Here is a 111,072-nt window from a genome sequence, read left to right as displayed (position 1 = left end):
TTTATTCATTTAGAAAATAAATTTGGTTACAGGGGTTGACACAACGTGGTTTCGGAAAATATTAAAGATAAACAAAACAAAAAATACAAAAAAAATTAAAGAGGAAAAATGGTAGAAAAATTACTAATTTCATTCCTCCCTCAAGACCAAATTACTAAAAGCTGTAAAACTCAATTCATTTCTGGTTTACTTTTCGTATTCGTCTAATTATCGATAAAAAGGTCAAATGATTGATTCTTAATTATTTAAATTTCAACTCTTTAAACAATAAAGATCACTAATCTATGTCCCATCGGAAAGCTGGTATAACAACGAGCGACTAGCTTCCAGAGGTGACCCACAACTTCTAATCTAACAAAACAAAAAAAGAAGGTTTATCTAATTAGGTCTATCACCGTTAGATCAACATCTACTAGATCCAACGGCGCAGAAGAATCTGCCGGTAGTACTCACATAAATTACTTAGGCGAGAAATCCTGTCTCCTTTTCCCACATTAGTTTTTAGTACATATATAGTTTAACTAATGCATAGAAGATAGAAATATTAATTAATATTTTAGGCAGATCTTTTTTTCTCTAAGAAGCTAATCACACCCTTTTCTTTTGATGGTCACGCATGTCAATGTGATTAATTACTAAAAGGTGGCATTTTTGTGGTCACGCATGTCAATGTGATTTATTACTATGATACATACCACGTAAGCTACGGTTCACATTCAATGCACGTATAAATAAATAATTAAATCAACATGTGCGAATTGTTAACGTGCGACTAAGCGGTGGCCTCCACAATTGATTATTTGAGTTTTATTATGGAAAAACTTAAAAAACCACCATGTAATTTTGTACTTTTTTATTTTAGTATCATATGATTTAAAGTGTATCAAGTTAGTATCCTATAGTTTCTCACTTTATCACTTTAGTATCCTATGATTTAAAGTGTATCAAGTTAGTACTCTGTGGTTTTATTTTTATATCAAGTTAGTATTCTGTAATTTTATTTTTGTATCAAGTTAGCACCCTATGATTTTTAAATCACAGGGTACTAAAGTAATAAAGTGCGAAACCACAGGGTATTAAAGTGAAAAAGTGCAAAACCATATGGTACTAATTTGATACACTTTAAACCACATGGTACTAAAGTGAAAAAGTGCAAAATCACGGGGTACTAACTTGATACACTTTAAACCACAGGGTACTAAAGTGAAAAAGTGCAAAATCACGGGGTACTAATTTGATACACTTTAAACCACATGGTACTAAAGTGAAAAAGTGCAAAATCACGGGGTACTAACTTGATACACTTTAAACCACAGGGTACTAAAGTGAAAAAGTGCAAAATCACGGGGTACTAACTTGATACACTTTAAACCACATGGTACTAAAGTGAAAAAGTGCAAAATCACGGGGTACTAACTTGATACACTTTAAACCACAGGGTACTAAAGTGAAAAAGTGCAAAATCACGGGGTACTAACTTGATACACTTTAAACCACATGGTACTAAAGTGAAAAAGTGCAAAATCACGGGGTACTAACTTGATACACTTTAAACCACAGGGTACTAAAGTGAAAAAGTGCAAAATCACGGGGTACTAACTTGATACACTTTAAACCACAGGGTACTAAAGTGAGAACAAGTAAAACCACAGTGGGGGTATTTAAAGTTTTCCCTTTTATTATTCATAGTTCGCTTGATGCGTGTTTGTTTCAGCGGGTGCAGAGAGAGAAAGTTACTTTTAATCATATATTTTTATTTTTATCATCAACTTCGTCGCAAAATAAATGTCTGTAAATTTGTACATTTTCTTTTTTTAAAAGATAGATATAAAATGCTATCTGGTTCATTTATTTTATTTAAAAATAAAATTAGTTAGAAATGTGAATTCACTATAGGATTCCATCTAAATTTATATTTTCAAAGTGTTACAGTTGACTTCACATCAAATAAATAACAAATAAAATAATTATAATTTTAGAGCCATCTATTTATTATCAATCCCTAGCGATACTTGAAAAAAAAAAAAAACTTAGCTTTAGTAAAATTTAAAATTATTTTTAATTTAAAAAATAATTAAGAACAAATGAAGAGACTTTTAAACTTATCAAGCTCTCTTTTTTTTTTTGACAGAGAAAAATGTAGTACCCCAATCGCTTCGTTCATATTTTTAAAAATAAATTTAATTAAATATATAAAATAATTAAATTCTGAGCTTAAAATTTGGAGTGCTAGCCATTAAATATTTTGTCACCGGTGCTCAGTTAAGCTTAGAAACTATCACTTCATACAGTTAAGCTTAGAAACTATCACTTCATACCTTGTTTTCTTATTAGAAAATTTTATGTGTTAATTATTACAGAATACACTATATCATTTATATTTTAATTAAATATTTTAAAAAAATATATAATAAAATTACTTATTTAAAAATTATGAACAAATGGGTGAATGGTAGGACTGAATATAGTTGGTTTGGAAAGCAGTCTGATATATAACACTTATACTATATTATCTATTCTCAGTTAATTATATCTCTTCTTTAAAAAAATTACAATAAAAATATTTTTTTAATCTCCACCGTCTCTAGTACAAGTGGGAAAGGATTTGTGGTTGGTACTCAAGATCCCAAATTATCCTAATTAATTTATCTTCCTAGCTAAATTTATTTCTAAATAAATAAACGAAGTGTATAGTATGTTATTTATCTTCTATATAAATTTTTTTGATTGATTGAGAATACCTCTTCATCAAAGTGGTACATTTTATTTATTTATTTTTTTTATTTTGTGTTGGTCGGAGGTAGTAGGTCGTTCCGTCGTATATGTTACCGTGATAATTTAGATTTTTTTTTTTTTCTCGTAGACACGTGCATGGCACGTCGCCACTGGTTTGTCTTAATTAGGACGTGGCCCCTATCAATGAAGACACGTTTCAGTCATTTATTGTTCCAGACAAATCAACTGTACTAGTGCAGAAATCCGCGCGATGCGACGATTAAATAATAGAATTACAACGGATAAATTGCATTGTTACCACCTGAACTTTTGGCGAAGTTTTATTTTACCCTTCGAACTTTTAAAATGGACATCTAATCTCCTAAACTTTAATATTTCATTTATGTTACCCCTTTCGTTAGTTTTCTGTTAAGCTCCGTTAATCGGAAATTGACGGAAGAGATAAAACGAATGAAATATTAGAGTTTAGAGTGTTAGATGTCTATTTTAAAAATTTGGGGGTTAAGTGAAACTCGCTAAAAGTTCAGGAGGTAGCAGTGCAATTTACCCTGTAGGACTCTTGATTATAAATTATTTTATTATAATATGTTATTTATGGATTGACTACTAACTCTCAAGTTAGTGATCATGCTTGACTTTGAATTTATATATATTTTATATTTTAAAATAAATCATACCATAATTTATCCTATATTTTATTGTAATAAAATAAAAGCGAAAAAAATGAATTAGAGTGGTTTAAAAATAAGCAAAGAGTGATACTAACTATCTACGATACTCGAACACTTTACTGTCATCGTGTACTTGATAATATGGTTGATTTACAATAGGTGTCCTCACTAGGATATAGAAATTTAATTTTCAGTTAATTTTCTATAGTACTCGTTTGTCCCTTTTATCTTTAGAAGTATTGTTATAGAAAATGCACTTATTTTATATGAAACTATGTAATATAATTTTATTGTAGTCTAAAATAAAATTTTTGTACATCATTTCAGCTAATTAAAAAATTTTAATATAAAAATATAAAATAATATTTTATTAGAAAATATATTTATTTCTTATGAAACTATGCAATGTAATTTTATTGTAGCCTAAAATAAAATTTTTGTACTTCATTTCAGCCAATTAAAAATTTTTAATATAAAAATATAAAATAATATTTTATTAGAAAATATATTTATTTCTTATGAAACTATGCAATGTAATTTTATTGTAGCCTAAAATAAAAATTTTGTACTTCATTTCAGCAAATTAAAAAATTTTAATATAAAAATATAAAATAATATGTTATAATGTTTTAGAATAATACTTCTAAAGATAAAATGGACAAACGAGTACTAAAAATATATATAATGTTCTAATTTTTTAGTATCGCTCTTTTCTTATTTTTAAGCCACTCTAATTAATTTCTTTCGCTTTTATTTTATTACAATAAAATATAGAATAAATTATTGTATGATTTATTTTTGGATAAAAAATATATATATATATTTAAAATCAAGTATGACCACTAACTTGAGAGTTAGTAGTCAATCCATAAGTAACATATTATTATAAAATAATTTACAGTCAAGACTAGTCCTAGAAGTAAATTGCACTGCTATCTTCTGAACTTTTGGCGAGTTTCACTTAACTCCCCAAACTCCTAAAATAGACACTTAACACCCTAAACTCTAATATTTCATTCGTTTTACCCATTCCGTCAGTTTTCAGTTAACAGAGCTTGACGGAAAACTGACGGAAGAAGTAACATGAATGAAATATTAGAGTTTAGGGGGTTAGATGTCCATTTTAGGAGTTCGAGGGAAAAAGTGAAACTTCGTCAAAAATTCAGGGGGTAACAATGCAATTTATCCGAATTTCAAATTTAAAATTTTAAAAAATAAAATTATATTTAGAATCCTAAATATTAATTTTTTTCAATTATAAAATTTGGAATAAAAGTTATATGACTCCAAAACATCACGATTCTTCAATAAATTGTGTTTAGAAATTTTAAAATTTTACCAAATTCTAAAATTCATACTATAAACTTCATGCTATAAAGTTCAAAATAAAATAAGTCTCTTACACATATCCTTCAAAATATCCTTCAAATATTATAGAAATCAGATCTTATGATAGTTTTGCTGAAAAAATCTTCACTTTTCTTCTTCATCGAAATCAGAAGACTGGATTAAACTGCAAATAATAATACAAATTCAAGTTATTTAAGGTAATATTTTAAAACTTCTTATGAACATAATTTAAAAAAGTGTGTATAGAAAATAATGTTAGTAATTAAATTTTTCTTGACGAAACAATTAAAATTACTATTTATTTTGCTTTAAAAAAAAAATTTCTATATTACCTGAGCATTCTTTTTTTTTTCCTCTTGATTTCCTCGCAGTTTTCTCCAACTTATTTTTTGAGCTTCTCATTTTGATAATTTCAAAATTGTACATACAAAATAATTAAAATAAATAAACAAATTAAACTTGACGAAGATTGATTAATTAGAAGTCTTGTGGAGGAAAAGTAAAGGATCGTAATAAATTAATTAGAAATAAAATGGTGAAAATTATAAATGACTGGGGAAACATTTAAATACATTAATTAGAAGTTTAGTAGTGAGCCATTTTAGATGTGTTAATTAGATATGTTAATAAAAATTTAATGGAGAATTTAAATACATTAATTGAAAGTTTAGTAATAGACCATTTTAGATGTATTAATTAGATACATTAATTAAAAGTTTGATGAAGAGAAGGGGAAGAATCACATGGTGGTAAAGGTGAAGATAAACTTGACAGGGAACCATTTAAATATATTAATTAGAAGTTTACTAGTAGGCCATCTTAGATGTATTAATTAGATACGTTAATTAAAAATTTAATGAAGAATTTAAATACATTAATTGAAAGTTTAGTAGTAGGCCANTTTTTCTTCTCTCCATCTTAGATGTATTAATTAGATACGTTAATTAAAAATTTAATGAAGAATTTAAATACATTAATTGAAAGTTTAGTAGTAGGCCATTTTATATGTATTAATTAGATACGTTAATTAAAAAATTGATGGAGAGAAGAAAAAGAATTACATGATGATGAAGGTGAAAAAAAAATTATCGCGTGATAAAATATATTGAGAATTCATATAATTTACGTACACCGATCACCCAAACCGCATTAGATCAACCAATGTTGCTGTGGCACGTCAACTTTCCCCACGGTAGTTAGAGCGTACAATAAAAAACCAATAATATATATAAAAAAATCTACAAGCGTTTCCGTGTGCCTCTCTACAATTATGTAGTCATTGCTTTGTAATTAGTCCCAATTTTCATTCTCTGAAGAAGAAGAAGAAGAGAGCTATTATATCGGAGAAAGATATTTCAAAGAATAGGTATAGGTTGCCCACGTTAGTTTTTTATTTTTGTAGCGTGTACGGAAAGATATACTTACTAAATCACAATTCCCGAACATACAAAGTCATAAAACATATGCACCTGCGAGTGTTCGTCACGGTGAAATAGACACGTGATGACAATTTAATGGCCATATGTGACATTTGTTAGAATCTGCATCCAACTCATTGCTAAATACCATGAAACTATATGACTTAAGAGAAAAATTTTCGTTCGACACGCGTAAAGTACGAAGCGTTCTCTTATCTGGATGAAGAGAACGACATGTAGATACCCAATTTAATAAATTTATTAATTTTTTTAATATGAAATTCACTTAATATATATTTTTATTTATAATTGAGAGTTAAGAGCTTAATTTTTTAAATCACAATTCTCGAACATACTAAGGGCCTGTTTGGATGCATAGTAAAAAATTTCCACGAAATTTATAAACTGTGATTTTGGTCCAAACGAAATAGGGAATCCTGTAACTATAAAAAAATTCTACGGATTCAATTTTTAAACTGTTTGGATGCGCATTGTGCAATTTCACGAAATTTTTCTAAATTTTAAAATTAAAAGTTAAAACTTCAATTTTCAATTTTCAAATTTCAATGAAATTTAAAATTTAAAATTTAAAATTTGATATGTGAAATGTGAAATTTTAAATTTTAAAATTTTAAAATTAAAAATTTAAAATATAAAAATCTAAATTTAATTTTAAAATTTAAATAAAAATTTTAAATTTTAAATTTAAAATTTAAAGTTCAAATTTGAAATTTCAACTATGAGATTTGAGATTTGAAATTTGAAATTTGAAATTTAAAATTTAAAATTTAAAACTTAAAATTTAAAATTTAAAATTTAAAGTTTGAAATTTGAAATTTAAAATTTGAAATTTAAAATTTGAAATTTAAAATTTAAAATTTAAAATTTGATATTTGAAATTTAAAATTTAAAATTTGAATTTTGAAAACTAAAGTTTAAAATGAAATTTGAAATTTAAAAATTAAATTTGAAAATTAAAAATTTAGAATTAAAAATTGAAATTAGAAATTAAAAAATTTAAAATTTAAAATTTATTATTTGTAAACTAAAATTTAAATTTTGATATTCGAAAATTAAAATTTGAATTTATAAAATTAAAAAAATTAAAATTTAAGATTTGACATTTAAAATTTGAAATTATAAAATTTAATATTTGATATTTCAAATTTAAAATTCAAATTTAAAATTTGAAATTAAAAATTTGAATATAAATTAAATTGTAAAATTTAAAATTTAAAATCTATGTTGAAATTTAAAAGTTAGAACTTGATGCATCTTTGCCTAGAAATGATGGAATTCTTTTTCTTTGGTTAGAGTGGATTATATTTTTACTCCATTTTTTTTTAGTATAGTTTAACTATACTCCAAAATTTACGGTATTTTTTTTTCTCCCAAACATATCATAGAATAAATTTTTTATAGGTGTAGCATAGTTTAACTATGCTACGTTTTTTAGGGTATTCAAACGTGGCCTAAGTCATAAAACATATGTACCTCCGAGTGTTCATCACGGTGACATGGACACGTGATGACAATTTAATGGCCATATATGACATTTGTTAGAATCTGCATTCAACTTATTGCTAAATACAATGAAACCATGACTAGAGAGAAAAATTTCAGTTCCACACGCGTCAAGCGCGAAGCGTTCTCTTACCTTGATGAAGAGAACGACATGTATATACCCGATTTAATAAATTTATTAAATTTTTTAATATTAATTCATTCAATATACATTTTTTTTTTCTATGATTCATAGTTCAGAACTTAAATTTTTTTTAAAAAAATTTAACATTATTATTTAGCAAAATAATATATTATAAAAAAAAACTACTTGTACGTCCTAATTAGTGTCTCTATTTGATTATATTTTAACTTATAATTATAATTTGAGTCCGGCTGGGATGCTATCGATAGCACGGCTAGGATGCTATCGATAGCACGAAATATTTGATGCTATCAAGTTTTCTGCCATTAGATTTACTTCTTCTATCATTTTCATTCGTTCGGATATACTATTCAACTAACCACCCACTCAACCATAGGGGGCCCTTATCATCCTAACCGCATATCTTGTAATCCAAGGATAGAAACTTAATAGCACAAAGTCATTAGTACTATTAATAGTATTTCAACTTAGTTCTTATAATTTTACCGAATATAAAATAAGAGGAAAGCTTCAATGTACCATAAATATTAAAATCTAATTCTTAATTAGTAAAAGGTATAATTAGATTTTACATGAGGTAACCTGTTGAACAGATTACCGATTTAAATTAATTAATATAACAATATTGAAAAAAAAATAGTATTATATATTAAATTTGTCACCATTCTATAAATATTAAATATCTTATTTACTTTGGCAACTTATTAAATTAGATAATACCAAATTTATTAAGGATCAGAAAACATATGTATCTCCCGGTGTTCGTCACGGTGACAAGGATACGTGATGACAATTTAATGGCCATGTATATGACATTTGTTAGAATCTGCATTCAACTCATTGCTAAATACAATGAAACCATGACTAGAGAGAAAAATTTCTGTTCGACACGCGTAAAGCGCGAAGCGTTCTCTTACCTTGATGAAGAGAACGACATGCAGATACCCGATTTAATAAATTTATTAAACTTTTTAATATTAAATTCATTCAATATTCTATTTTTTTTTTATGATTGAGAGTTAAAGCTTAATTTTTTCTTAAAAAAATTAATATTGTCATTTAGCAAAATAATATATTATAAAAAAATTACTACTTGTATATCCTAATTAGATTCTCTATTTGATTATATTTTAACTTATAATTATAATTTTACCCGAATAATAAAATAATACCCATCGATCGATCACATTCTAATGAGCTGTAATAAAGAAATCACACATCGTTATCGCTACAAAAGGCCGTGATTCCCGAAACACGTTGCTCGCCCACGCAATCACGGTATGCGATCTCTGGGCCCCACTACGAAATAAAGAAAGAGGTGCTTTCAATTTTCTTTATCCTTTTTTTCGATGTTTTTCCATTTTTCCACGTCTGTTCGGTGGAAGGACACGTGTGGTGGTTCTCGGGGGCTGGGGTGCTCTTTAGATTTTGGACAGGTGCACGTGGGATGTCTTTTAAGGACTTAAGATCGACCCCTTTAGAGGGGGACCTCGTTGGTCTTAACGTGGAGTGTCACGAGAGCGACACGTGGATGTTTCTGGTTGGCCCGGGATGGACCAGTGGGCCCGACTGTTGCGCTTTCCGAAACGACATCCCCAATCGCCACCGTCCATTTCCGAACGGCCGAGATCTTTTCCATGTTTCGTTTTCGAACGGTGCAGATCTATTCTTCCGGCCCAACCAATTTATCTTCTAATAAGGCCCATGGACCTAATCCAAATAATATTGGGCTGGTCTAGGAATTAGGCCCCCAAAGACGGCTACCGGCCGGGGCCGAGTTCAAGGGATTGAAAAAACTATCGGGCCGGGTCGAGCTTCTATTTTTCTCGGCCCGAAGCCCGAAGAAACCTTGGTAAGCTGAAGTCGGCATCAAAACGATTTAGCTTGCAGACTCAGCTTGGATAGGCACTGAACAACCAAAGTCGGTGCCGAAGCAAATATTGTTGCCGACTTTTATGAGCCTTTGGTAGATCGACTTCGTGCCGAAGCCAATATTTGTTCGTGCACACCAACTATTTCTTAAATACTTTAAAATGTCTTTATTTTGAACTATTTATTTTCTTTGCTTTGTTGCTTGCTTGCTTGCTTGTTCTCTTACTTATATTATCAAGCATAAGTATGTTTGATTTGTATCTGATTTTGTTATTTCTCAGAAGAATTATTGCAAGCCTTTATCATTCAAAGGACAGCCACTGATGACAGAGCATCAGAGCATGAGATTGGGTCCACCCACTGCTCTTGATCGAGGCATATGAAACAAATAATGGCAATAAATTTTCTGTTGACAAATAATTCATATATATATATATATATATATATAGTGTTATTGTATGCCAACTAAATAATTGAGTAAATTATTAACTGCATGCCGTCTCAAACAAACAAGCGGGCAAGATTTTTTTTTGAGAAAAAGGTAGCACGCTACCCGCTCCATTCATTTTGAAAATGAACTTGGCTACAAACAGTGAGGCAACATGGCCTCGAGAAGAAAAATATAGCTCAAAGAAAGAAGAAAAAGAAAAGAGAAATAACAACAAAAGTAATCGACAGGTTATTCAGCTCAACAAAAGTCCATCCACTCTCTTACCAACTCCTTGATATGCCCGACTACGAAGAGAGGGTCAGCAAAGTGGTTTTTAAAAATCACGTTATTTCTTTCCTTCCAGATTAACCACCAGCACGTTGCTATGTTAATCAGATCCTGCAGAATCTCCCCCGACCTAATATTTCTGGTTATTTTACTCTAGATCGTCAGTACGTCCTCCACAGTCTGTAAACACTGGTGGACAAATGTAGATGTGTACTGAGTTAGTAAGAAGGGATAAAATTGGTGGAATTGTGCATGTGTGAATCACTTAGCTATCTAGTGAAAACTGGTTGTTGCAATTATATACAGTTGTGTGAAAGGACCATGGGATTTTCCTTTAATCATGCATTCGACAATATGGTTTAATCAAATATTCTACTAGCAACTTGAGAGAGATATATCGCTGGACGTAGAAACTTTATTATGGTACAAGAATATTTTAATGAAGAGTCTTGTTGAAGATCAAGATAACAGATTCTTTAAATTAAATATGTCGTACTCGTTGGTTTTTTCTCAACCCCTCCACATACTGCATGCTGTTCTCCTGTGACAAAGACCTGTGTTATGGTGTACAAGGCGGTCTATGTATTCTTTTCTTGTCAATCTAGCTAGTGTCTATTGATCAAGCCAGATTGGACACTATTCTTGCAATCACGATCAAGGAAAATAGCCCGTTGATTGCTTCAAAAGGTTGGCAAAAGTTTTAAAATCTTCGTGTGATAGCGAGTGATATATATCTTGCGTGAAGTGATGAAAGAGTAATGTAACTCAAGTTTAAATTAGACTGTCAATGTGACATATTTTTCCCCACACATTTGGAGTTTAAATTCATGCGACGATCCATACTTTACCTCCCAAAAATGAAAGGAATTAGAAGAATTATTTAGTCAAATTTCTGAGGTTATGTGAGTGGCATGCCTCATTCTCATACTGATTCTCTCTTTTAATTCGTTGTTATAGGTAGTGGGAGTTAGATATATCTGATTCCAATGAAAAATCAGTGTAATTTTAAAGCTTAAGCTACTGGAGAATGATGCATGTCGTATTATATTTTTCATCGTATTGGATTTAAAGACACTCGATATAATGTAGAGACGGCTAGGATAAGAAAATGGATCCTAATGCGAGCAGTCTTATATAGCATTTTTTACAGAAATTTTGAGAAATCCATCTCTTTCACTCCAACCTACTTTGTTGATATATCAATTGTCAATACTGGCATGCTGTATTGTTATTGCTGGAGACAAAGATGTTAACTAATAAAAAACTTGAAAGTGGCTGTCGAACACTGTTGCTTTTATAATCTGTTCTTCTTTTTTTTAAGAAAAATCATATCGTGGCCGAGTGTCATGTAGAGTTCATGAATTATCACAAGTATTTCAAGGAAGATTCTCCAAATATATCCTAACCTTTGTACGGCTAGGTGTTCTAAAATTACCTCAATTTGTCCAGTTTACATTCTCCTCCTGTGTCCAGTAACTACCTAGCTAGATTAGTTAACATTTCATTTAATTTGTTGCTTATCTATTGCAATCATCCGAGTATGTAATAGATTTAACTCGTTGGCCTTTGTAACATGCATAATTGCTTTTACATAATTACGAGATACCGACATCTATATCGCAAGGTTGAAACAAACATTAGCGGAGATGAAATGTCTGAACTAACAAATGATTCTAAAATAGTGTACGAGTTAGCCAATAAAAGAGAAAGACGTAATAAGCCAAATCTAATGATAAAGTTTTAAAGAGAAGCACCATTATGGTGCTGACACTTTTTGCAATTAATCGATGATAGCTTCCAAGACAGATATTCTGTCATGCACATAATCTCACATGATAGAAAAAATAATGTCGAATCATTGACTATAAGATAGTTTAAAAAGGACATTTGAACGTCAGAAAGTCCAAAACGTTGTTGAGTGAGGAATATTAAGTAGAAAACCGAATCATCTCTACTGGCACTAATGCTGTGAATCTACTCACTTTCACTCCAACCAGCTCAAAAGCAGGCTACAATATTGAAACCAACACTAGCCTTAAGGACCTTGTGTTTTTAGAATTCTTTTGGTTTCATTCTGCTGATTTTGTGTTCCAAAACTATAGAACAATCCGCTCCATCAATGCCAAAAATTCTCAAATTACTTTTGCATGCAAACTTTTTATGTTGCAAGGTTTCATTCATATTATTAGTCTCCGCCAATTCATGAACAAGAAACGCTCAAGAAGAAAGGTTCAAGAGAGGACAGCAGACTCCTACAGAAGACCACTAGAAGGTGACGTTTAATTCAAGGATTAATGCACATTGCTTTGTACAACATAATTTGTTGTTATGCTAATCCAACCAACTGCTTGGTTGCTCACAAATTTTTATAATGCCATGAGAATCAGTAGGTGTATTTATTATATGATTCTTGTTGTCTTATGTTTAGTAGGGTCCTAGAGTTATTCTTGAAGGTGATGAGGAAGTGATCAGTTCAAAAGATGGATCTTAATTTACACTAAACAAGATAGTTTTGGCAATAGAGAACGCACTAAGTAAGAGCGCCTGTAACAAAGGACAGTGCCCTTAATTAATTTTCCCTTTTCTTAACAGAGTTTCTGTCACTGCTAAATTTTATTATGTGGAATAATTCTACATAAGTACTCGTTGAATTGCCAATGTAATTAATTGTGGACGTATGTCCAGCTCCTTGCTTTGTCTAATCCTTTGGATCGGATACGGTAGGTGGTATGCAAGGGATCGATATGCGATGTCCACCGTATATACCTTAAAAGTGCTCAAATTAATGTTTGGGTTAAAAGCAACAACAACATCATTGATTTCAGAAACACTTAAAAGTCATAAATCGAATGTTTTTCTTTTAGGGAGTGAAATCACCCTTAATCTACATCAAGAGCCAATTACAGTGGTAGAAGAGTAATAGTTGAACTGCTCATGCAGCAAATTTTCTGCACAGTGCGAAAAACGGAAGAAGTATTGAAACAAAGGCGACAATAATCCTGCATTAACTATTCTTAACTAATGATTCGTAGATCTGTTTCTTTGATCGAAGGAAAAGTTGTTAATGCATTAATTGAGGACAGACAGCAAACCCTAATTGCAGGTATATGAGAACAAGTTATCACTTGTTTATGTGACCAATTCTGTGTGAGTAGCAGAATGATTGGATGTTCATACAAAGTGATGACGTAAGACGTCATTTGGACGCATAAAAGAGGACGGTTGCTCAATTATATATATTAATTATAATTTTAAATAACTAATCCGGTCACTTCCAATCTCTCTCCTGTGCATATGCTCATTTAAAAAGCCTCTCTTTATTATAATGAAAGATTGGGTCAGCCCAGTCTTTACACCGGTCTCGCAAAAATTTATTTCTTAGTTGTAAGCCCATCTCAAGGGTTTCTTAATTATGACCAAGTTATATTAATTTTGTATGGACAAGTACATTAGTTTCTGAATTTCAGTATCATTGTCGATCTGTCTGCATACAACTATGAAACATTTTAAAAAGATGCATTACATTTAGGAAAGTTCAATTCATAAGTAGATGTAAGTACCTTGAAAGAATTCTAAACCATGCATGTAGATCACACCTGATAATTTAGAGTAAAATCGGGTCAATACAGTTAAATTGCAAAACATGTGTAAGAATAGTCGAGAAATGCTATTCGGATATCCAAAAAGCAAGTGTAAATCTTATCCCCCCTCAATTCAAGGGTTTAAACAATTTTTTTTATTTGTAATACTAAAAAAGAATCGATAAGGCTATACGCTCACTTTTTAGATGTACAAGTAGTATTGCTAAAGATAGTTTCCTTCAACACAACATACAAACGTAAAGAGCACGAGAACAATGAAATGCTTCTTTCCTCCTGTGAAAAGGAAAGGAAAAAAAAAAAGAATATATTCCAAAACCTGCTTTTAATTGATTAAATCAATTCAATAATTGACATTTTCGAGGTTAACTAATTTGTAAGCATCTTGGTATAGAAATGACATGTACATTCATACATGCTCTCTTCATACGGATGCTGATGCAGACATATTTTACACATTGTCTGCTGAGTGATTCAACAATGAACTTTAGCTGGAAAGCCGTTAGTTGAACTGAAAATGGTCCAAGTTATTGGGTAATAAAGTGGACTAGTATTGAAGTGTGAGAGAGGATTTGCAGTGGGGTCATAATTAACATGGCTCTTCTTACACGGATCGACTTTTCATATATTAGAAAAGCTTAACCTTATACCTATTTCACCCACCTGTGAAAATGAATACACTAATGATTTTCACAATAATAGCTTTTTTCTTTTCTTTTTTCTTGGAATAGTAAGTTGGTGCTATTTTTGTTCCTTTGAAATACCTATCCTGGTTTACTCTTTTGGGTTGTAAAGAACAACCTTAAAATGTCAAAAGCACAAGTACCTAGCTGCATATCCCTCTAGAAACTGGACTTCTCTCTTTTTCTTCTTTAGAGATTCTCATGTATCTTTCGATGTCCCCAACATGGATATAGATGGACTCTTCCATCTATATCCAACTTTAGACGACTTGTTCCATCTATATCCAACTTTTCCTTAACCGTAATTAATAAGCAATTGCAACCATCTACCATTTTCCAATCCCCTCTCACTCAGATCTCCTTCATTAGTAGTGCACAAAAACTATGGATCACACTAATTATTGGTTCTTGACAAGAAGGAAGTTGAGCAAAAGGCCTCTCCTCGGCCCCTATAATGAATCATGGGAAGAGCAAGCCTTCGCCGAAGACTCTGCGGGCCTCTTGGGTGGTTGCATATGGCCTCCGAGATCGTATACATGTAGCTTCTGCGGAAGAGAATTCAGATCGGCGCAAGCTCTTGGAGGTCACATGAATGTGCACCGAAGAGATCGGGCGCGACTCAAACAGTCTTCAAGCCCCACCCATGAAAATCAATATGAGAGTCTTCACAATCATCAAATCAGTCCGTTCGCACCGTATGCTCCTCAGGTTGGCTCCCTCGTATACAATTCTAGCCCTAACCCTAACCCTAACCCTAATTCTGCGTGTGGCATGGTTGCATCTCCTCTCTCTCCTACCGAAGCTTCGGCTGTGTTTGCCAAAAGAATTTGGAGGGAGCACATGATCTTGATGTCTCCCTCTGATTCTCCATCAGTGATCCAAGACAAACAGAAAGGTTCTGTTTACTCTACTATTCAATCTAACGAAAATCCAAGAGCGAGGCAATTACTTAATGTCACAGAATTAAGTGCTGGGAAAGAGAATTCAAAGTTAAGAGTAAGGGGATCTTGGATGCAAAGAGATTTGGGTGAGGAGGAAGATGATGAGTTCATCCCTAGCAAGCGACGGAGAACTGATCCGGTACCTCCTCTTTTTGCAAGGTCTTCTTCAGGCGAGCGACGAAAAATATTCCAACCTGAGGTACTCAAACTTTGTCCTAGCCCTGTTGAAGAATTAGATCTCGAGCTCAGGCTCGGAGATCCTCCTAAAGTTACGTAGAATACCGGATCTCTTGTGCCTGAGGAATATATGACTTGCTTGTTGTTCATCTGTATGCTTCCTAGCTACTTAAATTAGTATTTGCTTTGATTTTCCTTTTTTTTTCTCCCACTCGAAGGCCGTGTTCATCACCGAATTGATTGCCTAATTCAAGTCTATTTCTCTTACATCACATATTGTAATTGTGAGATAGTCAGTGTGCAATATATAGAATTAAATGAATTCCAATTTTAATTAAGTCGTGTTGAACTTCTAATATCATGTTTGGACACTTTTTGTCCACAGACAAAATTGATCAGTAGAGAAAAAGCTATGCATATACATATGAAACACTTAGAATTTTACTGTCTGAGAGGGTATATCATATACTGATTTTAGTGTCTGCAAGAGTACAACATATGTAAAGTTCCTTTAACAAACTAGCTACAATAGGCTTTCCAAGTTTGCTGCAGTTACAGATGGTTTGATCATACTATATATTATTCTCTTCAGTTTGCTGTCTAGTACTTCTATTCCAGTCATACTAGCACCCACTATTCTCTTCTTTTCTATCTAAGAGTGACTCTTTTGTCAGATTTCATAAAAAGCGAAAATTTAGTTTTTTAGTTGCTGTCCATAGTCATTGTATTCATGATATATAATGATTTTTTTCCCTTTTTTGGGTAGAAAAGGGCTTGAAAACTAAATCCCAAAGGAAACAAATAGGAACTATATTAATAGAATGAAACTTATAGTACAAAGTTTTGCCACCAAAGGAGCAATATTCTTGCGAGCGAGAGGTCGACTCAGATATGAATTTAATTACTAATGATCATTACAAAATGAAATTTGGAAGTGCTTCGCTCTATTCTTTTCTCTGATACTTTGTTTAGTACAAATTAAAGAATAAGTTTTTATCTTTCAAATTGGAATTGAGGTTGGTATATCCTATGTTAATGTCTTTAATTAGTTACCTTACTGAGGTTTGGAATGCTTTTAGTGAGATGTTATGTGCATGTGCTAAATTGAGTTTATGTAAAACTCTTTGTTGTAGCCTTTTCTTTCTTGAATAAATTTGGCCAACCCTTATTACAGGAGTACGTAATTTAGTTCATCACCATCTTCAAAACTAATTAATCTCTACTCTTAAACTGTGGATGTGTTTGATGTGTTGGAAGTGTCTATGAGAGAGAAGGAGATAGAGAGACACATGTAATGATGCATGTAGATTGCATGGGAAGTGATGAAGTTGTATTGTTATTTTTTTTTTTTTTTCTTCTGTGTGCCAAGCTCGCTTGCTCACACATTCCAGCATATAGAACTGAACATCATGCATGTGAGCATGTTTTACGATATATGTGCTCTTCTGATATACCAGTACATGGATTCCCTTTTCTGAGTAGTATCTCTCTTCTCGATAAATTCACCTGTTTATATTCTCTCTTTTCTCTCTCTCTCTCTCTCTCTCTCTCTCTCTTTTGTTTACACCCCATCTGCATAGCTCCACACCCAGGAAAACACCCCCAACTACTCCTTGGAATCATTCTATTATTGAATGCCCCATGCCCATTTATTAAACCCAAAGAAATAACCTCTACCTCATTATGCGCTCCTTTTTGTTCCTTCTCTTGCATGGATTTGAATACCTCAGGAATGAAGACAACCTATTCCTATATCTAGCCATAAATTAATTTTTCCATGCCCAAACAGTACTTGAAAACATGCAGGATATATACCTGCTGGTGAGTTATCATTATTGCACATATTTAGAAATGTATGCATGCACATTTGTATGAAAATCAAATCACTGAGGAGAACCTGAACTGTGATATAATGGCCATCAGAAGATTTTATGGCGGGCTACAGAAGAATTTAAGAACATACCCAACAACTTCTTTTCTTTGTGAGGGTAGAGATAGAGAGAAGGGTGTAGAAATGGAGGATGTGGGAGTTACAAAATGAACTTACCCTGATAGTGCAAGAGTATGTTATGCCATGATGTAGCAAATCAGTGATGTGCTAATATTGGTTTGATTTCAATAGATTACTTTTTTTATGTGAGGGATCATAAAGGAGATGACTAGCTCTGGCATATATTTTCTTATCTTGCATTGGGATGTTAGCGTTTGGACAAGTTTGCTCAGTAAGAAAAGCTAGAAATATAGAGAGAAAGTACATATGAGTAGGGAACTTTGCCTTGAATGAGTGTGGGTTGTGATGGAGGAGCACATGGGTAGCTAGGGATGTGTTTTGTAGTGTGTTTTGTTTTTATACGGGTATATATATGTATAGGGAGGTATAGAATAGAGCGAAAAGAATGAGGAATTAGTAAGAGGTGAGTGAATGGAGAGCGTTTTGTTCTTCGGGGTTCATAGGAGATATAGCTGTACATGGCACATTATATTCTACTGGAGCAAGTGTTTTTAATAAGGCTCTGAAGAGAATATGGAATCAAGTGTACTGCACACAGTATTATTGTTTAATTATTGATCTTGCATGAGAGACAACTGCAAACATTAATATATTTTTCTGCTACAGGATGTGGTGGATTCTCTCTTTCTCTCTCTCTAAATTTATTCATGCATGCACATGCACGCAATTCACTGTTGAGTTCCTCGCACTTATTGCTACTTATTAGTGCGTATACGGAGCGAGAACTGTGAGGTTTACTAGACTGAAACTTATCATTGAAACCATTATTTGTGTATTTACAATATCTCGGAGATATTATGATTAAAACGAACTTTTGAATTAAAAGAAACAAAATAATAACGTGCAAGCAGAGTCTATATAGTAGATCTATACATCTATGTCTGCATGATCTGTATACACAAGTATGACAAACAAAAATAGATTAATATTTATTCTTAAAAACAGTGGACATACGTATAGCCCATTTTCAATTTTTTATTTACATAACTTTCACGATAAATTTGGGAACGTTAATAAATTTACGGATTGAGTCCATAAAATGAGCAGCTGTGAACATTTTCTCACTGATAGAATTGTGAATTTTATCGACTGTTAACATGACGCAGTTAGTTTTAAGAAATCTATAGTTTCATTTATAAAAATAGCACAAAAATAGTATTAATTCAAAATTGAAGCGGCGTCAACAAGAAAAAAAATTATAGAGCTGATGAAAAATGTAGTTGAAGAGTGTTAAACAATGTGAAATTACTATTGTTCTTCCAAATGTTAAATTGCTATAGAACAACATTTTCAATATTAACATTCAATAGTATTTGCCAATCGTCCCTAGCGTAAGTGGCAAAAAATTTGGTGATGTTGGTACCCGAGGTCCTAAGTTCGAATTTTAGTTTATTCATAATGAAACAGATAGTAAGGTTCGTGCAAATTATCACCATAAAAACTATGTATATACATATACTCAGTTGAGAACCAAAATTTTTCCTTTTCAGACAAAAATAAAACATACCAAAAATAGACTTATCGATGCAGATTTGGGCTTGAGAAGGCCCACCATGACCATGCATTGGACTATGTTGGGTTCAGACAACGTCCAATATGGACCAAGTCTAGGCGCGCGATGGGTACAATCTATGAACTGGGCCCAATACGATTAAATGGGCCGGTCACTAAACCGAAGCCTAAAGGGGATTTGGGTTTAGGTTCGGTAAGCGTGCTCTAAGCACTGTGTGGCCCCATGGCTAAAGTAACGGTCCAATATGGCTATGTGGGCTTGGTTTAATTTTGTATTAAGAACCTAACTCACAAATTGCGGCCCCAGTAAAAACTAAAAAAATCTCGTCCCAAATGATACGAATTTAAGTAAATTTTAAAATACAGTTATAGGGTGCTTCGTCAAAGTTCTCCACTCAATAAATGCAATCCATGCCAAACAAACTGTGCAGGTTTTTCATTATGATATAGAGTTGCCAAATATAGTCTTTATAAATTATTAATGTATTCATATAATATGAGAGCGTTGGTAAAAGTTTATAAATTTCATACGAACTATGAACTATTTTGAGCCAGCTGTCCAGCATTTTAAAATTTTTAATTATTATTTAATTTTTTTAATTTAAGTCAGTCGATGATATTTTGATTTTAAAATTTAAATATATTATTTATTTTTACGAATTTAGTACAGTTTATGTAATTCTCATAATTATAATTTTTAACAAGTTAAAAAAAATGGCCAATGGAGACAATTTTTTTAAAAAATTTAAAAATTAAACAAGTTCTCTCTATATATATATTTTTTTAAGTTAAGGATTTGAAGATTAAAATGATAGTTAGCTGAAAGTCCGGGTGCAGTTTACGGAAAAGCTGGGGAGGAGGGGGAAGGCAGGAGGATGTGTTGCAGATCCAATCTGTCTGCGGATCCTTTCCCTCCCACCCGCAGCCTCGGGAATTCCACCCTCACTCGCCTCGTCTGCAGCGCGTACTGCACTGCATGTGCACACTGGAACAGTGCCGCCCAGCATCAGCCCGTAAATAAATAATTAATTAATTATTTAATTTGACCCCCACCCAGACAACAGCCAATCCCATGCGCCCATTGGAATCCACTCCTTTTTTTCCTTTTTATTTTTTCAAAAAATTTCGAATACCAGGCTGTGCTTTCCTACTTTTTCATTTTAGCATCTCATTTTAGCATCTTATAATTTAAAATATATAAATTTAGTATTCTATAATTTTATTTTTTTATTATTAATTTTATTAATTTTTTCGTTATATTAATAATAAAGTTAAAATTAAAGAGTGCTATAATAAGTATTTAATAAATCTAGATAGGATATGTGAAATTTTTTATATATAATTTGACGAAATATTAATAAAAAAGCTGACAAAAATATAAAAATAAAATCACATGCTATTGCTAATCTTAACCCCTAGCAATTAGTCTTATATATCTTTTATTCAATTAGTTTGTATTTAATTATATATTATTCAGTGCTGTTCAACAGGAGCTTCTTTCTTCGAGAGTCTGGTCTGATTCTACACGCTAGGCTCTTCTTCCTGCAACGTATGCTCCCCTGCAAAAATTAAAAGCTAATAAATAAATAGTCTGCATCATATAAAGTGAAAAAAATTATATCAAAGTTTATAAAAAACTTTTGTTTTTAATAAGATAAACGAAATTAAATGCTTCATTAAATGTTGGAGAGGAATGGTGAAGCGAGAAGGCGAAAAAAATAAAATAAAATAAAAGTACTGATAATTACTGTATTGAACTTTTAATTAAAATTTTGATCGAAGAGGACAATTCAACAATTGATTTCAAGTTGTTGTCCTTGTTGAAGCACCAAATTATTGTTATTTTAAAACAAGAATACTAAAGTGGGGGGAACTGATTGAGCGAAGATAGCTTTAGACATTAGTTACAAGGTGTCGTTACACCACAAAAAAAAAAAAAAAAAAAAAAAAAACTTCAAATACCCCCTTGTGGTTTCACTATTTTCCACTTTAATATCATGTGGTTTAAAGTATATCAAGTTAGTACCCTGTGGTTTGCACTTTTTCAGTTTAATACCCTGTGGTTTAAAGGGTATCAAGTTAGTACTATGTGGTTTCGCATTTTCTCACTTTATATTCTGTGGTTTCGCACTTTCTCACTTTAGTATCCTGTACTTTAAAAACCACAGGATACTAACTTGATATAAAAATAAACCACAGGGTACGAAAGTGAGCAAGTGCGAAACCACAGGGTACTAACTTAATACACTTTAAACCATAGAGTACTAAAATGAAAAAATGCGAAATCATAGGAGATTTTTTTGAAGTTTTTCCAAAAAAAAAAATATATATGTAATGTTGAAGGATCATATTCTACAAAAGGCCTGTGGTTAATTTAGAAGACCCATGCTTTATTGTCCCGTATCGTTGGATATATTCTTATGGCCAAATTGAGAGGCCAAAGTTCCAATAATTTATATTATGTGATTTTTAATAGATTTAATTTCAATTGCAATGTTATGTGCAATGTCCACAAATGGAAAAAATAAATTAACAAATTTAAGAAGTATGTGGCTGATTAAGACAAGCTGATTAATGCTCTCCTGCAAAAGGCAAACATTTTAGATGGCTCCAGTATCCCATTTACCCTTTTATGCTAAAATTTGAACTGGAGCTTAGGATTGTCTCGTACGCTTGGTGTGTTACATCAAAACCTCTGCAACAACTACTATGATGTCGACGATTGAGCTAATGTGATACACATTGTCAATCTGTATACATCTTGGAAGGTAATAAACACTTGATAAATAAATTAATGAAATAAATGAGGGTGATATCATCAATCATGTGATGCGAATAATTTACGTACATAATCTAATATTGCTTTAATTTTAATTAGTGGATGGCATTAACTTTGTCCACCCCATGCTCCCTAAGACCATGTGAGGCGATGTGCTTTGCTTTCTTGTGCAGTTGTGAATACATTGAACGCCTAATATATTATATAATTGCATGCTATATATTTTATTTCTAGAGTGGGTCATTGGTCTCTAACTTGTGTTCCGGATTATCTGCAAAAGACATGCATAATGCTCCTAATTAAATTGTTCTTTCCCGAAACATTTCTAATTTGATTTAATTTTTGTGGGAGTAGTTTGGATTGTTTGAATTTTAATTTGCACATATACTTTTTATTGTACAATATTTTTTTTTTCATTTTTTGCATGAATGGATAATTTTTAAAAAATGTCTACCAAAATGATGTGGAAAAGAGCAGTTTTTTTTTTTTTTTTAAAAAAACCTACTACATTTTTTTCGGGGGTTTTGATCAAGATTTTAACATGTTGGTCTTTTCATTTGGTTAAAAAAAAAAATCAATGATATACGTGGTCAGCCATATTATATCTACCAAAGTCAAACTCTTTATATATAAATTGGCTTGATGTAACCCTATTGAATTGTCACAGTTTGATGACCATGTTCCACGTAGAAGTTGGATAGTTCTACTTATTAAAATTTTGACTTAGCAAGAACAGTGCTAAAGAACTGTGCCATTCGATGACTACGCTGAGTTTCTTACTGAGACAAAATGAGGCAGGTATACTTATCCTCACAATTTGTATAAAATATAAGAGCAAAAAAAAAGGGACCATCCTACCATAAAGTACCCCAAGGATATTTTGTATAAAGCACATTTGAAAATTTTGTAAGGATTATATACGTGTTTGAATTCGCTTCGAATCTTCAATCTTGTTCAAAATAAGTAATTAAAGAACATATATCCTAATTAATTAGGACATGAACTAGTATAGTTAATTAATTAGTTGCATAAATAAATCTCTAATTTTGGTGTAAATTAACTAATGCCAAATAGATTTACATAATCTCAATATAATCACAAAAGAAAGCAATAAAGTAATTAAAGATCTGAACAATATTAAAAAAACAAATTAAGTTAAACTGTTGTCTAATAACTCAGCCATTTGGTGCGAGCCACGTATGAGAGGATTAAGAGCTACAGATTTAATAATATTTTTATTATCGCAAACCATACTTTAAAAAAAAAAATTTTTTGCAATGATAGCAAGGTTGAGCTATATATTAATTAAAAAAATAAATAAACTATTAGCAGATGCTCTTCGCCTCCGAGACATTGCCATTCGATGCTGCGTCGGGACTCGAGACAGTGACGTGTTCCCACTCCGGCCCACTTTCTCATGCGCACGTTACCCCCCACAAATGCATCCCCGTCCCCATCCCTCCCCTCACCGACCCCCTGAGGCCCTGAACAGTGAACACACCCCGCCCCCTACAAAAAAAAGAAAAAAAAAAGAGGAAATCACAGTAAGGATTATTTGTTAGTTTGATCAGAATTATTTGGTGGGTCGTCACTAACTTATGCTAGCTAGAGCCTACAGATAACGAGAGAGAGGGTTTGCTGTGTGAAGCTTCCATTAGTAGAAAGAAGAGGAAAGAGAGTGGGAGAGGTTAATTGGTTGGTAAGAAGTGGATGCATGGGGCTTGGGGAGGCTCTTCTGAGGAGAGTAACCCCTTCTATAACAACTACGCGACAGGACAAGTAATTAATGTTCTTCGGTTGGGTTCGTTCAATCTCTCTGAGAGAGAGAGAGAGAGAGAGAGAGAGAGAGAGAGGGGTTAGTCATACGATAGCTTGTGAGTTGCTGGTCTAACAAATCTACACAAGAGTGCGTCGTTTCTTTTTCTTATCCTTTGATCGCTCTGTGCTCACTCTACATTGAGATGTGCTGAGAGGCAGCCCAAGAAGCAAGCTGTGTAGATAGATAGATCTGGCAGGCGAGAGAGAGAGAGAGAGAGAGAGAGAGAGAGAGAGAGAGAGAGAACAAGGGAAGGGAGGAGGAGTATTCTAGCTAGCTGAGATCAGCGGTGCTTTATTGTCCCCTGGAATCCACCTACAGAAGCTTAGCTATAAATTAAGCCCGCAGTTGAAAGAGAAATATTATCTATCTATCTATCTATATCTATATATATATATTGTTAATTTGCTCGATATTCAATCCATCTCTTTTCTCTTCTACTACAGTAGGGAGATAGAAGAGTTGTGGATAGACATACATACAGATAAAGCTGGCGAACCGGTGGTGGGCAGGGAACCCCGGCTTGGGGGGAAGAGGAGGAGGAGGCGGAGGCGTGGACTCCGCCGCCGCAACCCCTTCCCATGGCCTCCACCTCAACCACTTCTCCAACCTCAGCCCCCACCGCCCCCACGATCCCAACCCTAACCCTAATCCTAACCCTAACCCTAACAACAACAACAACCCCTCCACCCCCAACAGCAGCTCCAGCAACACCAACCCGCACGGCGGCGGCGGGGGCGGGGGCGGGGAGGACGACGTGGACCACTCGCCGTCCTCCGGCGGCGCCCAGCAAGATCCCGGGTCGTCGTCGTCGGGGCGCAGGCCCCGCGGGCGGCCGGCCGGGTCGAAGAACAAGCCGAAGCCCCCGATCATCATCACCCGCGAGAGCCCCAACGCGCTGCGCTCCCACGTGCTGGAGATCGCCAGCGGCGCCGACATCATGGACGCCGTCTCCGCCTTCGCCCGGCGGCGGCAGCACGGCGTGTCCGTGCTGAGCGGCACGGGCGTGGTGGCCAACGTCACCCTCCGCCAGCCCCCCTCCTCCGCCTCCTCCGCCTCGCCGCCCCCGCAGGCCTCCTCCGTGGTCTCCCTCCACGGCCGCTTCGAGATCCTCTCCCTCTCCGGCGCCTTCCTCCCCACGCCCTCCCCCCCGGGCGCCACCGGCCTCACCGTCTACCTCGCCGGCGGCCAGGGCCAGGTCGTCGGCGGCGCCGTCGTCGGCGAGCTCGTCGCCTCCGGCCCCGTCATGGTCGTCGCCGCCACCTTCACCAACGCCACCTACGAGCGCCTCCCCCTCCCCGACGACGTCGACGACCCCGACCCCTCCGCTGCGCCGCTGCCGCCGGCGGGAGCGCAGCCTGCCTCCTCGGACGCCCTGCAGCACCAGCACCAGCTGCAGCTGCAGCACAGCCCGCCGCTCGGGGCGGGGAACAACGGCGCCGCCGCGGGGCTCGGCGACCCCTCGCCCATGCCCATGCCCATGCCCATGCCCGTGCCGATGCCCATGTTCAACCTGCCCCCCAATCTCATCGCCAACGGCCAGCTGCCGCACGACGTGTTCGCCGCCTGGGCTTCCGCGGCGCCGCGGCCCCCGGGCTACTGATCATATCGTACTCAAACCTTAAGTGTTCCTCCACTCCTTCCTCAATTCCACTTTTTTCGTCAATCTCCTGTCTCTTTTCTCTATAAATTATGCTGTTTAATTATTTAGCCTTGTGATTGTCTACCCCCTCTGTGCTATTGATGATCAGCCGAAAGAACTCCCAACTCATCTTATTTCCTTTTTTGACTTGTCTTTTTTGCTTTTCTTTTTTTCTTTTTCAAATTCATGCACGGATTTGGTTATCTGCTCTCTTGATCACTTCATGCATGCATGCATGCTAGTTTTTGTGCACGATGTTCGCTCGGTAGTAATTCGTATATAGTTTTAGTGAGCGGAATTAGCATTTGCTGTTATCCGCATGTTCCGCATGTTCAAGCGGCAAATTTTCAACCTCCTAGCTATATATTTTTTTTAACTTTTTTTTTCCTTGTTAATTTTGATTTCTATTTATAACAGTTTTCTCTTATATATGGTTAATATTATTGTTGTTGTGTTTTTCACACATAATATCCTTCTCTTTCTCTAAACTTGAGGCTTTCATATTACTTCTAATTAAGTTTTACACTCATTTTTTTTGCTTGCTATTGTGAGAACCAATTGAGCGGGGTTAATTAATTAGGATTGGGTGATGTTTGATGGATGATTGATTGGCAATTATTTGCGCCCCCTATTGTTAGTAGATGGTGGGCGGGGGAGGACCAAATGTTGCATCGGATTTGACTGCCTAATTTGGAGTATCCAGCAGGTTAAGTGCATGCACTGCTTCGATTCAAATCCGCCTACTTTGGAGTATCTAGCAGGTTAAGTGCATGCACTGCTTTGATTTGATACACTACAGTAACAGTGTTTCACAATTATTTTCCATTAGACTAGTTGGGGAGGCAACTTTAATGTTCTTTTGATGTGATTTTATTTTTTTGGAAATCCACGATAGACGACAGTCGGTCGTGGTAGAACATGAAATTTTTGGGTCATCCATTTTTTTTTCCCCTCTCCTAGCTAGTTTTCCATTTCTGGTGCATGCTTGTAGACTGATTGAAGATTTCGTGTGCATGCATACCAAGATATCAAATAAGAGGTTAGCTCATGCATGAGTCCTTTAATTTTTCTTTTTTTAAGTAACCCAAAGTTTTAGACTACTGAGGAATTAATTACAGTCACCTACTGCATATTGCTTACATATATCTTATGTGATTAATTTCATTTGGTAGAATTGTAGTTGTGCTCACTATTCTTTACTTTGCTTAGGGTAGAAAGAAGGTTTATAATGTCAATTTATCATGAATTGAAAAAAGTTTGATGGTCGTAGAAATCCATATACCTCAATGGATATATTTGTTTTGGTAGTTACTCATTCCTGTCTCCAATTATTCCAGTTATACATAACTTTTTATATAACAGGCTTGGTAATGCTTGTTACGTGGAATTAAGGTATTTAATCTTACAAGCTGCTAATTAGCCTGGTTTCTCTTACATGTCATCTTGTGCGAGCTTCATGGAAAATATTGAGTGGTGTAGTTAATTACCTATTAAGCATTCTAAACTGTGATCATAATGATGCCTTTTTGACCCCTATATATGGTTGCTGAATGAAGTTTTTAGGTCAGAGAATTTCTACTTGCATATATAGTTGTAGCAAGATGAATGTGGTCGGAAAACTAGAACAGCGTATATATGGAGTTCAAAGTAGTTTGCCTGAAAATTAAAATCTGTAATTTATCATCACAGTTTCCCAGTTCAAAAATCTGTACAATTTATGTATCAAGTGTTTATCGGTTGCACTCAATATTATCTTTCGACGTGTTTCTGAGGATAAACATTAATCAGTTTAGGAAAATAGAAAATACTTGTTTTAGTTGTGAATTTAAGTTACAATCAATGATCCTTATGGGTGACATAATTAACTGTAGCGGATTTCTTTTCTCAGTTGTACTACTAAACAAAAGAATTTGAATTGTAGTTTATGTTAGTGAGCCCTCTTGGCCTTATATATGCTATCATTAATTAGTCGATTGAGGAAGATGCAAATTCTTTAGCTATTCTTATTCAATCAATCTAAAAGTTTCTCTAGTTTGTATCATCAGATGCACCTAACCTTGCCTGAATATCTACAACCTACTTGGTTAAGTAATCTGTGATGTATTTTAATTGATCTGATATGGCAAATTCATTTTTTTCTTTCTTTTGAAAAAGCAAAGCAAGTTTCAGGGTGCAAAAGATTGAGATTAATGCTTGCAATTTTTTCTTTTTCAGAATATATAGAAGCTACATAAACATTATATTCACACGTGTTCAACCAGTCAATTTTGTTTGTGGATTTCCTATTGATTGAATGCATCATTTTTCATGATCACTTGCTCTCCATGTCTAAATTTGGTGTCTAATTTTGGAAAATTCATACCACTGCAGTTGCTGGCTTACTCAAATGTTGGAGGTAGGTAAGAAAATTTGGCCGGCAATTAATTGTAAATAGTGGTATTATTTCGTGATATTGACTTTGGTGAGATCAGTCACAGTAAAATATCAAAGGAACTGGTTGTCGTGAAAGAGTCTTTTTGAATAATTAAACAACTTTTTCTGGAATCTTGATCGAGCACTACAGTGCATGAATAAAAGCTTTTGTGTTTTTGTCAAAAATATCACCTGGGAGGTCAGAAACGATATAATCTATCCTACCTAATCCTTGGCTTTTGTTCATAAGATTAACTGTTGGATGAACCTATGGGATCAATCCCGTACGGAAAATCGCCGCTTCTGTAATCGTTAGTTAGTGTTTTTTTTTTTTTTGGCGATACGCTCATAATGAGACCCTCACTATCTTAGCTTATTTCACCTAATTCATCTTTTCAATGAATGAAGTGGATAGTATGCTATATTTTTCTCATATATATATATATATATATATATCAAGATCCGTGCACTACAATTATGGCAATTTGAGAAGATGTAATTAAGCTCGTTTTACTTACTACACTTTAGTATGAAAAGATGAAAGCTTCCACTACTACTTTAATTAATACTCAGTCGCATATGTAATCCTTTACATGGGCAAGACCTCTTCCATACGAAAATTCTTGTAATCACTTGATGGTTTTAGATCATTAGACTTTTAGAGTTTTTGTAACTTCAGAATTTAATTTCATCGACTGAGAAATTTTATTTTTTTCTTATTTTTGAGAGAAAAATAGAATGCTGAAACATTTGATTTATCTATTTTTTAAAAAATAAATTTAGTTAAAAATATGAAATAACTAGATTTCAAACTCGGTACATCAAATACCAATCATCAAATCCTTCACCATCAGCGTAAAGACAGTTGGTCGTTAACTGAGATTTATTAGACAAAAGAATTAGATGGATACAAGTCTTTAACTGCTCCCTTGGATTCTTTGGAGAAGATGGAGCAAAGTCTCAATAAATGTTCTCTTTTTGGTAAACTTTTTAGACCTTGCACTCCTTCATGCTAACGAATTCATGAGGTTGGACATGTACCTTGTCTCCGTCAAATGGAAAAAAGTAATGGTTGTGATATAGATTGTAGACTCGGGCAATGACCCACAAATTTGACTAGGTTAATGTTATGATTATATATTCTATATACAGCACGATGCGCTATAAGTTCGTCACATGAACTAACTAAGAGGTGCAGAACACATATGAATTGGACCCTTAATTAATTTAATTTGTTTATTTGGAACATTATAAAAAGAAAAGAATTTAAGCAGGCCTTTTTAGGGGCAAATTAAATTTATCTGTAGTCTCTGCCTGGGGAAGAAATAAAGCTAGTAAAATAGCACTTAGGAACGATAACATAAATACGTTTTATACTTCTATCTGATACCGAATGTGATGACTAAGTATATACCTAATCTGCGTGCGTTAGATATTTGTCGAATTCCCAGACCTGACTCCGTCGATATTACAGCGTGACGTAATCTGGAAAGCAAATTACGGAATTTTTTCCAGAGACATATAGTATAGTATATAGTTGACATTCCAAGCAAATGAATTCGCGTCTAAAAAATAAGTGTAACTTAAACATATATGGGATGATCAACAAGCAAATTAAGGATTTACATGGATCGATATATAGTCATTTAACTGAAAAATTAATTTGGAGACAAAAAATTCAAAGAGTTCTCAACCAATTTGTATACACAAGAACAAAAAATTGGCTAAACGGATAACATTAATTCCAGCGGAATTTGATTGAAAAAGAAATATTGGTTCTTTGTTTTTTGCAGGAAATTTCATCTAATTAAAGAACAATTACAATAGGATGATAGATCCTGATTAATTATGCATTCCAATAGAGGATTTATCAGAATTGGTCAATGTAAAGGAATAATAAATGTATCTGGTGACGCTAAATTAACTGGTTTGAGACTTGACGTTGTTTAGTCCACAGAGTTGTATATATATATATGTTCCACAGTTCCAAGGGTGGGCTCGAGTGTTCACAATACATGAATGTGTTGAGCCACGTTGAAACGCATAAAATGTGCTCGAAACAGCGAAACGAACGCGTCTAAGATAGCAGCTGCTTCCTCTTTCACGATCAATGGGCGTTGACAATGTGCAAAAAGACTAATGAAATTTTAATTAGTTTGTTACGATCCAATTCGATGCTTATCCACCGATCCGATCGAAAGGGACACATGAACACACGCAAGGATTTAATCGAAGTCCAAAGAATAGAGTAAAGATGATGTGAACAAAGAAAAGTAGTTAAACACAGTTACTGTAGCAAGGGAAAATTACAAGTGTGTGCATATATACATATAGAGTAATACTTTAATACATCATATAAGTCTTGATCATTTATTTTTTTAAATAGATGATTGAGATGAAATATGATTGTAGAGATGATCTACTATTCAGGCATAGGTATCATTACCAAGTACCTATTTAAAGAGTATTTTGGTCTTAGAAAAATATTTTGGTCTACAAAACCGGTTTTATCCAACTAAGAATATTATAACCTTCTCAAATACAACTAAGCTGTAAATTTAAGTGCAAAGCAACATAAAAAACTTAATTATAAATCAAATTCTACTTTTAAATAGGTACTACAAATATAAAATAAAATTTTCAGTTCAAATTCAAAATTTTAATTTAAATCAAAAATTAAATTTTGGCTTTCAGATTAAAAGTAGAATTTGATTTNCAAATTCTACTTTTAAATATAAAACACAAATATAAAATAAAATTTTCAGTTCAAATTCAAAATTTTAATTTAAATCAAAAATTAAATTTTGGCTTTCAGATTAAAAGTACAATGTAAATTCAAAATTTAAAAGTTTAATATAAATTTTAAGATTAAAATTTTATATTACAATACCAACTTTAAAACTTAAATTTAAATTCAATATTTTTTTTGAGTTGGATATTTAACAAATTAGGTATTATCTAATTTAAAAAATAACAAAACTAAATAAGTTATTTAATATTATAGGATGCTAACAAATTTGATATAATACTAATTTTTTTCCAATATTGCCATATTAATTAATTCAAATCGGTAATCTGTTCAATAGATTACTTTATGTAAAATTCAGCTATACCCTTTACTAATTTAGAGTTTGATTTTAATACTTATAGTGTATTAAGGTATTGCTCTCTCTCTCTCTCTCTATATATATATATAGAGTGCGGCCGGTATGCTTCTGATGTATTCCGTGCTTCCAGAAACATAGCAGTGCACGCTATATATATATATATATATATATATATATATATATATATGTGGCGTGATTGAGTTGTAAATTAATGTTCGCCTGACTTTAGATATACATTGTCTCCCGGATCAACGGTCAAATTGCTGATCTCCCCATTATTATACCAGCTCAATCCAGCACGCGGATAACTCCTTCCTTTTCCCCTGTTGACCAATAAATTGTTCCCTAGAACTTCTTCACCGCGAATAGTACTTGGGCCACTTAGGCTTATTTTGATTCCATCTTATCATAATTTTCAATCAAAGCTCCTAGAAAATCGTGGCTTTTATTTGAATTTTATATATATATATATATATATTGTTTAATTTGTTGTCCATCTCTTATATCAAAAATTTTTTCTGAATAAATAATTTATTTATTTTGCTGGAGAAGCTAAGAAAATCTTTTTTTTGAAACGCACCTAGTTGAGCTGGATTTTAAGGTATCGTTTGGTTCAGGGATAAACAAAAAGTGGATATTCCGGTGATAAGTATAAATTGAGATATAAGTGAAGATTAGATCAATTTTGTGTTTGGATGAAAATTGAGTTATTGCTGGGAATAAGAAAAATAGCGTTTGGTTAGGTCAGATGAAATAAAAATTAAAGTTGGTCGTTAAAAATAAAAAATAATGATATTAACTTTTTCTGTATATTAGAATTTAAACTTTTATATTTTATATTTATATTTTAAAATTTAAAATATAAACTTTTAATTTAAAAATTAAAATTAAAATTTAAATTTTAAAATCTCAAATTTATAATTTTAAAAAATTAATTTTTTAAAGTTTGAACATTAAATTTAAGATGAAATTTTAATTTAAAAAATAACATATCAAATTCTAAATATAAAAAAATTAAATTTAAAATTTAAATTTTAAATTAAACAATTTAAAATTTAAATTTTTAATTTTGTAATTTTAAAATTATAAATTTTAATTTTTGAATTTATAATTTTAATTTTATAATAAATTAAAAACTCTCTCTCTCTCTCTCTTCATGGTCGAACAAGCAGGATGATTCTAAAAATTTTTTTAAAATTCAAAAATTAAAATTAAAATTTTAAATTTTAAATTTAAATTTTAAAATTTAAAATTTAGATCAAATTTAAATTTTAAAATATAAATATCAAATTTATATTAAAAAATATAAAATTTAATATTAAAATTTAAAACTATAAACTTGAATTTTGAAATTACCAATTATAAATTTTTAAAACTAAAATTAAAATTAAAATTTGTTCCCCTTAAAAAAAATAGGGGTGGGAATTACTTGTTCCCACCCCTATTCCACTTAAGGGTGGGAACTAGCTATTCCCACTCTTAACGGATTATCCTAGTTAAGAATGAAAATAGCTAGTTCCCACCCTTAAAAATAATGTTTGGAGAACAAGGCGGGGATAACCCCTTATCCCCGCCGTTGTTCCCCAACCAAACATGGCTTAAGAGTTGAGATAGAACGGTCGATAGGACTAGCAGTCCAGAGATGACGTGGTGGACCTGGTGTAGGGAGTAATTTGACACGTTGACCACTTCCTCTTTTCCACTTGCCGACTTAACTTTTTTTTTTCTTTTTCCTTTTCTTTTCCCCTTGTCATCGACAATGCTTCCTTTTAGATCTGGTTGCTCCCTTTGAACTGGCCACTACAAAACGCGTAGTGATGAAGAAACATCACGGAATTAATACTCCCCACAATTATATATATCTATATGTATATATATTGTTCTCCCTTAACTCCTCTTATATATATATATGTATGAGTTGATTTGTTTTCACGTTCCAACAATAGAAGGATTCAAAGGACGCGCAAATAGAAAACTACACGCACGCACCTCCAATTCTAGTACCAGTAATGGTAGTCCCCAAATATTTGCTCTCCATTCTTCAGGCCCGGCTCGGCCCCGACCCGAACCTACCCGTTCTCGGCATCCTCGCCTTCGAGGCTGCCTCCGCCATGTCGCGCCTCGTCTCCCTCAGCAATTTCCTCTCCGGCCCCGAGATCCTCCGCCTCCGCTCCGACACCATGCGCTCCGATGGCGTCGCGTTCCTCGTCTCCACCAACCAGTCCTTCCTCCTCCGCCTCGCCTGCGCCGAGCTCGTTGCCGATCTCGACCGTGCCGCTTCTGCCGCCGCACGCCTCGGCTTCCGATCACGCGACCCCTTCCTCTCCAGATTCAACCGCATCTACGCCGACGCCAAGGAGGGGAACTTCGACTGCATCGATTGGATCGGAATTGAGAAAAAGGCCGGCACGAGGGTGAAGAAGATGGAGCGGCGTGTCGCGGCAACAGCGAGGTTGCACGCGGAGATGGACGTGTTAAACCAGCTGGAGGCATCGGAGAGGAGGATGAAGCAATGGATGCAGCACAGCAGGCCGACAGCGGTGCAGAAGCCGGACCCGGCCGTTGATACGCTGCGGAAGAAGCTCAAGGAGCAGCGACAGCGAGTGCGCCGCCTAGTAGACGAGTCGCTGTGGATCGAGACCGTCGACAAGGCGGCCGACCTCATGGCCAAATCCGTGCTCTCGATCCTCGCTAGGATTTCTACCGTCTTCGGCCATGTCGTGCCCAGTTTGCCGCGCATAACGGCCAATCGTGGTCGCAGTTACAGTCCCAAAGCGAAACACTCGTCGGGGCCGCTGGAGCGATCGACGCCGATTAGCGCGGCAGTGAGGCACTCCGCGCCGCTTTTCGTACACAAAGAAGTGACCTCGAAGCCTTTCGAAGATCTATCTAGGGTTTTGGAGCCGCCGTCGAAGACCGTAGGCGGGTCCGGCATGGCGCTACTGTACGCGAACGTGATTGTGTCTGCGGAGAAGCTCTTATTGGCGAAGTCGGCAAACGGACCGTCGGATGAAGAAGATATGAACGCGACGAGAGATGAGCTGTACATGATGTTACCGGAGAGGATTCGGGCGGTGACGAATGCGAAGCTAAGGGAATACGTGAAGAGGGAAGCAGCGACGGCCGGGGGAGTGGACGGAGCGGAGGCGGAAAGGTGGAAAAGGAGGGTGGAGAGCACTCTGAAGTGGCTGGGGCCGGTGGCACACGACACGGTGCGGTGGCAGCAGGAGAGGCAGATGGACCGGCAGCAGCGGTTCAGCACGCGGCCGAGGGCGGTGATGCTGCAGACGCTGCACTTTGCCGACCGCGACAAGGCGGAGGCTGCCGTCGTGGAACTGCTCGTCGGGCTCAGTCGCATTTGCTGGTGCGATGAGCGGCCGCGCGAGTTGCCGAGGCCGGCGGAATTTTGATGCTCGGATGAATGGGAATCGGATACTGTGTATACATATATAGTATAGCTAGATATGAAAAATACAGGAATTTGCAAGGATTGATGGTGTAGTAGTTTGTTGTAATGAATTCATTGATTGATTTGTTTCCATACATGTTAAGATTTACACATACGAGAATGACAGAGTTGAATTTTTAATTCGTTTGCTAATTTGTGTGTGCGGATTAAGAAATGAATGGTCTGGGGGATTGGTTATTCGTGAATTTATAGATTATAGATGCTGTTGAATTCAAAGAAATGTAAAAAAAATTGTAAGGGCCAATGGATTTAGCTCGCTATCACAAGTTTGTAGAAAATTAATTTAGACTTCCATTCTTTTTGACAGGTATAAAAATGTACACTTCTGTAGCTTATTTGAGCCAAAAAAAAAAAAGTATAGTTGAATACTACCTTCGTGTTGCAATATATATTTTTATATATAAAAAATCACTAGTTAAAGTGTTTCAGTTTTAAACAAAATAGCCATATGTTGTCAAAGAAAGTAAGTTTTAAAGGCCAATTATCCGTGAATAGCAAATTTGAAGCCCGACATACCGTATTAAAAGAAAATGTTATGCCGTGCGCCGAGGAGTAAGCATGATCTGGAATACAACCTCTTGTTGTTTTGGTTGGTTCAATTAATTTTTATTAGTAACTGATACAATTTTACATATTAAAAATAAAGAAAATGATGATAAAAAAGTTAAATTGCTTATTCAATACTTTGAACACATCAAATTTTGACCAAAAAAAATTATTTATTTTTATCATATCTTATATTCTAAGTGCATATATACTTTTATTCAAACCAAATATAACAGTCGAGCTGAAGCAAACTGAAGGAATTATTTAAGTTCATTTTGTTGATGCTAGTGATCCAATAGAATTTAACTTTTAAAGGAATATCTTCAAAATCGGACCGAATTAAACTATAGTGAGTCGAACGTCTAATTTACTATTCATGTAATTTTGAAATTCGTGTCATTCCAGTTATAAATTTTTATTTGAAGTGAAATTTTTTTTTGATAAAGATGGTTCCTAATACTCATATATATAATGTTAATATTGGTGTCATTTATATAATAAACGAAAAAATAAAATGATATATATCTATATATTCTTAAAAAAGAAAAAGTGTAGCATGCTGAAAGCCTGAAACCGTTCTCCTCAAATTTCTATTCCGTGAAAGTGTGGGTACAAGAGATGCTCCCAAGGAAACTTCCCTCTCCGTCCCTGGCCCCATGGTGTGTGTATATATATATATATATATATATATATATATATAGCTGGAGTAGAGATGTAGTAGTAGTAGTACCTGAGAGGGGTTTCTGTCCAAATTGGATAGTTTATAACAAGACGGCCGTATGGTCCCGAATCGCGTACGTTCAACGGCCGGGCCTATCACGAACAAGCACCCTCCTCACTAAACCCCTTCAGATGACGACACGTGTCCCCTGCCTCCTCACGGATCCAAACCTATTTATATTCTTCTGTTAATTCCGGCCTTTCTCGTCCGCGACCCACCCCCCTCTCTCCCCCCCTTCACCCATCACCCCTCGCTCCCCTCGACACTCATCGTCGTATCCCAGATATCGAAACCCTAGAAACCCCTCTCCCTCCGAGCTTCATTGCCCCGATTCACCTCCGATACGAATCCCTCTTTCTCTCTCTCTGTCCGATCGCTTCTTCGTCCTCTTCGCTCCGCGAATCCGTCTCGTTCACCATTGATTGAGGAGAGATGGCGAGCAACGTCTCCAATGTCTACATACACGTCATTGACGACGTGATCAGTAAGGTGCGCGACGAGTTCGTCAGCTACGGCTCCGGTGAAGCGGTTTTGAACGAGCTTCAAGCGGTGAGATCCCTTTTGCCTCTTTTGCAGCTCGATTCCTTTCGATCGTTTCAAATTTTTAGGGTTTGATTGATTTCTTACGGGATTGATGGTGCCTAGGAGTTTTTTCTGTTAATTGATTTTGATCTTTTGAGTTGCATACTGGAAAACCTAGTTGTGGGAGATGAAGATGATGCAGTGCGGAGCAATCAATGGGCCGATCGAGAGGTCGTCCATCCCGAAGCCCACCGGCCCCAATCCGGTCCACGATCTCAATGTGCCGTATGAGGCACCGGCCGAGGAGTATGAAACCCCTACAGCTGAAATGCTCTTTCCACCGGTTAGGGTTCCATCTACCTAGACATGCCAACATGTTGTATCAACCCAGTGTTTTTGCTTGATAAAGTTGCGTATTTCTTAAAATTGATTGTGCAGACTCCATTGCAAACCCCCATACAAACCCCATTACCCGGAACAATGGATCAGGGAATGTATAATATTCCAACAGGCCCCTCGGATTATTCTCCTTCTCCAATTACTGAAATCAGAAACAGTGTTGACCTGAAAGGTGGAAGGCCTAGTCCCTACATGGTATGCCAACTAATGGATGGCTGGTTTAAGTTAGCATACGTGTTTACAACTTGTTTTTTTATTAAAACTGTAAGCTACATTGATAGCTGTTGCAGATACGATGCATTATGTGAATGGGAATTAATTGGTTCTTTAAATTATCTGTCTTTATTTTGCCAAATTGTAAGTGTTAATACTGTGCTTGTTTTGTCGACTTCCTTTTATGTATTTCGTGCAGCAACCACCTTCTCCCTGGTCGAATCCAAGACCCCTGGGCGTTGATGTTAATGTGGGTAAGTATAAAATATGTCACTGTATTTAGAATGCTCTTAGTAATTTGTTTGCACAAATAGTATATCATTCGTAAGCTAGAAATGGACTTACGGTTATTTCTGGTGGTTGTCTTTTAGCTTATGTGGAAGGGCGCGATGAGGTGGATAAAGGAGCTCCCCACCAAAACACTACCCAGGTATATAAACAATTCCCTGAAATATTTTGTTTTTTTCTTCCTTTTTTTATTTTTGGAGAACTCTCTATGTTTATGTTTTTTCTCCCATCAGATTTCAAATTATCCGGTTAAATTTTTGTGGCATGTTGCAAATCAGAATTATTTTTCTCAACTTTGGAGAGCTTGCACTCAGTAAAGAATTCAGAAGTCCTTTTTGTATGCAATGCACAGAATTTGCCTTCCATTTGATATATCTTGTCATTTTCTGAAGGTAGGCGCTGAGTTCTGAAAAGTTTAAACCAAGGGTTAACATATCTACGTTTTGCCTTTTAGGACTTTTTTACGATGTCCTCTGGGAAACGCAAAAGGGATGATTATCCTTCTACTTTAACTTCTGGTGGTTATATGCCACAGCAAGATGGAAGCGGAGATCTTGCGAGTGATCTCCTTCTGCCAAAGGTACTTCTTACTAACTAAAATGATGTAAATTACACTAGGAGTCCCTGGATATTTGACACCTAAAACTTTTGGAAGTGTTTCAATTTAGCCCTTGCCATAGAGGAAGGAAAAAAAAAAGTTGTCTGCACTTGTTACATCCTTGCACTTGTGGACCGCAGATCCATTGGCTCTCCATTCATCTTGTTTTTTCTATGCAAATGTCTAGTTTCTAAGTAGGAATACAGTTGCAGCTCAGTGGGTGGTATTAATTGAGTGTCGTGCATAGACGAAAGGATGCACAACCTGTGGGCAATAGTTTCTTTGCTAACAGTAAGTGGAATGCTTTCAAAAGTTGGGGTGCCAAATGCCATGTTAATAGTTTGAGGACCGGAGCAAAACTTGACTAAAAGTTTCAGGATTAGTGGTGCAATTTTGCCCTATTTAACTCCAAAATTATAAGTTAGTTTTAACTTTGCTTTCTCCCTTTTGCATTTTTATCTTTCCTTTTGCAATTCATTGATGTTTGTAGTTTACCATTGTCCTGTTGTTGCAATGCTTATTGATAGCAATAAGGAATTTGCTACATCACATGATAGCAATTTACTGAATTAACCTATTGACAGAGATTTTAATATGCAAAAAATTTGAATCTTATATTGAATAAATAATATCCTATGATATTATGCATGAGTATAACATTAGCTATGAGCCAAAGAAAACTATCGAAGACCGTTCCTTATCCCGAAGGGGAGTTAATGAGACAATTTCTATTTACTGCTGTTTTAATAGTAAAAATGTACCATCTAGATACCCAGATAATCAAACATCACCCACAATACCATGGACAACTAATAAATCAATGTGCACTAGTGAACACGCATAGTAATGCATGTATTGTTAATGGAAATAGAATTAAATTGAACTTTGTAAAGTTGTTCAAGTGCTCAGGTATATAGTCAGAAATAGCAAAAAATTCAGGAGATAGCTGAATAATTTCAGGCAGGTCCATTTCTGGGAAGCTATCATGAAAAATGTGGAACAACTTCCAAATGTAAAAGAAAAATGACAGTACTGCATCACAAATCATGAATCATCTAGTCAGTTTGAATCTATGACATCATTGTCATCCTTGTATAGTGTTCTTCAAAAGAGAGTTCGATACAACTTGTTCAAATCCTTCTTATAGTGTTGCCAAAATGTATTATAATATGTCTGGAAGCCATGTATAATACAAGTTAGAATGTAACAGATCAAACAGTCATAGTTGATCATTGTAGTCCACCTTCAACTTTTATCAAATATTTAATTGTTTACTAGTATGTAAAACTCAACACACTTTTTTCTTCCCTGCCCTTATTGGTTGGTTCACTGAATTTTTCTTTGCAATGGAATTTTGCATCGTGACAGATTACACTGTTGAAAATGCATGTGATTCCTTTTCCAGGACATCATAAATTGGTCGACTATTACAAGTGTAGATTATAAAAGTTATCGAGGACCTATGTGATTCCTTTTCAAGACAATTGTAAAATGACCAACAATTAGTAACATAAATTACAGACTATCAAAAATCAATAATGAGCCATGAAATGGCAAAAAATGGCATGCAACTTCGATTTCAAGTTCCAGAATTATTAATACAGGAACTGTCAATCTAATTTTGTATGTTGGGCATTTTAGCCACCGTTTGGTTGGGGGTTAAGGGGTGGAATAACCCCTTAACCCCCAATTTATACCCAAACACCACTCTTAAGGGGTGGGGTTTACTAACCCCACTCCTCCTCCCAACTTTAACCCCGCACGCATCCCGAGCCCTCACCTTTTTCTTCTTTATCAATCATTAACCCCACTCCCCCTCCCAACTTTAACCCCGCACGCATCCCGAGCCCTCACCTTTTTCTTCTTAATCAATCATTATCTTCTTATCCCACCTACTCCAACCAAATACTTTTTTTCACTATCCTAGACTAACTCCAACCTCCAACCAAACACAAAAAAAATTTTAACACCATTTTATCCCTAAACTTAACCCTATCCATGGAATAGCTACTTTTTCTTAACCCCGAACCAAACGGTGGCTTAAGGTTTAAACTAAAGTTCACAGGAAGTAGAACAATAGTTTGAGACACTAACAATAAACTATGATTATCAACTCATATATCCATGTATATTGCATAATTTGCATTAAATATTTTTCATCCAATACTCTTCACTTGGTGTACAAGTTCTGAATATGTGAGCTTTGTTCAGTAGCCAAGGGTAGAGAGAAAAGAAGATGCGAGCAATAATTGAAATAAGAGAAAGCTATTGAGAGATAGAGAATGAAGCGTGTTTGAAGAGAAAAGCATCGTTGCGTTACTGCTACTAAAATTTTTGTGGGTCAAACAGGAAGACGATGCGTTGGACAGATTTGTAATAGTGTTGATATGCAATTTATTTGCTTTTCTTTTAAGACATCATTAATTTTGATCCATTCAGGACCCAGTGATTAGTAGGTCTCTATTGGCTATTCTAGTTTGGGACGAGATTTTGATAGTCGTTATAGATTCAGCTGGTAATGTATGGTCTTCTGTTCTTACTATTGGACGTTCAAATTTAGACGCTCTGGATGAAAATGCTGATGTTTCTCCTTTTTCTTCTTATGAATCAGGTAGATCAAGTTCGAAGTTCATCCATGATATGCAAAGTAACTGTAATTAAAAAGCTGCCCACTGAGGGATCAGGGGAAATTCAAGCGCTTCCCCAGCAAGATGGCATCAATGACGATTATGATGATGTATGAATTTAAATCTAAATGAGTTTGGATCATGCCTTTTTCTTTTTATTCTTTTTAAGGACTTTTTTTCCCCTCTCTGCAGTTGTTTCCTTTCCAAGGAGTCCCTGCTGAAGACTACAATACTCCTACAGACCATGGTAAAAATACTAAAAATTCGAACTTAGAAATATTGAACTCAGAATCTGCTGCAGATTCTTATTCTTTGGTGACATTTACTATTATCTTTCATTTTATCAGTGGAACTTCGTTCTCCTGCTCCACCTGTTGGTACACCAATGCAAAATAGAAATGAAGAAGGGGAGGATGATGAACCTCCTCTTAATGAAGATGATGATGACGATGATGATTTGGAAGACCTTGAGCAAGGGGAGGAGGAGCCTAATACACAGCACTTAGTTCTAGCACAATTTGACAAGGTAATTGCTGTTTTTTCTCCCAGGGTATTATCTTGTTAAATAAAAGACATTTTTTCCCCCCTATTCCTGAATTTCTCTTTTTTCATTTGAAAAGGTGACACGGACAAAGAACCGATGGAAATGCACTTTAAAGGACGGAATAATGCAGATAAATAGCAGGGATATCCTATTCAATAAGGTCTGTAGCAAGTTATCTTTAATTTCAACAACTTTTTGACTCGTGATAGTATTTTCCTCTTCATTGGCTATAATCCTACAAATATGCTTGTTTGTATTCCTTTGGTTTGTAATATTGAAAATTTGAGTAAATCAGGAAGGCCAGATGACGGAAAAATTGATAGAGAAGTACCAGAAAATGATGCAATTAAGTAAATTATGGACTATCGCCTCAGCGAAATAGAAAGAAGAACGTGAATACACTACTGGTGACTTGTAGTTTTGTCTCTTTCTATTTTTATAATCAACTAGAATCTTGAGAAGCCTACTGTGGATCCCACTATATGGACCGCTGAATCATATTAGTGTTTTTGAACGCAATGGACGGCATGTAAAACGCTGAAGAAATGCCAACTAATGGATGGCTGGTTGAAGTTAGAATAGGATCTCCTGCATATATAGTGACTGCTAGAGAGTCATGGTTTGCTGATTAACCATTAGTACTAGATTACCCAAATTTCTAGCTTTTAGGGCAAGAGGTCTCTTGGTCGTGGATTTTTGGCAGACCAAAAAGTTGAAATGAAAAGGAAGAATTCAGATCATTAGTTTTTTTTAAAAACTTAACATCTAGCCTACTTAGGAAGCCAGAAGGAACTCAAACTTGTTGAAATGATAAACTAAATCATGTTTTTTAATGATCATGTAGGTTGGGACCCAGGCATCAACAACTCAATCTTTGATATCAATGATTAATTTATGATTATGGAAGCAGCATTAGTCATAAATTTAGGAAAAGATTAAGAACTTCCATAAAGATATTTGTTGGCAAGGGAAAATAGTTTTGTTTTTTGTGGGGTTTACATACTAAGATGTTCTTGTTTGAAATTATGTTATTGCTGCAAGGAGCTGTTTGTTGTAAACCTTTTATTATTGTACATATCATTGAGATTCTGTTATAAAATAATCTTTACGTATGACAAGCTTTATCCATCAAGGTCCTGTTGTTATTAGATTACAAAAAAGAGAATGACTTAGGGATTCACTGGCACTATGTTGCACTTTCTTACGCCGATGCTTGCAGATGTTTGCTACTTTTCTTGGCCCTCCTCTCCCTCTTTTTCCGTGCTCTTGATTTTATGATTTTATCTTCCTAATTTACATGAAACTGTCCTTTGTTTCAGGCTACTGGAGAGTTTGAGTTCTGAAGTTGTTTTTGGAAGCTCTTCTAGAAGATGGAGAGTTCTTAACTTGGCTGAGTCAAGGATTATGCTAAGTTGGCTTCACTGGATGAACTGCTAGTTTTGTTTGTTGCTGTAAAGATGCTTAATTCATTCAGCTTTGTAAATCTGAGTTTTATTATTCCTCCCAACACAGAAAGCAGCTATTTTGCTAGCTTCGCTTCTCTTTTTGGTATCTGCTGAGAAATGACTGCTTCACTATATTATGTTGATTTTGTCACTTGTCAGGAGTAAAGGTACTCCAGAGAGATTTGGGCCCAAATCCTCCCTTCGCAAAATCGATATTCGGACTTTCTAAATTGATGATCAAAGCTGGTGAATGTTTTCTAGTGTTTTAAAGCTACTTGATACCAAATTCTATGGTTTTGGGATTCATTTTTACATGTCAAATGGTTGAAATGTTGACAATTTTGATAATGGGGAAGTTTTTTTGTTCCCCAAATGGTTCAGAATGTTTTATTAGTACTGTAAGACTCTGTGGGCGACTGCATCTGTCATCAATCTCAGTATCAGAACATTGATTTTGCAAATGAAGGATTTTATCCCAAATTCTCTCAGGTGTCACTTAGACCCACGTACTTATCAGTACTATTATTTATGATCAGCTTAGACTGCATTCTCGTTTTGTTTAGCTGAATTGTGACTTGGGAGGTATTCCGGGTAACCTGTCTAGTTTACTTTTTGATGGCAATTGGCTTTTTTTTTTCCCCCCTGAACTTTTGCATGGTAAACTACTAACGTCTTGTTTTTCATAGACAACTGGAAAGTTTTCTTTATCCCAACTGGATACGGGAAGAGGAAGGCTTGAGGACACCACTACGTATTTAATGTTTTTTATGGCCAACTGATATGATAACAATTGGCCCGTAAACCTTTGTTGTTTTTTTTTTTTTAGAGATAGGTAGCACGGTACTCGCTTCGTTTATTTCATTTAAAAATAAATTTAACTAGAAATGTGAATCAATTAGGATTCAAATTTAGGACCGCGGGTATCAATCACTAAATTTTTTGCCACTTGATTTAGAGACAGTCGGTGCCTGTAAACCTTTGTTGGTTTCCTATTGCATGTGATTCACCTTTCGTTATGTCCCAGCTTAAAAGAAGGTATTGAAGAGGCAAGACCGAAGAGAATGCAAGCACAAACATAAACATACAAAGTTTACTGCACATCGAGTCAGCAAACATACAATTGAGGAATGATCCTAGTGACAATAGAACCCATCTACTAGTGGATTTCTTTCTTTATATATATAATAATTATTGCTCGAACATAGATGCTGTCTGTCCATCACAGCATCTCATTCGTCTAACCAACCAAGGGAGTCTTTGCGACCTTGCCGGAAGAGTCTATGAAGATACGAACGCGGCCAGTATCGTAATCCATCGTCACAAAGTGATCAGGTGGAACCACTTGGAATCGAGCATCCGGCTTATCCTGTCTGATCCTCTTCTCGGCCTCTTCTGTGGTAAGCCCTACTACCTCAGGCCATGAATGTCTTGGAGCTGATGCCTTTACTTCCTTTTCACCCTCTGTTTCCAGTAAACCCAACATTGAGCAGAGCAAAATTGAAGTAAGAAAAAAAAAAAAAATTTTACTGGAGGAAAAAAAGGGAAAAAACAGATTGAAGCACAAGAAAGAACTTCCTTATTGAGTGATGGCAATTATTAGCTTTTAACCAATAGGTAAAGATAAGAAAGTTAAGTAACTTCTTCTTGTGAATGGAGAAGAGAGGGGAGGTATACTTTACCCATATATTTGCTAAATGGAGCTCTGGTTGTCTCGAGGAGTATGGAGAAAGCTCTAGCTATAGACGGAGAACTTTGCCAGCTTTATCAATACATTTTGCTACGAGTGATTCTGCGACCAACAGAGTAATTGAGCATGGACGGCAGATGCGTGTCGACCAACCATAACCAAACAAAGCTTTAAAAAGGACAAAAACAAGGTCCTTATTTAATGCTTTGAAAGACAACCCCAAGGTTCCCACGGGGATTAAAAAGATGCTTGCTCATTAATAAACAGCAATTGTTTAATTGTTTCTTAATGCTTCTTTCTCTTTTTATTGAACATTTGAAAATACATCCTGCCATTGTCACTAAAGCAGTGAGGTGGCATACCATTAACTGTATCACACATTGAATGATTCAATTACAAGCAACCACTATAAACTTAGAAAACTTAATACCATAACATCTTCTAGTGTGGTACACGAGGGATTCTCCTCTGAAATTTCCGTATACATTGATAAACTAGTAACGTAATGACTTCTATGTTTCTTCACAGAATTATATGTCAAAGCCGAAATACATCAGTTGGAATACGCTCGGAGTTTCCTTCCACCAGTTTCAGCTTCTTCTGCACGTTTGGAGGAAAAAAAAAAAAATTCATACTCTTTTTACTGGATTGATACACAATAAATATGGCTTTAATACACATAATAGAGATTACCATACCTGTGTAAGGATTTGTAGAGACCGGGATAGGTGACCCTTGCGACTCTTCTTGACCATGCAAAGAAGACGCTGCCACCCTCATCTTCTCCACAAAACTACCCTTCTCCTCGGCTTGATTGCGACCGTCCGATCTTGGGCTCACGGCCTCAGTGATAACCTCACAGAGCGCCCTATCATCCTCTCCAGGCTCCAGCTTGTGCACCAAATACTCCTTAACTGCTATCCCCTTATCCCACATCTGCTTGGCTCCAGCTTCATATCGCGGCCCTGCGTCTTGAATCTTCGAGGCTATATTGTAGGTGGCCTCCGTAATTATATTGTAAGCTGGTACGAGGATCTCGGTTACCATCTCAGACATAGTCTTATTGTTAGGATTGTTCATTCCACGAACTGAGTTCATGGGTTTATCACTCAAGCTGTGTTTGTCGGTAACTAGAGGGACCGCCGTTGATGTCTTCTTTAAGGAATTAAGGTGATGCAATTTTGGTTCTTTCCGTATGTCGTTCGCTTCCTTCATTTCTGATTCCTTATTCCAATTACTTGTTGTGTAAGTTTTTGAACAATACGTGGGTTCTGCCTTCTTGTACATTTCAGGAGCCATCTCTGATTCGTACACTAGGATTGAAAAAGAAAGAGAATTAGTCCAAGAATTAGATATGAATTGTAGAGAATAGAGAATCAAATAATTATTACTTGGGGCGCCATGGTATTCTGGGTCTTCTTCGTCGTCGTCGTCTTCATCTAGGCTCACTCCCCATGGGGGTGTCCAATTTGCGTCGTCGTGCCCGTGCCTTTTCCTTGTCAGAAATTGCCTCCACTTCTTTGCCTTATCCTTCACCTTTCCAAGAACCGATTTCTTCGCATGGTGGTCGTGTTCGTATTCATGGTCATAGCCAAATCCAAAGGCCGGAGTAGTCGGCGTTGGCCAATATTGCCCGTGCATGTCATCTTCATCATCAAATGGATTTTTCCCTAGAAATGTATAGATTATTAAAAAAAAAAAACCCTATATATATATATATATATATATATATATATATATATATATATATATATATATATANATCATCAAATGGATTTTTCCCTAGAAATGTATAGATTATTGGAAGCACGGAAGGCTCCGTGCTTCCGATAGCATAGTAGCCTCACTATATATATATATATATATATATATATATATATATATATATATATAAACCGCTTCATCAGTGAATAAATTGTTTGGAAGTGGCATCATTATTTCGTTGCTTAGTTTTCGCTGTTTGTTACTGAAGAAGCTGCTGCTGTGTTGAAAAAGATTTAACACTAAACATGGTTCATAGAAGAAGATGAAAGAGATTCAACAGACAAGGCCTGGCCTAAAAGAAACAGAGAGTAGAGTTAATAGATTAAAATTCCTTCAGAATCTCATAAATAGAATGCAGCTAAACTTATCAAACAAAGCTAATGTTCCAGTACACATATTCCATATTAACAATCATGCAAAGAAAACAGTTTTTTTTCCTTTTTTTCCCCCCCTCCCCTGAGAGAGAGAGAGAGAGGGAGAGAAGAGTGATGATACTGGAGAGTGAAGTGCAGAGAACAACCTGCAAGATGATGTTCCCCTCGAGGGGTGCCACCACCAAATCTCATCCCTTGTGTCTCGGCCATTTCGTCTCTCCCTCTCTCTCTCTCTCTCTCTCTCTCTCTCTTCTTAATTTGTTCTTCTCTATCCAAATGAACTGAACAAACCATATACGCAGTTGGTATTTAACTTGTAGGCAGTTAGACATGCCTTCCTATATCTCAGGCAAAGTTGATGGATAAGGGCCAACAAGGTCCCCATGCCCCACATTTGCGTGCATGGCCACCTGTGAAGCAGGTCCTGCCACGTGTCCCTCCGCTTGGGGCCTATCAGAATTCAGAACCAGGAAAATTTGAAAAACCCCATTTCTAATAAGAGGTTCCTCTCATTCTAAGAAGGTATGCTCACCTGGTGTGGTGTTTGTATCCTTTGAACTCTGTGTAAGAAGATAAGGTGGAGAGGAAACAAATGGTTGGTACAAAAAGAAGCAAAGAGGAGATAGATCTGAGAGAAAAAAAAAAGAAAAAGTAAGGGAAAAGAATGGCAACAGTTTCAAGATTACCTTCAACAATTCATCAACATCAATCTCTGTATTATAATCGCAAAAGGAATTCCATTTCACTTAGGAGAGCAACAACTCTGAGAGTCAGAGCTGCAAAGCTTCCTGCTGGAGTAAGTAGTAGTTTCCTCCCAGATAGTATTATAAATTTTGTATTCACTTTTATAGATTGTTGCATGGTACTTTAGATTAGAAAAACAAAAAAAGAAAAAGAAAAAAGAAAGAAGCCATAATGGATCAGTAGAAAAGGATGATTCTTGCTTGAACTTGGTTCAGGTTGAAATGCCCAAAGTGGAGCCAAAGCTCACTGAGCCATTCCTTGGGTTCACTAAGACTGCAGAGATATGGAACTCAAGAGCTGGCATGATTGGAATCATTGGAACCTTCATTGTAGAGCTGGTGAGTCATTTTGCAGTTCTTTTTTTTTCACCTAATTGTTTGAAGTGAAAAAAAAAAAAATCCTAATCATAATTGAAACCGATTAAATTCAGACTCAAATAATTTTGATAGATCTCATGTTAACCAGAAAATTTTGGGGCCAATAATTACATCCACAATAGGCCCATTCAAAGATCCCGAGTGATTTTCATGATGAAATATTTTCTGATAAACTGAATTTGATGAAAATATCCGTGGTTTTCACCCACGGATATTTGATGAAAATATCCAAGTTAAGTTCATGAAATATTTTCCTCCAGAATATTTTCTAATAAGTAGGTCAGATTTGATATTACCCGAAAATAGAGAGTGGCTAATTCCCGAGTGTATGTATCAGGATTAACCGAGTTTAATATATTTTTCACTCTAGTTGTATGTGCTAGAGCTCAAACCAAATTTCGAATTCCCAACCAACTCCCAAAATATCCTCCAACAACCCATTCAAAATCAATTTTCAAAATATCCTCCAACAACACATTCAAAATTCGAATTTCGAATTTTGAATTCCTAACCAATTCTCAAAATATCCTCCAACAACCCATTCACTAATTTGTCCATAACTGTAGTAAATATGGATTAAGTTTTTGACTCGAGCATATATATGTATCTACTGGTCTTAAATTCCAGGTATTTCACAAAGGCATACTACAGATGATTGGTGTGGATGTGGGGAAAGGGCTCGACCTTCCACTTTAAAGAGTATATCAGTCCAAAATTAAACTCATTCCTGTATCATCTTCTTTATGTGTTTTAACAAAAAATGTTCAAAGGACTAATTAAGCTGAATCAGAAGCATGATCATTGGTTCAATTTGATTGAGTCATTACTGATTGGCACTGGTAAAGAAAAAAAAAAAAAAAGGTTTATCTTTTATGAGAACGTAGTAGAGCTACAAATGATTAACACTGTTACTGAAGCATTTTGAATTGAAGATATATACATGTAAATGATACTTCTGTAGCGAATGTACAAAGTAGCAACTAGTCAAACTACTGCAAACTTTATCTTTGTAATACTACATCATTCTTGCTATTAATTGTTGTTGAGAATCATATCCATGGATTTCCTATAAGCAAATACACATTTTTCAGATACAGAAATTAGTCTGCGGTAGAGAGAGTGGAATAAATTCTGATCATGCCGCCATTACAAGTGCCATTTGGGTGCCGATAAGTAAACATTGTCCAGGGTCCCTATGATAACATAGAGAGCAGCACTTGTAAAAAGAAACCAATTAAATGAAGTGCGTTCCATGTAGCGGAAATTCGAGCTCCGAAAAAGCAACCGAAATGCTTGAAAGAGAAGATCGATCAGCGTAACTTCTGAGCAATTTTCTGTATAAAAGCTTCAACCGAATATGTTGGCAAAACGGCAATGCGAATGGCTGTAATGTATACAGAATGTAGCATGTTACTATGGTTCTCTGAGACATTTCGTCGAACAACTAATAACCTGATGAAAAGAAGAAGGGTATCGCAATTCGCTAGTATACAGTTTAAGTTGAGAAGAGTTTAATTGGCAAAGACAGGCGTTGCATTGTCGGCATCATTATCTTTCTTCTCTGTTCAAATGAACACACACTTTTTAACTTCTCGGTGGACAATAAAATTTATGTGATAACCAAATCATTACAATCTATACAACATAATATCCTTTTGCAGAAACAAATATAATAATTTTTTTCCATCATAATTTTTTACGGTGTAGATTAGTGCAATTTCCCAAACGAATAAATAAGCATATCTGTAACATATTTTTGTCTCAGCAACGGCGTTAGGGTGTGAACTTTGCAGTGCCGATATCGGCCCATTAATAGGCCCACTAAAAAAGGCCCATTTACAGCCCAGCAATACACCGGCCCCGCAATTGCTTGGGGTGTAAGTCCTCCACATCGTAATCGTCGTCTATAAACCCTAAACCTTTTTACCATATCCTCCCATTCTCTCCATTTGCCCTGCTATAATTGTAAGCGGCACCCAAGCCCAACGCAGTAGTGTATTTGAGCTGCGCCTCGCCCTCGCCTCGCCCGTACCAAATCCTCGAGGCCGAGGCCACGGCCATGGCGCTCTACGCTCCGGCGCAGCTCCTCTCCGCCCCGATCGGCGGCGCCGCCTCTCTCTCCGGCCGCCGTCGCCGCCGCCACTCCGCCCAAACCCGGGGCCCGAAACCCTACCCCTCTCCGACGGTAAACGCTCGCAACCATGAAACCCTAATCTCCTTCTCCTCCGTCCCCTCCTCAGTCTCCGCCCAAGCTGGGGACTCCAAACCCGACCCCTCCCCTCCCTCCCTCGAAACCCGGAGGGCGAAACCCCGCAACAGGAAAACCCTGATATCCGCCGCAGCCGCGGCTACCGCCGCCGCCACCGGCGCCTTCTTCCTCAACCTCGGCTCGCCTCCTCCCCCACCTCCTCCCCCCGGAGGCGGAGGCGGAGGCGGAGGAGGAGGAGGTGGAGAAGGGTTCTGGTCCCGGATCTTCTCCCCTCTCATGGCGAACGCGAGGGACGAGGAGGGGGGCTCGGCGGAGTGGGACTCCCACGGGCTCCCCGCGAACATCGTGGTCCAGCTCAACAAGCTGAGCGGGCTCAAGCGGTACAAGATCTCCGAGATCCTCTTCTTCGACCGGCGCCGCGGCTCCCTCGTCGCGGGCACCGAGGACTCCTTCTTCGAGATGGTCTCCCTCCGCCCGAACGGTGTTTACACGAAGGCGCAGCTCCAGAAGGAGCTCGAAACCCTGGCCTCCTGCGGAATGTTCGAGAAGGTCGACCTCGAAGGCAAGACGAAGCCGGACGGGACCCTCGCCCTGACCGTCTCCTTCACGGAGAGCACGTGGCAGTCGGCCGACGCCTTCCGGTGCATCAACGTGGGGCTGATGCAGCAGACGAAGCAAATGGACCTGGATCCCGACATGACGGATCGGGAGAAGCTGGAGTACTTTAGAAGCCAAGAGAGGGACTACAGGAGACGGATTGAGCGGTCGAGGCCGTGCCTCTTGCCCGTTCCGGTTCAGAGAGAGGTGATGCAGATGCTGAGGGAGCAGGGGAAGGTGAGCGCTAGGTTGCTGCAGCGAATCCGGGATCGGGTGCAGAAGTGGTATCACGATGAAGGTTACGCCTGTGCTCAGGTGGTCAACTTCGGGAACTTGAACACGAGGGAAGTGGTGTGCGAGGTCGTGGAAGGGGATATCACACAGCTAGTTATCCAGTTCCAGGATAAACTTGGGAATGTTGTTGAAGGGAACACACAGCTTCCTGTTATCCGGAGGGAGCTTCCCAAGCAGGTAATTTACTGTTTTTCTTATAAAATTTAGGTATATGGTTTGCAGATTAGCAACTGACAGTTGTTGTATTGATAAATTGTATATATTAATTATGGATAAGCTGTCCACGAAGAAAAGAATACGGATTCAAGATTGTTAACAGAAATGTTGTAGCTTTTTCTCAGTTAGGGTGGCATAATCTTGTTTCATGACCTCCTCTGTGTAAATACTGCTTATGGATGTCGTACCAAAACAGGCATTAAGTTGGCCTGTTAAGTTCTCTATTTTGGATAGGTTTCTGGTTGCAGGAGTTGCCGAAATATCTTTTGAAAGTTAACAAATCACACTTCTCAGCCAACAGTAGATATGGTTATTCTGGAAGGTTTATAATTTTGTTCTTGGTAAACAATGTTTATCAGCATGCCACTCTGCATTCTGCTAAGGCAGTTACACTTATTACTTCCCTTACAATCATGCCAACGTTAGAGAAGTTCGAAGTGAATTTCTTATGCTGTGCCTATTGTGGTCGTATAGCTAGCATTTTGGCTATTAATACAGTTCTGATTATTTGATAGATCGTGTCTTGTGCAGCTTCGACCAGGGCATGTCTTTAATATCGAAGCGGGAAAGCAAGCTCTCCGGAACATCAATTCACTTGCTTTATTCTCCAACATAGAGGTTAACCCGCGACCTGATGAAAAGAGTGAAGGAGGAATCATAGTTGAAATAAAGCTTAAAGAATTGGAACAAAAATCAGCTGAAGTAAGCACAGAGTGGAGTATTGTTCCTGGACGTAACGGACGACCAACTCTGGTAAATTATCTCTAACCATAAGTTACCGCAATACCAATTAATACAACAAAACCAATTAATACAACAAAGGACATTGCTTTTTTTTTTTTTGGGTCATTTTTTTTCTGTGTGAAAATGGAATACTCTCGCAACTGACAGCATTTTATTTTCAGGCATCAATTCATATTCTTGCAGCTGACAGCATTTTATTTTCAGGCATCAATTCATATTCTTGCAGCTGACAGCATTTTATTTTCAGGCATCAATTCAACCCGGTGGAACTGTATCATTTGAACATCGTAACATCAAAGGGTTGAACAGATCAATACTTGGTTCTGTTACATCCAGCAACCTGCTAAATCCTCAGGTATGTATGTCGTGTAAAGTTGTTAGTGTGGCTTCTGTATTTTTTGGGGCGAATTGAGATTAAGTAGTTATTTTTTACCTTCATGAGAGTAGAGCAGGTCTATCCTCTTGCTTTTGTCTTTGCAAATATTCCCAAATAGTATCTTGCAATCTCATCACCTATGCATTGTCAGAGTATGTAGGACTTCATTATGGTACTTCATGGATTGGAGAGAGACTAAGAGGTGGCCATATACATGGAAAGATGTATAACCCACTAGTCCAAGTCCTTTTGTGCAAAGTGGTGTCACCATGTATATTAGTCTGGCTGTCACTAAGAATCGTTTGTTCTTCCTCCTCTAAGATTCCCATTTTCCTCCAACAGTTAAAAAAAAAAAGAAAACGTTGCTACTCTTGTTAATCTCATTACTTCATTAAACATCGTCAGGGTATTCACTTAATGTTTACTCAAAAATACAGCATTACCTCTAGAATTCCCAATCCTCTATTGTGGATTGTGAAGTGATTAGATTAGGGCAGCTTGAAAAAATATAGTCAAGTGAACGAAAACGATGATGTTAACATCTTGATCTTTTTTGTGTTTTACTGCTTTGATTATACATCTGATCTCATAGTGCTCTCTTTTACCTTCAGGATGATCTGTCTTTCAAGCTTGATTATGTGCATCCATATCTGGATGGTGTCTACAACCCTCGCAACCGCACCTTCCGTGCTAGCTGCTTTAACAGCAGGAAGTTGAGCCCTGTTTTCACCGGCGGGCCTGGGGTGGACGAAGTTCCGCCTGTGTGGATTGATAGAGTTGGGTTTAAAACCAATATTACCGAGGTAACTGACAAATTTTCTTCCAATTTACTTTTATTCCCTTCTTGAACCCCTATGCGTTTGCTTGCTGAAATGCAGAATCCTCTTGATAATATTTGATAGATGTACTAACATATTGGTATCGCCTTTTGTCTTCTTTGCCAATCTCTTTCTTCTATCTTTCTTCTTTCTCTCCTTTCCCCATATTGACATCTCCAGATGTAGCTTTTGGTATTCAGTAGGACAGTGAAAATCATGATATCTACGTGGGTGTTTTCTGCAGTCTTCAATTCATAGTGTCCACTTGTTCCATTTTCAGAGCTTCACAAGGCAAAGCAAATTCACTTATGGACTGGTGATGGAAGAGATCATTACACGTGATGAAACCAGTAGCATCTGTACTCACGGATCTCGAGCACTGCCTAGTGGAGGCTTAAGCATGGATGGACCTCCGACCACCCTAAGTGGCACTGGTACAGACCGCATGGCGTTCGCACAAGCAAATATTACTCGTGACAATACAAAATTTGTAAATGGAACAGTTGTTGGTGAGAGAGATGTTTTCCAGGTATTTATTGCTTCTTTTTCATGTACCAATCCATGCTAACAAGCGGCTACATCACTAGATGAATATCAGTCAATCGCCAATAAGTTAGTGTGCCTCAATCATTTGAGTCTAGATTCTTGCTAGGAAATGTAAAACTGTGATATATAGATTTGTGATGATAGGCATGATTCCTTTGTATATGTTAAATGACTTTCGTTCATAATTTATGTGAATTCTGTGAAGCAGGCATGATTCCTCTTCATATGAATATTGATTGCAGATCCAAGTAATGGAAAATTTGTGTATTTATCGTATGAAACAATGGAATAGTGTATATCATATAGTGACCTTGCTCGACATTTTTACTACAGTTGGACCAAGGTCTTGGCATTGGCAGCAATTTTCCGTTCTTCAATCGTCATCAACTCACCTTGACTCGCTTTATCCAATTGAAGAAAGTAGAGGAAGGTGCTAACAAACCGCCACCACCTGTGTTGGTCCTCCATGGACATTATGGAGGCTGTGTAGGAGACCTCCCAAGCTATGATGCTTTCACTCTCGGTGGGCCCTACTCAGTAAGAGGCTACAACATGGGAGAATTGGGTGCTTGCAGGAACATCCTGGAGGTAAGCCTGAGAGATCTCTCGAGCATGCATGAATTTAATGGACTGGGCATTTTGCATCCATCTTCCCGCAAATAATATAGTTACATACATGCTCCAATAAAACTTCATTTTGGTACATATCCCTTTAGGATGCAATTTCGCACAAAATTACCCTGAGCAAGTCATTCAATTTATGGGGAAGTTGGTTTTCTGTCACCAAGCCTTTTTTAAACAAGGCCTCAACCCCAAACTAACGAGAAATCAAGATTTTAAAATGCATAAATTAAAATTCTAATTTTGCAGGCATCTATGTGTAAATAGATGATTTTACATGCACTTACATCTACAGTATAAAGATTTTACATTGCATTGTTAAGAATTTACTGTGTATGAATCTGACTTTTTATCTGTTCTTGCTAAGCTTGCTGGTGAGCTGCGGATCCCTGTTAGAAACACCCATGTCTACTTATTTGCAGAGCATGGGACCGACCTAGGCAGTTCGAAGGACGTCAAAGGAAACCCTACAGAGTTTTTCCGTCGGGCTGGACAGGGCTCATCATACGGTGTTGGTGCTAAATTGGGATTGGTGAGAGCAGAGTATGCCGTGGACCATAACTCTGGTACCGGAGCAGTTTTCTTCCGTTTCGGAGAGAGATTCTGAGGATGCAAAAAAAAAAAAAAACAAAAAAAGAAAACTATAGAGGAGGTGGTGCCAATTTTTTGTGGGTGTCGTGATGATCGCATGGAGTAGGTAGTTGTTGGGCTCGAACTATTCACAAAGACCAAAGTTTACTGCATTCTGATTCAAGTTTCGGGTACTGAATTTGTTAAGTTTTGCATCTTTTGCTTTTTAAATTTCAGATTCTCGTGAGATAAATTTGAAACTGATCAGTTGTTTGATACTGTAGGGTGATACTTCATCTTCTGCTTTTGCGACTTGTAACTATTTATAGCCATCAGAACATTATATCTCAGCAGCGTGCGCCATGCTGTACTCCTGCTAATGTAAAGCTGCTGAGTGGCATGCTACTGCATCTCGTGCTGCAACGCCAACAAAAATAGGTCTTTTTGATTTTTAACTTTTGTTTGAGCGCATTAACATGCTTTCATCAGATAAAATAGGAATTCCTTTGAGATTATCCACTTAGCTATCGAGTGAATTTGATATATTTCAAATCAAATTAAAACCAAATTAAAACTACATGCAGAGAGAAGGAACATTGGATTTTAGCACTTCGAAGTATAGTAATGTATTAATTTAGAGAACTGTAAGAATTATGGAATCGAGACACCCTGCACGAAGGCTAACATCTCCTTATGCAACTCCAATGCAAAAATAAATAATAATTATATAAAATTATGCACATAATTAATGCAAATCCTTTGAGGTCCTATATAGGTAATAGGTTCAGACGTGTTATCAAAATGACCCAGTTTGGGCTCTTAAGAAGGGCCCACTTCGTTGGGCCTGGACCGTTTGTGCTGTCGCTTTAGCGATGTAAGGCCCATTCGATCTATTAGGCCTGTCAATTTAACTCGGCCTATATGATACCGAGAATTGGTCTGATCGTATTGGGCCGGCCTGTATTCGGATACGGCTTTGCGAGTCTGGTCACCGTCAATGCACTCACCCACCCACCCGCAGTAATCGCCTCGATTGCTTCAAAATAATTTTTTCGGTGGAGTGTTGCTTACAAAGCGTCGGGGTATGCCTACACGGCGGTGATCGTATCGCCGGACAGATGACTTATTGGGCCGCATTGATTCTGGCGCTCGACAAATGACTTATTGGGCCGGGCTATATTTTGACGCGGCTTTGCGAGTCCGGTCACCCCCGGTGCGCTCACCCCACAGCACTAATAGTCCCGTTTGGTACAAATTAATTTTTTTGGTGGGTCGTTGCTTACAAAACGTCGAGGCTATGCGCACGAGGCGGTGACCGTACCTCCGACATTTGGGCCGCAATTGGACCGTAATTGGGTCTCCAGTCAATTGACTTATTGGGCCGGGCCATATATTCTGTTGCGGCTTTCCGAGTCCAGTAACCTGCAGTGAGGTCACTCTCACACACTAATCTCCTCGTTTTGCTTCAAAATTAATTTTTTCACGGATTCTGTCTTTCAAAACGCCGCGGTAATGCGTAGGAGCCGGTGAGCGTATCGCAGGGACCCAAGGCAATAAAATGACACGTTGCCGTTCAAGTGAGTACAGATAAATTGAGAGCTAGATGCGCCTAATCCAAATTAGTCATTCTAATTTTAAATTTTTTTTTATTACCAATGTTAAAATTACACGCTAATTTAAATCAGCCATTTATCTAATAATTTTTTAAATTTATACTGGCATATATATGATTTTAAATGTAATAATTTTTCTTTTTTTATTTTAAATAAACTTTATATGTAATATCTCCAATTTTTGCTAAAATAAAACACTGCCTTATACGAACTAGTTACAAAGCCTGAATCAAGTTGGCTCGACTGTTCTGTATGTTTCTCGAAATGATGAAACAATTGACTTCTTCAACTATCAACCGCCTATCCTAAGAGAGCCTAAATTTCAAACCACCGGAACTTAGCTATCGAGTGAATTTGATATATTTCAAATCAAATTAAAACTAAATTAAAACTACATACAGAAAGAGAGAGAGAGAGAGAGAGAGAGAGAGAGAGAGAGAGAGAGAAGGAACATTGGATTTTAGCACTTTGAAGTAAAATAATGTATTAATTTAGAGAACTGTAAGAATCATGGAATCAAGACATCCTGCACGAAGGTCGAAGGCTAACATCTCCTGATGCAACTCCAATACAAAAATAAATAAATAATAATAAATAAAATTATGTTATCAAAATGGCCTAGTTTGGGCTCTTAAGAGGGGCCTGTTTTGTTGGGCCTGGACCCTTTGCGCTGTCGCTTTAGCGATATTAGGCCCATTAGATCTATTGGGCCTGTCAATTTAATTCGGCCCATATGATTCCGAGAATTGGTCTGATCCTATTGGGCCGGCCTGTATACGGATAGGGCTTTCCGAGTCTGGTCACCGGCCAGTGCGCTCACCCCCCCGCAGTAGTCACCTCAATTGCTTCAAAATAAATTTTTCGGTGGACTGTTGCTCACAGAGCGTCGGGGGTATGCCTACATGGCGGTGACCGTATCGCTGGGAAATTGGGCCCCATTGATTCTGGCGCTATTCAACAAATCACTTTCTTATTGGGCCGGGCTATACAATATTTTGAGGAGGCTATGAGAGTCCGGTCACCTACTGTGACCTCACCCTCCCACGCTAATCGCCTTGTTTGCCTCAAAATTATTTTTTTCATGAATTTTTGCTCTCAAAACGCCACGCTTATGCATACGCGGCGGTGAGCGTATCGCGTGTTGTTGCTTGATCCGTTGTTGGAGTACCGTGGCTGGGTTCAAGCGAGTACAAATAAGTGAGAGATAAATGCATGTAATCCAAAACAATCATTTGAATTTTGAAAAAAAATAAAAAATTAACACTATTAAAATAGTATGCCAATTTACATCAGCCATTTATCTTATAATTTTTTTTAAAAAAAATATTACTAGTATATGATTTTAGATTTTAAATTTTAAATTTTAAATTTTAAATTTTCTTTTCTATTTTGAATAAACTTCATGTGTAATATCTCCACTCCTTGAGAAAGCCCTCAATTTCAAAGCACCGTAACTAAGTTTGAAAAGAATAACTCAAATTAGAAGAACTAAAAGTTTAGAAACTTGCCCAGGCAATGGCTTCTATTAAACTATTTCAAAGTGCACAAAAAGAAGAAAAGGATTAACAAGCATGTAACCCCAGAGAATCCGTGGCGTTCATGGTGATAACTTCGTTCTTAAATTTGTGCTTGTTTCGTGTTGAGAATAATTCTCCAAAAAATCAAGAAGAAAGTGTGATGAAAAAAGAGTTGTTTTTAAGCTTTAGTTTATATATTTAACAAAAAAATCGATTTTTTTTCCTAATTACAGAAATATGTCTCCATAAAATACTCTACATAAAATTAAACACTTATAATTAAAAAAAAAAAAAAAAAAAAAACAGTCCAAACCTTGTAGTAAAAATAGTAAGGGCTTTTTTTCTGGGCATTGTAGTAATAACAGTAAGGGCTTTCAACAGAAAAAAAAAAATAAAACAAAAAACAAGAAAAAAAGAGAGAGAAAAAAACAAATCTTTCACTAGCTCAAGCTTTATCTTCATAACCGGAATATTCAACAAAGCTACAAATTCAACAACATCATGTACAGTAGATGAGCATGAATTTTCATATAAAGCTGAGAGAAGGTAATAAGCTAAATAATAGGAGTGAAGACATGGAGCTTGGGATGGAGAACGGAGCCTCTTACAAAGAACAAGAAGAAGAAGAAGAAGAAGAAGAAGAAGGGCTAGGATGGGGAAAATCTCTTCCTGTGCAGAGTGTTCAGGAGCTTGTAAGGAGAGATCCAAGCTCTGTACCTGAAAGATACATCAGAGATCATGCCGAAAGGCCAAAAGATAGAGGGGTGGTCTCTGCTATCACACCTGATATCCCTGTTATTGATTTCTCTTTGCTTTCGGGCGGACACGAAGATGAACGAAAAAGACTCGATCTCGCCTGCAAAGAATGGGGCTTCTTCCAGGCATCCACATATCTCTCTAATCATCTATTTTCTTAACTATTACTTCCTCTGCGATAAAAGTGCCTCTTGAGCTAGTTTTTGCTCTTGCTTTCTGCAATAATCACCTCCTGTAAAACATTCGGCGAATAAAACTACTGCAGCGAAAAAAAAAAAAAGAAAGTCAAATTCTTAGTCACACAAGCAAAACTCCCAGATTAGAGCTTATACTCTCTTTCTATAAACAGAGTATGTTAGGAAAACCTAACAACACTATTTAAATAGCACTACACCTTACGGCAGAGCCAAACAAACCTACAGTAGTAGTAGTAGTAGTACAAACTTTAGTAATATAGCATACATCAAGATGATGAATTTTATTATCAAATAATAATGATAATTTTTTTATCTGACAGATCATAAATCACGGAGTAGAAGAGGATCTTCTGTGCAGAATCAGGAAAGCGATGGGCGGGTTCTTTAATCTTTCATATGTGGAGAAGAAGAAGTATGCAATGGCACCAAATGACGTGCATGGATATGGTCAAATATTCGTGGTGTCTGAAGAGCAGAAGCTGGATTGGAGTGACCTACTGTATATAATAGTAGAACCCACAGAACAAAGACGGATGAAATACTGGCCAATCATTGTCCCCGATTTCAAGTACGCTACTCTACTTTGTGATAGACATGGAAATTAGATTTTTTTTTTTCCCCCTTTCTTTTCCAATCTCAAAATTATTGCGCTGTTGATGGGCTTTGCCCATGTTTAAGAAATGGATAAAAGCTGTTGATAGTTTCATAGTTTAACTAATACAGTAATACCTTAACAAAGCATGAAAATTCTGAGGTGATAGCTAAATTGCCCAAAATCTCCTTAAAATAGTACCGTTTGCACTTTGCTTTCCTGAAATATAAATGCTGCATTCGGCCCCCTCGATGTTTAGATCTTTGGCTTTCAAACCCTGCATCATCGCACCTTTTCACTAAGGATGTTTTAAGATAGTCTTAAAATATGATGTTAAATACCCGTTACATATAATGGTTTGAAATCATACTCCTAAACAGAAAAAGTTAACAGCAAAAGAATCTAGTGCCAATAGTCTAAACAATGAAGGCATTAAATGTAGGGGCGGCAAAAATCTGGGTTCAGGTCAAAAACAGACTGGACAACCATTAGGATTAATGAATATTCACTATATTCAAACCCGATCCGGACCTGGATTTCGGACACTATATGATGTTCAGATATGGATGCAATTTAGAATAGGGTGTCCAGATCCAGACTCAGTTTGACCCAATATTAAGCCAAAATTTAGGAATTTGTTTTTTCAAAACATGTATTAAATCAAATTTGAATTCAAATTTATGTACTTAGAACGAAAATATCATAATCATAAAGAAAATTCATAGATCCTTTTTAAACAAACTATTCGATTGAAAAATAATGTAGTCTAATTTAAATTGATTTATTAAACTATTACTATGAAACCGGGTTATTGACCCAGTTTGGCTGAATTTTCATGTCAAGATCCGACCTGGATTTTAATCTGGACAAAATGATTTGTCCGGAACCAGTCCAGTTTTGGTTATTTTTTGGGTCGGACTGGGTCGGCCAACCAGGTCAAGTCGTATTTCAGTCGCTATTTAAATGTAGTTTTTTGTATCTTGAGTGGGGCTAAATATAGATCAGTAGATGGTTCTATTTCAAAGCAAGGTTTTGCATTTTAGCCTGCAAGAAGAGGTGTTTTAGCACTGTATATCGACATTCAGTATAATCTGTAGAAGCTCGAATCATACTAAATCTACTCCGCAACAAACTCTAGACATGAGAAAAAGATCAAAGCAGAATAAGATTCAAAGCAGCTGTAGCTATTTTAAACAGATTCTGCAAGTGCTCTAACTTTTCCTATTTTTCTCCAGAGATGCTGTTGATATGTATTCAACCAAAATAAAAAGGATAGCCGAAGAGCTCCTTGGGAACATATCCTTGTTGATGAACATGAAGAGAGATGAGCTACTGGCAATGCATGGAACATGGAAACTAAGTATGCGCATGAACTATTACCCACCATGCTCTAGGCCAGATGACGTTCTCGGCGTGAGTCCACATTCAGATGGAAGCTCTATCACCATTCTATTGCAAGAAGATGACATTCCTGGCCTCCAAATCAAGTACAAGGGTGAATGGATCCCTGTGAAACCCATCCCAAATGCCTTAGTAATCAATATTGGAGATTCCCTCGAGGTATCTAGATGGCTTCTTGTTCCATTTGGCAGTTACTGTTTCTATCGAGATGGCATCTTACTCCCTACCTAAAAACCTAAAAAGAAAAAAAAAAGAAAAAAGAAAAAGAAAAAGAAATACTCCTAAATATGATCATGTGCATTATTGGCAGAATAAATCCTATATGGAGATAAAAAGTTAATGACCATATCGGAATTATGCTGCCAGTAATGCATACAACCATATTTTCTTTCTTTTATAAATAACAGTAACAATACGAATCTCAAACGGTGCATTTCTCTAGGTCCACATCTATGCATTTAGAAATAAGAAATGTCTCTACACAAACCAATAATAAACCTGCAACAAGAAGTTACAGAGAATATATTTGATATACAAACTGTATGATTGAAAAGGAAAGATAGAAAGACTCACCTTACCTATGAGTAAAATTATCTGTCATATAATTCAACCAGCTGTTTCGTCAAATGTTGCTAGTATTAGAAATGTAAAGCTCGCATGAATAGAATAATCTGAGACTAGGAGATTAAGAATAAGCAGCAAGTAAATCGATCATCAATAGCATGATTTTGGGATATTCTATCTGGATTGAAGCGGAAGGATTTAATGGCCTTAGCTAAATTTACTGGGGCAGCAACATCTTGTTTACTGTTTCTATTGCGTGCCTTGCGCGGCTTAACTAATTACAAATCTCGCAGGCGTTGAGCAACGGGATGTATGAAAGCATCGAGCATAGGGCATTAACAAATAAAGATAGTGCAAGGATGTCACTGGCAACATTTGTTAACCCGGACGAAAATGCAGACATTGGCCCAGTAGATCAGATGATAGATGAAATTCATCGGCCGAGAATGTACAAAACCGTCAAGAACATCGATTTCCTTAGGCATTTCTTTTCAAAAAAGCTGGAAGGGAAAACTTCAACACACGTGTTGAAGTTAGATAACACGGAATAAGCTGGTCCATACATCAAGAATTCTGGTGTTGCAAATAATGATGCATCTTATGCTCAAAATAGCAACTGTTAATTAATTTTGTGCTGCTTCTGGTATGTTGCTGTTTTCTGTAATGTACTGAATAGTGTTATCTCAAAGTGCAGTTAGAAGTGATGATCCAAGTTTTATGACATATTGACATCAAACATCTGCTAACTGATAGATTTAAGACCCAAATCCCAATTATTATATAAAGCTTCTCAAAACTTCAAGCAGTGTTGAAATTCGTTATTCCTCTCGTAAACAAAGCAAAGTATGGCTGATTCCAAAGGACAAAAAAAAAAAAAAGATGCGAGGATTCACCTGAGGGTACTTAGGGTTTCGCCACCGTTTAGGATTTGGACCAAATTGACGTCGTCGAGGAGATCGGGAGGAATCAAATCGAGAGGCGTTGGTGGCCACGGATTGGTTACGGGAGAAATCGCCCCGGGGCCGCTTTAGAAAGACGCCATGGGCGCCTCACCGCGAAGAACCCGCCAATGGCGCGCCTCACGGCCAAGAGCTCCAAGACCCCGCCAATGGCGCGTGAGAGATAGAGAGAGAGAGAGAGAGAGAGAGAGAGAGAGAGAGAGTTGTTTGTAGCCCACACACACAGACGTTTGACAATGGTGGGGAAAAAAGCGAGGCTGTTAATGGACCGGGCCCAAATTGACCAATTTGGAAACTATGTACATAATTAATGGAAAGCCTTTGAGGCCCTATATAGGTTCAGACGCGTTATCAAAATGACCTAGTTTGGGCTCTTAAGAATGGCCCATTTCGTTAGGCCTAGACCCTTTGCGCTGTCGCTTTAACGACATAAGGCCCATTCGATCTATAGGGCCTGTCAATTTAATTCGGCCCACTCGATCTACAGCCAATCGACCTATTGGGCCGGCCTATACTCGGATTCAGCTTTTCAATCTGCATTTCACTCCGACCACAAGCTCTTTTCTGTCATGAATGGTAAATATTTGTTGCATTTTACATTTGGCAAGCTTTTCTTGTCTTACATTTTACTCCGACCACAAGCTTCTTAGTCTTTTCCAATTTCTCGCCATTTGGACTCAAAAAAGTATCCTTGAAATCCTATGAACAGTTAAACGTTGCTGTCTATACTTCATGTAGACTCTGCGGGTTGATTGTTTTTATAATATGTGGACTCTTCTCGATCGTGGATTTTGCTTGACTTGGTTCAACTTTTCTGATGTTTTCGGTTTCTTTAACTCGGTGTGAATGCATGTCTTGGAGCTGCTTGTTTTGTTGAGATAGACACCGTCTAGAGTTGGTCAATGAAAACGTGTTCTTCAATAGATTTTAGGGGGTTAAAGTCAATAATCCAATAAATCGCTGCAAATACGCCGAAGAGCTTCTTAAATAGCTTTCCAAATTGCAATTATGTTTACGTCCCTTGCTTTCCCTGAATGTTTGTTTCATGTGTTTCTTCTAGCACGCTGTCGTATGACTTGCTCTCCAAATCAAATAAACTGCGATTACAGCTTCATTCCTTTCGTTGGTAGCGACTGCGAGGTGTCAACGTGCGACGAGTTTCATCATCTAATCTGAGATCTGAAGAACTGCACTGTTTTTGTTTTTCTGAAAGCTATTAAGATTCAGGCCTGGTACTACTTATATAATTGAAAAAAGATACTAACTGCATGGGGGCCCTCCAATCTACAGGCCATTCTAAAACAGCTTGCGGTTTGATTTAACTTATTTGCATTGGATAATTGGGAAATTTCACTAAATTTGGTCTTCATTTTTCATTAAAATTAGTGGTTTAATCAAATTTTGAGCTGAATAAAGTGTTGATTTCACCTCTAATTTTAGCAAGATTGTTAATTCAAGTAATTAGAATATATAATTTAAATTAAAATAATTAAATGTAATATTAAAATAATTAAATATTCGCAACACCAGAAGCAATCTCTGCCGTCGGATTGTTAAAGTACAAAGCCGAGCCTACATTGTCATAGATCTCTTTATGCTTGGGTTGGTAAAAAAAAAAAAAAAAAAATCCAAATAGTATAAAAGTTGGGCCGCTTTAATTCAGTAGATTATTCAGTTATTGGGCCGGGCTATATTTTGATGCGGCTTTTCGAGTCCGATCATCCCCGGTGCGCTCACCCCCCCCCCCGCACCAATAGTCTCGTTTGGTGCAAAATAATTTTTTTGGTGGGTCGTTGCTTACAAAACGTCGAGGTTATGCGCACGATGCGGTGACCGTTCCGCTGGGATGTTAGGCCGCAATTGGGCCGTAATTGGGTCGCGAGCAATTGACTTATTAGGCTGGGCTATATATTCTGATGCGGCTTTCCGAGTCCGGTCACCCCCCGTGAGCTCACCCTCCCACACTAATCGTCTCGCTTTGCTTCAAAAATAATTTTTTCGCGGATTCTTGCTTCCAAAACGCCGCGGTAATGCGTACGTGGCGGTGAGCGTATCGCAGGGACCCAAGGCAATAAAATGACACGTTGCGGCTCCAGTGAGTACAAATAAATTGAGAGATTGATGCGGGTAATCCAAATTAGTCGTTCTAATTTTTTTTTTTTTTTTATTACCAATGTTAAAATTGCATGGTTATTTAAATCATCCATTTATCTAATAATTTTTAAAATTTTTACTGGTACATGATTTTAAATATGATAATTTTTTTTTTTTTTTTGAATAAACTGTATGTGTAATATCTCTGCTTCTTGCTAAAGTAAAACGTTACCTCATACAAACAAGTTACAAAGTCTGAATCGAGTTGACTCGACTGTTTTGTATATTTCTCGAAATGATGAAACAATTGACTTTTTTAACTATTGACAGCCTATCCTTAGAGAGCCTTGAATTTCAAAATACCAGAACTTAGCTATCGAGTGAATTTGATATATTTCAAATCAAGTTAGAACTACATACAGAAAAGAGAGAGAGAGAGAGAGAGAGAACATTGGATTTTAGCACTTGGAAGTAAAATAATAATGTATTAATTTAGAGAACTGCAAGAATCATGGAATCGAGACATCCTGCACCAAGGTTGACATCTCCTTATGCAACTCCAATACAAAAATAAATAATAATAAATAAAATTATGTACATAATTAATGCAAATCCTTCGAGGCCCTATATAGGTTTGGACGTGTTATCAAAATGACCTAGTTTGGGCTCTAAAGAAGGGCCCGTTTTGTTGGGCCTGGACCATTTGCGCTGTCGCTTTAGCGACATAAGGCCTATTCGATCTATTGGCCCTGTCAATTTAATTCGGCCCATATGATACCGACAATTGGTCTGATGTTGGGCCACGTTAGTTAATTCACCACCAGCCAATCGACCTATTGGGCCGGCCTGTATACGGATAGATAGGGCTTTCCGAGTCTGGTCACCGGCCAGTGCGCTCACCCCCCCGCAGTAATCGCCTCGATTGCTTCAAAATAATTATTTCGGTGGACTGTTGCTTACAGAGCGACGGGGGTATGCCTAATGCCGGTGACCGTATCGCTGGGAAATTGGGCCGCATTGATTCTGGCTCTAGACGACAAATGACTTTCTTATTGGGCCGGGCCGGGCCGGGCTATATATACTGATGCGGCTATGCGAGTCCGGTCACCTCCTGTGAGCTCACCCTCCCACACTAATCGCCTTCTTTGCCTCAAAATTACTTTTTTCGTGGATTTTTGCTCTCAAAACCCCACGCTTATGTATACGTGGCGGTGAGCGTATCGCATCGTCCCTGGGTTCGAACGAATACAAATAACTGAGAGATAAATGCATGTGATCCAAAACAATCATTTGAATTTTGATAAAAAAAATTAACACTATTAAAATAGTATGCCAATTTACTTCAGCCATTTATCTTATAATTTTTTTAAAAAAAAATTTCTACTAGTATATGATTTTAGATTTTCAATTTTAAATTTTCTTTTCTACTTTGAATAAACTTCATGTGTAATATCTCCACTCCTTGATAAAGCCCTCAATTTCAAAGCACCATAGCTAAGTTTAAAAGAATAACTCAAATTTGAAGAACTAAAAGTTTAGAAACTTGCCCAGGCAATGGCTTCTGTTAAACTATTTCAAAGTGCACAAAAAGAAGAAAAGGATTAACAAGCATGTAACCCTAGAGAATCCGTGGTGTTCACGGGGATGACTTCGTTCTGAAATTTGTGCTTGTTTCGTGTTGAGAATATATTTAAGCATGTAACCCTAGACATAAAGAGTTGTATTTAAGCTTTAGTTTATATATTTAACAAAAAAATCGATTTTTTTTCCTAATAACATAAATATATGTCTCCATAAAATACTCCACATAAAATTAAACACTTTTAAATTTTTTTTAAAAAAAATTAAACAGTCCAAGCCTTGTAGTAATAATAATAAGGACTTTTTTCTGGGCCTACGGAGTTGGGCCCCCGATAGCCATCCTAGCCTACATTTGCCCTGCGCACCAAATGTCGTAGATCGGATAATAAGGTAAAAATTTAGCGGTTGAAGTATTAATTCCATAGATACTTTTCTCAAAAAAAAAAAAAAAAAAAAAAGCAAAGAAACCGTAACATTAGTATTTGTGTGATAGGAGCAGTAGACGTTAACCATACAAAGGTATACAAAGGTTACTTTTAACTCCAACTGGGCATCTCCCACTCCGGATCTTCCGGATCCACAGCAATTAACAATTACCGATGCTTTCAACGGAAAGAAAAAAAAAAGCAAGGAAAAGAGAGAGAGAGAGAGAAAAGACAAATCTTTCACCAGCTCAAGCATATCTTCATAACCGGAATATTCAACAAAGCTACAAATTCAACAAAGCTACAAATTCAACAACATCATGAACAGTAGATAAGCTTGAATTTTCATATAAAGCTTAGAGAAGGTAATAAGCTAAATAATAGGAGTGAAGACATGGAGCTTGGGATGGAGAACGGAGCCTCTTACAAAGAACAAGAAGAAGAAGAAGAAGAAGAAGAAGGGCTAGGATGGGGAAAATCTCTTCCTGTGCAGAGTGTTCAGGAGCTTGTAAGGAGAGATCCAAGCTCTGTACCTGAAAGATACATCAGAGATCATGCTGAAAGGCCAAAAGATAGAGGGGTGGTCTCTGCTATCACACCTGATATCCCTGTTATTGATTTCTCTTTGCTTTCGGGCGGACACGAAGATGAACGAAAAAGACTCGATCTCGCCTGCAAAGAATGGGGCTTCTTCCAGGCATCCACATATCTCTCTAATCATCTATTTTCTTAACTATTACTTCCTCTGAGATAAAAGTGCCTCTTGAGCTAGTTTTTGCTCTTGCTTTCTGCAATAATCACCTCCTGTAAAACATTCGGCGAATAAAACTACTGCAGCGAAAAAAAAAAATATAAAGTCAAATTCTTAGTCACACAAGCAAAACTCCCAGATTAGAGCTTACACTCTCTTTCTATAAACAGAGTATGTTACGAAAACCTAACAACACTATTTAAATAGCACTACACCTTACGGCAGAGCCAAATAAACCTACAGTAGTAGTAGTGGTAGTACAAACTTTAGTAATACAACATACATCAAGATGATGAATTTTATTATCAAATAATAATAATAATTTTTTTAATCTGACAGATCATAAATCACGGAGTAGAAGAGGATCTTCTGTGCAGAATCAGGAAAGCGATGGGCGGGTTCTTTAATCTTTCATATGAGGAGAAGAAGAAGCATGCAATGGCACCAAATGACGTGCATGGATATGGTCAAGCATTCGTGGTGTCTGAAGAGCAGAAGCTGGATTGGAATGACCTACTGTATATAATAGTAGAACCCACAGAACAAAGACGGATGAAATACTGGCCAATCATTGTCCCCGATTTCAAGTACGCTACTCTACTTTGTGATAGACATGGAAATTAGATTTTTTTTTCCCCCTTTCTTTTCCAATCTCAAAATTATTGCGCTGTTGATGGGCTTTACCCATGTTTAAGAAATGGATAAAAGCTGTTGATAGTTTCATTGTTTAACTAATACAGTAATACCTAAACAAAGCATGAAAATTCTGAGGTGATAGCTAAATTGCCCAAAATCTCCTTAAAATAGTACCGTTTGCACTTTGCTTTCCTGAAATATAAATGCTGCATTCGGCCCCCTCGATGTTTAGATCTTTGGCTTTCAAACCCTGCATCATCACACCTTTTCACTAAGGATATTTTAAGATAGTCTTAAAATATGATGTTAAATACCCGTTACATATAATGGTTTGAAATCATACTCCTAAACAGAAAATGTTAACAGCAAAAGAATCTAGTGCCGATAGTCTAAACAATGAAGGCATTAAATGTAGGGGCGGCAAAAATCTGGGTTCAGGTCAAAAACAGACTGGACAACCATTAGGATTAATGAATATTCACTATATTCAAAACCGATCCGGACCTGGATTTTGGACACTATATGATGTTCAGATATGGATGCAATTTAGAATACGGTGTCCAGATCCAGACTCAGTTTGACCCAATATTAAGCCAAAATTTAGGAATTTTTTTTTCAAAACATGTATTAAATCAAATTTGAATTCAAATTTATGTACTTAGAACGAAGATATCATAATCATAAAGAAAATTCATAGATCCTTTTTAAACAAACTATTCGATTGAAAAATAATGTAGTATAATTTAAATTGATTTATTAAACTATTACTATGAAACCAGGTTATTGACCCAGTTTGGCTGTATTTTCATGTCAAGATCCTACCTGGATTTTAATCTGGACAAAATGATTTGTCCGGAACCAGTCCAGTTTCGGTTATTTTTTGGGTCGGACTGGGTCGGCCAACCAGGTCAAGTCGTATTTCAGTCGCTATTTAAATGTAGTTTTTTGTATCTTGAGTGGGGCTAAATATAGATCGGTAGATGGTTCTATTTCAAAGCAAGGTTTTGCATTTTAGCCTGCAAGAAGAGGTGTTTTAGCACTGTATATCGACATTCAGTATAATCTGTAGAAGCTCGAATCATACTAAATCTACTCCGCAACAAACTCTAGACATGAGAAAAAGATCAAAGCAGAATAAGATTCAAAGCAGCTGTAGCTATTTTAAACAGATTCTGCAAGTGCTCTAACTTTTCCTATTTTTCTCCAGAGATGCTGTTGATATGTATTCAACCAAAATAAAAAGGATAGCCGAAGAGCTCCTTGGGAACATATCCTTGTTGATGAACATGAAGAGAGATGAGCTACTGGCAATGCATGGAACATGGAAACTAAGTATGCGCATGAACTATTACCCACCATGCTCTAGGCCAGATGACGTTCTCGGCGTGAGTCCACATTCAGATGGAAGCTCTATCACCATTCTATTGCAAGAAGATGACATTCCTGGCCTCCAAATCAAGTACAAGGGTGAATGGATCCCTGTGAAACCCATCCCAAATGCCTTAGTAATCAATATTGGAGATTCCCTCGAGGTATCTAGATGGCTTCTTGTTCCATTTGGCAGTTACTGTTTCTATCGAGATGGCATCTTACTCCCTACCTAAAAACCTAAAAAGAAAAAAAAAAGAAAAAAGAAAAAGAAAAAGAAATACTCCTAAATATGATCATGTGCATTATTGGCAGAATAAATCCTATATGGAGATAAAAAGTTAATGACCATATCGGAATTATGCTGCCAGTAATGCATACAACCATATTTTCTTTCTTTTATAAATAACAGTAACAATACGAATCTCAAACGGTGCATTTCTCTAGGTCCACATCTATGCATTTAGAAATAAGAAATGTCTTTACACAAACCAATAATAAACCTGCAACAAGAAGTTACAGAGAATATATTTGATATACAAACTGTATGATTGAAAAGGAAAGATAGAAAGACTCACCTTACCTATGAGTAAAATTATCTGTCATATAATTCAACCAGCTGTTTCGTCAAATGTTGCTAGTATTAGAAATGTAAAGCTCGCATGAATAGAATAATCTGAGACTAGGAGATTAAGAATAAGCAGCAAGTAAATCGATCATCAATAGCATGATTTTGGGATATTCTATCTGGATTGAAGCGGAAGGATTTAATGGCCTTAGCTAAATTTACTGGGGCAGCAACATCTTGTTTACTGTTTCTATTGCGTGCCTTGCGCCGCTTAACTAATTACAAATCTCGCAGGCGTGGAGCAACGGGATGTATGAAAGCATCGAGCATAGGGCATTAACAAATAAAGATAGTGCAAGGATGTCACTGGCAACATTTGTTAACCCGGACGAAAATGCAGACATTGGCCCAGTAGATCAGATGATAGATGAAATTCATCGGCCGAGAATGTACAAAACCATCAAGCACATCGATTTCCTTAGGCATTTCTTTTCAAAAAAGCTGGAAGGGAAAACACACACACACGTGTTGAAGTTAGATAACAAGGAATAAGCTGGTCCGTACATCAAGAATTCTGGTGTTGCAAATAATGATGCATCTTATGCTCAAAATAACAACTGTTAATTAATTTTGTGCTGCTTCTGGTATGTTGCTGTTTTCCTGTAATGTACTGAATAGTGTTATCTCAAAGTGCAGTTAGAAGTGATGATACAAGTTTTATGACATATTGACATCAAACATCTTCTCACTGATAGATTTAAGACCCAAATCCCAATTATTATATAAAGCTTTCTCAATACTTCAAACAGTATTCAAACTCGTTATTCCTCTCGTAAACAAAGCAAAGTATGGCTGATTCCAAAGGACAAGAAAATACAAATTAAAAAGGATGCGAGGATTCACCTGAGGGTAATTAGGGTTTCGCCATCGTTTAGGATTTGGACCAAATGGACGTCGTCGAGGAGATCGGGACGAGTCAAATCGAGAGGCGTTGGTGGCCATGGATTGGTTACGGGAGAAATCGCCCCGGGGCCGCTTGAGAAAGACGCCATGGGCGCCTCACGGCGAAGAGCCCGCCAATGGCGCGCCTCACCGCGAAGAGCTCCAAGACCCCGCCAATGGCGCGCCTCAACGCGAAGAGCTACAAGACCCCGCCAATGGCGCGCCTCACCGCGAAGAGCTCCAAGACCCCGCCAATGGCGCGCCTCAACGCGAAGAGCTACAAGACCCCGCCAATGGCGCGCCTCACCGCGAAGAGCTCCAAGACCCCGCCAATGGCGCGTGAGAGAGAGAGAGAGAGAGAGAGAGAGAGAGTTGTTTGTAGCCCAAAGCGAGGGTGTTAATGGCCCAGGCCCAAATTGACCAATTGGGCCGCACTCTTCGGTCTAAGTGAGGGCCCAATTGTAGCTTGTGCTCCTCTCCCCTAATGAGGGCCAGCCCATTTACCCTTATCTTACTAGGCTGTGCTCCATCAACTGCTAAATGGGCCATAGAGGGCCATTCACATTTGTTGTTTTTTTCGTTCACATATATGCTAAATTTTGCGTTTAAAAAAGATTAAAAAAAAAAAAACTTTCTTTAATTCTTTTTTGTGATTGATCAATCATAGGTTATTTAGTTCCATACTTCAGCTTCTCTACTTTACAGAGTAAAGGACTTAGAACAATCAGATGCTTCTCTTGAGGTCAAAAGTTTAAAGAAAATTTTCATTTTTTTTTCAAAAAAAACCTAAATTGAAGTTTCCATTTCCATTACACCCGGAAGCTAAAGAGATTTAGAGCAGCTCTAATTAATAATTAGCAGAATCTCAACCCAACCCAAGCTGCGTGTGTGCTTTAAGGTCCCGTACAAATACAACTATCTCAAAAGAGTCTCAACAGGACAGTAAGATTCCTTTCCCCCAACTCCCCTTGCATGCGCTTTCTCTAGCTTTGGCCTTTTCCGCGTACAAGCTTCCACAACAATTAATTTTCTAGTTCTAAGATATGATAATGCTCCCCCACTATCACTAGATCATCTTTGTTTATCATTATCATGCGTTATCATTTGGAATATCTAAGAATGTCTCACTATAGTCCTTGTTAACAATTCGGTCTCTTCATTCTCACACCGGAATGACAAGAATAACCAATGACGATGCAGCAAATGAACAGACATATAAAAGTAAAACTTTGTAGTAGTAACACGCCATACATGTGAAAAGATGGAGATTGAGACAGAGAATGGAACCTCTGGTAAGAAAGAAGAAGGGCTAGGATACGGAGGATCTCTACCTGTGCAGAGTGTTCAGGAGCTTGTGAGAAAAGATCCACACTGTGTGCCTGGAAATTAGAGACACTGTTGAAATGCCAAGAGACCTGCGTGATCTCTCACCTAATATCCCCGTTATTGATTTCTCTTTGCTTTCGAGCGGCGGCGAAGGAGAAAGAAGACGAATCAACCCGCCTGCAAAGGAATGGGGCTTCTTCCAGGTATACAGATAAAACTCTTATCTCCTTTATATGAAACTTGATTGATATAACACGAAAAAGAAAAAAAGAGGAAGAAGAGAGAACTACTTCCAAATGCTAATAGCGAAGTTTGCAAGCACTGAACCGATCATAAATCATGAAGTTGCAGAAGATATAGTGAGAATAATCAAGAGTGCAATGGCTGTGTTCTTTAATCTTTGATATGAGGAGAAGAGGAAGTATGCAATGGCACCTAATGATGTGCAAGGATATGGGCAAAAATTTGAAGTGTCAGAAGGGCAGAAACTGGACTGGAATAACCTCCTATCTATGATGGTACTACCTATCGAAGAATGACAAATGAAGTACTTCGGCATATGATCAATAATATGAACAATGACACATTAAAATTTCAGTGAGAGAAGAACTAATCTTTTGAAAGGTGAAAAAAAGATCTGAGACCAACAAGAGAATAACACAATAACCAAGTCAACTTTGACAGTAAAATTTGCATAACTAGAAGAATCTAAGATCAACAGATAGAACATTAACTTTACAGTGTTGAATGGAAAGAAATGATTCATGTATCAATAATCAAGTATTTCGAATATCACTTATTCACTATTCATGTTGATAACAAGTGCTTTGGCATCACTCAACTAGTTTCTGGATCTCACCAGGTTTGGAGCAATGGAATGTATCAAAGCAACGAACGTAGGGCTTTAACAAACGAAGAGAAGGCAAGGATGTCTCCGGCAACGTTCATTCCTCCTGACGAAAATGTGAAAATCAGGCAGTAGACCTGATAGTAGATGAGATGCATCACCCAAAAATGTACAAGGGAAAAGCACATGCCGACATACTTAAATCACACAATAAGGACTAAGCTGGTATATCCATCAAAAACACTGGGGATTACAATTTCCGCTAGCTACAATAATTATAATTATTATTTTTACCCACAAAGCAGAAACTAATTATGTTTCTTGTACTACCCTGGCATTACTGTTCAATTCATCCGACATCAATCTTTCATATGGATTGGCACTGTATTGATGAAAATGTTAGCAGTGATGCAAGTATATGACATCAAATATATTCTAAACAACAGATTTAATTAGGAGCTTATTTCTAAGACTAGCCTTTCATATGTGTGGACATTTATTCTCTTTAGTTACACACATACAGGATATAAAGAATGTCATTTTATGGTGCAGAGGGTTCAATGCTATTCAATGATTTCTACATTGGAAAGTAGTCATTTTGTATAAAACATGTCAAATTTGTCACCACTTGGCAAAGAACAACAATTGCGATTACCTGAGGTGTCCTCTTGCAGAATGATAAAAAAACCTGTTCTTAATTAGATAAGAGCAACCCACCTCCTCCACCAACCTGAGATTTGAACAAGCTAAAACATTCTTGTAAGAACCCATTCCATTTCGAATAAGAAAGCAAAAAAGGCAGCTAAAAAATGCTCCAAAAACCTCATATATTGCATTACCTCTGTTCAATCTCTTTATCACTCACATAGTCCTTTATCATCCGTTAGCGCATGCAGTGGCAGAGAAATAAGTCTTTCCATATAAATTACAGCCAAAAACTGCCACTAAGATTCCGAAAGAACAAATGATCACACAAAAATACCTAAAGAACAGGTCATACGAAAAAGGAATTCCTTCTTCACTTCCTACTGTATGTACCGCAATGGAATAAGATGTATCAAATGAGTTCAAAATCAACATGGCTAAGCAGCTAAAGCAGAGTAGCAAACCATTTGCCCTTAAAAGCAAAACTATATCAGGTTAGGAGATAAATGAACAGCCGACAAAAATTAGTCACAACATACAAGAGTACCATGGTAATTATTCGACATGTATTACAAACACCGTCGGCAAAGCGGAAATTTTCCCTTTTTGTTTTATTTATCACTAGGGTTAACATGAGGATACGTAACAATCGGACCAAACCCATTAGTCGCCGCAGCTCCCTGATGGTTACCTATGGGCACCATCCCCATCCCCATCCCCATCCCCATCCCCATCGGGCCGCCGTGCCCATAGGGATGGGTCATGCCAAAGGCCGGCACGGGCACCACGGCATAGGGCACATGCATCGGCACGGGCACGGGCACGGGCTGCTCGCGCAGGTTCGGGGGGACGGGGGCGGAGGCGAAGAGGGGGTCGGACGGGGACGGGCCCTCGTCCGACAAGCCCTGCATTCGCTTCAGGTAGAGGCGGTACTTCTGCAGGTGGCTAGCGACGTTCTCGCGCGTCAGGCCCTCGACGTTCATGAGCTGCATGATGGTCTTCGGCACGGCGTTCTTGATCCCCACGTGGGCCACCACGTCCACGAACCGCTTGTGCAGCTGCGGGGTCCACACGAGGCGGGGACGCTTCTGCGCCCCCGAGGAGTTCTCCGGCCGAAGCGCGGCCGAGAAATCGGCCTCCTCCGCCGCGGCCGCGGCCGCGGCGTTGGCGGCGGCGGCGGAGGAGGTGGAACCTTCGATCCGCCGCGTCTTGCGCGACGATTCGGCGGCGGCGGGGCCTTCGTCGTCATCGCCGGCGATGATGGCCGGAAGAGAAGGTAAGGGGTGGAAGGATCGGAGCGAGGAGGGGGAGGAGGAGGAGATGCGGCGGATGTTGTCGAGGGTCTGACGGGAGAAGCGGTCGACGTCGAGTAGGGTTTGCGCAGGCTCCAGCGGGATCCGGAAGGCGACGGCGAGCTCCGGCGGGACCAGCAGCTGCGAGAGCGGGACCAGCTCGTCGCCGCTCGGGAGCCCCGTCTCCCACTCGAGCACCCTCCCCTCCTCCTCCGCCTCCTCCGCGCCTCCGTTGGTGGCGGCCATGTCGAAGTCCCCGTCTTCGGCTTCTTCGCTCATTGCAACACCTCTAAAGCGAAGGATCTAGGGTATCAGGGCGCCATTCGAGCGGAGGAATAGGGTTTGGGTTTCATTTCGGTCGGGGTCCGGAGAGGCGGTGGTGGAGGCGGTGGCCGCGAAGATGCGTTAGATATTTGGAGGGGAACTTTTTGGGATATTTATTTATTAATTAAAATAATGAGAGGGGAGGGTCCAAAAGTGCAAATCGGGGTGCCACGGGTGTACACGTGGACCGGTTACCCCGATATTTTTGATTCGGCCTTGCTTCGCTTGGTCGCTTTTTGGGGTCTTTCGCAATTTCTGCGTCATTTGAGGGCCTTTCGGATATCGGAGGACTCGAGATATTTCTCCAAGATTGGCGCGGATCATTTGGGCGGTCGCGATTTACTCTCCTAGAACAACCATAAAGGCGGTGGGGTCAAGATGCTTTTTCACGAAGATCTCGTCGGTGAAAACGAGAGAGTTGCCGAGTTTACGAGCCAACTCGGTGAAAGAACCACTCAGAACGCCGACTCTCAACGGGTCTCTGATTTTACCATCGAGCTCCCTTATGGCTGGCTCTCTGTTGCAAGCATGTAAAGAAAAATCCAGCATAAAAACGTCAACAGCCAGGGTCACAAGAAAAGAAAAGAAAAGAAAAAGAAAAACGTTGGCAGGCAGGTTCCGTTATTTATCATCCACGGTACAAAAGAAAGCCTAATAGTACACAAACACTACCCCACCATTATCATGCTATTTCACTTCTATACATAAGAAGAACAAAAAACAATTGCAGTCACCTCTCAAGAACCGGTATGTCCATCACGAGAATTTTCGCTCAAAGACGACACAGAGCCTATACGCAATGGTGTCTCTTTCTTTGCTCTGTTGGCCAAACCTGACCCTCGTTTGAAGGAGGCGCTTTCGCTGCCCACGCACGGAGAGGGGGCTCGAAGAATCTCCCTGCAACATCTGGGGGCATCTCGAAGGATTCCTCCCCGGAAAGCACAACGAGACCCTCCTTGCGAAGCACCGAGGGCTCATTATAGCAAATGCTCCACAAAGAGTCGACAAGCTGCCTCTCCTCCCTGGCGGCCCTGAGATCGTCAGGGGACATCGATCGGATATCATCGATTCGGTTCTGGAGGAGTTGACTCAGCTGATCTTTTTCAGTTGATATGATGTTATTTCCTGCTGTCCCGTCACGAGCCAGCTCGAGGAGCCCGCCCAAGGCGGCTTCTCGCACCTCCAAGTCATCACTGGAAGCTAGATGTATCATGAGCCGGGGAAACCCTAGTTCTGCAATAACACTGCAATCTGAGCTGTTCTCTTGAACTAGATACTGAATCAGGTTGAGAGCCTTCCTGGTATTAAAGATCAATTTGATTTTTAGCAACAGGGGAATGTTGGGAGGAGAAAATTTCTGAAACTGATAATGCATCAGACTTTCTTAGAGTATGATAACAAACTTAGATGACGATAGACTAAGAAAGTGACATGATAATAAGTTTTGACAAATTTGTCGACTACTTGAGCGGGAAAGCAAAAGGGCAGACCTCTGAAATCTGGTATTATTCGAACTCAGCGCATCCCTCAGGCCCGAATAAGGATTTGCCAGTCGAAATGCAGTTGTTCCAGCCTTGTAGTTCCGGATCAAGCCTGGACAAGAAGTCGCAAAAGTTAATTAAGCGCAAGTGCTGAAAATTCCAAAGAGCTTACAGTTGTTAAAGAAGCAGAAAAGCACAAAATTAGTGCTCCCGCTTGAGGTTCATTAGCTCATGTCAGCTTCTTGCCAAAGTAAGAGATCTAAAATTTGTCAAACGTCTAAGTACTGCTTCTTGCAGTAAATTTGTTCGAAAAGTAGAAAGCGAGTCCCCAAGATTGCACACTTTCGAATATCAGAGAATGAGGAAAGGAGAGAAATAAAATGCTTACAAGATATAGCCCCCAGGGCTTTTGTACGAACAGTTATATCAGGATCCGATGTGAAATTCAACAGCAGAGGCTCAAATCCGCTAGCTTCCATGACAAGCTGTTGACTCCTTGGGTTGTTCTGGACAACAGTACTTACTACTTCTGCAGCTTTTCCCCTGATACTGGCATTGGAGTTTCTCAGGTAGCCAAGCAGAGGAACTAAGCCACCGACAGAGTGCAGGTCTTGTGTAGTTCCGAACCAATGCACAACAAAATAGTCAGAACATGGTGAATTCCACTAGTTTTATATTATTTCTGAGTAAGAGTACTATTCTAGAGAAAGTGACCAAGAAGAGATCAGCATAGCTTAATCAGCATAGTTTAAAAGTAGAAGAAGAAATTGAAACGAAGTACTTTAAAAGTAGAAGAAGAAATTGAAACGAAATACTTTTGATGAACGCTGACAAGTAATAAGAAACTAATAGAAGCCAAGTCATGGTATACACACAAGGGAAAAGGGAAAAAAGAAAAGTAAACGTAGAACAAAGATGATTCTGAGTGATATAAGAGTAAGCAAATTTTATTTTGCTTTCTATAAGTTCATAATTTATTCTTCCATTAAATATAGACACCAAAGCATCTTTGCCCTAAAATTGCCAGTGGAAACATGCAATTAACTCCATAAATCAGATTGAAACTCACTTAACAGAAGAAAAGAGCTTATCCATTAGTAGGAAAGAAAAATGAATCACTTCATCTCAAAGGTGCATGATATATGTTACTAAAACATACAAGGAGCCGATTTAACAGGAAGGACCATGTCCTTCCCCTAATGTTAATTTGTTGCCCTGCTATATTTTGCTGCTATGCTCATAATGAAACATGAAGTAGCAAAAGCACAGCATTGTGGCAACAGCTAGGAAGAATCACCAGTTAAGGCCTTCATAGCTGCAAGAAGTCACCTAAAGCTTAAGTGGAGGGGTAAAATATACTTAAAATACAAAGCAAATTGGAAGTAATTTGCTAGATCATGTGTAAGTGTTTGGCTTAGTCTGTCATGGATTGGACGTGACAAAAAGGTGATCATGCACTAAGACCAGTTAACCTACTAGCCAAGGATTTTGGTAAAAAGTGCTGCCTGATTTGGCCCAACATATGCACCAAATTCGTAAAAGAGACCGCAGAGGGGGGGGGGGAGTACCGTTAGCCATATCAATTGCTTCAACATGTTCGTGCAGCTCATCCAACATGCCTGCAACACAAACAAAAGAGTGACAATGAAAAAAGACTTATCAAGCTGCACAAGCGTTCATTCTCTACACAAGTACAGGCTCATGTAAGTGACAACATAAATGCATGAAAACTCATTTAGGAGCAAAATAAGAGTACCGCTATACCAACAGCAAAAGCCAAAAAGAACAGAAAATTCTAGTATTAACCAAGAAAATCCAAACCAATGAGATTTTTTAGATTCTTTTATTCACTTACTCGTATTCAAATGATTAATTAAAATAGCACTGATATTCCTGGCCAACAAAAAATACAATCGATATGTGAAACATAATATATTCAAATCCTCAACTTTCTGAGGATGAAAAGACATAATTTCATAATCGACATTTAACTTGAGTAATCCCAGGATAATCCATGTCTTATATAGAACTTCCAAGCAAGTATCATTCACTTCCATATGCCAAAGTTGTCAAATGCCTTCAAGAATAATTCTAAGCAAAGACGTTCTATTGCATGCCGGTACTTCGGAGTGACAAATTTGTCAATTTCACTAAAAACGATGTTTAACTGATTAAACATATCGCAATGACATCCAGTACAAGAACATTTACATATTCAGATTACAGATAACAAAGAGGCACTATTTAATCTTGTTGACCAAAGAGATTATATGTCCAGTGTGAAGAACATCCTGAAAAAAGAATTAATATCATCCTCGAAAGAGAATTAATACATCTTTACACATGTAAGTATATAAAAATACATTGTCCCCCACATGACAGACTAAAAGGCTCACGGAAGCGTGGCACGACGCACAAAATCAGTTGACGAGAACTAAAACATCAAACACGAAGAACTCAAATGTAAAAAATAAGAAATCGACCGTCGAGCCACAATAATTGTTAATAATGAATCCAGAATTTGTCGCATTAAATTAAGGTGATACACAGGCTGCATCGAATCATCCCCACAGGAAGATTTCATCTGCGAACCCTAATTTGCTGCATCCTCTCCATCCATCAACCTTACTCAAACATAGATAACAATAAATTGACATCAAAGATCAAAACAGAAGAATTGCTTATAATGAATCCAGATTAGTTCGCACAAAATTAAGAAATAAACATATGCTACTTCAAATCATCTCCACCGGAACACTTCGTTTCCTAGCCCTAATTTCCCGCATCCTATCCATCTCATCAAACTCGCTTAATTTACAGAACCTGAATAATCCAATCACAATTATTCACTAATTGATTACCTTCGATATCGGATGGAGTAACTCCTTGAGCCTCCAATACTTCTTCCGGGGTTCTCATCACCATGGTGATCTCTCTCATCCGCTTCACGACGTCAACAGCGTGCGCCTGCATCGCCTCCATGAACCACCTCCGATCCTCCTCTCTACAACCAATCCCCCCACAAAAAACAGCCATTAATCAAACCCGAACAAAGCTTACGAGATCTACGAATTGCTAGGGCTTAGAAGGAGATTAGGATCTCCCCTCATAGAGAGAGAGAGAGAGAGAGAGAGAGAGAGAGAGAGAACCTGATATTGCGAGGAGGGCGAGTGCCATCGGAGTGAGAAAGGCTCCATTTAAGCAATCCGTCCCACTTCACCCCGTCTCCCGCCATTTCCCCTTATTCTTCTTCTTATTCGGGGAAGGGAGGATAAGTACCGAGTTTGTGTCCGAATAAATAGCGGGAGAGGGATAAAAGAGAGGGGCGGTGGAATAAGAATAGAGAGAACGCGAGAGGTTTCTTGAAGACCCGTTTCGCCCATCGGAAAAGAACTCGCTCGACAACGAACGGACATTCATTAAATCCGCACCGTTCATCTTGAGTTCATAAAATCAAATCCGGCCGTTAATATAATTAGCCTGGCCCCACGATAGAATAGTTGTTCTAGTTTCTTCCCTTCACTCTTCATAAATGCAGATAAATAATATTCAAAAATAATTGTTCTTCATAGTAAAATTACTGTACTACTAGAAATAAGAGATTTTGATATTTTCGTCTTTGTAATATTTAGATTAATAATTATACGACTGAAATAATTACAATTCTCTTTCAAATTGAATGATTTCTTTAGAATTGAATAATCTCCATAAAATAATAATATTAATTTAAAAATTATAAATAATTTAACAGTCAAAAAGTCAAAAATATTAAATTTTTTAGGGAAAACTTTAAAAGACCCCTTATGGTTTCACACTTTCTCACTTTAGTACCCTGTGGTTTAAAGTATATCAATTTGTCCCCATGTGATTTTGTTTTTATCTTTTCTATACCTTTTTTTTTTAATATTTCATTAAATTATATACAAAAAATTTTATATACCATTCTAAATTTACTGAATATTTACTTTATTATCTTTTAATTTTAATTTTATCACTGATTAAAAATAATAATAATAAAATTGATAAAAAAAAAAGGAGAAAAACGAAACCACGGGCAAATTGATACACTTTAAATTACAGGATACTAAAGTGAAAAAATGCGAAACTACAAGAGAAGTTTTTGAAATTATCCCAATTTTTTTATATATCCGATAACATAATAACTCTACACTTCAAATATATATAACATAAACAAATCCAAAGTGGGATTAAATGATAGTTTCGGATGGAGCAACCGAATCGAAGTGCTTACTAAATTAGAGTTTCAGTCAATTTGCTATTATAACTATACAACACTCGCAAATCTCCGCAATCTAAAGAAACAAAAAAACAGAGTTATAACGGATGGTGCAAACCATTATTGGAAGGATCAGATTTATACTTGAAACTACAAAGTCATGAACATGAAGATAAAGCTTAGTATACATACATCTACAAGACAGCAACTTCGAAAGTAAAAGAGTACAACACAAGGACAACAAAATCCTACAAGAAACAAGAGGAAATATCACCCTCACTTAAAACAACAGCTCTCTCTCTCTCTCTCTGTGATCTCCACTCCGCAACATTTGTACACTCCTACTAACATATATATGTTCTCTACTCTTCTTTCCTCTTTATCTCTTTCTTTACACCCATAACAACTTGTACAGATAAACTATCTACTCCGCGGAGACTGCGGCCTTGGCATTATACACTACAATATAAACGACTAAATATACAATACACTTTCCAGCAGAAAAAACTGTCTAATTTCCCGACGAGCTTGTACTAATCTTATATAGATAGATAAACAAAAAGGGTGCCTAAACTGTTACTGTGAAACATTCCGTTTGTTTCTTTTCAGGAGGTATATGATGCCTGAGCTCCAATTCTCCGTTCTGCACGTAAAAAATGAGAGAAATTATTACAGATCTCGAGAGATAATCTGGTTAGGAAAAAACAACTAACAGAAAGTGAGAAAACCAAATATCAATCCATTCTTTGACCAAAGGTAAGTGCAAAGGGAATCCCCTTCCTCTCAATGAATTGTAATATAGTCTGTGAAATTTTGCTTAAACAAATTAGGCCCTGAACTTGCCATGTTTCACTAAGCAATGTCATCCCTGGACACATCTATTTATACGGTCAGCTCCAGGAAACTTCAAAATTTTAGATGGAAAATGCAAGAAATTAGATTCGGCGAGCAATTTGTTTAACTGAAAGATAAAGGACCAAATTGCAATCTGGGACTGCCCATAGATAAACCCGTTTGATCAAAATATATTGCCAAAAAGGCACATAAACAAAGACATAAAAATGGCTTTTGCCATAAAAACTTAACATAGATAGGTGGCTTTTGCCATAAAAACTTAACATAGATAGGTCATACATACCTCCAGCTGCAACAAGCTTCTCCACACGAGCAACGATATGCTTTCCATAAGTGTATTTTTTCAGTGCATTTAAATGGAGCTTTATCCGTGTCAGGATCAGCTCTCTCTGACTATCATCGCAAGTCTCCAGCACCTTTTGCACAACATAGTTTGCAAATTGATCCTTCATCATTACCTATATAAAAACAAATATCATGTCAGGCAATCAGCTATTCTTATGATCTCTTGAAAATAAATGAATCTTGTAAATGAAAGAATGCTATCATGAAACCAATAAGCAATTTCCTGTTGCAAAAACAATGTTTCAAATACAGTCATTCAGTTCGCAAAAAAAGATGAAGTTTCAATATGTATAGTTCTTTTTCGTCCCAATCTAGTCAACATCAAAGTATGAGAAAATATCAGAAAAAAAAATTATGTGAACTAACTCAGCTAAAAAGAGGTTTTGTAATTCAGGAAAAAGAAAAAAATTCAAACCTGAAGAGGTTCATTTTCATCGTCAGATCCAAGAATTTCATTTATCAAAATCTGGCGTTCTATAGGGTCACCAAAAGCTAAACACTTCTCAATAACATTAGAAGCAAACTTCTGTTGGCTCATCTGCACTATCTGTCCGGTTAACTTCTTGATAATAGTAGATCTCTCCACAGGTTTTCCGTGTTCCAGAACATGCTGTGGCAGTTTAGAGTATGACTCATGAAAAAATAATCACAAGCAAACTAAGATGAAAAGAAAAATTACACAATATACAAGCAAATTCATACTCACAGGGATGGCCTCCACATATAATCATCACATTTTTATATCCCTTTTCAACATACAGCGGCATGCAATAAACTAGAACACTATTTTAGATTCAAAAATGGGCTTCAAATTTGATGAACTTGTAAGTCGGTTGAAGACAAAACAAGATCTATAATCTATCAGTAATATTGGCGCTACATTGTGAAAAGACTGGGTTTTGCAGAACAATTCCGAAACAGAGTAGAAGATTAAGAGGCTTCAAACAAATCAATCACCAGTGTAACAAAGCATTAAAAGCTCATACTAACCTGAGCTACATAGTTACCATACTGGTCTTGAGCCAACAAGCAGACCGATTGAAGAATCTCATCCATCATTATTTGCTGAGTTTCAGGGTCATGACAATGCTCCAAAACCCTCTGCATCGACCATATTCATATGGTATAACTCAACGGCTCACATAGAATAACTTACATATAAACACTTGAAAGCACACCTGTATAACACGACAGCCATAGGGATGGGTGGATAGCATCACAACTTGGCCATAGAATGTTGAGATAATAAATTGGATCACGTCTTCTGGAACGCACTCAATACACTTTTGTATCACATGGTTTCCATTTTGATCCCGTACACAGCGCATAACATGGCCATCCAGCTCAGCAACCATGTTTTTCTGCTGATCTAAGTCAACAACCTCTATTGCCTGCATATAAATCGGTTTTTGAATAGAGTCATGTCATATTAGGAGCGAAGGTAGAGTCATGTTTTATTAGAAGCAAAGGAAATCCATACCTTTTGGATAACTCGACATCCATACATCTGAAGACTGAGAGCCAGCACATGTCCGGTGAGCTGATCAGCCAATTCTCTTCTCTGAACAGCACTTCCATGCTCAAAAAACTGGAGTCACAGAGGGGGGGGGGGGGAGCATTTATTATGAAGGCTAAATATCTCAAGTTAATGCATCATGACTCTTTTATAGAAATAAGTACCTTTTGGACCACATAGTTTCCAAATACATCAGTCATCAATTTAAGTGCTCGAGGCATGATTTCTTCATAGACCATGTCTTTCTCCTCAGTTGTAGCTGTCTCTAGTTTTTGCTGTATGAATCGGCTTCCATACTGATCCGCGCTGGACGTAAGATATTTAATCATTGGATAAGTAGACATAGTTTGTCTAAGGTAATATTTAATGAAAATAATGGCTATATGTCAATAAAGACAATGTAATAAGATTTTGGGCCTATATGATAGTGGTGCATACCTGAACTCAACCACATGGCCAGCAATATCTGAGAGTTCATAACATTTGGTCTTGTTGCTCTTAAACTCCTCCAAAAGTGAGGGCATTAAATTGTCGTTCATGCTAACATTTACACCAGAATACCAAGAACCCATAACACCTCCAGCCATGTTCCTTGTGCCAGTTGGGAATTGTAAGCTGCGTTCACTCTGCCTAAGAGCTCCAACTGGAGAAGCAGGGAGAAGAGGACTAGATAAAGGGCTTCCAGGATAAGCATAGCCAAAAGCAGCACTTTTACAAAAGCCACTGTCTAAGTTCTTAGTAATAACTGGTACGCCATATTGATTTTGTAGCTGAAGCAAAGAGTCAAGGTAAGTATTGCCAATCTGATTATGAAGTGGATCAACATTCATTTGAAGAGCAGCTAGATTTGGTATAGAAAACGAGCCCCCTCCTGGTGACCCAGGAGCCAAAATAGGAGACGCAATACCAGTTCCAAAAGGACTTCCAAAAGGACTTCCAAAAAGAGGTGCAAAATTGCTAGGGTTGTTAGGTGAATACCCAGCTGGCCTGTAGCTTGTATAAGCAGAGTATGGACCATTTCCATTTAAAATTTGAGGAGAATCGCCTGGGCTAGAAACTAGAGATGCAGATGGTTCCCTCAATGCTAAATTGCTAGATTCCATTAGGCCTCCAGTATCCTTAGCCAAGTCAAGATTTGATAATTTCATTAAATTTGGAATATTAAAATGCTTTATACTGTTTTGATCCCCTTGATGATTATGAAGAAAATCGTGATGATCCGCAGTTCCCCGAGGAAACTTAGACTGCTGAATGATGTTTTCATTAACTGATTGAGTTGCTGACAAGTTCATGCTAGAAAAAGAAGCCATGACCTCATCAGATTCGGCAATATCAGGTTGACCACAATTGAAGGATTGGGTACCGTTGTTATTATTCTTAACATTTGGACCAAGTCTCACACCAATAGGTGGAAGGCAAGGACTAGAAGCCCTTTTTATCTGCTGAGGATCAGTAGAAGCACTTCTTGAAATAGATGGGCCTAAAATAGAAGCAAATGAATGATATGTTGAAGAGCCATTTTTTTGAAACGCAACTTCGCTTTGGTCGCTGCTAGCAACATTCACACTTGAACTTCGGTCATCGGGACCAGATAGATGGCTGGCGTGAGAAAAGTCATCCTGGGTATAAATCAGTCATTATACCATAAATATAAGAGGAAGGTGTCGAATAAATCTAATAAAACAGATGGAAAATACACACTAAATGAAAAATTAGAATAAGAACAGCCACCTTCAGGCTGATGAACGGAGAAAAGAAAAAAGAAAAGAATTGTATACAATTGCAGTACAACCTTAGCGAACAAACGTTACATTAAGAAGTACTAATCTCAGAAGATTCCACTAAGCAATATCTTACTGTTATCCTATATATTAGTAAAAGTAAATAAGCGAGTAACACTTAGATACATGCTAAAAACAGGCAGATAAGTTCCAGTAGACAATACTTTTATTTAACAAGATTCACAAGAGAATAATGACCTGCAGGAATTCAAGGGTGTGGGATGTTTCAGCAGTTTGCTTTTAAAAAATACTCACCATATGAATTGTTAATTAGACCATACAGATAATGCAGGTCGCTTTATCCAGATATTTCAACTTAAAGCAATTCATTTAAAAGACTCGGCATATGAATTATTAATTAGACCATACAAATAATCCAGGTCGCTTTATCCAGATATTTCAACTTAAAAGCAATTCAATTCAAAGAGAAGATGAAAAGAGACGTAGCATTATCACAAACCGAAATGAATGGACATTGACTGATAGCAACATAAATTGAGAATTTTAAGCTTAAAAAATCAAATTTTTTACAGCAGTATTCGTTAACATAATTGAAATAGAGAAATAGAAATATGACATGACATATACATATAGCTATCTCATAATATGCAAATATTAGGATTAAATAAGGTAAATGGAGAAACAGAAACAATGATACACAAATCATATAGATTATTATTAAAATCTGAATCATAGAGATCACCTGAAATATTCCAGTGAAGCTCTTGTGACGACCGAGCTCAATCCCCGGGAGCCCGATCAACCCATCCCCTTCCTTATCCAACCACTTCTCTGAATCAAACCCTAACTGCTTTCCCAAAAGCGCTTTTCCGACGCCATCGCCAACCATCTTCGACCTCCTCCCATCCCCAATCCCTCCGAGCCCTCTTCTCCCCGCCTCAAACCTCTGCGTGGATCCCCGATCCTCTTTGGAAATAAGAGGCGGCGGGAGCCTAGGGTTTAGATTCACGTGGGAGTAGTAGTAAGAGTGGTAGGCCGGATCCGAACGAAGCTCCTCCTCCGTTAAGGCGCCGTTAGGGTTCCGGAAGAGGCCTTCGACGGCGCTCAGAGAGCCCTCAACGGTCGGCGGCGCGGAGCCGCTGCGGCAACGGTCGAGCTCCACCGTTGGATCGTTCGCCCCCTCCCTCCCCTGCTCACGGAGCAACAACCCCACCGCCCCCCTATTGTACGCATCTTTAAACCCTAACTCCGATAGCATCGTTACTGTGCTCTCACTTACCATTTCAGAAGCAGATTTGAACTAGTTCTAATCCAAGCAAATTTCGAAGCTCGAAAGCTAAAAAGAGCTCGATTTGAAGCACACAAAACACTAGTCTAAGCCAAACAGATCGAGTTTTTACCCAACAATCCTATTAAATCCACCATTTCCACCCCCCCAAAAAAAACACTTGTTTTGAAGCTCGCCAGGCGATCATACAAACGATTAAAACGACTTCAGCTTTAAAAGTTCCAAAAGAGAGCCCGTATCGATCTCCAGTGCTCCGTCGTCGCCGCCATTGTAGCTTCAAATCGCCATTAAAATCCTCCGCAAATAGCAGAGAAGGGGCGAGAGAGAGAGAGAGAGAGAGAGAGAGAGAGAGGAGAAAAAGGTTAGGAATAGTGCGACACACAAGTGTGCCCGGGGCCCTGATAATCACAACGGCTCGCTCTGTCTCTAACGCTCGATCGTAATCTAACGGCGCGGATCGATTGAGAGAAAGGGCGATATGGGGTCTAGGGTTTATACTCGTACTACAAAGGGCGACGCCGCAGCGGGCTGGGAAAATCCAGCGCCGGATACGGACACACATTTCCGTTAATCCTAGCGCTCGAAAGTGAAAGCCTTTCCAAAATTGGTTAAATTCGCGAATATTTTTCGATTTAAACCCCTCTTTAGTAATTCTGAAAAAGTTGGTCTCTTTCGTTAACCGACCAGTGGGCACACGTATTTTGCTACGTGTAAATTTCACAACCAGCGTTCAACCTCTATAGGGATTCTTTTATTAAAATTTTATCTTTTAAGTATTAAAAACAAATTCCGGTTTGGATGTTTAGATGTATCTTTTTTTTTGGAGATTTTATTTGCTCCATTATAAACTCACAATGAGATAATTTTGGGGTAAAAAAAAAAAAAAAAAAACACTTGGAACTCTGGAAATAATCTAAAAATAGTGAAGCACACTTGTGAGAATAACATGTGGGTCAAATATTATATAAAGATAAAAGCTTTAATAGATATTTGGATTAAATAGAATTAGATATTTTTGAATGTTGTAATTTAGTATTTGACAAGGCCAATTTTACAGCTTTTTTTATACAACTGAAATAATTTTACAGCGCAATTATCCCGTTATGCAAAAAAAGTAAAAAAAAAAGAAAAGAAAAGAAAAGAAAAGAAAAGAAAAGGCATGGGTTAAGGGTGAGTAGTGGGCCACGTGGCCGTTAGAGAGGGGAGAGTGGAGTACGTGAAGTAATTTAATAGGTGTTTGCGTGTTTGTCGCGTGGCACGTGTTTCCTGTGGTGGGATGGATGGAGGGGAGGATCCGCGCGCGGGGGCGCGGGGAATCTCGAGGCGCCGCTGGATTCGCGCGCGTGAACAGTCGCACGGTGGGCCCCACCGCACTCCTCAGTCCTCACCAGTCACCACACCCCCTTGCTTCTTTCGAAAGCGATCGGAAATATCTCGGCCTAAGATATCGTACGGAAAACAAGAGTTTATTGGGATAATATTAGATTCCGTTATAGTTTTTTTTTTCTTTTTTTTTTTTAGAAATTGCTGTTTATTAATTTCGGGATATAAATAGCCGTCCGATTGCTGTGATCAGTTCCTCAAATCAAAAGCATGGGCGTTACATAATAATAATATTATTAAAAAAAAATTTGGTGGTTGACAACCGAGAGCAAGTGGTAAAGAACTTGGTGGTTTGCATCTGAAATTCAAATTCGAATTATAGTTGATTCACATTTTCTAATAAATTTTTTTTTAAATGAAATAAACGAAGCGGATAGCATACTAACTATCTCTCAAAATATATATATATATATATGCCGCCCTTTATTTGCCGAAATATGTATATAGATCAAACCATCTTAATAAACTTAAAAAACTATGTACTTTTTCAAAAAGTCCTCGCATTTAAATCCTACGTGATTTGTCAAATCTGAACCAAATTTTTGTAATTTTGACTTTCTCTTCGATAGGTAGAAGCTGTGGAACAGAGCAATATAAACCATTGAATTGTACTTAATTTTTCTATAAATGAAGAGATTTTGGTCTCTATAGTTTCCTCGGGAGTTGAGACATAATTCTGTGCGCATATTTCCTCTAATAAAATAAAGCGTCCATTAACTTTATTTTGTTAGAACAATACAAGTTACTGTGCAAAAAATTATAATATGATGGCGAGGGCGGAGGAGTTCAATTTTTGGCATCTTAAAAAATTTTATTATCTATGATTTAATAGAATCATATATTCCACCTGCGAAATAATTTAGTTTATTCTGAAAAAATAGTTTGGAGCTAGTTCAGATATATGATATTTTTAAAAAAATTTTGATTACACTAAATATACAAACTTTTTGAATAAATTAAAAAGTATTTACCGAATATAGTATTTATGTATCCAAACATAGCCTAAAAATATTTCTATTACAATAAAGGCACTAGATATTATGGTCATTTAATATTTGATTGTCGTGCTTAAAAATAGGAAATAATTTATTTTAAAAGTTAGAATGAACTTGGACACACCATCATGGGGACAAAAATTCTATGGGCAGCGTGCCCAACCACCACTGCTCTCCCAGTAATGGGGAGAGCAGTGGAACTTTCTGGGTGCACCTGGTGCATCTATACCAGGTGCACCATAATTATAATTTTAAATTTTTAGTTTTTAAAATTATAATTTTATGTAATAATTTATTTATTTTTTTAGGAGTTATCATTGTAGAAATTAAAATTTTAAATTCTATTTGGTTTTGAAAAAAAATTAGGAATAATAAAAATTATCCATGCTATTCCACGAAACCAAAATAAATTTATTTTAAAATTTTAATTTTCTAAATCAATAATCATGAATTATAGACCATATAAATTTTAAATCATAACATATATGCTAACATATTAAGTTACAATTTTAAAAAATTTAAAAAATTACAATTATGGTGCACCTGGTATAGATGCACCAGGTGCGCCCAGAAAGTTCCACTGCTCTCCCCATTATTGGGAGAGCAGTGGTGGATGGGCGCCGCGTGGCACCTGTGCCATGCGGCGCCCATCCGGCAGCGTGCCCAAACTAATTAGTTTGGGCACGCTGCCCATAGAATTTTTGTCCCCATCATATGCATGGCATATATAGCTGATCTCTGAATATTAATTACTCTACGGCTCTCAATGTTGAATATCTTCTTTGTATCAGAATAAGTAGGTGAAACTTTTACTACAGGGTGCAGTAGCATATCCTGCAACAATAACTCTACCAAGATACTATTTACACGGACAAATAATTATTGCGTGGTCGCATGCATATGAAAATATGATCAATGGCTCAATGCCCTTGGCGCGTAAAATAATTAAGATGATATGTTTTTTTAAATTTCAAAAGGATATTGTGGGTTTTAATAGAAATCGCAAATTAATTGTTGTGAAGTACGGTAATTAACATTCACTTAAATTGGTTGCCAACTTAATTCCTTGTTTAAATTGCATGTATACTTTTGACTCCGAGATCAGCTTGTTTTTTTTATATATATTTATTGTGTGTTTTTTGAAGGTTACAGTAAGATCCAATTAATAACTTTCATTATCGACGTCTTCTTTGCTATATAAGTTTATGAATGTCTCAAATTTAATACATAACCTTTGAGCTACATATCTTAATTTCCTAAGAAATTAATTAGCTATATATTGGGTTCATTTTAATATGGAATATACGAGAAATAGGGCCAAATCAAATACAACAAGGACCAATATTATTGATATCAGGTATTTATTAGTTCCACTCAAGACTCATGCAGTATGGATGAGTAAGTTGAATTAAAATGTTTGGTAAAAGAGGTGACCTAATTATTATGTATGTGGCCTTGTCTCTCTGGTTGGTAACAGTCACTGCTACAAATTAAATAACTCAAAATGTTGTCCATGTAAAAAAAGTTAATTTACATCCTGTGACATTGTGGCTGAGAAATGTCTCGAAGCTCTAGCACGTTAGAGGACACGTTCAAATATATATATATATATTTTCCTTTTATTCCTCTTTACTTTAAGATGAAGTATATAGTTTACAAGTTAATAATATTAAACAAACGATAGGCATATAAGATTAGTGACACAAGTGGGATTTAAATGGTAATCAAATGAGCACCCCCACGTTCAACAAAGGCTCTCTCACCAGTGAACATACACATTTTTGGGGACATGGATAATGAACTCGAAGTGAAAAAAATTAATTTGCATAATATTTCCATGCATAATGCCTAGTATTTTCGCGTGCTGCTTTTGAGAAAATGCGCCCGATAGTAGAAAAAAAGATATTGCTCCAATTATTGTAGTATGAGAAATATTATACAAGACCTCTAACTCTTTTTTTTTTTTCTTTTTTTTGGCTACCATGAGAATAGAAGCTTAAAACTATGAGATTTTAGATTTCAAGCTAATTAAGAATCTAATTTTAACTTTTCTTTTCATAAAAAAGTTTTCTCTGAAGAGATGCACGAATGGTAAAAGCCAATAAGTGTTAAGCCAAAAGGCCGTGATATGAATATATAAAAATCAAACGAGGTTGCAACGATCTAGCTAGAAGATAAGGATGAACATAAAAAATACGTGACAAAAGAGAGAGAGAGAGTGGTCGACCTTAGCTTCTATTCATGGGCCTGGTTGTTATATAAAGTTCTAATAATAAAACTGTGGATGACGTTACATGAAACTGAAACAAGCACTGACGCCAAAAGTAAGCTATTCTTTTTTTTTTGAGAGATAATTAGCACGCTATCCACTTCGTTTATTTCATTTAGAAATAAACTTAGTTAAAAATGTGAATCAACTATGATTCGAATTTGGATCTCGAGTACCAACCATTAAGTCCTTTGCCTCTTGCTCTAGGAACAGTCGGTAAAAATAAGCTATTCAACTTATGTTGCTTTCCATGAATATATGCTTCTTTTCACCCCAGTAGTGATTTTTCATGGGAGGCACCATTAATGTCACTAAACATATATAGTTTCTTCAATGAAACTAATTTTTATTTGTCGTAAAAGATTTCCAATGGATTAAAATTGAGCATGTTATATATACTAATATACTAATAATTTATAATAGTAGTTCATTAAAAGATCATCTCAAAGACCGCAGATATGTTACTAGTTAGATGTTATTATACGCATCAATGGTTTACCGTACGTATTTAAATGTGCATGAGCAGCAGCAAAAGCGGGTAACGACCGATGGATTATATATATGTATCAAAGCCCATGTCATTTACGGGCCTAAATTATTATTGAATCTTGGCCCATACAAATTTGGAAATAAGACATAAATATTGAATTAGATACATGATCTAGCATAGGAACTTTGCGATAATCAAAGCCCATGTAACTTACGGGTCTAAATTATCATATAATCTTGGCCCATATAAATTTGGAAATATGATATAAATATTGGATTATATATATATATATGATCTAATATAGGAACTTCGCGATGACAAACTTAGAGCTCATAAATAAACATACTCAAAAGCGACTATAGTTGTTTATTATAAGCAAAATGGAGCTCACTAAATCAAGCAAATCACTCGCTGTACAATCACACAATTGTTTTTGCTTCTTCGGATTTGATTACTTCAATAATAAATGCTCATTCCATTTGCTTCGAAGGATGTATAACATATGAATGTATAAGAATTGATTATGGGGAATTGACTCCTATTCTTATATAGAGATGGATAATGTGGGATAATTAAGACACGCTTTGTATAGTTGTATAATGTGATCAAAAATTAGCCGGTGTTCGTTATCCTTCTAGAAGGATTTGAAATCTACATCTACGTGCTTCACCTAACTTCCAGAGGAATACAACTGTGAGAGGAGGTCACATCGTTTCCCTCTTTATTTCATTTTATTATCTCTCTCTCTACATATATATATATACATATATTTATGAAAAAACTTCAAAAACTCCCCCCATGTGGTTTCACTCTTTCTCACTTTAGTACCACGTGGTTTAAAGTGTATCAAGTTAGTACTGTGTGATTTTACACTTTTTTATTTTAGTACCTTGTGGTTTAAAGTGTATCAAGTTAGTATCATGTGGTTTCGCACTTTCTCACTTTAGTACCATGTGATTTAAAAACCACAGAATACTAACTTGATACAAAATAAAAACATAGAGTACTAATTTGATGCACTTTAAACCACAGGATACTAAAGTGAGAAAGTGCGAAATCACAGGTTACTAACTTGATACACTTTAAACCATATGGTACTAAAATAAAAAAGTACAAAATCACAGGAAGATTTTTGAAGTTTTTCCTATATTTATGTATAACATCCTTGATCACTTTCAAACCTTCAAAAAATACCCTTATTTTTTTCTTAAAAAAAAATACAAGAGGTAAAACTCCAGCCAACAAATGCCAAAAAAAGTTTATGGATGTAGTTAATACGTTCCACGTGTCAAGTTCCCATTAGGCCACGTGGAGGTGGGACCCATCGTGCCACCCTTTAACCAACCCAAAGCAAGAATTTGATGGTCGGCATTTACTAGTGTGTCCAACCATATGCCAGCAATCGACGTTAAATATATTTATTAGTCCAATTTTTTTTAAAAAAAAATAGTTTCAAATATGATGGTATCAAAATTAATTTAAATTTTTCTATATTTTTGAACTCTGTTAGTATTGAAGAAATTTTTTTTTTTGAAAAATATGTAGCACGCTACCCGCTTCGTTTATTTTATTTAGAAATAACTTAGCTAGAAATGTGAATCAATTAAAATTCAAACTTGAGTCTCGGATATCAACCATCAAGTCCTTTGCCATTTGCTATAGAAACGGTCTATTTCTATTGAAAAAAGTTGATATGTTTTTTTGATCTTCTTCTATATTTTGATCAACAAAAATTTTGAAACCGAAATAAATTTTAGAAATGAAAATGGACGCATTCCTTGAACCTCGCTGATATAACGTCATTGATTTAATCACACCACGTCATCCTCTTATTCTAATTTTACTTTCATTTGTTTGTTCTTAGAAAAGAAATTTAAAAAAAAAAAAAGAGCATGGTCTTCTTCTATATTATATTTTATACTTTAAAATAGAAACTTAGAAGGGAATTAACTTGCAGATGAGGTGGAATTAATATTCAGTTGGGACCGGGAGAATTACATCACACTCGAAAAAGAAACAGGAAGATAACAACCCATAGAGACTCTTTCAACCTTCTTAGTTAGAGTTTCCTTAGTCTCCAAGAAATACAAACAATTAATTAGTGGGAATATAAATCAAGTTTAATCAAAATTTAAGAATTAACCAAGGTTTGATCTGATTCTGATGACAAGGAAAGGTTTAAATTTGATCGACGATAAACTTTTATGCGTTGTTAAAATATAACATTTCCGAGCTAAAGCGAAAAATCTAATTCAATTAGACATTTGTTTTCTCCAAAGTTTCCTACAAATTCCCCCTTCAAAACGTTTATTACGGTACAATTTGAAAAGTCAGGATTCAAATCTTTATTTTTTGAAGTACACGCGCTGTGTTCAAATTTTTGATATACTACGTGACCTCTAGAATAGTAAAATAATTATTCTGATTTTTTTTTTCTAGGAAGAAAGATAATAAGCTATAAGTTTTGTTAATTTTTAAAATAAATTTAGCTAAAAATATAAAATAACTAAAATTTGAAATTTGAATACTGATAATTAAATTCTTGACCAATTGTACTAAGACAGGTGGGTTAGGTTGGATAGTTATTGTTAATAATCTCACATGCATGTAGGGGTAGTTTGGTAAATGCGATAGTTGTCGGAATCGTCCGTTCGCTAATAACGCGGCTCATCCCAGAAGTGGGTCGACCCTCGTCAAGTAACGACGGGTCAACGCCGCTCACTCTAACGCCGTAAAGGCAAGCCCACCAATAGACATGTTCCACGTGGACGAGACGCTAACGTCGGTCACGGAGGCCTCGCGTCCCGAATACGCCAATCTCTCGCACGCGGTTCCGACGTATTCGATTAAAACCCCCCAATCTCTCTCGTCCTCTTCTCTCTCTTTCTCTCTATCCCCCCATTGATTTCCCCCAAATCTACTCCCCCCTCTCTCGATCCGAATCCACTCTCTAGCTATATAATTATTATTATTATTTGAATTAATTACGAAGTTTCAATTCGGATAGGCGAAATTTGTTGTAAAAATTGGAATTTTTTTGGTGTAATTTTTGTAGATCTCATCGTTTCTGCGAGGGAATTGGGGATTTGGTAGGGCTCTCGGGTTCAATTAGGGTTCCGGCGGATCCGATGTCGTCTTCTCCGGCGACGGCGACGGCGACGTCGTACTGGTGCTACAACTGCAGCCGCTTCGTTAGGGTTTGGCCACAGGACGCCATCGTGTGCCCCGAGTGCGACGGAGGGTTCCTCGAGGAGGTGCTCGACGCGCCTCTCCCCCGCCCCGTCCCCGACCTCCATCACCTCCACCACCACCACCACCACCGCGCCGCCGCGCTCGGGCACCGCCGCGGCCGCCGCGCAGCGGCCGGGGACCGCTCCCCCTTCAACCCGGTCATCGTCTTCCGCAGCCCCGGAAGCAGCCGCCGCCGCGCCACGGCGGAGAGTGGTGGCGGTGGCAGCAGCTTCGAGCTCTACTACGACGACGGCGCCGGTTCCGGGCTCCGCCCTTTACCGGAGAGCATGTCCGAGTTCCTCATGGGCTCGGGATTCGAGCGCCTCCTCGACCAGCTCGCGCAGATCGAGCTCGGCGGGCTCGGAGCGGGGCGAGGGTTCGAGAACCCTCCCGCATCGAAGGCGGCGATCGAGTCCATGCCCACGGTAATAATCTCCTCCCGCCATATCCTAACCGATTCCCACTGCGCCGTGTGCACGGAGGCCTTTGAGCTCGAATCCGAGGCGCGGGAGATGCCCTGCAAACACATCTACCACCAAGATTGCATCTTGCCGTGGCTCGCGCTCCGGAACTCTTGCCCTGTGTGCCGCCATGAGTTGCCCGCAGAGAGCGGAGGCGCCGGTGGGATTGGAAACGCGGCGGTAAACGAGGATGGGGAGGGGGAAACTATGGGGCTCACTGTGTGGAGGCTCCCTGGTGGCGGCTTCGCTGTGGGGAGGTTTTCCGGGGGAAGAAGAGCAGGGGACAGGGAGCTTCCGGTTGTTTATACCGAAGTAGATGGTGGGTTCAACAACAGTGGTGAGCCGCGAAGGATTTCGTGGTCTTCTAGAGGGAGGAGAGAGAGGGAGGAGGGTCTGATAAGCCGGATGTTCCGAAACCTCTTTGCTTGCTTCAGCCACTCACGGTCTCCGTCATCGTCTCCTTCTTCTTCTTCTAGTATGCCACAAAGAAGTAGGAGTTCACGAAGCCGGAACATGACTTGGGGAGTGGAAGAGGGGAATGCAAATACTATGGCCAGATGGTGAAAGAAATTGGCCCCCTCTGCGTGTGTGACCTAAATTCTATTGTAAATAGAATGGACCTGAAAATTGCAAGATATCTTGATTCTATTTCTTTAAGAAATTGGCGAAGAAATTTTTCATGGTGATTATTTGGAAGGTTAAGGAAATGAAGGATCTTAACTGTAATGGGCCTTTCCATACGAGGAAGGTATTTGTAGAACTTTTGCTTATTGCAGTGTGGGAAGAAGAAATTCATTTAATTCACTATGTAATTTTGCATGTACATCATGTTGTGCCATCTTTTCCTCTTGTAAGAAAGTTTTGACTACGCCCGTACTTTCTTAGTAAGCACAGAATACACTGGATGAATGTTTCCTTGTGAACGATAAGCGCATGCTTGAGCTGCAGACCTCTTTGAGCTTGGAATGGATGAAATTTTGTGGTAGAAACTTGTGCAATTGTTTCATCTTTCTCTAGTCTCTACCATTATGTTTGTAAATGGTTGATCTTCAATTCGTGTAAATCGGGAAGACGATGTTGATCTTATATATGTTGAAGATTGCGATAGTGGATGGCATATTACTCTTTTTCTTTCGGAATGATGTTTATTCACATTGTATAATTCAATGATTTAGGTAAGACCTTTTTGGTTTGTATGTGTAGAGAAATTGTAACTGTTGTCTGAATGATATTAACTTTTCATCTTGTTTCCTTGCACTGGATAAACACAATGCTATATGTAATTGATAGTTCATATAGTTGCAGTCTGTATATATGGTATTTCGACTTGATTATTTCTCCTTAAATATCCTGTCTAATTTCTCTCAATTCTTTTATAACTTCTGTCCTAAGAAAGTTATTAAATTAGTTATTCAGCTACCGTTATGCTTTTTGTTACTCATCCTTTAGTTTTTTGGAGAACTGTAGTGCACACTTAAACCGCTGTTTTTTTTCCCTATTGTAACCAAGCTGTAAAATAGGTGCTGGCGCAATTATGAAGATCTTTAGGTTTGCCTTTCCTCACCTCTTCTAATTTTTGGATGTAAATCACTCAATTCGAGATTTATTTGTTTATTATGCATGGTAGATAGAACTATGACGATCTTCGATCAGGCTGCTGATTTAGATAGCTTTTCTCTGGGTAGTTAGTTGAACTAAAGCAGCACCTTAATCATGATTGAACTGTTTCTATCTTCTTTATATTATTAGGACTTTCTAATGCTATTCTTGTAGTTTTGTAGTTCTAGTTATATTGGCTGAGATAGGTTGATACAAGGTAGTTGGTTTTCCTAATTCCTATCATGACCCTCTCTTAGTACTATCTTCTGTCTATATATTTGTGTAGTAACTTGGTATTGGTTGGTTCTTGACTTGTTGCTAATAAAAAATTTCTTACCTGCTTATGTGACATTTGCCATCTCTTTCCAATGAATGAATGGTTTTTCTTTTGTTCTGTTCTTTCATGTCACTGGAAAAAACTATATTATCTGTAGACGTGTCCATGATGCAACTCAAAAGATATTTGCTTTCATTTTCGTCACTTAATTTGAAATATTTTAGAGAGGCAAATTGAGGGAATATTGTTGGGTGATAGGTTACCCGAAAATGAAAATACCGAGATTAAATTCTCATTTGAAGCTTTTGGTGTTTTTATTCTCTCTCATTCTCTTCAAGTTCTTACAAAACTTTGGATTCTAGTTAAGTAAATAACTAAACATGGTATCTTTGTTTATCATATTATGTGTCTCACTGGCGCCTGGTATCATTGGCTCTTTTGATCACATGCATTTTAAGTTCATGCACCTGTACTTTGTTTCTGTTGGCTTGTATTGCAACCTGATTAAACTGTTTTCCTATCCTTGCCCTATCTTACGTCCGACCTTAATTCAATTATCGTGTTTATCGCTGCATTAAGCCTTGGGACAAGTACTTATTGCAGGTCCGCGATCTAGATTCATTGGTACCAGAACATGGGAACATGGTTTGCTATGTTTACTTATGAAGCAAATCAGAATCCTTCAGGACTCAATATTGAGGCTTTAAAGAATAAGCCGTGCACATGGACGGTGTTTCCGCGTGCTTTATTCATTGATCAGGGTTGAAGTAGGTTTGTTATGGGTCCAAGGCACATGAACTGAACACCTTTTGGCTTCATCATGTACTTAGGGGGAAAAAAAATGTGTGTTCAGTTTCTTGAAGTGTGGATTCCTTATTTCCCAGTGGTGAGCAACTAGAGTGATCTTTGTACTGAGCTCAGTTCAAAACTACGATAATGGTAATAGCAAAAATAAATTTTATATAGTTCTTTTTAGGGTTAATTTCATACAGTTTTTTGTAAATATAGTAAATAATAAATGTATTCCTATAAAGTTTAACTTTTATATTGCCACTACTAAAATTCTGATATTTTTAAATATGTCCTCATAATTTGTTATTGTTAGAGAACTGTTTATATTTTTAATTTTGTCATTATAAATATGTCACTCTAAATATTATAACAGTATAATATAAGAGAGGTAAAAATGTCAAAAACTAATCAGAGTTAAGTATTTAATCTATGATTAATTAAAATTTTCTAACAAATTCTAACGGCACACATATGAAAACATCAGAATTTTTATAAAAATAACATATGGAAGTTGAACTTTTTAGAAATATATTTATCATTCACTATATTTATAGAGAGCTGCATAAAATTAATCTTTTTTTTTATTATTGTTTGGTCTACTTTTATAGTACTTTTTAGTGTTTTCATTACATGCACTGGTAGCTTTTTGCTGCAGTAAAAGCAGAAGCTCTAATTTTTAATTTCTTAAAATTACGATAAAATGGCCGGTTTTGCAAGAAACTCGGTGGACCAAGTCCATGCAACAATTTCAATCTTTGATACAAGGCCATGCATTGTCCCCGTCATGTAGGAATCCAAGGTCCACGTTATCCCAATCCACATTATGGATTTGGGATCCGACGTGTTCTTATCCGTTGTTTCCTGAGGTCTCAATTCCACAACACCCTCACAAGTCTCTCTTCTTAGCTATATCAACTAAAGATGAAGTACCAACACTGGATAAAAACACTCCAATCTCCCATATAGACCGCAATGGCGTCTGTAGCTCCCCAGTCGCCGCCGTTGTCGCTGTCGATAATTCGCCAACTGCCGCCTACATCCGGTCCTGCAACCCACGGGCCGGGACTTGTGGCTTTCCCTTCTTATTCGAAGAGGTCGCCGTCCCGCGTGGTGTCGGTGTCGGCAGTGGGCGAGGTTTCGGCCGAAGGAAACACGTATCTAATCGCTGGCGCCGCTGCGGTGGCACTCCTCGGCACTGCCTTCCCCATCTTGTTCTCTCGCAAGGACCTGTAATCTTACTTCGTCGCGCTTCTCTCTTTTACTCTGCAGATGCTGCTGCTGCTGCTGCTGCTGCTGAGTTTCAGAGCATTTTGGTCTCTAAGATGTCTCAGCTGAAGATACATTGTTACTCAGCCTAACACCAGTTCCTAACTAGTTCTGATTCCAATATTTATACATCTGTTTTACTAATCCTAAGAGATAAAAAAAAGAAGACCAAATGACTAGTACTTAAGAAGCTGCTCTGAGTATGATTCTGATGCAGCAGAGGAATATTGTAGCATTATATATATAATTCGATTGCTATGGGTTTGAATCAAAATAAGTCTAGTTGCTAAACTAGTAGTTCTTTTACCTCAAAATTAAGATATGTTAATTAGCTGGAGCACATAGCAATTATTGAATTCTTTATTCTCCTTTCTTTTTGAGAAAGAGAGAAAAGCTCTAATCTTTTGAAGTTAATAACTAATACCAAAACATTAGCTAATTTAATTATACTAAGTGCATGTCGCGTGCATAATGTTGAGTCATCAATAATTTTCTCATTAAATCCGCCGATGTATTTTCCGGTAGGTGATTTCAGGTGCCCAGAATGCGACGGAGCCGGATTCATCAGAAAATCGGGCGCGGCATTGAGGGCGAACGCGGCGAGGAAGGATGAGTCTCAGATTGTGTGTCCTCGTTGCAATGGGCTTGGAAAGCTAGGCCAAATAGACAAGTAGAAACAAATATATGTTTCACTATGGCGCATATTATATATTGAAGTTTCAGCTTAATCTTTCTCACCTACGAAGAGAGCGCGCACTATTGCTGTTCCAAGAAACAAGTGTGACATTTGCGCATTAAGTTGTTGTTGTCTATTAATTCCATGTACTGTTATGTTCATTCTCATTTGTATATTTCAAAAATGAACGTTTATATATATCCATGTCAAATTCCTTCATTATTATCTACGAGGATTACAATCAAACCCTTCTAATCCGAGCGAATTAAGCCCCACCAAATTAAACCAACAATAAACATCACACACACACACAAAAAAAGAGAAAAATGAACTCAAATAGGAAAACAAAAGGGTACTAATTAAGACAGGTTAAGGTCCAAAGCTTAACCAAATCCATCATAGAAAGACAATGAAAAAAAAAAGAAAAAAAAGAAGAAGATGAGTTAACAAATTAGCACTTGGGAAGATCGGACGGTGGAGGAGGCAGCTTCTGATCTGGACGGTTCCCATTGAGCACCAACCACGCCATCTTCAAACCCCAACTGGTGTGCACCTCGAAGTGACAATGCATGAACCACACACCTGTATATACGTACATTTACACACATATACAAAATAATACAAAATTATTATTTTACCTACATTTCTAGAATATTTGGAGAAGTAAATAATGTAAGTAAATAATGTATGTAAAATTTGTAAAATAAAACCAAACAACGTACCGGGATTATCGGCTTGGAATCGGATTGCGACCCAACCTCCCGATGGGACCCCGACTGTGTTCCTCTCGACCGGGTCGACCAAATTGAACCGAGCCGGGTCGTTCACCGGGTCGTAATTCCCGAACCCTTGACCCACTACAAAGAAATTGAACCCGTGCAGGTGCAAGGGGTGGCTCTCCGCGCCTAGTACACTAGTATCCTGCATAACTAACTCCACACTAGTGTTAAACGGTAACACCACCACCTTCGTTCCGTTGCTCACCAGTGTGTTGCTCGGCGCCGTCCCCGTGTAGTTGAACTGCGACAGGGGCACGATCGGAAAGTTCGGGCTATACACGCCTCTCGATCGCCCGAAAAAGTGCGCTTGTAGAAGAGCCGTCGTCGGCACTGCGAATGAGACGTTGTTGATGGCGGCGGCGAATTTCGTGCCGTTCGGACCTTGGCATGTTCTGTTCGCCGGGCACGGGCTCGAACCGAGCCCGACCGTGAAGAAGAAGCGCCGGTCCACGGTTCGAGGCACGTTGGCCGGAAACTGCGCTGTTGCTAGGCTGCGCAGCTTGTTGGTGAAGTTGGTGACGAAAGACGTGTCGCGGAGCGGAGGGAGGGTCGGTTTGAAGAGAGGGAGGTTTTTGTTGAAGGAAGGGGATAAGGGGGAGCTGGGATTTTCGTATTCGAGGAGGCCTGCGACGGTGGAGTTGTCGAAAGTGCCCTGGCCGGTGACGTAGGGCCGCGCGGGCATGAAGAAGTTGGCGCTCGGATACGTCGGCTCGGTGCGGAGGAGGACATTTGTGGTTTGGCCGGGGGCGATGACAAGGGTTTTCGTGTCGAAGGGCTTGACGTAGACGGCGTCGACATCGACGACGGTGAGGGTGTGGTTGGCGATGCCGAAGAAAAGCTCGTCGTTGAGTGCAGCGTTGATCATGCGCAGGAGATACGTTTTCCCGGGCTTCACCTTCAGTTTGAATGTATCTGTTCATCACCATCATAATTTCATTTTATTTGTTAGTAAATTTGGTTTGATTGAAGCTTCTGCGTAAGTGCGTTTGCATGAAGCTGTAGTAGCTTTTTTGCTTTTAATTGAAGTCTCAAAACTCATTTTTTGATAATAAATAAATGTCATTTTTTAATTAACTAGACGAAATATTGTTATTCTATGAATTAGATGGAACGCGCACTTATGAACAACACCCTTTTCAATTTTTACCTTTAGCAGAGCAATTATATAATGGGCCGGGAAGCCCGTTAAGAGTGTAAGCATCCGAGACATTTGGGCCCCCACCCGTTTGAAGAGCCTGGTTTATAACGGCCTCCGTGTCCACATTCCACCACTCCCCTACAAATTAATAATCAAAAAAACCCCCAGAGCAAATTAATATTATTTGAATTAGAAAAATTCGGCATTAATTAAATTACCCAAAAATATAACTATACCAAAGATGATTGGGACTTCTTTGTATGGTTTGGTGAATGGGTAAGGAACGCCACGTTTTGGTAGAATAATAATGGGCCCATAAACAGTGGCCCTTAACCACGAGATATGGGCGTGCCAAAAAAGAGTTCCTCTTTGGCCCACTATTGTGAAGTTGTACACGTAGCTTTGGCCCGTTTGGATCGGGCATTGGGTTATGTAGGCTGGCCCATCGGCCCAACCACTTCGTAGCTGTCGAATTCCGTGCCTTCATTCATAAAATATTATCATGTGAGAAAGAATTAAAGAAACAAAACATGCATAGCTTTCGTACATATATGAGAACAATATTGTGCACGTAGAAGGTTTGAGTGATTTTTCATTGTACCAGTGTATGGTGATGTTGCTTTGGACATGGTTTACCACCTTCACGACAACGCGATCGCCTTCTCTAGCAATGATCTTCGGCCCTGGGAACTGGCCGTTGACGGTCACCATGCTCTTTGTGTGGCAAAGACGTGTCACATTCGTCATCACGATCTGCTCAAATAATTCACGAACAAAGTTTCATCACATTTAATTCGATAGGAAACATCAGCAAGTACGTAGCATTAGGGAGGTAATTACGTCGAATTTGTAGTGGCGGGTGACGCCGCTTTGTTGCGCGTTCGCGAGCTCCAGCAAGAGAAGCAAAGAGCTCAAAGCAAATGTAAGGGCACAAACAAAAGGTTTGAATTGAAGAAGGAAAACACCCATCTCTATCTATGTGAAGTATGAGGCTAGATGCTAGTGCGACTAGCTAGCTAGGAATGAAGCCAAAAAATAGAAGAGATAGGGTGTGTTGTGTTGTGAGGGAGTTGTGAGACAAATCCTATATATATAGAGAGGGGAGAAGATGGTTATGTACATTAATTTGTGAGATAGATTTTTCAATGGCCTGGATTAGGTGATACACTGATTCTACTTAAAAAGTGGAAACAGGAGTAGTTCCTATCATAGACTAGTTTTTTTTGGCTCCAGCTTAGCTTTAGAGTGTTGCCAAAGGTAAAGTTCGTAGCACATATTTTTTTGTGTGGCATGAACTAAATATCTTACTTATTACGACAACTTATCTATTGAAATGTCAACGTGATGTTGTTAGAGATTATAATGTATAATAATAAGGTTGTCCAATCACTTTAGGGGTGACAAAGACCTGGCAGAATATATGCATGCCCTAGTAAATTAATTAGCTGCTTTTTTTTTTTTTTTTTGCTATAATACTGGGACCATATCTCTCTTTGTTCCACTTCATTAATATTATTGCACCAAATAGTAAGTAATAGTAAGTCTTAGAGAAGCTGGGGTTGGTGATCATAGTTTTCTTGTTTTTTTTTGGCCTCTTCTTCTTCTGTTCTCTAAGCAAGAGAAGGATGCACGACCCGACTCACTGCGCCAAGCTATCTCTTCCTTTCATTTAACACTTGGGTTTTCAAATTATATATATATATATATATATATATATAGAGTCCGGCTGCTATGTTACCGATAGCACTAAGCATTTGCTGCTATCAAGTTTTCTGCCGTTAGATTAACCCCTTTGATTATTTTTGCCCGTTAGATTATACTATTTAACCAACCACCCACTCAACCCTTGGGGGCCCACATCATCCTAACCGCACATTTCTCAATCCAAGGACTAAAAAATCAATAACATCAATAGTTTGATGCTATTAATAGTATTCCAGCCTAGTTATATATATATATATATATATATATATATATATATATATATATATATATAAGAGAGAGAGAGAGAGAGAGTTGAGCTAGAATACTATCGTAGTAAATGAGGTTTTACTACCGATTTCTTTTTCGATGATAGAGCTTCCAAAATTGACGATCGGCTCCGTTAAATATGATTAAACCATTTAAACTACATAGAAATCAATTCACGCACTTTCGATATTGTTCTTTTATCCATCAAGTGAACAGAAAATGAATGGCCTGGAAATGAATACTCTTTGAAAAATGATGATTAGGAGTCTTGTAATCAAGATCAAGAGTATAGATCTTGTTTTAAATAGTTTAAAAAATTTTCAAACAAAAATTCAATTGATTTGGATATCTTTACGCCGTTAAACGAGAAAACGCCTCTTATTAACCATTAAAATTACAAATTTTGAAACCCTTTGATCATTAGGCAAATGATGTCGAAAAGATTTGAAATTTAATTTCTAAACACTTCAAGTGGTATAGATCATGTTCAACGGAGCCGATCGTCAATTTGAAAGTTCTATCATCGAAAACAAATCGGTAGTAAAACGGCTCGTTTACTACCGATAGTATTCTAGCACAACTCATATATATATATATATATATACTTAATTTAATACAAATATATTTTCTCAAGTATACATACGTAGGCTAGCTTCTTCTTTGGTTTTGGAAATACTATTTAGAGCCCCCTCAGATGTTACAGGATACCATCTTGTTCTAGTTGTACCTACTTTGTTGGGCACTACTCATTAAGTGCACTGAATACTTATATATGCAGTAGTCATATTTGGCATGTCTACTAGTGTAGAATAAAAACACTTAGTTGCAGCCTAAATGCCTAACATATAGCAACTTATTAGTTTTCTCCTTTAAATGTAAACTCTTCTGTTTGGTTTGGAGGTTGGTGGGCGCTTGTATATGTTCTTTTACAGCTTATGGAAACTGTACTTAATTTTGAATTGTTTGCTCAAAATAAAAAGAAGGAAGAAGAAGTTTTACTCACAATTATGGAAACAAAATTAAGTCTTTAATTAAATGTATGATATATAGCAAATTAAAGAGGTTCTAATTAGTTTTTAGTATATATTTATATTCAACAACTAAGCAATTTCATCTTCATGTCACGTAGTGTAAGGCTTGATACTACAGATTTGAAGTTTCTAATTTGGCGCAAAAAATTATTTAGGTATTCAACATTGTATATACCTAGAATTCTCCATAAGTTTCTCTGAGTTTTATTGCAATAGGTGAATAAATTAATTAATAGTTCCAAGATGACCTATCGCACGCAGAGTGAGTGGCAAATTAAATAAAAGAAATCTTATTGGTGACTTGATTTTATCCAATATTAATTAATTCGATCATTGCTAAATCTTCTTCACTCATTACAGCAAGTAAGAGCTAGGGTGTTGGTGTATATTTGAGGCATATGATCACTTCAAAGTGTTAAAAGGTAACCATGCATGAACATGGCTTCTTCTCATGAGTAACAACATAATAAAACGAAAAAAGGAAACTAGATAATTCATAGCATGAATAGAAATATATGATTTTATTATGTTAATATGTCTGTGATAATAGTTAGTATTGTAATCGTAAGTAGCAATAGCCTCTCAAAAAATGATCAAACAAGTATAAGCAATCTTTCATTCAACATTAATGTGGGTATGAGGTCTCCACGTCCAGTGTACACGCGCATAAAACATAAACACCACAAGGAAAAAAAGAAAAAAAGGAAAGAAAATCCACTCACAATAAAAACATAAACAAAGATATAATTAGTACCCTCAAAAAAGAAAGAGAAAAATAAAAATTCAAACAATTCCACTTTATCTCACAACACTCAGTATTTAGTTGATCACCATAAACAATTAAGAACCAAATTAACCTTTATCAATCCCATATCATGACCACAGCAATCACTGCGACTCCAAGAAGCACGGCAAAGAACTTAAAGAAGGGAGTGTCGAAGAAGCTCGGATTGTGCGGTTTGAATCCTTTGGCTATCAGGTGGTTAATGGCCACGTAGATGAACACGCCGGTTGCAATTCCCATTGAAATGGCGTAGATCCAATTCGCGACCGCACCTTGAGTCGCGGCGTCGATAGCAATGCCAATGCCAACTCCAACAGGGCTAGAAATGGCAAAGGCTAGCGAGTATGTCGCGGTGGTCAGGAATGGCCTTTTCGGTAACATCCTAAGCAGTGCTATGCCCATGGCGATGGCCGCGAATATCTTGTGCAAGCTTATAGTCCATAGGTTTCTCCATGCGTCGCCTTTTGTTGCTGCAAATTAAGAGACATGATCATATATAGTCTCTAAGCTCTACTTTGCATACATAGCTTTATGAGGCTAGGCTAAGTAACAACTACTCACTGTATCACTTGTCATTCTAATTAGCTATTCAATTAGTTGTTACTTACTGTATGGTATGCAAAACTCAAAGCCTACTCCATCCAGAGGAAAAACATTAATTTGCACTTATTTTGAAGGCAAAAAGAATTGAAATCACTAAGAAAATTTTACTGGGATAGTCAACAAAAGAAGGACATGTAAGAACTTTCTTAAACAATTGAAACTGATAAGCACACCGTGTTTTTTGCAAAAAAAAACGTTGCATTTAATTGACCCAAGTTTTAGACATTATACAAAAGTATACGTAGCTATAAATTAAGCTTTGTAAAGCACTTAAGTTTGCTTATATATATATATATATATATATGTTCAAAACTGCGAAAAGAAGGTACTATACGTACTAATTCTACTAAGCTTATACATTTTTGTACATTAACTTGGAATTGACACTCTCCTTTCTTTTTGTTTGGAATTACTCGATGTAAAGGTTGATAATTAGCCCGAATAAATGTAGCATGCATTTGCATACGATTCAAGAATAAGAAAATGAAGAAATTAAGAATATTAGAGCACACACCAATAAGTTAAAGCAAACATGTATACCTGAGACTCCAATGGCTATTCCTTCAAACACGGAGTGGAAACAAAGAGCGAGAATAAGCAATATTGTATCTTCAAACGAAGTAGTCCTAACGAAAGCCGGATGGAGATCCACACTGACCTCCGTCCCAACACCCTCCTCCTCGCCGCCATTCCCTCCGCCTGATTCCACTTTGGCTTCTCGCTTGCGCGTCTTTTGCGTCACGAACATGATGATACAATCGCTAAGCATGGTGAGAAGGTACCCTGACGACGCCAACATGAAGGAGAATGGATATGTCTTTGCAGTCACGGCGCCGAAGGTGCTGGTAGAATCCGCTAGAAAGTGCATTAGAGACGTGCCCAAGAACACGCCGCCGGCGAATTGGGTACCCAAAAGGAGGAAGCTCTCGTTCCATCGGTAGAAGTAGGGAGAGATACCGCCGAGGAAGGTGCTTACCAAAAGGATAACAAGGCACCATATCTTAACGTCGATCAAACCTTTTGCTTTTAAGTCGACCGCTGGAGTTGTGTCAGTGCCGTCGACGGTGCTGTCGCCGTCATCGACACCTCCGTGGCCGGTCGTTTTGAGGGATAAGAGAGACAGGAGGAGAAAGATGAGCCAAAGAGGCTTCATGGCCATGACCTGGGATTGAGCTCAAAGGAAGAGAGGGGAGGGAGAATAGATTAATTATCGGATAATTGCTTGCCTCTTAATGCGCACACATGATTGAACCATTATAACTAGTGTCTTGAGATGCAGTACAGCTCTGACTTTGGAGAGTTGTACTACACTCTTAATTCCCTGGTCTATATATTGAGTTCGATCTCTACGTGGGAGAGTAATCTTATGGGGTTATAAATATATATCTTAATTAACAAATTGAAGAACAACAGATGAACCTACCCAGGTAAGTTATCATCTGTTCATTATTTAATCTAATCTTGTGATTCATGGGGCCTTTACCAATCCCCAAGAGTTCTTCATTAATTTGACTACTTAAATGCACGGACAAGTAAAATATTACGTACTGCTAAAAAGAACAAAAACATAGTTAGTTATTAAGTTATACTATTATTGTAATACTTGATTTAGACGTGATTAGCATATATTTTACGTGGTCATTTTATAAGAAGTGGATGAACTTCGGATAAAGGTTATCATTTTAATAGAAAAGAGATATGCATATTCAAGAATTTTCAATATTGATTACTTAATTTATGCCATAAATTACAAATTACTACTGAGGATGCAAATTCATTGCTCCAAACAAATATAACAAAGTCGTGCAAGCAAGATTTGGAAGCAAGATTACTACTGAGGGTACGAGGGACACTCGTGCAAGCAAGGTTTGGAAATTTCGAATACCGCTAAAAGTTAAAGTGTTCTGTTGGTTGGCACTCAGGAAGAGACTCCTTACAGCTGACAACCTAATGAAGAGAGGGTGGATTGGAGATATCACCTGTGTACTGTGTGGGGCTAATGAGGAAACTATGGACCACTTGTTCACACAGTGCGTATTCTCCAAATTCCTTTTAGTAATGGGAGTGGGGGTCGTTCAGGATAGGGATATGGGAAATGATTTTATTATAGTCTGGGGCAGATGGAAGGGTGCAGTTGACAGCCGGACCTCCAGACACCGTCTATCCTCTTTAGCAACTTGTTGGTGGATCATTTGGAAGGACAGGAACGATTTTACCTTTAGACAGATCCAACCAGATCCTTTGCCTGTCGCCCAACGGGTAAAGCAATTGGTGACGTTTTGAGAACAAGACAAGCAATTCAACTAAAAACTTTTTTTCTTATATATATATATATATATATATATATATATATATATATATATATATATATATATATATTTCGTATGTTTTTCTCTCCGAGGCTCCCGTTGCCTCCCTCATGTAGCCTAGTTCATCTTTCTAATGAATGAAGCGGGTAGCATGCTAGCTTTTTCTCAAAAAAAAAAAAAAAACAAATATAACAAAGTCATCAAGTATGCGGTGAATAAATCTTCATAAATAAATCAAACAATTGATCGAATCCGGCGATCATTTTTTCAAAAATCACTTTCGCAAAATCGACTCCTTTCACTTCAGCCACTTACGGGCAATGTCGTTAACAGTTAACACAAATGCCTAATTTCGAGATCTTAAATACATAAGCATCCACCTTTTTCCATGTTGGCGTGGACCCACATTTGGGCCAACAAATTATAGACCCAATTGTCAATCATAAAACATTGTTAGAGCGCAAATTTTGTTGGCCCCTAAAACGTTTTGGGATCCTAAAATGTGTGGACACCAATCAAGCTTGGGCGAAAATCAGGGCACGTAAATGGGCGTCGAATACTTGGGCTTGTAAGGAATAAACAATTGGGCCTGGTGGAAGCCGATGTCTTTCTAAGCCCAATCAAGTCAATTTTTCGTCGCACATTACTTCTTTGGCCCCACTCTTCACCTTGTGGGCCTACACATGGGCCTTCTTTTGGGCCAAGCACAACTGAGCCCAAAACTTTTTCTCTGTAACGCTTACACCATATGGTCTAAAAATATTGAATACCGCAAACTTATAAAAATAAACTTAGTCTATACTTTGAAATATGATGTGATAGGATTACGACTTCGGAGAAGCCCTTATCTTATATTTATTTCCTCGTATAATAATTTTTAAGGGATTGGAGTGATTATAATAATTGATGCATTAATCCTCGAATAAACCAAAGCGTATGAGAGGGTGCTCTCCACCTAATTAAGAAACCAAAATTATTGAATACCGATCGCTTTCGCTTTCGAAGATTAGGCATGATATTTTCCTTGAGCTATCATTCTTTGGCCGAATTCGATAAGCTTTGTTTAAAATCTCTATGGCCAACATCATCATAAGATCAAAAGAAGAATCAACTTTTCTTTCTTTTTTTTTTCTCATTAAACATGGATAAGAATATTTTATATCTTTGCGTGCTTTCCTTATCTGTCTCCTCGCTTCTCTATTCATTCAGCAAAATATATGACCGTTGTGACCTTCTCTTTCTAGTTAGGTGGCCCAAGAATAGTTGATAAACCATATATATTTAGACAACAAAATTAATGATAATTATTAAATAAAAAATATAGAAATATTGTTCTCTAATAATTTAATTTTTTAGAGTAAACGTATCTTTCACTATCAGAAGGCCTTGAATTCAAAGTTCCCAGTATTTATTTTTTTATTTAATTCAAGTATACATTATGAATTTTTAAAAAATATTCGAGTCCAAAAATATATATAATATATGCTTAAATCATTAAATTGCCAATGTGAACACCAAACGAAATATTGTACGAAGAAGCTTTGTTATAATGGACTCCACTTTGCATATTACGACACCACGTGAGGTTTTGACCAAAATAGAGAATTTCCTATTTAAATATCGAATTATTTTTTCCATCCTAAAAAAATAGAAATAATTTTCATCTAAGATTTAAAATATTGTAAATTAAGTTATAAATAAATTAGGTTTGCATAAAGTTAAAACCGAAAAGAAAGTAAAAGGTCAAAAAGTAAAAAGAGGAAAACATTACCGCCACCGCACGTGACTCCAACTGTTTAACTCGAAGTCGCCCCGCAGTAATACGTCTCAGCGGGGCCCACCCCCCACGTGACCCTGCTCCACGGTCCGATCCGGTTCGAGATTCCGTCGTACAACTCCGACGTGTCGTCTCCACGTGGACCAATGGCGTCCCCTCCCGCCACGCCGGTGGGGAGTGGGGTGGGCCCGCCCTGTCTCATCGACGTGACCGTTGACCGGATGTGCTTCCTCCGCCACAGCGCTCCGGTAGCCATCGGTGGGACCACCCCACCCCCACGAAAGCGGGCCCCCCAAAAATTCTACTCGCATGGACCATGTGCACCACGTCACCCAATTATTTGCTTTATTGTAATATAAATAGTCTTATCAAGAATCTGTAATAGACAAATTTCTCTGGTGTAAATTTTGTTTCGGATTGCCATGTTCTAAATATGAAATCACATTTTTTACGCTAAATGAGATCATAATTTGAATTACATGATATAAAGTTTTATTATAGAAACAATAAATATAAGCAGCGAACGAAGGTCCCATATCTTTTATTTTTGGTACGTAGAGCTTTAAGAAATTGCGAATCATATGACTCGTATCTAACATATTGCCTTTGGATTGCAAAAGTTTGTCGGTTTGAATCAGGTGGACCGGTTTATAGTGGTCCGGTCCACGCAGTAATAGCATTTCGCGTCCCACCCGATAAGCCAACGGGGTCCTGAGTCAAATCGCAATGATGGATCCGGGTCCGGTGGTTGGGGCGAGCGCTCCTCTCCCCACTGCGCCCGCCCTGCGTGGGCCCCACAACCCCACGTGCGGTCCAAGTCCACGATTGCGATCCAGCCCACCATTCCCCCCCAGGGCCGGGGCCCACAACCAGGATTAGTCAACAGCACCCATCATAGCCGTCCGATTTCGTACGGACGGTTGTGAGGCGAGCCGTGGGATGGGAGATTGTGATCCG

General features: G+C 37.5%; 17 protein-coding genes and 2 long non-coding RNA genes across 20 annotated transcripts; 10 read left to right on the top strand and 9 right to left on the bottom strand.

Moving 5' to 3' along the window:
- LOC109709599 lies at window positions 14,916-16,172 on the top strand. Its single transcript, XM_020231899.1, has one exon. It carries the CDS (start codon window positions 15,101-15,103, stop codon window positions 15,932-15,934), a length of 834 nt encoding a protein of 277 aa, XP_020087488.1. The 5' UTR covers window positions 14,916-15,100; the 3' UTR covers window positions 15,935-16,172.
- Window positions 23,847-25,712, top strand: LOC109709144 (AT-hook motif nuclear-localized protein 15-like). The gene is made up of 2 exons (XM_020231210.1): window positions 23,847-23,915; window positions 24,425-25,712. Exons 1-2 carry the CDS (start codon window positions 23,847-23,849, stop codon window positions 25,553-25,555), a joined length of 1,200 nt encoding a protein of 399 aa, XP_020086799.1. The 3' UTR covers window positions 25,556-25,712.
- On the top strand, window positions 33,013-34,702 carry LOC109708628. The gene has a single exon (XM_020230433.1). The coding sequence runs from the start codon at window positions 33,123-33,125 to the stop codon at window positions 34,521-34,523; it is 1,401 nt and encodes a 466-aa protein (XP_020086022.1). The 5' UTR covers window positions 33,013-33,122; the 3' UTR covers window positions 34,524-34,702.
- Window positions 36,046-42,727, top strand: LOC109709623 (transcription initiation factor IIA subunit 1-like). The gene is made up of 11 exons (XM_020231930.1): window positions 36,046-36,398; window positions 36,550-36,714; window positions 36,810-36,965; window positions 37,183-37,237; window positions 37,355-37,413; window positions 37,726-37,851; window positions 40,481-40,606; window positions 40,689-40,743; window positions 40,844-41,022; window positions 41,117-41,200; window positions 42,360-42,727. The coding sequence occupies exons 1-11, from the start codon at window positions 36,282-36,284 to the stop codon at window positions 42,381-42,383; spliced, it is 1,146 nt and encodes a 381-aa protein (XP_020087519.1). The 5' UTR covers window positions 36,046-36,281; the 3' UTR covers window positions 42,384-42,727.
- Window positions 43,541-44,371, bottom strand: LOC109709656 (subtilisin inhibitor 1-like). The gene is made up of 2 exons (XM_020231973.1): window positions 44,165-44,371; window positions 43,541-43,946 (listed from the first exon to the last, which is right to left on the bottom strand). The coding sequence occupies exons 1-2, from the start codon at window positions 44,166-44,168 to the stop codon at window positions 43,723-43,725; spliced, it is 228 nt and encodes a 75-aa protein (XP_020087562.1). The 5' UTR covers window positions 44,169-44,371; the 3' UTR covers window positions 43,541-43,722.
- LOC109709654 (low-temperature-induced 65 kDa protein-like) lies at window positions 44,446-46,752 on the bottom strand. The gene is made up of 4 exons (XM_020231971.1): window positions 46,457-46,752; window positions 45,564-45,842; window positions 44,871-45,485; window positions 44,446-44,772 (listed from the first exon to the last, which is right to left on the bottom strand). The coding sequence occupies exons 1-4, from the start codon at window positions 46,602-46,604 to the stop codon at window positions 44,726-44,728; spliced, it is 1,089 nt and encodes a 362-aa protein (XP_020087560.1). The 5' UTR covers window positions 46,605-46,752; the 3' UTR covers window positions 44,446-44,725.
- Window positions 46,846-48,291, top strand: LOC109709655 (light-harvesting complex-like protein OHP1, chloroplastic). Its single transcript, XM_020231972.1, has 3 exons — window positions 46,846-47,106; window positions 47,270-47,392; window positions 48,059-48,291. The coding sequence occupies exons 1-3, from the start codon at window positions 46,975-46,977 to the stop codon at window positions 48,125-48,127; spliced, it is 324 nt and encodes a 107-aa protein (XP_020087561.1). The 5' UTR covers window positions 46,846-46,974; the 3' UTR covers window positions 48,128-48,291.
- LOC109709653 (protein TOC75-3, chloroplastic) lies at window positions 48,130-54,877 on the top strand. Of its 2 annotated transcripts, XR_002216186.1 has the most exons (8): window positions 48,626-50,708; window positions 51,279-51,500; window positions 51,739-51,846; window positions 52,479-52,670; window positions 52,966-53,214; window positions 53,565-53,819; window positions 54,220-54,613; window positions 54,707-54,877. XR_002216186.1 is itself a non-coding variant. In XM_020231970.1 (7 exons), exons 1-7 carry the CDS (start codon window positions 49,491-49,493, stop codon window positions 54,457-54,459), a joined length of 2,484 nt encoding a protein of 827 aa, XP_020087559.1. In that variant the 5' UTR covers window positions 48,130-49,490; the 3' UTR covers window positions 54,460-54,877. The 2 variants fall into 2 exon arrangements, 1 of the variants encoding a protein (XP_020087559.1); XM_020231970.1 differs by having other exon boundaries at window positions 48,130-50,708; window positions 54,220-54,877.
- On the bottom strand, window positions 57,979-62,796 carry LOC109708787. The gene is made up of 2 exons (XR_002215817.1): window positions 61,956-62,796; window positions 57,979-58,564 (listed from the first exon to the last, which is right to left on the bottom strand). It is a non-coding gene; the product is annotated as an uncharacterized LOC109708787 (long non-coding RNA).
- LOC109708783 (protein SRG1-like) lies at window positions 58,055-61,785 on the top strand. The gene is made up of 4 exons (XM_020230606.1): window positions 58,055-58,433; window positions 58,826-59,073; window positions 60,333-60,657; window positions 61,356-61,785. Exons 1-4 carry the CDS (start codon window positions 58,065-58,067, stop codon window positions 61,611-61,613), a joined length of 1,200 nt encoding a protein of 399 aa, XP_020086195.1. The 5' UTR covers window positions 58,055-58,064; the 3' UTR covers window positions 61,614-61,785.
- Window positions 66,477-70,169, top strand: LOC109708784 (protein SRG1-like). The gene is made up of 4 exons (XM_020230607.1): window positions 66,477-66,818; window positions 67,212-67,459; window positions 68,716-69,040; window positions 69,739-70,169. The coding sequence occupies exons 1-4, from the start codon at window positions 66,516-66,518 to the stop codon at window positions 69,994-69,996; spliced, it is 1,134 nt and encodes a 377-aa protein (XP_020086196.1). The 5' UTR covers window positions 66,477-66,515; the 3' UTR covers window positions 69,997-70,169.
- LOC109708789 lies at window positions 66,785-71,678 on the bottom strand. The gene is made up of 4 exons (XR_002215818.1): window positions 70,348-71,678; window positions 68,865-68,987; window positions 67,683-67,758; window positions 66,785-66,925 (listed from the first exon to the last, which is right to left on the bottom strand). It is a non-coding gene; the product is annotated as an uncharacterized LOC109708789 (long non-coding RNA).
- Window positions 73,595-75,244, bottom strand: LOC109708786 (transcription factor PCL1-like). Its single transcript, XM_020230609.1, has one exon. It carries the CDS (start codon window positions 74,773-74,775, stop codon window positions 73,816-73,818), a length of 960 nt encoding a protein of 319 aa, XP_020086198.1. The 5' UTR covers window positions 74,776-75,244; the 3' UTR covers window positions 73,595-73,815.
- LOC109708785 lies at window positions 75,411-79,646 on the bottom strand. The gene is made up of 6 exons (XM_020230608.1): window positions 79,451-79,646; window positions 79,163-79,305; window positions 77,870-77,920; window positions 76,690-76,911; window positions 76,311-76,413; window positions 75,411-76,118 (listed from the first exon to the last, which is right to left on the bottom strand). Exons 1-6 carry the CDS (start codon window positions 79,534-79,536, stop codon window positions 75,611-75,613), a joined length of 1,113 nt encoding a protein of 370 aa, XP_020086197.1. The 5' UTR covers window positions 79,537-79,646; the 3' UTR covers window positions 75,411-75,610.
- On the bottom strand, window positions 80,645-86,735 carry LOC109709234 (pumilio homolog 1-like). Its single transcript, XM_020231353.1, has 9 exons — window positions 85,739-86,735; window positions 83,693-84,873; window positions 83,419-83,560; window positions 83,219-83,326; window positions 82,917-83,129; window positions 82,729-82,839; window positions 82,154-82,348; window positions 81,677-81,851; window positions 80,645-81,181 (listed from the first exon to the last, which is right to left on the bottom strand). Exons 1-9 carry the CDS (start codon window positions 86,276-86,278, stop codon window positions 81,144-81,146), a joined length of 2,703 nt encoding a protein of 900 aa, XP_020086942.1. The 5' UTR covers window positions 86,279-86,735; the 3' UTR covers window positions 80,645-81,143.
- Window positions 94,288-96,220, top strand: LOC109709305 (E3 ubiquitin-protein ligase RDUF2-like). Its single transcript, XM_020231469.1, has one exon. The coding sequence runs from the start codon at window positions 94,550-94,552 to the stop codon at window positions 95,675-95,677; it is 1,128 nt and encodes a 375-aa protein (XP_020087058.1). The 5' UTR covers window positions 94,288-94,549; the 3' UTR covers window positions 95,678-96,220.
- On the top strand, window positions 98,659-99,942 carry LOC109708354. Its single transcript, XM_020230056.1, has 2 exons — window positions 98,659-99,010; window positions 99,583-99,942. The coding sequence occupies exons 1-2, from the start codon at window positions 98,754-98,756 to the stop codon at window positions 99,719-99,721; spliced, it is 396 nt and encodes a 131-aa protein (XP_020085645.1). The 5' UTR covers window positions 98,659-98,753; the 3' UTR covers window positions 99,722-99,942.
- On the bottom strand, window positions 100,039-102,670 carry LOC109708353 (laccase-4-like). The gene is made up of 6 exons (XM_020230055.1): window positions 102,481-102,670; window positions 102,242-102,393; window positions 101,877-102,121; window positions 101,650-101,778; window positions 100,446-101,414; window positions 100,039-100,305 (listed from the first exon to the last, which is right to left on the bottom strand). Exons 1-6 carry the CDS (start codon window positions 102,607-102,609, stop codon window positions 100,175-100,177), a joined length of 1,755 nt encoding a protein of 584 aa, XP_020085644.1. The 5' UTR covers window positions 102,610-102,670; the 3' UTR covers window positions 100,039-100,174.
- Window positions 105,310-107,226, bottom strand: LOC109709569 (zinc transporter 1). Its single transcript, XM_020231865.1, has 2 exons — window positions 106,570-107,226; window positions 105,310-105,896 (listed from the first exon to the last, which is right to left on the bottom strand). Exons 1-2 carry the CDS (start codon window positions 107,186-107,188, stop codon window positions 105,505-105,507), a joined length of 1,011 nt encoding a protein of 336 aa, XP_020087454.1. The 5' UTR covers window positions 107,189-107,226; the 3' UTR covers window positions 105,310-105,504.

This window comes from Ananas comosus, linkage group 4 (genome assembly GCF_001540865.1).
Source record: "Ananas comosus cultivar F153 linkage group 4, ASM154086v1, whole genome shotgun sequence".
Taxonomy (NCBI): domain Eukaryota; kingdom Viridiplantae; phylum Streptophyta; class Magnoliopsida; order Poales; family Bromeliaceae; genus Ananas; species Ananas comosus.
Note: the sequence above shows the minus strand (reverse complement) of the source record. Positions and strands in the feature narration are given on the sequence as shown.

What these genes read in the sequence shown, in the direction of transcription:
- LOC109708784 (XM_020230607.1), top strand. Translation starts at nt 66,516, where the DNA reads ATGGAGCTTGGGATGGAGAACGGAGCCTCTTACAAAGAACAAGAAGAA. An exon ending in AAGAATGGGGCTTCTTCCAG is followed by an intron (nt 66,819 to 67,211) that starts GCATCCACATAT and finishes TTAATCTGACAG; the next exon opens with ATCATAAATCACGGAGTAGA. An exon ending in ATATTGGAGATTCCCTCGAG is followed by an intron (nt 69,041 to 69,738) that starts GTATCTAGATGG and finishes CAAATCTCGCAG; the next exon opens with GCGTGGAGCAACGGGATGTA.
- LOC109708786 (XM_020230609.1), bottom strand. Translation starts at nt 74,775, where the DNA reads ATGAGCGAAGAAGCCGAAGACGGGGACTTCGACATGGCCGCCACCAAC.
- LOC109709305 (XM_020231469.1), top strand. Translation starts at nt 94,550, where the DNA reads ATGTCGTCTTCTCCGGCGACGGCGACGGCGACGTCGTACTGGTGCTAC.
- LOC109709599 (XM_020231899.1), top strand. Translation starts at nt 15,101, where the DNA reads ATGGATCACACTAATTATTGGTTCTTGACAAGAAGGAAGTTGAGCAAA.
- LOC109708783 (XM_020230606.1), top strand. Translation starts at nt 58,065, where the DNA reads ATGAGCATGAATTTTCATATAAAGCTGAGAGAAGGTAATAAGCTAAAT. An exon ending in ATCATTGTCCCCGATTTCAA is followed by an intron (nt 59,074 to 60,332) that starts GTACGCTACTCT and finishes ATTTTTCTCCAG; the next exon opens with AGATGCTGTTGATATGTATT. An exon ending in ATATTGGAGATTCCCTCGAG is followed by an intron (nt 60,658 to 61,355) that starts GTATCTAGATGG and finishes CAAATCTCGCAG; the next exon opens with GCGTTGAGCAACGGGATGTA.
- LOC109709623 (XM_020231930.1), top strand. Translation starts at nt 36,282, where the DNA reads ATGGCGAGCAACGTCTCCAATGTCTACATACACGTCATTGACGACGTG. An exon ending in TTCTAGCACAATTTGACAAG is followed by an intron (nt 41,023 to 41,116) that starts GTAATTGCTGTT and finishes TCATTTGAAAAG; the next exon opens with GTGACACGGACAAAGAACCG. An exon ending in GGGATATCCTATTCAATAAG is followed by an intron (nt 41,201 to 42,359) that starts GTCTGTAGCAAG and finishes CCTTTGTTTCAG; the next exon opens with GCTACTGGAGAGTTTGAGTT.
- LOC109708785 (XM_020230608.1), bottom strand. Translation starts at nt 79,536, where the DNA reads ATGGCGGGAGACGGGGTGAAGTGGGACGGATTGCTTAAATGGAGCCTT. An exon ending in CGCCCTCCTCGCAATATCAG is followed by an intron (nt 79,306 to 79,450) that starts GTTCTCTCTCTC and finishes GATTGGTTGTAG; the next exon opens with AGAGGAGGATCGGAGGTGGT. An exon ending in TACTCCATCCGATATCGAAG is followed by an intron (nt 77,921 to 79,162) that starts GTAATCAATTAG and finishes TTTGTGTTGCAG; the next exon opens with GCATGTTGGATGAGCTGCAC.
- LOC109709569 (XM_020231865.1), bottom strand. Translation starts at nt 107,188, where the DNA reads ATGGCCATGAAGCCTCTTTGGCTCATCTTTCTCCTCCTGTCTCTCTTA. An exon ending in AATAGCCATTGGAGTCTCAG is followed by an intron (nt 105,897 to 106,569) that starts GTATACATGTTT and finishes CTTAATTTGCAG; the next exon opens with CAACAAAAGGCGACGCATGG.
- LOC109708353 (XM_020230055.1), bottom strand. Translation starts at nt 102,609, where the DNA reads ATGGGTGTTTTCCTTCTTCAATTCAAACCTTTTGTTTGTGCCCTTACA. An exon ending in ATATAATTGCTCTGCTAAAG is followed by an intron (nt 101,415 to 101,649) that starts GTAAAAATTGAA and finishes GGTGATGAACAG; the next exon opens with ATACATTCAAACTGAAGGTG. An exon ending in ATTCCAAGCCGATAATCCCG is followed by an intron (nt 100,306 to 100,445) that starts GTACGTTGTTTG and finishes ACGTATATACAG; the next exon opens with GTGTGTGGTTCATGCATTGT.
- LOC109709653 (XM_020231970.1), top strand. Translation starts at nt 49,491, where the DNA reads ATGGCGCTCTACGCTCCGGCGCAGCTCCTCTCCGCCCCGATCGGCGGC. An exon ending in TTAAAACCAATATTACCGAG is followed by an intron (nt 52,671 to 52,965) that starts GTAACTGACAAA and finishes TTCCATTTTCAG; the next exon opens with AGCTTCACAAGGCAAAGCAA. An exon ending in CTTGCAGGAACATCCTGGAG is followed by an intron (nt 53,820 to 54,219) that starts GTAAGCCTGAGA and finishes GTTCTTGCTAAG; the next exon opens with CTTGCTGGTGAGCTGCGGAT.
- LOC109709655 (XM_020231972.1), top strand. Translation starts at nt 46,975, where the DNA reads ATGGCAACAGTTTCAAGATTACCTTCAACAATTCATCAACATCAATCT. An exon ending in CTGCAAAGCTTCCTGCTGGA is followed by an intron (nt 47,107 to 47,269) that starts GTAAGTAGTAGT and finishes AACTTGGTTCAG; the next exon opens with GTTGAAATGCCCAAAGTGGA. An exon ending in GAACCTTCATTGTAGAGCTG is followed by an intron (nt 47,393 to 48,058) that starts GTGAGTCATTTT and finishes CTTAAATTCCAG; the next exon opens with GTATTTCACAAAGGCATACT.
- LOC109709234 (XM_020231353.1), bottom strand. Translation starts at nt 86,278, where the DNA reads ATGGTAAGTGAGAGCACAGTAACGATGCTATCGGAGTTAGGGTTTAAA. An exon ending in GCTTCACTGGAATATTTCAG is followed by an intron (nt 84,874 to 85,738) that starts GTGATCTCTATG and finishes ATTTATACCCAG; the next exon opens with GATGACTTTTCTCACGCCAG. An exon ending in GAAGCTTGTTGCAGCTGGAG is followed by an intron (nt 81,182 to 81,676) that starts GTATGTATGACC and finishes TTTTACGTGCAG; the next exon opens with AACGGAGAATTGGAGCTCAG.
- LOC109708354 (XM_020230056.1), top strand. Translation starts at nt 98,754, where the DNA reads ATGGCGTCTGTAGCTCCCCAGTCGCCGCCGTTGTCGCTGTCGATAATT. An exon ending in TTGTTCTCTCGCAAGGACCT is followed by an intron (nt 99,011 to 99,582) that starts GTAATCTTACTT and finishes AGGTGATTTCAG; the next exon opens with GTGCCCAGAATGCGACGGAG.
- LOC109709144 (XM_020231210.1), top strand. Translation starts at nt 23,847, where the DNA reads ATGCATGGGGCTTGGGGAGGCTCTTCTGAGGAGAGTAACCCCTTCTAT. An exon ending in ACAACTACGCGACAGGACAA is followed by an intron (nt 23,916 to 24,424) that starts GTAATTAATGTT and finishes AGTTGTGGATAG; the next exon opens with ACATACATACAGATAAAGCT.
- LOC109708628 (XM_020230433.1), top strand. Translation starts at nt 33,123, where the DNA reads ATGGTAGTCCCCAAATATTTGCTCTCCATTCTTCAGGCCCGGCTCGGC.
- LOC109709654 (XM_020231971.1), bottom strand. Translation starts at nt 46,604, where the DNA reads ATGGTTTGTTCAGTTCATTTGGATAGAGAAGAACAAATTAAGAAGAGA. An exon ending in AGAATACCATGGCGCCCCAA is followed by an intron (nt 45,486 to 45,563) that starts GTAATAATTATT and finishes TTTCAATCCTAG; the next exon opens with TGTACGAATCAGAGATGGCT. An exon ending in CTCTACAAATCCTTACACAG is followed by an intron (nt 44,773 to 44,870) that starts GTATGGTAATCT and finishes CCAAACGTGCAG; the next exon opens with AAGAAGCTGAAACTGGTGGA.